The sequence below is a fragment of the Tenebrio molitor genome, chromosome 6, assembly GCF_963966145.1.
Source record: "Tenebrio molitor chromosome 6, icTenMoli1.1, whole genome shotgun sequence".
NCBI lineage: Eukaryota > Metazoa > Arthropoda > Insecta > Coleoptera > Tenebrionidae > Tenebrio > Tenebrio molitor.
Window position 1 is genome coordinate 6,064,857 of NC_091051.1, and position 116,335 is coordinate 6,181,191.

General features: G+C 33.4%; 12 protein-coding genes and 5 long non-coding RNA genes across 25 annotated transcripts; 12 read left to right on the forward strand and 5 right to left on the reverse strand.

The window, feature by feature from the left end:
- Positions 1 to 4,090: 4,090 nt before the first annotated feature.
- Positions 4,091 to 10,870, forward strand: LOC138132688 (uncharacterized). Its single transcript, XR_011160153.1, has 10 exons — positions 4,091 to 4,207; positions 4,522 to 4,798; positions 5,017 to 5,233; positions 6,858 to 7,108; positions 9,403 to 9,528; positions 9,579 to 9,783; positions 9,838 to 10,167; positions 10,217 to 10,415; positions 10,477 to 10,661; positions 10,715 to 10,870. It is a non-coding gene; the product is annotated as an uncharacterized lncRNA (long non-coding RNA).
- Positions 10,871 to 14,797: 3,927 nt separating this feature from the next.
- LOC138132687 (uncharacterized) lies at positions 14,798 to 19,937 on the reverse strand. Its single transcript, XR_011160152.1, has 3 exons — positions 19,923 to 19,937; positions 14,986 to 15,147; positions 14,798 to 14,938 (listed from the first exon to the last, which is right to left on the reverse strand). It is a non-coding gene; the product is annotated as an uncharacterized lncRNA (long non-coding RNA).
- Positions 19,938 to 22,292: 2,355 nt separating this feature from the next.
- Positions 22,293 to 23,391, reverse strand: LOC138133676 (uncharacterized). Its single transcript, XR_011160477.1, has 3 exons — positions 22,872 to 23,391; positions 22,617 to 22,823; positions 22,293 to 22,563 (listed from the first exon to the last, which is right to left on the reverse strand). It is a non-coding gene; the product is annotated as an uncharacterized lncRNA (long non-coding RNA).
- A 1,105-nt stretch (positions 23,392 to 24,496) lies between these two features.
- On the reverse strand, positions 24,497 to 55,699 carry LOC138132939 (synaptotagmin-12-like). 2 transcript variants are annotated; one of them, XM_069050675.1, is made up of 8 exons: positions 55,543 to 55,699; positions 31,621 to 31,803; positions 30,638 to 30,870; positions 30,277 to 30,579; positions 26,523 to 26,865; positions 26,340 to 26,471; positions 26,165 to 26,284; positions 24,497 to 25,237 (listed from the first exon to the last, which is right to left on the reverse strand). In XM_069050675.1, exons 2-8 carry the CDS (start codon positions 31,801 to 31,803, stop codon positions 25,061 to 25,063), a joined length of 1,491 nt encoding a protein of 496 aa, XP_068906776.1. In that variant the 5' UTR covers positions 55,543 to 55,699; the 3' UTR covers positions 24,497 to 25,060. The 2 variants fall into 2 exon arrangements, with proteins under 2 accessions (XP_068906776.1, XP_068906775.1); XM_069050674.1 differs by lacking the exon at positions 55,543 to 55,699 and adding an exon at positions 36,051 to 36,419.
- On the forward strand, positions 38,096 to 42,148 carry LOC138133114 (sterol O-acyltransferase 1-like). Its single transcript, XM_069050918.1, has 4 exons — positions 38,096 to 38,822; positions 38,874 to 39,023; positions 39,076 to 39,218; positions 39,268 to 42,148. Exons 1-4 carry the CDS (start codon positions 38,791 to 38,793, stop codon positions 40,263 to 40,265), a joined length of 1,323 nt encoding a protein of 440 aa, XP_068907019.1. The 5' UTR covers positions 38,096 to 38,790; the 3' UTR covers positions 40,266 to 42,148.
- Positions 43,732 to 45,371, forward strand: LOC138132940 (sterol O-acyltransferase 1-like). Of its 2 annotated transcripts, XM_069050677.1 has the most exons (5): positions 43,732 to 43,902; positions 43,955 to 44,104; positions 44,156 to 44,298; positions 44,348 to 44,391; positions 44,449 to 45,371. In XM_069050677.1, the coding sequence occupies exons 1-5, from the start codon at positions 43,823 to 43,825 to the stop codon at positions 45,352 to 45,354; spliced, it is 1,323 nt and encodes a 440-aa protein (XP_068906778.1). In that variant the 5' UTR covers positions 43,732 to 43,822; the 3' UTR covers positions 45,355 to 45,371. The 2 variants fall into 2 exon arrangements, with proteins under 2 accessions (XP_068906778.1, XP_068906777.1); XM_069050676.1 differs by having other exon boundaries at positions 43,738 to 43,902; positions 44,348 to 45,371.
- Positions 45,520 to 51,518, forward strand: LOC138132943 (sterol O-acyltransferase 1-like). Its single transcript, XM_069050680.1, is given in 6 exon segments — positions 45,520 to 49,416; positions 49,472 to 49,621; positions 49,674 to 49,816; positions 49,866 to 50,287; positions 50,290 to 51,259; positions 51,309 to 51,518. Coding segments are annotated over 5 exon segments (1,314 nt in total). The 5' UTR covers positions 45,520 to 49,384; the 3' UTR covers positions 50,857 to 51,259; positions 51,309 to 51,518.
- On the forward strand, positions 54,113 to 57,190 carry LOC138132942 (sterol O-acyltransferase 1-like). 2 transcript variants are annotated; one of them, XM_069050679.1, is made up of 5 exons: positions 54,113 to 54,389; positions 54,443 to 54,592; positions 55,976 to 56,118; positions 56,168 to 56,932; positions 56,984 to 57,190. In XM_069050679.1, exons 1-5 carry the CDS (start codon positions 54,358 to 54,360, stop codon positions 57,172 to 57,174), a joined length of 1,281 nt encoding a protein of 426 aa, XP_068906780.1. In that variant the 5' UTR covers positions 54,113 to 54,357; the 3' UTR covers positions 57,175 to 57,190. The 2 variants fall into 2 exon arrangements, with proteins under 2 accessions (XP_068906780.1, XP_068906779.1); XM_069050678.1 differs by having other exon boundaries at positions 54,165 to 54,389; positions 56,168 to 57,190.
- A 3,039-nt stretch (positions 57,191 to 60,229) lies between these two features.
- LOC138133582 (sterol O-acyltransferase 1-like) lies at positions 60,230 to 62,309 on the forward strand. Of its 4 annotated transcripts, none has more exons than XM_069051521.1 (5): positions 60,230 to 60,730; positions 60,785 to 60,824; positions 60,884 to 61,033; positions 61,085 to 61,227; positions 61,277 to 62,309. In XM_069051521.1, exons 1-5 carry the CDS (start codon positions 60,688 to 60,690, stop codon positions 62,281 to 62,283), a joined length of 1,383 nt encoding a protein of 460 aa, XP_068907622.1. In that variant the 5' UTR covers positions 60,230 to 60,687; the 3' UTR covers positions 62,284 to 62,309. The 4 variants fall into 4 exon arrangements, with proteins under 4 accessions (XP_068907622.1, XP_068907624.1, XP_068907621.1 ...); XM_069051523.1 differs by having other exon boundaries at positions 60,231 to 60,601; XM_069051520.1 differs by having other exon boundaries at positions 60,232 to 60,730; positions 60,881 to 61,033.
- Positions 62,310 to 67,316: 5,007 nt separating this feature from the next.
- LOC138133530 (protein 60A-like) lies at positions 67,317 to 69,195 on the forward strand. The gene is made up of 5 exons (XM_069051472.1): positions 67,317 to 67,943; positions 68,036 to 68,222; positions 68,276 to 68,430; positions 68,498 to 68,769; positions 68,832 to 69,195. The coding sequence occupies exons 1-5, from the start codon at positions 67,475 to 67,477 to the stop codon at positions 69,087 to 69,089; spliced, it is 1,341 nt and encodes a 446-aa protein (XP_068907573.1). The 5' UTR covers positions 67,317 to 67,474; the 3' UTR covers positions 69,090 to 69,195.
- Positions 69,196 to 70,545: 1,350 nt separating this feature from the next.
- LOC138132679 (protein THEM6) lies at positions 70,546 to 72,633 on the forward strand. Its single transcript, XM_069050283.1, has 3 exons — positions 70,546 to 70,853; positions 71,934 to 72,148; positions 72,315 to 72,633. Exons 1-3 carry the CDS (start codon positions 70,670 to 70,672, stop codon positions 72,561 to 72,563), a joined length of 648 nt encoding a protein of 215 aa, XP_068906384.1. The 5' UTR covers positions 70,546 to 70,669; the 3' UTR covers positions 72,564 to 72,633.
- A 124-nt stretch (positions 72,634 to 72,757) lies between these two features.
- Positions 72,758 to 80,973, forward strand: LOC138132677 (uncharacterized). Its single transcript, XM_069050278.1, has 6 exons — positions 72,758 to 75,953; positions 76,094 to 76,281; positions 76,329 to 76,843; positions 76,967 to 77,066; positions 77,113 to 77,780; positions 77,839 to 80,973. The coding sequence occupies exons 1-5, from the start codon at positions 75,923 to 75,925 to the stop codon at positions 77,266 to 77,268; spliced, it is 990 nt and encodes a 329-aa protein (XP_068906379.1). The 5' UTR covers positions 72,758 to 75,922; the 3' UTR covers positions 77,269 to 77,780; positions 77,839 to 80,973.
- Positions 80,974 to 82,718: 1,745 nt separating this feature from the next.
- On the forward strand, positions 82,719 to 92,098 carry Tsp5D (Tetraspanin 5D). 3 transcript variants are annotated; one of them, XM_069050279.1, is made up of 6 exons: positions 82,719 to 82,945; positions 90,031 to 90,117; positions 90,446 to 90,637; positions 90,683 to 90,868; positions 90,927 to 91,160; positions 91,213 to 92,098. In XM_069050279.1, exons 2-6 carry the CDS (start codon positions 90,055 to 90,057, stop codon positions 91,303 to 91,305), a joined length of 768 nt encoding a protein of 255 aa, XP_068906380.1. In that variant the 5' UTR covers positions 82,719 to 82,945; positions 90,031 to 90,054; the 3' UTR covers positions 91,306 to 92,098. The 3 variants fall into 3 exon arrangements, with proteins under 3 accessions (XP_068906380.1, XP_068906381.1, XP_068906383.1); XM_069050280.1 differs by lacking the exon at positions 82,719 to 82,945 and adding an exon at positions 87,426 to 87,925; XM_069050282.1 differs by lacking the exon at positions 82,719 to 82,945 and adding an exon at positions 87,426 to 87,909.
- A 1,303-nt stretch (positions 92,099 to 93,401) lies between these two features.
- On the reverse strand, positions 93,402 to 98,505 carry LOC138132690 (uncharacterized). The gene is made up of 3 exons (XR_011160155.1): positions 98,139 to 98,505; positions 93,886 to 94,068; positions 93,402 to 93,787 (listed from the first exon to the last, which is right to left on the reverse strand). It is a non-coding gene; the product is annotated as an uncharacterized lncRNA (long non-coding RNA).
- Positions 93,898 to 95,505, forward strand: LOC138132680 (protein THEM6-like). Its single transcript, XM_069050284.1, has 3 exons — positions 93,898 to 94,054; positions 94,931 to 95,145; positions 95,202 to 95,505. Exons 1-3 carry the CDS (start codon positions 93,898 to 93,900, stop codon positions 95,460 to 95,462), a joined length of 633 nt encoding a protein of 210 aa, XP_068906385.1. The 3' UTR covers positions 95,463 to 95,505.
- A 3,595-nt stretch (positions 98,506 to 102,100) lies between the features above and the next one.
- Positions 102,101 to 115,127, reverse strand: LOC138132685 (uncharacterized). Its single transcript, XR_011160148.1, has 5 exons — positions 114,972 to 115,127; positions 114,080 to 114,915; positions 108,308 to 108,573; positions 103,294 to 108,255; positions 102,101 to 102,445 (listed from the first exon to the last, which is right to left on the reverse strand). It is a non-coding gene; the product is annotated as an uncharacterized lncRNA (long non-coding RNA).
- On the forward strand, positions 104,651 to 105,399 carry LOC138132683 (chondroitin proteoglycan-2-like). Its single transcript, XM_069050287.1, has 2 exons — positions 104,651 to 104,717; positions 104,968 to 105,399. The coding sequence occupies exons 1-2, from the start codon at positions 104,660 to 104,662 to the stop codon at positions 105,306 to 105,308; spliced, it is 399 nt and encodes a 132-aa protein (XP_068906388.1). The 5' UTR covers positions 104,651 to 104,659; the 3' UTR covers positions 105,309 to 105,399.
- Positions 115,128 to 116,335: the final 1,208 nt, after the last annotated feature.

Consider the following 116,335-nt stretch of genomic DNA (forward strand, 5'->3'; position numbering starts at 1 on the left):
AATTTTGAGGTGTTTCTTTTCCTCAATTGCAACAAACAGAGATTTATGGCTTCCTCACCTTCAAAATTTTGCTCTTTATTTTGACATCGAAATTTGCATGTAACGTTTTCGGTACATTGCAGCCCGTAGTTGCAGCCCGAATTTTGGATTAACATTCTGGCTTTTTATAATTTTGATTATGCTCAGCTTTTCTTATTTTCTTTTTGAAACTTTCACAAGAATTTATATCTTCATTACTACATAAAACAGAATTTACTTATAGCGTCTTCAGTAGAAATATCGTAGATCAATAGATCGGATGAAAATTCTATAAAAAATAGTTTTCAGTTAAAATATAATTATCAATATTTTTTTACTATTACTGGAAGTAAGTCTGGACTGGAAAAGATGGGAAGTTGTATTGAGTCGAGGGTACGGCCACATTCAGCAATCTATTGTTCGTGCCGAAGTATTTGCTGGTAAAATGAAGTCCACACACAGTGTAGCTGTTATACCTACACTTTAATACACAGACAATTAAACATAGTAAGACTGTCTAGATCTATTCAAATTTCAGCGACGCGCGATACTAGCGACGCGCTAACGTAGGGCCGAACTAGATGTATAATAAGTTGCATACGGACATATTTTTTTGTTTTTATTTACCTATTTTTCATATTATGGTTTTATTTATTAAAACACAAAGACAAAAAATTATCCAAACATTTTATTTCATTATTTTTAGTTTTCTTATAAAGTTTTTAATTTTGAAATTGTTTTTCGCTTATAACGATCCATGTAATAGATTATCTTTTCTCTGAGATTGAGTTCACAAATTTTGGTACGTTGAAAAACCTATAACACTTTGCCTGAGAATTTTGATGAATATGCACGTTCTGGGACAACTACAGGATCAGGAATCACAACTTCTGTAATTCACATAGTCATTAAAATCTTGGAATTGTCTGGAAAAACTGTTATTTTGTGACACTGTGAATTTGGAACGAAAAACTGATGGGAATGGCACGGCACACATACATATAAAATCTAGTTTTTTGAGAACTTGGAAAATAATTTTCTGAAAAGTGGTCTGGCCAAATGAGTGAATTTTGTAGTTTTGAAGGAAGTATTCCAGAAGTATCTAAAACCTTTATCCACCTTTTTTCAATTCTGAAAATAACATTTTTTGTAATAACTTTTTTTTTAGAAAGTATTACTTACCGAATACGAACTTTTTGGTCAAAAACTATTCAAACAAGTTATTATGGGCGCACTCGAATTCCCGTCTGACTTATTTCTTGTCATAAAGTAATGCAAGAATTCCCGTCAGGTAATTATCAACTGATATAATCCATAACTCGAGTTCCCGTCAAGGGTAAAAGAGCGCTTCAATCCCTTACTGACCTACCCCTCTAGCCGTGGCCAGGTACCAATGGTACCATTGTTGTTTACCATTACGTGGACAAAAAAAAATGTTTAAAATATTAAAAAGTTACACATACCGTGTGATCAACAATTATATACTTAGATAAGGGGCGGCTGTGACTTTGACAGTGTCAGATTTTTCGTATCTTTGCTAATAAACGTCAAACAATTGTCACTATTAACCAAATTTTAACGCAAAAATGGTTTTTACTTCAGAACATGGAAGATTCATCATTGAATCTTACTTTCGTAACAGTGCTTTCAATAACAGAGATTTTTTTCTGACGGGAATTCGTGTGCAGGATTAAAGGGCCATGTCCAAGCCCAGGTATAAAATATTATGCTGACGGGAACTCGTGTGCACCGGTTATTATAGTCAGGCTTCGACATCGCAGGTAGAAGAGGCTCGGGACAAGTACGAAAGTGGTTTTGGATTATTTTATAATTTTTATCATAACGAAATTGATTAGCAAATTTTTGACAATGATTAATAAAGATTTTTGAAACGAACAAATTTGATTTTTTGAATAAATCAAATTTCTCGCTGTCAACGTAAATAGCCGACTCATCATCGACTAAATACGGTTATCTAGTTCGGCCCTACGCTAGGGTTGCGCTAGCATCGTCCACGTCTCCTAGGTTTTATATGGACTTTAACAGTCTCAATTCGTTATTGATCTGTGACTTTAATAGGCTACAAAGTTGATAACTGCTTGTTACCCGTGTTTTTAATCCATTCCATAAAATGAACCAGGATATTTTATTGGATTTGAAAATCTATGGCGAGTTCCACATGGTTTAAATACCTTTGCACTCTGCAAATTCTCGTAACAGTAGATTTATTATTTATGACTTAATATGTCAAAGTATACAGGGTGTTTGAAAATTGCTAGTACAAAAAAAAACTGTGGCATCTGGAAGCCCTAAGAAATCCAAGAAACCAATTTTTAATTTTTTAAAACAAAAGGGATAAAGTAACCCTATTCCTGCATATTCTACGCCTCAGGCGGGGCAATATTTTTTAAACCTTGGTAACCAAGCGTGATGATCGTAGTGATAATGAAGGACTATACAACAATATGAAAAATTTATATTTTTTTGCAAGATCTTGGCAACCACAGATTGACAGTTTAAGAACATCAAATTTTTTATTTCGTTATTGCTTAACAACGTGAAGTGTCTTTTTAAAATACCTTAACTCAGTGGTGCACTAACAATTTTAACCCAATTTTTAGTAATTTTTATCTCGAAAACTAGAGGATTTTTATTAGAATTTTCTTTTGCCGATGACTTCAACTCACCATCACCAATTACCAGGTTTTTTTTGTACTAGCAATTTTCAAACAGACTGTATATATTTTTTTAATTTCAGCGATTTTTATTTTTATAAAACAGCAGCGTCCCCTGACGGATTGTGGTGGGTGCGTTTCCAAAAAACTGATAAAATGCATAGGAGTTTGCGTTCTATAGGTTTACTGTGTTATCTATGTGTAGGTCTGGCAGTTATCACCATCTAGCGGATAGTAGCGTCATTGGAAACTTATATCTTCTGTTATTCTACTCTCACTTTTCACACATCGGGGGCATAGTTAAGAAAATGTGGCAGCCTAGCATGTGGCAGTTTCCAATTATTGTAGCCGTCTAGCGGCTCAGTTAGAACAACTAGTAAAACGACAATTATTTGAAAGTTAAATTTCATTTCGAGGTCTTGCATAATGGAAAAAAATCGTTGTTTTGATGGAAATAATATTCTATCTCCTCAACCCATCAAGGTTTGGGGTTTTCTTAGATGAGAATTCGACGCACGTGTCAAAGAACCAATGAACATAAGAACTGGACTGAACAACCGGCAATTACTAGCGAGCTTTTTTGATTATTCTGTATTATAGCGTGCGATCAACGATTATTTAGATCAAACAAGGTGTTGAAATCTCGGCTGTATGTCGACGGGGATAGAAATATTTCTGGTTGCATATGTATATCCGGTATAATTTATATTTCGAAATTCTTGCCGAAACTCGTCCAAACAGGCAGCAGCGCTGTATGTCCATTCTTCGTTATTGAAAACACCATTACGAAAGTACGATTAATCTTTTATGTCCTGAAGTAAAAACCATTTTTGCATTAAAATTTGGTTCATAGTGACAGTTGTTTGACGTTTATTAGTTGAGTTAGCAAAGATACGAAAAATTTAACACTCTCCAAGTCATAGCCGCCCCTTATCTAAGTGGTTGTTGATCGCTCCGTACAAAATAAATAGGCGATTATTCTGCATCTAAAGGCGGCCTTACACCAAGGCAACAATTGGCAATATGTTGCCGGCAACATTTTTTAGTGATGTTGCCGGTCATCACTAAAAAATGTTGCCGGCAACATATTGCCAATTGTTGCCTTGGTGTAAGGCCGCCTTTAGATGCAGAATAATCGCCTATTTATTTTGTGTTCAATTTATTATCTAGTGTTCAATTTTGTGTAGTTTAATATTAGATATAATTTTAAAACATTTTTTAAGTTCAGTTTATATCGAGAGTATGAGTGATTACTTCGGATTCCCTGAACAAAATTAGATGGGATACAGGTACTTTAGTCAATGTTAGAAAAAAAAAGCGAATCGTTAAATAAATAATAATATTTAAGTGTAAACATCGACATATCATTGATCAAATATACTTGAAAAAGTAGATAGGTGTTGATTTGACTTATTTTGGACTTATCAAATTGACATTGACTCAATTTGACTGCAGTTTTCATTGTATATTATTTTTTCAAGTTATAATTTAGGCGTACTGAATTAAGTAAAGAGGTAAGCGATTTGTTTTTAAGATTGTCTCGTGCAGAACGTTAGTTACACAGTATTAAGTAGTAAACATTTAATATATAGGCCGTGCCAAACCCAAATAACCACCACCTGTTGAATTCGGTTGGTGAAAACAAAATTACACTAAATGTATAATGGCAATTTTGATATTACTAGGATGCTAGACCAATAAAATCTAAGTACACAACGTTGCCGGTTGATTTTCTGGATAGAATGGAGTGTTGGTTGTTATTTGGTTTTGGCAAAGACTATACACACTTTCTGACTTTAGCAACAATGAAAATGGTATACTCTTGCAGGAGATATGATGCGGGTGCGAGAGAGATAACTCTCGCAGAGAGAGACAGAACACAAAAATAATAATAATGCTGATACTAATCAAATTATCAATCAATATAACACATCAGACTTGATGCAGTGTCAGGATGTCGTAATTTGGTAATTGTCAGTAAATAAAATAATTGGGTGAACATTACGTTAACAATGGTGTCATGACGGCTTTTGTTGTGGATCGAGGTGATCGTGGTCTGCACATCTATCACAGGCTTACCTCCTGTAAAATAATAAAATGGGGTGGTGAGTAACCAGTTCGCTGAAAGTGTTGTGCGAGCACAACCAATACATATTTACAATAATAAATCACACACATCTCAAATATGGTACCATCACAACGTCAACGTCAACTCTTAATAGCTTTGGTGATTGTCAATTATTATTACATATTCATTGAACTCTAGTGCTTTAGGTCATTATCAATTATTATTAACTTATTGAGCTCTGTCCGGGGTTATTAGGAGAAATGGGAAGGGTTCCTACAGAACCCTCTAGGACTCAGTCCTCATCTCAATAAACAACTGTAATCAAACGAGGCGCCCTGATAACACTCAGCGACTCACTCGATCCGTCTACTGGCAGCTCCCCGGTCTCTGCAGTCCATGTGATCACAATCAATTTCACCCCGCTAGCAGCTCCACGGTCTCTGCTAGCGTACAGTTGCCGGAACAAAGGAAGGTTGGACAGTCTAATTAATTAGCTCGACATGTCGGGGCTCTCAATACTCTCAATTAGTTATTATAAATCATTCAAAGACTCACCACGCTAATTGTCTTTAATTATGGCCATGATCATCATCAATATTAATTATTAGAATAGGTAAACTCACCACATCACCAACAGAAACAGGTTACTCAGTAGTGATACACTCACCTTGTGTAAATTAACTACACCTTTCACAAACTCACTTTTACATAAACTTTACTAACAAATTCCAATTGGATTCTTCACCCTGCACTCTGTCACAGTTCGTCTTCGACTGACCTGGTCCGCCCTTTAAATACCCTAATAATAAGTATCCAACAATCACGAAATGGGTCTCATGGTCTGACGCTGACAGATTTGTGACGGTCTGGCATCTCGCACTATTGGGGTGTGCGAGAGGGTTGTAAATAAAGTCTGGGTACTGTTTTGTTTGTCTTGAACTATTTATCGAAATTCCTGAAGGTCCAAAACAAGTCTATAAATCCATCTAACTTTTGGACATATGCAAAAGACGAAAACAGGAAAAAAAATGTGTTTAATATTTCGTTGTCCTACACTCTCTGAAACAGGATACATTATTTATTGCAATGTCTTATTGTTAAAATATTCGGCAATGACGAGTGGACTGACATAATCTGAGCAATCTATTTAGGTTACGTTACATCATCACTCATCAGCAACTGTGAACAATATACAGATAATCTCATAATCACTTGTCACAGTCGTGGCAAGTGTGAGAATCGTATAGGTATGTGGTAATAAAAAACTATTTTTTACAAATCCGATGATAAGGAAATATTTTGAAAAGTTCAATTTAAATTAACTTGAACTTTTCGTTTTAGTTAATAATGCGATTAACGTACATAACATAAATCTTAGATGGCAACACAATTTGTAGAACGCTATAGCAATTTGATTATCTGTTAAGATTCGCCAACATTGTAATCTACACGTGGCAACACAGGCGAATCACTTTTTTTACCGACTGAGTTTTGAATGTGACAATTAAATTATAATTTGACATTTCAATTGCGCCAACCTGTACCGCCCGCACGATTAATCCTATTAAAAAATTAGGAAAAATTGCGAAACTTTATGGTTACATTCCCTTGATTTGAGGCTTCGAATGTGTGCAATCAATTTTCCCTTGTCACTTTATGTTTCCATACACTCTCATAATTCACAATTAATAATTCAAAGAACATATTTATGAATTCGGATCAAAAGAAAATTATTTGTTTTTGAATTATTCCAATTTTACCATTAACAGCGAAAAATGACCAAGATTTACAACTACAGTGTTATAAATAATAAATACCTCATTGTTGGTAAACATCTGCTGACAACTTTTCTAGTAATTCTAAAGAACAATCCACGTCTACTTCTTTTGTGGAACTGACTGCCCAATTTAATAATAATAAATCAAAGCTGAATTTTGCAATTTAAAATCAAATTTCATTTATTTCAAAAACCTGTTTTTATGTTTCATGTTTTTAATGACACCAAATTTAGTGAAAAATTATGTAAATTAATGTAGCGGTTATTGAATTAAAACGAAATATTTACCTGTTTCATTAAAACATTTAAATTTTTACAGGCTCATCGACACAATTATTCCTGAATTTTGTGAGAAGTTTAAATCGGTTAGAAGTGGGTGTTTTCGCGGCAAAACTTGACTCACCCAGTTTCCCGGTGCAGTATGAGTCAATTGGCCGAGGTGCAGTTGGATTTGCAGAAGTATTCAGAATTCCCAAAAGGACCATACTTCAAACCATTCGTCACTGAATCTTACTTTCCTAATCATACGGATTATTTAGCGTAATTCGACTATACCTCCAAGTAAGAAAGGTAGGATTACAATAGCGCCCGTTTTCATTACTTGTACAGCTTGACCAGAATAGCTTGGCGAGTGAGATGCGTACAAGAAGAAACCAGCGAGTCTCTGTAAGACAAGGATATGGCTATGGCTGTAGGTACGGTACACTCAACGAAGCAAATCTGCTCAAAACAGCCCGGACATGCTGTTCACTTGAAGCTTGAAGCGCTGATTTTAGCCCGTTTGTACACGATCTAAACACTTCCAGCCAAACAGACAAGTGCTCTCCGCTAGTGGGAGGGTTTTCAGTCTACTGCGTCACTCGCCAAGCTGTTCTGGTCGACCTGTATCTACGAATAATTTCCATTAAAACCTGTCAGAATCCACCCACTTACACATTTATTGGAAAAAATTATGGTTTCTGTATAAATTAGTAGGGGTGGTAATATTCAATATTCACTCTTTACTGAGAACAACTAATTACCTACAGCTTGGCCGTTTATTCGACATTACTGGACGCTGGTAGTTTGGCCCAAATGACCGATACCGGGTTCGATATTGAAAAGGATGGAAACAGAAAAGTTTATGAATGCATAATTAGGATAAATATTTTTTGAACTTGCTAAATCCAAAATAACATTTTGCAAATGCAACAGTTAACCGCGAACGTAGATTTCGCGCACTAGTGCTTCAAAATCATCCATTGGCCTTTTTCAGTATTCTGAAAATAATTTGACTTGATAATAATAAAATTTGGTCATTTCTCCAATTTGGATGTTGAACATTTCGAAAAAATGAAAATAAATTGCTATTAATTCGATTGACACTTGGACAAGCGCCTTCTATTCATTAAATTGGGAACTATTGGGTAATAATTTAAAAATGCTAATGTTCGTTTCAAAAAATATTGTACAAATCTCGATCTCCTTTGTCGCTTGTGCCTCAAATAATGCTCTCATGTGTGAAAAATGTCTTCTCGCACTCGGTTCGTAAATAACTATAACTAAATTGTCAAGACAAAGTTGACAATATTCAGAACAATGCAATCCTAGATTAATTTTTTGATTTAAAAAAATTACAGATCTGTAGTAAATTCATTTTTGTAATGACGAACTAGCTGGAACTTTTTTTTTGTTAGATTTTTTACAAAATAAATAAAAATTGGACAGTTGGCAAAGATTTAAATTGTCATATTATTGTCACTGCCATAATGAATAAATTTCCAAAACGGAGTAGAGCATTAATAAAGCAAGTAGACGAAGCAGCACATTTTAAAGGCTTTCAACAAAAAAAAAGTAATTACTCACGGAGATAATGGAAACGTAATGAAAAAGTACAAAATTGTGGAAGCAAATGATGTGACCCATAACCTAACCTTTTAAAAGCCCAAATTCGCGGTAAAAAGGTGTGTTTACAAGACAAAAGTTACTAAATTTAGTAACTCTAGTCCGTCATTACAAAAGTGATTTTACTATATGTATAGTATATTTTTTCCTGGTAGGCGGTTGCGCGCACCACTTACAGAATCCTGCAACGAAATGCGACCTCCCTATTGGTTACTTTATTCCACTAACCAACAGGGATGTCGCATTTCGTTGCCAGATTTCGTAAATGGCTCGCGCAACCTCCTACCAGGAAAAAATATACAATACAGGGTGATTCTTAAATAAGTTTGGAAAAAAAACCCGGTAATTGGTGATGATGAGAAGAAGTCATTGACAAAAAAATTATAAAAGTTTTTTCGTTTTCCAGATACAAATGATTGAAAATTTGGTCAAAATTGCTAGTACGCTGCTGAGTTAAAGGTGATTATCTGATTGTCTTGGTAGTTTAGCAACAATAATAATCAAAGGTGCCCGTCACTCACAACGTAACCTTACTCCTCTCGATCATTTCCATAGAAACATTTACAAAGCAGTGTGCTTGCACCTAATGAAGTGAACAAATTCGGACAAATTTTCCCTATTCATAGGGGTTGGAAATACAAGGATATAGGGTAATTTCCATCCTTTTGATTTCACCTCCAAAAGTCATTTACGCAGAATTATTTTGTGTCAAGGATACTCCACATTTTTTTTTCCAAACTTATTTCAGAATCACCTGTAGTGAATGTTGGAATTAGTACCGTACGATCAAATAAAGTGTAGGCGAAAATGGTGATTTCAACCAATCAAAGCATCAGAATAGCACAATCCAGGTAACTTGATTTATTATTTAATTGATCGCACGTTATTTTTGGTTGCATAGTGGTTAAATTTTGTTAAAGGGGGGAATACTTGTAGTAGTCTGAGTTGTTGATAAGTAAATCAATGATAATTATTTTCAGATCCAGACAACGGGAAGAAAAATTGACATCTTTTTTCGTTTTGAAGGGTAGTGGTGGATTAATATTTTATCATTCCCAGGAAATCGTCATAAACATCTTTCTACTCTTTTGTGATTGTTCTTTGCAGTTTGTATGTAAATATACATTTCAGCAAACGATTTATTTGTCGTTTCCAGGTGTTTGATGTTTGTGTAAAATGTGATGTACCCCATCAACTAAAAATGTCAAAACGTATGAAGGAGGAATCCATGCTCCTTTTTTGAAAATAATTAATGGCGACACGCTGTTAGTGCACTGTCCTAGATGTACAATTCATTTTTATTCTTGGTTTTAATTTTGAGAATACCAATTTTAGGTTATAGTCCTGAAAGTAATTTTAAAGTAAAATGAGTAATGTTACATTAGAATTCTTTCAATAATAATCCTTTGTTTTAGGAACAATCTATATTTTTGTTATCTAATAAGCTTTGGAATGAAAAACGGTTTTTGAAATATGGATGTCCAGTTATTACCACCGATGATAAAGTTTATTTGCACAGAGATTCTGATTACACGTTTATTCCACAGTATTCTGTTCTCGATAGTAGTACCGCAACCGAAAAAAATATTTACATTTTTTTAGAAAAAGTGACAAATGTTTTTTTTCATCTATATGGCCAAATACATCCTCGCGGTCCAAATTATAGGATCAACTTTATTGAATTGGTAATCGAAAAATGTAACAATATTGAAAGTTGTCAAGAATTAAACGACTGTCGTAAAGCGGTATGTATTGAACAATCAGTCGCGATTTATTAAAAATGAATTGGTTTAGGTTGTAATGGACTCGGATAAGTTGGAATTATCAAATACGACCATATACATATCTTACTGGGTAGAAATGTATAATAAATTGATAATTTTAGTACAGTATAAAAATAAACATATCATATGCGTAGACGCCAGTGACCCTCTACTCGTCAGGAAAATTGTTATGAACGCTTCTGAACCACAAACAATTTCTACAAGTGAAAGTAATTTAAAATCATAATCGTAATTTTAAAACTTAATTGTTGTATGTACTCGTATTTTTAGATATTTTTAGACAAACTGACCAAGTTAGTACATCTGTCTTTGATCCACAATTTACTTTGTATAGTGGTAATACTGGCTACATATATATTTTACAATGCAGATTTTGTACAACGGAACTGACAATAAAATGCCAAAGCGGTGACCCTATTATCAACACTGTGGATACTTCAAACACCTCGAAAATTGTGAGCTAAATGAATCCTCCTGTCTGTTGTAAACATTTTGAATTTTTCGGCAGGTTTTCAGCGACGGTTCTGTTGTGGAAGGTTGGCAGAAAATTAATTTCCCTCAAACGCTCCACAAAAAAACATACACCAACTGCAGTTTAGTATTTACCACTAACACAACTAATGATTTTCCAATAACACATTTTTGGATTATTGATCGTTGTAAGTATAGTTTTTGTGTTTATTTTGTGAAGCCTGCTTTAGTTTTAGTACATGGATAGGAAAAGAGACATGTCTAGTGATATTTTGATGATGTCTTGCTTTTTAACTCAAAAATTAGACAAATAATATAAACATTAATTATAAATAATAATACGTTTCGAACGAATCCCTCCTCTAGCCGCGATGACAAATTCAGGCTAATTCACATAACCTTCCGATCCTAACTTGATGATTTTATTTACTATGAAATCTGGACACTCCGGTATTGTTGACAATCACTTGTCAATTGTTTTTTGTATAATTCTAAAATATTTTGTTCGTGTTCGTTTCCTGAGATACATAACCGGGAAAATGGTATATAGCTAAATATATAAACTTTCCCGGTTATATAGCTAACTTGACATCTGTCAAAGATAATGTCAAAATGTACAATAAATTGATGTTTTTTAAGATTTTGCCTAAACGAATACGAAAAATGTTATTCAATATTCGTGCGCTGTCAGTTTCAGGTATTCGGCCTGTTTTGCAGCACTTGGCTGACGCCTCGTGCTTAAAATTTCGCCCTCATACCTGAAAAGTTATCTGACAGCGCTACTCATATAATAATTATTATTATTTCAGTTGTGCTCCAATGACCCAAGGATCAATATGATATTGATATGTAATGAGTCAGTTTCTTAAATTAAAAAAAAATATTGTCGATTACTGCCATTTTAATTTTTTTATAATTGAGACTATTTTGAGGGATGTCCGAACCATACAAAAGTTTAAAATTATTCATGTTTTTGGATCAAGTTATGAATGAAAAACGTAATACTGGCTGCATTTAAATTTTGCCAGGGTCGGAAAGTTATGTGAATCAGTTTGTATATTGTTAATCAGGAAAAAAAATAATTTGCCTTTCGTGTTTTAATGAATCGAATAATTTCTAATTAGTAGTTGTCAGTAAGACGATTTTGATTTACTTTATTTTTTCACAGGTGTTGTTAACATTACAAAACCAGCTGAAAACAAAAGTACAACAGAAAAAATGAATGAGGATAAAAACTGTGTGTGCGTTTGTGACAATTTCTACAAGATAGCGTTTTGTTCCTTATTAATTTTAGATTTTATTATTGTGTTTATTATTTTTATTTGTTATATTATCTTAAGATCCCGCCGCAGTGTTCATCAGTCAACTCGTTTAGAAGAAACTGAACTTGAATTGGTTGAAAATCCAAGTGAAACGGAAAACACAGAAGAGGGGCAAACTTCCGTGTGCAGGAAACGTTCTATCTCCACTGTGAATTAATGTTGTTATATACAGGTTGAAATTGAAATGCATCATAATATCGTCGATTTTCTTTACAAACCGTGTATGTCTAATTAGCAAAATTTTTCTGGAAAACTGTTTCAAATTCTTATTTTTTATGTTAACTATTTGGAGTAAAGTGCAAAAAATGTGTATTAAAGTTTTGCATAGTATTTTATCAAAACAGTAATAATTATTTAAATAATTGTATTGATAACTTAATTACATAACATTTTTGATTTACAATGCAAAAATTTCCGATAATAATGCGGAATCTGGAAAAATGCCCCGAATGCTTGCAGCGTTTCCACGTTGAATGGCAAGGGAAATCCTCTCAAAAAGGAATTTCTTTGATTTTGAATTCATAATTATTTAAATAATTAATAATCAAAATGGGACCTAAAGAAAGCCGACGATATGTAAAAAAATTCCGCCTTTACATTATGCGGGTATGCACTTTGATGGCTAATTAATTCCAAATTTTAAATCAATTTGCAACGCTTTTTCGTAAAAATTCAAATAGAAAAAATGTTTCATTTAATAAGCTTTGGTAAAATTAACATAGGTATTTTAGTTACAGCCTGTATACTGGGTGCCCCAAAATGCGCGGAACAACTCAATGGGACAACGTCAACTCATGAGAAAAAAAAAGATGATATGTTTTTGCAAAAATAGCTAAAGGAAGCGAAGAGCAAAGTTTGATTCTTGACTGCCGCATTATGATGGAACGTTTCTATAGTGTAAAAGTTTGCATCGACAAAGCCTTCATAGACATTCGTGGAAGAAAATATCGGCTGCTTATGAGCCGCCTTTGTGCAAACGTTAATATACACTCACCGGCACAAAAAACGACTCACTTTGAATTTTATTAATATAATTAAGTAATTCATTGTCTTAGAATTCTTTTTTGATATCATGTTGTATTGATAAGTGTTATTTAAGTTATTCTTTGCCAAAAAATATCCGACAAACAAAACATTAAACACAGCAAATAAAATTTTATTGAAACAAAAGTAAAAGTAATTTTTTATAAAAAATGTTATGTTATGAAAAATTGCCAAAATTTGAACAGCATTTTGAATTAGTATCTCGTATTGTCAAATTAAATCTTTTAACACGTAAATCAACCGACAAAAACACAACATGGAAGTAGCGCAATTTTTCTAATAATTTATTTAAACAAAGCAATACAGTTGCCATGGTGACCATAGCACTCCCGATTATTGAAAATATCCCAATTTAACTATAATAAAGAAAAATAAGCACAAATATAATTTCAAGATCATTTAATAAAGAAATCATAATGAGTCGTTTTTTATGCCGGTTATATTTTATATTTATCTTTTATATTTTTTATATTTTTTTAATTTATCTTTTGGGTTACTTATTTGTTCATCATTCACCTCATAATCAAACGTTATTTTATTTTTTCTTCTTTCGAATTTTTGGGAAACCTGGATCTACATCTGCCTGCAATTTCCTTACTTTCCTACACTTTCAAAATTTTCAGCTCTGTATCTCAAAAAATTTGATATTTGTTACTTCAGTAAAATTTGTTATTTCATCAAAATCTGCAAAGTACAAAATAAAACATGTGGTCAGCCGAAAAAGTCTAATAGAAATGTTGTACGTTAGGTATTTTACAACACTCAAACTAACCAGGCACCAGGGGAAGCCGAGTGCTTAAACCTAGTTTTCGCGCTGTGAAATACCTCTACATTAATTATTATCTCAATCTCAAGTGTTAAACCAAACCATAACCTAAATGTGTAAGAACTTTTACTGATTTCTGATTTGCAATGACCAGTCTAAATAATTAAAGTTTCTTGAGTATTTAAAAAAAATAGTTTCAATTCCTGAACAAATCAATTCATTGCTGGATCCACGCTGGATCCAGCTGGAATGACGTTGGTCCAGCAAAAATCCAGCTGGATTGAAAACGCTGCTGGATTGCAGTCCCTATTAGCCTATACTCGTACTCTCTAGTCAAATTTCATTTCGTTTAGAGCGAGTCAAATTTAAGTGAAGTTAAATCGGTTCATATAAATAACTTTTTCAACGGTATGTATGTTCGCTCGTAGAGCTTTAATTAAACAAAAATAAGTAACAACGTAAGCTCAATCATTTCAATATTACTAAAAAAATAAAATTTAATCTGGTAATCAAATATTAGGTAAAACTTTGGTTGAGATATTTTTTAATACTTGCCAAATCCTCACACTTATAAACATTTGAATGCAAGCAATAACACTGTTTATAGAATTTTATTTATCGCATTTGTTGACAACATATGTTCCCAATTAACTCTAGCAAATCTTAATGACATTTTTGGTATGTTAAGATATCGTCTTTTAGATATTGGGGCACGATTTGACGCACAATTCCAACATGTCGTCGAAAATGTATCCTTCCTTGCAGAAACATCCCGCTACACAGGCAGCCTCACATGTAGGATTTGGATCCTCACAAGTAGGAGGACAAGCTGAACCGCATTCATCATATTTTTGAAACGGTAAACAATAATCTGCAACAAACACAACTTAATGAAACCGATTAAATTGGTGTACACCTAAACCTTGACAAGCAGATTCCGCTACACATGTTCCTTGAAATTTGTCCTTCTTAAATCCGTCCTTACAATAGCATCCCTCGTTGCATATCAGCCATTCACAGTGGCGGTAGTAAGGAATCGAACAAGTGGGCTCACAAGGATTAGCGCAGTCAGTATGGATCTCGTTATCAGTACAAATAACAGAACTGTTATTGTCATTAACGATTTGTCCTGAAGAAAATTGTTTACCAAACGGAATCAACAAATGTGACACCTACCTCCAGAAGAGAACTCGAACAACATAACCAACAATAAAAATGTATGCATTGTTTACACTGTTATTAATTACTTGTCCCAATCTTAATACGTTGACAGTAAATTAAACTGACTTGTTTTGACGATTTTATATGTGTAGGTACATGAGATTATCGTTGAAGATACTAAAATATTAAGAGGTCAAAGATAGAGACATTCATGACGAAATTTAAAAAATTACAAACAAAACAACCGATGACTAAAGAAATGAATCACCAATCAATAATAAATACGGAGTGCCATTTGAAAAAAAATAGTTTTTGACATCTTTAGTTTGTTATGATTAAAAAATCGCAGTAGGCATATGCGACTGAGCAGGTTGTTGAGAAAACACTCAGCAGATGCGGCAAACATTCAGGACTCAAACAGCGTCAATTATTTTAATTTATGTGGAAGGATTTGGAAGGTACGAATTTTCGAACGGACCCCTGCAATTCGAAATTCTGGTAAAAAAAGCGCCACAGATCAAAAACTATGGCAGATAAGTAAAAACGACTTGTATAGATTTGATTTAAAATGTAGCATAGAATTCAAAAATTAAATCAAATTGGGTAGGTTTAATTAAAAAAAAAAAAACCATAACTTTAATGTTTTTATAATATTGGGACATCCTGTATATATACCGCAATATTTTCCGAATGTACAGTTAATTTCAAAATTATGGAGTACACCTAATTTTCCACAGTGTGAAATGCACTTACATTTTTTGTCAATGATCAATGTCAATTAATCTAACCGAAAACGCGAAAGTGCTCATTCTTTCCAAATTAGAAGAAGGGTGGTCGATCCGGAGGGTAGTCCAGTATTATAACATCGCGAAGAGCACCGTGCAGAGGATAAAAACAGACAATATTATGGTGTTCTAAAGTATCAGCGACATTTTATGTTGTCAAACTTGACTATATAACTTATATAAAAAATATGACGTTCAAATTTCAGTAAGACATCTTTACATGTGGAAAAAATTGTAATAAATCGACTTCTTGGTTTTTGAGGTGTACTCGATAATTTTGAAATTAACTATACACTAGAAGCGTAGCTATCATCTAGACTCTAGAGAAAAGGAAAAGTTGATATCTTTAACGACAAACAAGTTATTATAAGGGTTACTGACGTTCTCGTCATACATGTTTGCTGAAAGTGACAGCTCCTGAGTGTGTGGTCGAGTTTTTAATATTAAAAAATCAACTTGTCTTTGCATACAAAATAAAGTATACAAGAACATACATTGTGTTTTTTATTTCGCTGAACATATAATGTAAAATGGGTATGTTCAGTTCTAAAATGGACGAGTCCACGGCCTCCTAGATTAATAAGAGACTTTTGTCTCTTAACGGCCGCCTGAGTTTTTAGTACGAGGCCTTATTTCTGTTTTTGTGAGGGCGACACAATACATTGCATATTTGGTTGCCTACTATTCAATTTAACAATAATCAATTATGTTACAGTCAGTTACAGTGCAATGTGAAACCAAATAAAAAACGCCGTTTTTGCATATTGAAACAATGTATTATAAAAAAAAAAAACTAATTAATAGGATGATTATTTTAATTTTAATAATTTTCTCTTTGTGGTATTAATATTGATTTTCTTATTTTTTTGTGATTCTAAATTACAATAATTTTTTAATACTGCAGGCACTAATTTGGCTACTATAATGTTACATACCAATTTAAAATGACACTCGCATTGAAAAATTGGGTTATTACAAAGGTAGGATACAAATACATTCTTTAAAATGAAGTCGACCTTGTTGGTTGGAAGATTAGGCAGAATTTTTACCATAATTTGAATGGCATATATTATTAAAGCTACAAATTTTTCATTGGGGTAATTTAGTCTTCCACGATCTTGATTGTAAATAAGTTCCAACAAGGCATTTGTTTTTTCAAGAGAGGAGCTTCGTAAGAGGGATAAACATAAATCACAATTCACAGATTCTTGAACTTTCATAATTAGATATCCACATAGAAATGCTGTAGCTGCTGATTCTATATCATGTGAACTGACATCACATCTAAATGTAGTTAAATTTTCTAAATCTTCTACTATTTCGTCATTTAGAATTATTATGGCGATTTCATGACTATCATTATAGTCAGAATTAACGTCAAGCATTACATTGCTGGTGTATTCAACTCCATTCATTGCATTACTATTATTTATAGTTTTTATCAGACCACTTCTTAAAATTTGTCTGAGAGCATAGTCAGCTGTTCTGCAATCTGTTAAATCATTACAACCACCACGAAGTCTGACGTTTGCAAATAATGATTCCACCGGATCCGAACTAAAACTTCTTGTCAAAACGTAGAAAAAATCAAGATCGCCAATTAAATATTTAATACATAAACTTGTGCTTCTTGCAGTAAAAATTAATGCTTCAGCTGTTTCTTTGCTTAATCCTTTAATTCCGAGATTTTCTGAACTGGACTGTATATCATTGATATATTGGATAAATTCTCCATTTAACCATGATAGTCGAGCATCGTTAATGTTGTTATAGGGAGCAGTATTAGCATCTCTCTGATGAATATGTTGGGTTTTATTGCTAACGTCGTGCAGCTGGAAAAATTTATAGATAGTTTCCATATATTTCACAGTTGCAGTGCAATCCTTAAAATGAGCCAACTCTTCGCCACCATGGTCAGCAAGGTATACTAATGATGCAGTAACCCGTGGTGAAAATATTTGCACTGCTAAATATACTTTCATCTTTTCAAAATTGGATGGATAGAGATGTTTTTTGGTTAAATATCTGACAGGCTTTGTTATTAGACCTTCTTGAATATCTGAGAGTTCTTTTAAATAATTTGCCGAAATTTGTCCATCAGACGAAGCCATGTCATGATCTAAAAACAAATTCCGTGCGTTTTTGACTAGGTGGCAATAGTCAAAACTCAAAAAAAACTTAAGTCCGGGATTGTATGGATGCGGGACTACATTTTCCAGTGTGCCATTTCCAAAATGCTTAAACAGTGCAACGTGGGATTTGTGATTATCCCCTACAATTCTAATAACAAAAAACCCGCACTCACTAAGCATCTTCATCACTTCCAACGTTAGTTTATATAAATCCTTTCCAGTCAATTGCCTATGAAAAAAGTAGCTTGCGGGTATTATGTATTTTGTTGACAATCCATATATTACATAACAAAGAAGCTGATTAGCGATAACTGGCTTAGCTCCAATTTTATCCTGGGACTGATTTATTGTTTCTAAACCGAATATACGGTCCTCTGCTTTCGAATAAGATATGCTTTCTCTGACAGCCATATCGTCAACCACCAAAGAACAAACTTTTTCAGAAGCTCTCAAGGTTTTAATTTCACACATTAGTCTGTGTTTGATTAAGTTATCATTTCCTGTACCAAAGTATTTACTTAATGTTGATTTGCAGGGTAGTTTGAAAAGCAGATTTCTTGGAAACTCGTATCCTTTTGGGGAAGAATATCTCCACGCAATGTACTGGCGAATGGTTAATTCTGACCATCTTGGAACCTTCTTGCTATAATTCTTAATTTGGTCCAAAATAAATATGGCTCGGGGATTCATATTAGCGGCATCAGTTTTAATTGTTTGCATACATTTCCACTCTGAATTATTTTTGTCTTTTTCCACTCTTACTCTTACTTGTTCTTTGAGTCTGTTGTAGCGAATCTGCAACCGCTTCAATTTCTGTGCCAAACACAATTTTGTATAGAACAAGTCTTTTATAGTGATTGTTGATTGTCGTTTGAGTACCGATTTCACAAGAACATCCAAAGTTTTCCAAATTATTAGTTGCTATGTTCATATCATCATTTGAAGACTAAAATTGTATTAACATAAAATTTGGTTTTATTATGATGATAAATATACCTTAAATATAGAAGGTATCACTCCTGTAACTAACATTCGCCGCTTTGTGGTCGAACGAAAATCATTAGGCTTAAAGTGTTCGCTACATACGAGTGAATATTCCTTTAAATTGGGAATATCTAAACATATATCAGTGCAACAATGTTAATACCTATACTTGTATATGAGGATAATTACACCTTACCAGTATAATTAATCAATGTTTGTTTCCATTTTAAATTCAAACTCAAATTTGCGGGAAAGCCATGATACGAAATGTTGTTCAAATTATGTGAATTGCAATTATTTACACAACATTTCCTTATTTCAGACATATTTTGGCAGTTTACGAGAAAAATATTTGTCAATGAAACACGCAGAATGAAACAGTGACAATTAAAGTGTTGGTGACATTATTTTGTCATTCGTGTCATCAATTCTTTTTAACACCCGTCTCCTGTGATGTTTAAATTACTACCGCGAATTTGCAAAAATTTACAAAACGGATCAATAGAGGGAGTTAGTATAGAAAAAGCTAGAAAAAACAGACATTTCATGAACTCACGCAGCCGTATAAGAGACAAAAGTCTCTTTCTAATCTAGGAAGCCGTGGACGAGTCAATTTATTTGAAATAGGCAACCAAACTTACAGATCCATGAATCCTATGTTCAGCTATTATACATATAACAAGTGGTATGATTATTATCGATGATATTATTAGTGAAATTGTGCTGGAGATTTCACGAGTCCGAAGGACGAGTGAAATGTCCTGCTTCAATTTCACGAATTTAATATCATCGATGATTAATCATACCACATGTTATAGGTATTCGATGAGACAATATAATGAATGAAATACAAAATTATTCATTTATTTGTCACATTGACAAATTTATTTCAATCAAAAATCGTAACGACGAAAGTAAATAAGAAAATATTTTTTTTGTTTTTTATAATCGCTGTGATAGCCATGCAACTAAGGACTTTTAAGCGTTTTCATTGGATCATTCATGATCACGTGATACATGAATTATATTGTCAGTAAAATAAAAAACTCACGGTATATTAGCCACACACTTGACAGCATGCATGAATACAGTGTTAGTACTATAGGTACTTCTTTTTATCAAATCCTGTAGTATGTGATCAGGGATGGGCGGTGTCGACAATTTGTGTCGACTATGTCATTGTCGACGCGTCGACAATTACGTAGATGTCGACAAATTGGGAGCTGTCAACAATGTCGACAATGTCAAAAAAGTCGAGTTTCCGACAACTAAAGTTTTAATTGCATTCAGAAAACGTCCTTACTCTCGAAATAAAAATTTAAGAAAAGTGATGGTTTTAAATGCACTCTCCATGTAAATTTTGTTCTAACGGTGTATGTACGCATTTCAAAATAAATTCAATTCTGAAAAATTAAGTTAGGTTATGTCATGTTGTTAACGAACATCAACTACTTTCTAGAAGCCTTTTTTGCGATAAATAGGAATGTCTGATTATTATCAACGCATACAGTTTGGATAAAATTTAAAATAAAGTGGAACAAGTCTTGCTGCAGATTTTCGCTAATATTTAGTTGATTGCAACCGGTTGTAAATCTAAAGTTCTAAATTTGACACTTGTCCAAAAAAAAAATCCAAAAGCCAAAACAATCAATTCGAACATCGTCCGCATTAATAATTTGGTTAGGTTGGGAATAATGCTAGAGCTGAGCACGGTTGATCTGGTTGGTCAATAAGGAGGATTGCTCTCACCTATAATATCGCTAAAACTCCCTATGATTTACTCCTGTTATTTTATTTTTTTATTTATTTTAATTTAATAAAATTTTAATTGTCTTAAATAAATGTTACGACAGATTTACACCAGCGAAAAAAGTTTGTCACACTTTATGTTGTCCACAGCTCTAGGTATCGGTATCGTACAGGATATCTACTCGTATATGTATATGAATCAAAATCTGCTTGCTATGAAAACTTGTCTAATTTTGAGTCTGCCGCTTTATATGTAAAATAAACAAGAGAACAACGAGAAGCCACACTACCTTGATTTGCAAAAATCACCTTTATTGACTATGACATCAGATGACTCCCTCAACGATCATTTATATGCGCCAAATTTATACAATTACCTATCATTTATGAAACCAAATACGAAATTCATTTTTACCGTTATGTTTCAAAATTATATTATTAGAAAAGTTTTCGCTACGGGACTGCGGCCGGTCGGGACCGAGTTAGGTAGAAAATTTCAAGGCAAAACCGAACATCTGGCAGCTTCAAAACATTGCACCCTTCAACGCTCTGAAGGCCGATCTAATAAAACTATAATATTCACCACATACAAGCAGCGGCATTGTGTAGGTGTATCTCCCAAAGTATTACAAATAAATCTGAATTTACTAAGAAAGATCCCTGTAATTGAGGAAATGACTGTTCGTTCGGAGTTTCTACCTGATTTGACAAGAATTATGAATGAGACAAAAATGACCCTTATGGTAAAACATTTTTAAGGTAAAATTACAATGAAACGGTCGGTACAAACATCTTCATCTGGTGTCCCATCGGTTTATTAGTCTGGCCTTCAGAGTCACATAAATATCCGAAAAGATGTTTGCAAATTTACGTTTTTAATTTTGTGCAACGCCAAGAAAACAATTTGCAGACCCTTTGACGGCTTTCAATTAGTTGTTCTCCGATGCCACCCGCACAAAGCTTCCGTATTTACATAGTTGCCTGTTTACCTATGACACTTATTGCTAACATTTAAAATTACAACTCAATTAACACAGCTAATATGAAGTACGAGTAGGGAGTAGGAGCAATTGTATTAGCTGTTCACGATTGATTCAAACACGCAGCAGGCCAAGATATTTTTTTGTTGGTTTGGCGTCAGATCTCGTTATATGACGTTTCGTTATTAAATATTCGTCTTGTTGTCAATTCCGTAATTGATTTATTTAGTACAATTCAATTATAACCTAAAATAGATTTATTATGCCACATCACAATATTGCCAACAAAATGTCAGATTTTTATAGACATTCCGAATTTGAAACAATCGTGAATGTTGTATAATAAACTGTTGGCATATGTACCACAGTGCATGTGAGATTTAAGTCATACATAACCTCACATTATTACAATCTCCGACATTGTCGATATTGTTGACGCAGTGTCGACGTTTTATCGACATTGTCGACATTGATGACATTGATGACGTATTGTCGACGTGTCGACGTCGACAAATAAAGTCGACGCGTCGCCGCCCATCCCTGTATGTGATCATCATATTGGAAACATGAATGCGCATACAGTGCTGCAAACAAAACAAACGCTAGGTGTGTAGGGCCCTTAGTAACATTTTGAAATAATAACATCACCGCGAATAAACACTCCAGATACAAGGTTACAAGGAATAACACTATTTATAGAATTTTATTTATTACAATTTTGTTGACAACAGATGTTCTCAATTAACTCGAGCCTCTTAATCACATTTTGGGAAGATTAAGATATCATCTTTTAGATATTAGGACACGATTTGACGCACAATTCCAACATGTCGCCGAAAATGTATCCGTCCTTGCAGAAACATCCCGCTACATAGATATCTTCACATGTAGGATATAAATTTCCACAAGTGGGAGGACAAGCTGAACCGCATTCACGATATTCTTGAAACGGCAAACAATAATCTGAAACAAACACAACATAATTAAAACGATAAAATTGGTGTACACTTAAAAACCTTGACAAGCAGACTCTGCTACACAAGTTCCCTGAGCTTTGTCTTTTTTAAATCCTCCTTTAGAGTTGCATCCTTCATTGCAAACAAACCAGTTACAATGACGGTGGTAAGGAATTGAACAAGTGGCTTCACAAGGATCAGCGCAGTCCGTATGGATCTCGTTGTCAGTGCAAACAACAGTACTGTTATTGTCACTGACAATTTTTCCTAAAAAAATTACTTACAAAAGAGGAGTTAAGAAGTGGTAACAAATACCCCCAGAAGAGAAATTAAACACCACGACCAATAGTAAATTTTTTTGCCGAACTATTAGTTCTGTCAATAAATGTCATCAATCGAATTGACAATTGTTACAATTTACTAAATTGAATTAACAAACGTTGGTGGCGACCTTCAACACTAGCTGTGACTTGCTTTTGTTAGCTCCTTTTTAATTTCAATCTCTACTTTGCATTCATATCATCCCTTTCCAATAAATCACATTTGGAATTTTGGAATATTTTGAGGTTAGGCTTTCTTTTTTTTTGTAGAGCGGCATTTCGTATTTTTACAAGGGTAATGCAAAGGTAACTAGATGTAAATCATTTTATTCCACACTGTATTACTCCTAACCTCACTCAATTTCTGAAGTACCAGATAAACGGCGTAAAGCCTTAATCTATTTATTTGTTGTTTCACTATCTTGCGTTCTATGTTTTTCTCTATAAAACTCAGTTTGATATATGTATAGTCGTTTTCAACGACATCCGTGCTGTCAATGTCATTTTTAAAATGTTGGTGCAGATTGTACATGCAAATTCATAACCAAGATTCAGAGTATAAGCAAATCCTACTTAAAAAAATGTCAAACAAGAAATTGAGGTTATGGTAAAAGAAAATTGCTAATTCATCAAACAACAAATAATAAAATTCAGTCTTCAACATGGTGTAAAAAAAACATGGTTAAACTAGGTCATTCTCGGAAGCCAAATCAGTCTACATGTTTTCTTTGATTTGTTTGAAATTATAGAAAATAATTTGAATTTGTCAATTTGCCGCGTCAACCTAATTTGCCAAATTAGGAAATTCAAAATTACTAAACTGAAACAGCAAGTAATGCCAGATGTTTTTTAGTTTCACGATCAGTTTTAGTTTCCGGCGGCATATTTAGTTGGACTTACGCAAAGAATCTCTCAATTAGTAGTAACCAACCTTAGGCATTCAAAATCAAAATTAATTTTGAAAATTTTAGTTAATTCTTAGCGATGGTGTTCGTTAGACCATTACATAGCTGACACATCTCTAGTTTTTTTGTGCTTTAGCAGTGTGCCAAGTTAGGTATATTTATACTATCGCGGCCAAAATACTTTGGTCGTCACTTTTTGACACTTCAAATGTAAATCAAGTACGTACTAATGTCAATATACATGACAACTTCTAATTATTCTTGTCAAAAATATGGCACCTTCAGTTTTTGATAAATATAGAATCGTCTTCTGAAGGGTTGTCTAAACCGCGACCATGTTGATGTTTTGCTTTTGAACCCTGCCTCCGCAGTTGGGATTTAACCCACCCGTATGACGCTGGGATTTACCTCACCCGTATGACACTGACAGATCATTTATGTCACATTGACGACCAATGTATGCTGTTTTAATTGATTTAATTTGATTATATCGAGCGATCAAATAAATTTATCCATAAATCCGAAATCGTATGTCGTTACTTGCACTCCACGCTCCAATAAACACAGCCTGGAAACACAGGTTAGATGTGGACATATCAATCGCAAAAGCCATACGGATTCAAATCCATAGATGACTCGATTACAAATTAATTTGATGGCTCGATACTTGGTATTTATATGTATTATGTTGACATAGGATAATAAATGAAGACACCATGATCAAATTGATTTATTTTTATTAGGATACAACAAAACAATCAGTTATTGGGATATAAACGTCATGAGAAATAATGGATGTGCCCGAAGTATCACAGCTTAAAGCCAAAAATACCAATCTAAAAGTCTACCACTACAAAACCAACAAAAAGAATTTGTTTATTGTCACAACAGGTTTAAGATTTAACTGTGTCAGTATTAATTGTTTAATTACTTTAAGATTTTTTTCGGTATGAAGTGACTACATCCAACATATAAATAGAATTTAAATAGATAAATATCAACGGTATCATTTTTAAACCAGCGAAAAGGCTATTTATCACATTTATGGAAGTAAACACTTTGAGAGTGTGTATTTTTTCTGTACTATGCAAAGGTACTCTGAATCTCGTCGGAATACCTTCGCAAAATTCGGAAACAGTTGAAACAACAGAGTGTAGCCCATCAAAAAAAGTTCAGTTCCAGCCATCATTCCATTTGTTATTTGGTTTTGTCGTCTCTTTCTGACAGGCTTGTAACAATTATTATGAATGAGTTAAAGTACAACAAATAAAGGGGCTAATTATTTGCGAAGACTGTGCCACATGGCGACTGGTTTTCTAAGGGCAGTTAACATTTGGTTCCAATGATTCAGGGATCTGCCGGTAGCTTGGGCCCCAACTATTACGTGGCCGATTGGAAAAGCCTTTGATGAGGGGTTGGTACATGCTTCGGCTACGGTCAGACGCAACTGGATTGTCTAAAAACAAACAATCTTGTACGAGTTTGTCAAAACAACAAAAGAAAAGCAAAACAAACAAAACAGGGTCATTACTATCCACCCAGTAGATAAAAAAAGGAACTACATTATTTGTTTTATATGGTTGGCAGTTTTAGTTCAGATTTGACCGCCTCGCATATTTTTTAAACATTTGAGTTTTCCTACAATAATTACATTTGCATCTTTTAATTAGATATAGCTGCGCTTTATATAAAAAATATTTCTAATTCTATGTGCTTTTTGACGTTTTTGATCTTTCACATTTTTTGACAGCATTCTAACCAATCGTTCAATCAAATTTTGAGAGACACTGGCTGACGAGTTTTAATTTTATAAATTTATCAGATGAAAGTGAAAAAAACGCTTTTCTTTTGAGATCTTTGAAAAGTCAACAATGCTTTAAAGAATTTATTTAATTTTAATTTCACGTTTTGAAATAATTAAGACAATTTGAGTTAATTTATCGACTGATGCATACTGCTTTATCTGTCATAAAACTGTCAAAAGTAGGTCAAAGCTGTCATCCTAAAATTAATAATTTGCTTAAATAATTGCTTCCGAAGAAGTTAATCTTCCATAGTTTTGTAAATTATTTTGGTGTGTGTTCATAACAGTGAGTTAAATGGAGTATAGCTTCTGGTTTTTGCTTTGTTTTGTTTTCTGATTTTACGGTGGTCTGTGAATATGACAGATAAAAACGTCAATCTGGTTTGGACAGCCGCCCACTTGATTAGGCCGAAATAATTTAATGAAAACGTGAATGACGTTCGGTTGAAAGCTTCACAAAACATCATTTCGAGTAGAAAATGCGAAATAATTGATATCAACGAGCAATTACGCTCCACGATTAAAAATCAATACTACCAACATCAGCGTCCCATTAAATCTGAAAAATCTTTGAATTACCGATAGAGTATGAGCAGGTACACTGAACATCATGGCCTCGTTAAAAATCGGACTCCTCTCCGCCTTCTTCGTCGACGTCTTCTTCTTGTTTATCTTCTTGCTTTGTTGCATCAAGTAAACCTGCGGAACGAAGCGGCCACTTTTCTCTCCCCGAACTGATCAAACAACCACTCACCTTAACAAAAGCGTCACCCGGAGAGTCGCTTTGGAACTTGAGGTTTCTTGCCTTGACGACGACCACCGTCAGTCTCTCGGCGGTGGGTAAATAGCTGAGCGAAAACATTAATTCACCGAACTCGGTCCCCTTCTGCAATAATTAATCGAATCAGGGCATACTTAAGAGGGGTGCGCTTGATACCTGTCCCGTGTCCGTGAGGGTGACCCAGGTGGTGACAGGTTGCCTTAAACTGATGTCCCCCAAGCGTATCTCCCCCTCGCCGATCAATGTGTGCGATAACAGATCGGTGGAGTACACGTGGAAACAAAGAGATCGCTGCGACTGTTCTCGAGGATTCAGGGAGAAAAGGAAGCGTTCTTTGTAGCTGGGACTGTTTGATCCTCGGTATACTTTCGTTTGTATCGTGGCCTCTTTGTCAGGAAGGAGGAACACGCGAACGTACGAGTCCGACACGTTTTCTGTGCGGTTCGACTCGATCAAGTCTTTCGCTTCCAGGACGTTTACCACCAGGTCGCAGCATTCGCTGAAAATCAACCTATCAACTCTATTCTCTATTGAATATTTGCCTCCGATGCTGCCACGGAGATAAAAGCCGCCGCAGAAAGTAGAGCGACAGTATCTGTTATGTTTTATTGGAACAAAACTGGAAGTTTTGTAATTGCAATTTTCCAATATCTGTTTAACGATATATCTAGCGTTCAAAGAGAAAAATGGAAGTTATCCGATAATAATCAGAGCAGAGTGGAAGGAAGTAATTAGAACAATTAAAAATTGTTGAACTTCCTACATAGCTAAATACGTAGGTAGTGTCAATAGTGTTACATAATTGCAAATGATAATCTATTTGTAAATTTGACATTTGACAGTTCACACTTGTCACTTTGCAGTTTCCGAGTTAGTTAGGGTAGCTGAAGAGGTTTTTTACAGAAATAGGATGTAGTTATCGCACTGTGTTATTATTGAAATGGAATATTCATTAATGATAAGTAGGTTTACCTACTCACTATTCGCCGGCAAGAATGAATACCCTAAGACATATCTCAATTTTCTAAGAAACATCTTTGGTAGCTCATACAAAGCTCATATAAAGGTGTAATCAACAGATTTGTTCAGTCTGGAAGTCCAAATAAAGCAAACACCACTGAAAGGCTTCCGGATCTGAGAAAGCTATTGAGGATTAAAGCAACGACTATAGAGCACAACCTTTAAACATTTTATTTTATTTTGCATTGAAGGCCAGCAGTTTAAATTACAGTTTAAAACTGCAGAAAGAAGTTCCACGTTACTGCCACGCAATATCGGACAATGTTGCAAAATGTTTTGAAAATACGTGAATATGACAAATCAGGTGTCTGGAACATGGCGGTGAACACATTTTGTTTGAAAAGAATACATTTGTTTTTGTTATTGTTTATTGTATTTTTTAACAAATTGAAAAAACGAAGTTTGTTGCGGTGTGTTTTGATTTTAGTTGTTTGTTGTTTTTTTTTTACTTTAAATAATATTGTTTAAAAGTTCCTTGTTCTTAGGCAACCAAGTAATCCGATTGGTTGATCTTTAGGATACTATAGTTACGTTATGTAGGTGCCAAATTTCACAGTCAACTGCGATGTAAAAAACGTTTAAATAATTCTGTATGTATGTGGAAAATGTTCAGTGTGAAAGAGAGGAAAATAAAAACAAAATTAATGTCCATACAGGATAATAGTAAAAATTGGACAGGAGAAAAGCAGAGGGAAAGAGCTCGGGAAAGAGGGAGAGCGAGATAGAAAGGAACAAGTGATGTGGTAATACGGGAATGTAAACTTTAAAAACAATTTGAGGCGGTAACTTAGATAACATTTGATGTGGAAAAGGGAATGTAAGAGTTGCTGCGTTCCAAAAAAAGGGATAAAATGAGAGTAGGTAAATACGAGAGAAAAAAGCCGTGAGATTAAAAGGTGATTGTGGAAAAGGAAACAAAAAGTTTTAAATGAATGTTTTAAGAGGAAAATAAATAGGAAATAAATGTATCTTTACACTTAATTAAAAAGAATTACTTAATTAATGAATCAAAATTAATCCACAAGACATCTTAGTTACAGTTCTACACGCCGCCGCCGGGTTATTTTTAGAAGCTGCAGAAATGATTTTTTGTAGTTTTTAGTTTTTTCTTTTCCTTACTTAGCGTTTCACCAAAACAATGTTTACTGCTCGTCGTTATGCAAACATTGTTGAAGCAGCGCTTTCAAGTTTGAATGTCTAAGGCAGACGATAAAGCTGCTATAAAATGTTGAGGGGAAAGGGAAAAATCAGTGGGAGTTTAAGAGTTAAAGAAAAATTGGATGCTGTTTATGTTACTTTTCCACCAGGAGAGTCCTGTCAAGGCATTATTAGAAAAAAATCAGTATTGTGGGAGAATAAGGATAAATTAGAAACTTGTAGCAAGATGTAGTCTCCATAAATTGCATAAACGTCTTTTCATGAATAATATTAATGGAAGGTAAGGAGCGTTCAAAAATGCATGGTTAAGTGACCTTGTGCGTTAACGTATGGCGTTGCTTCTACAGCTATCAAACCATATGTTACTCATTTAGCAAACGGATGGTTGTGAATAAGATTTTTTCATTTTCTTACCGCTACATGATGATTTAATTTTAATTTATAATAAAATGGTGATCAAAATGATGTTATGTATCTGAATTGAATGTCAAGCATCATTAAAAAGTTGCCTTGCGTTGATAAATGAGAGAAAAAGCCACATCCCGATTTGACCACAACATTTCGCAATAAATGTCATTATTTAATGACATTTATTGCCAACCACGACAAAACTCCCCAAATTTGAAAAATTGTTAATTTTCGCTTAAAAATGGTTTAAATGGTGCAAAGTAGAAAAAATAGTGTACGATATCTCGTTTATAAGGCATTTTGCAGCACGTACTCCTCGCAAGCTTGTCGTGCCCTAAACCCGTGCGTGCTACAAAATGCTTCTTATACTATTGTCATTCGGAAAAAAATTGTTTGTTGTACCCTCCTGTCGACTCTTGCAAAGACTAATATTCAAGAACGTGATTTCGATGAAGGGAATTTGTGTTTGAAATTCAAATCAATTCATTTGTTCGGATGGTGAATGAAATTATCGTTTCAAACCCATCAAAAGCAATTTAAATAGATTGTCGCAAATCTTTCTCGAGAGAATAGCACAAAGACATTCTTTTTTAGTTTCAATTTTCTCCTTCACATTAATTTTTTAGTCTTTTTCGCAAAGTTTAACGAGCCCAGCAAGGAAACTTTTCCACCGAATTGCGACAACTTTCTGGTACATTAAATCTGTTGTCCTGCAGTTTGCGCCATTCATCAAATGCACTACAACACAACCTAAACTTGCTACTTAAATTCCAAAGGGGTCGATTAACAGTTCTCCCGAAAGTTTGTTCTCGTCATAAAAGTAAGAATCTGAGGGCTCCATGGCAAAGTTTAACTTCGCGATCAAATAAATTTTTTTCTTCAACTCATAAATTCAATAATATTCCCCGTTCGGAAAAGTTTTCCAGAGTGCTTGTGACAATTTCCTCGTGCCTCCTATAAATTCCACCATTGCAGTAGCACCCCCTGACTTCAATTTAAACTAACGATTTTCCACGAAATTGGCCTCCCGACACCGACAGAAATAGTTATGTTGTTTCGGGCATAATGCGAAAGGTAATGGTGGATAAAAGTTATTTCAGCTCGAAGGTCGTATAAGCTAATGCATATCGATTAAGCGTACATAAGCCCCACAGTTCGGATCGAGAATGTTTGATATGACAGATATTCCGCGATCAAATTCCCAAATGGAAACTATTCGAGACAGCTAAACCGATTTAATAACCATCATCTGGAGTGTGGTCGATTCGGCTAGTCTGACCGAGTGCCACGCAAGAATTTAATAAAACGCGGGATCGGTAATTACCTTTCGTATTCCAGTCCGATGCACAAGTACCCTGTTATATTGACTTCCTCCAGATCTCCTAGGGCGACGGAAGTGTCAGAACACACACTGTCGCAAGACAAAGCCCGTTTCAGCGCCACCGACACACTTTCCACTTCTTCGCCTTGACTCTCCACCTGTTGGACTGTCTGAGATGGGGTGACTGGAGTCGGCGGGGGCGTTATACAAACGGGAAAGGACGACTGCGAAGCCAGAGTGGCCATATTGACCGAAGAAACCGGTCGGGGTATAGGAGAAATCGATGTCCTTTCTATGGCATCCTCGCTGCCGAGAAGACGACACCTTTTACAAACGACTCACTCTTGCTGATTAATTCGTTCACCTGTTTTGTTTCTTGGGTGGCGGGGTCTCCTTCGCTGTTGTCGGTGGCGGCGACGGTGATGGAACAGGAGCTGGTCGGAGGGGCTGAGGAGGTATCGAATTGTCTTCCTCGTAGCTGTTCCATTCACCCGTAAGGCTTGTAGTGGCGAGTGTTATTTTGAAGTCTCTGTCGACTGAGTCGAAACGTCGGAAACTACCGGTTGAGTCTAAATGAATGTCCGAGTCGGAGTGGACCTGCAGGTTTGCCAAAACGTGTTAAACAAAAGTCCAAGAGCAATGTCAGAAATTAAACTAAAAGTTAAACTACAACTTCCAAGATTTAAGTAAGAATCGTGACGGCAAGAACAGAAGGTCGACGCTATTGTGATTATGATTCATCAATTATTTAAAAATAATTTAATGTTATAAATGTATGTATTAATTTAACAATACAAGGTCATTCAAATGTTTCTAACCTAGTTGGCTGTAATTATATGTATAGATTTGCCGCCTCTCAGTTTTTGTGTGCTATTATGCAAACTTGACATTTGACACCTCGCTTTGTTTATCATGTTTCAAAATGGAGGTTTTGATTTATCTAACGCAGCAAAAGTGTTATATTCAAGACTACCCCTTGCAGGAGTGTCCTAATGTCCTGGAAATGTCTTTGGTGTCCTACATTAGAGATTACAGATTTGTCCGGAGTGGAATTATAAATAAAGGAAATCAACTGGAAGGCTTGCAGGATCTGAGGAACTAGTAAAGGATTTGAAGTGTCTGGAGTGTGGAGCATTTTTAGTTATTTTATTTCTTTTCATTTGGTTTTAATTATTTGTCACATTTTTAAAATTTTAAAACCCCTTAATTTAGGCAACCAAGTAATCATATACCTTACAGCAGATCTATAGACGGCAAATTTATAAACATTTATAATAACCTGTATCGTTTTTAGTATACAGAGTAACAAATACATTCTTCAATACTATTAACAAAAAAAAATCTCACTAAGTATCCATTGGCATTGTAGTGTCCTTTTGAACGAGTTAGGCCGACTTTTTCTTCCCGGTTTGAACACACCCAGGCGGTAATCCACGTGACAACGTTCAGCGAGTAACAGAAAACGAGGACGATCAACAGTAAAACGGCCATCACTAACAGAATCAAAATGGAGATTTGCAAATTTCCCATCTGTAATAAAAGTAATTCAAAGTAAAAATATTTGGCAAATATTGCGTTATATTTCATTAACAGAATGGCGTGGAAGAACAACTTGTTTTACAAAGTACCCGAGCAAGATTCTGTTTGGTGTAGTAATGGCGTGTTAGATTAGGGTGCTTTAGTAGATTTTTCAAGACAGGAGCTTTACGGACTATTCAAGCTTTCCACTTAATGAATACCTAGGGTCTAAGTTAGCACTAAGCAACAAGTTAATAAAAACAACTTGTATTGTCACAATAAAATCAACACTGTGCATTATTCTTTTGGGCTTTTTATTTGTCGAGAGAAACAGCATTTCGTAGAGCTTTGTTCTGGCCTGGACACACCTTTATAATATTGTATCGATTCGGTCACAAAAATAAATTACATTTATAGCATTCCCTTGGTTGAAATTGTGTTTGACGTTTTTATATTAAATGTAGAGCTTAGCCCTTAAGCGCTTTTTATGTGTATCGCAAAAAAAGAATCTCAAAAGAGAAGTTATAAAGTGGATGGAGAATGCGTGGAATTGCATACCACACTCCATATCGAACGGAGAATAAAAGACTCAAAACTTACGCAATAATCTGATGGAACAAGAAAGGAAATTATTCCTGCGAATGGGGATAATGGGAAATAACGTTGAGAAGTAAATCATTCGTTTTAATATTTTACCATTTGAGCAGATGGAATTATGGCTTTTAGAAGGAGCAAAGACTAGCTGGGATTTAGTTCAAAGTGTACCGGAGCAATTCTTTCTCATTAAAAACAAGATGACTGTTTTGTTGCAAATTATAATAACGACGCAAATAGTTTTAAATGGCGATATTAACACGCTCATAAATTAAGCAAAATATAGAAACGTCTTTTGTGTTTCAGTTAACGTATGGCGTACCTAGCTTCCTCAGCTGTCAAACCGTAGGAAATGTCATTTATTCGAAGAAACAGTGGTGTGATTATTTCTTTTGCAAAAACAGTTCTTTTTAGAACCAAGCAATGAGAATTTTTTGGTGTTTCATGATGGTTTTTACTTTAAATTAATGACGATCAAAGTGAGGTTATGATCTGAAGGAAATGTCAAAGTGTTAATTTTTCGGTAAAAGAGGACGACATTACCAAAGGTTTCCCTCTGTAATCCGAGAGATTGAAGTTACTCATATAACAATTTATAATTGTTCTCGTCGTCCAGACAAGAAAATCCCTCAAGGACAAATTGCAGTCTCTAATTGTGTTCGTTGGAGTTGAAACTATAGAGAAATGTCTGAACATAATCTGGATTCTAGAACACCAACCATGAATCTAAAGTCGATCCTGGATCATATGAGAATTAGAGTAAATTTTACTAGAGATTACGTAGATAGCACGGATACAACAATGTAGAAACGTGTGTAATTTACCTTTTATTTTCATTGTATTCGTAAAAATAAAATAACACTTTCGTGTTGCTCAATAAAACTACTCAAGCTTTCTCTCTTTATATTTTATTGCCAACGATTTATTAGAAATCATGTGATAGTATCTCCTAAATTGTTCTTCTTAACCGGAAAAAATTCCTCCTGATATTCCTCCTGATATTCATTGAACAACAATAATAATGGTAATAAACGTTTAAAACAACTACTAAAACAAAAAATTATTATTTTTAATTAAAATTTAATGTCACTAATCAATTGTGATTACGGTAGGTTGCTACAGGTTTTAACTACATATAATATTAGTGAAACACACATTTTGATTGTCATCAGATTTGAAACATAAATGTAATTAATACCTGATGCTTTTAGTTTAATAATCTGGGATTTAATGCAACATTTTTATAATTTTGAATTCAATTTAATTTAAATGAACAATGCATAGATACAGCTTAAATCATTGTAAACATTAATCAGTTGTGGAGGAGTGCTTACCTATAATTATGTGGATGCAGGACATGTACTCGTACATTGTGTCCAAAAATTTGTCTTGTCGAAGTAACCTTGTCTTAGTGTTAGGAGAAGAATTCCATTTGTTTCATTTGTTAAAATGTTTATTTAAACCATTAAAGTACTTAAAAAACGGTTATTCTTTATACTTGCACTTATTCACAATGTAGCACTAATTAGAGAAATCGACAGCAACTCGTATATTCGCAAAGTTGGTTGCAGCATATCGCATTCTAAATTAATTCCCGTCTCGTGAATTTTGAAAAGAAAGTCAACGTTGATTACAAAATAATGCACGATTCTAAAGTAAATGTTGACTCAATAGTTAAAAAAATAGTTGTTGTCGATAATATTTTCTAAAATTTGTGGTAATCTGTGAGTAAATAACGAAAAGTCTAACGGAGTAGGATTTCTTTGCATTTTGCTCTAATGTTTTGGTTGCATTTACGGTTATCGCTACTCTCTTTCTTTCTCTGAATAATGCCTGTTTCACTAAGCAGAGGTACCTACCCAGTGAGTAAATGCCTTCTAGGTTTTAGAATTTCCTTTTGTCAAGTCTCTACCACGACTGCTTTATATTCATTGGTCAATATTATCTTCGTCATTTTGTGTAGATTAATAAGTTAATCTGTGGTGGCTTAACAATTCAAGAAAAAGTGACATCTGTCAGATAAAGTTGAAAAAAATCTCTGCTGTCACTGACCTATCCGTTATAAATCCAAAGGCGACTTTGATAAGACATGTTCCTAGACCCATTGGTATTGGATATGTAAAGCTCATCATTACAGACCACAATTACCAAAGTCTCGTTAGGTTGGCATTAGTGACCTACAGTTACGGTTGGCTCCAAAAAAAACGGGAACTGTCAGAAAAAGTTCTATTAAATTTTTATAGTTTGAAACGGCCTTTTAAAATGTAGGTTAATGTGTCAGAAATACTACTGTCAAACAGACACAAATTGACATAAACTGACAAATTAAATTTCCAGTTCACATTATTTTTTTTAAGCCAACTGTACTAATCACTCCGATGGGTATTTTAATTTTATATTTGTGGAGCAGTTTAAAACAATTAAAAATTTAAAATTTTGGCTGTTCCGTCATTTGCGACGAACTATCTCATTCTTGATGAATTTCTTTCTTCGCTTTTTCAATAATTTTTGTAAATAAAAATTACACACTCTTCTACATCTAATTATTAATAACTTCTTGAGTTGATACTGCAAAACTCTTCTACGACCAAACAAATCACTCAAGGTCTCATAACCTCTATTTCACATTTTGACACAAACGACATTTTTGTTACTACAGGATAATCAAGAAGGACTGTTACAATGAAGAATATTTTTTGTTCGGCTATTTGCAACACTGGAACCGGATATGTTTTGTTAGTTAGTTTATTTGACAGATATCTGACGTAACATAAACAGCGACAAAATTGTAAGTGTAAAATTAACTTTAAAAAGACTTGAACTACACAACAATTATCTAAAAATTAACTAAAGGAAATGCTCGAAATGCCCCCCTTCTTGCTCTAAACATAAATTAACTTTGATTGAAGAAAGAAATTAAATTTGAAATACAGAACTATTATTTTCATTGTCAAGCCGTCACCAACCGGAAGTTACTCCAGGTGTAGCATTTAAAAATAAAATTCAGTAGGTACCAACTCAACTCAAAGAGTCCTTCTTGAACACCCATATTATTTATAAAACTGATCTAGCTAATTATTATTTGTTTGCTTTACTTTCTAATTGTGCAAAACGATTTCAAAGTTTCTTAGTTCTACACTTACGTTCGTGTTATTATAAACTTACACCTATAAGACAATGTGAATCTGGCAGGTAATTACATTTGGTGCTCTTGGTTCAGGTTCAGGCACTTAGTACTGTTAAACGTAATAGCCAAAGTGGAAGAATTATACGACAAGGTTCAACTACGAGTACTACATAATTATTTAAATTAATGTTATTGAGCGGTGTCAGCATGTAGAGGAGCCATGAGAGCTATGTTTCCACAAGTAGAGGTGTAACCCAAGGCTCAAATATTGGACCGCTATTGTTAAAACATCCAAGTATACACCAATAAAAAATAAATAATAAATACTAATTTAAGCTGACGCACAATACGAATGTACCAATGTTAGGTCTGAGTCTGTTTTAATTTAGCATTGATCGTTTCAGTTCCGTTTAAAATGTATTCAATAAAGCCCCGGTCTATTCTGTATCCAGAAAGAGGTGTGGTGTGTTAACTTCAATTACAGCGACCAGTCGATGATGAATTGAGATAATTCAACGTTCATCTAATAAAAACTTACCTGTACTACCTAGGCCTTAGTTATTCCATATCAGTCTAATCTAAGCCACAGTTTACAATCAGGTACAAACCCTGGCTGTATACGGTTTGAGGTTAAGTGCCGCCCCCATCTCAGCCCGACCGTCGGATCATCGTCAATAATAAATGACGTGAGCACCGCAAGAACCCCGAAACAACGATACCTTATGAAACACCCTTATTTGAGCCGTACGTGAGTGCGTGCGAAATGTTGGAATGAAACCGTCACATTGTGGAGGCCTCGTGAGATCGGAGATTGGAGGCGGCGCAGACTCAGGGGCGGCTTCGGCTCGTTTTCTCTGGAGCTCCCACATGGCTGGCCTTTACCGAGAAAAAGTCGACATTTCGCCGTTCCTCCATCGATTTGCTGCGAGCTTTGAAATTTGACCGTTTGGTAAATGTCGAGGTCTCTCGGTCTAATATTAGGGCGAATGCGGAATTGTCGACGAAGACGTCTCTGCCAAGCCGCCCCCGGATCCGACATGCGCGTTGTAGCTCGACGAGGGACTAATGCAGTGTCGGAAATGTGCCCTAGGTGCTTTCATAATGCAACAAGCACATCCAGAGCAGTTCCAAGTGGAATACAAACGGCTTCGTCCAGAGTGGCGTATTTAGGTTTTGTCAGGCAGAGATTTTGTCTTTCGCTGGAGCGATGGTAGAGCACAGGTGATGAGAGGAAATTGGGCAAATAAGAGGAGATAATGATCGATCGAGAAGCTACATCCTTTGTTCTCTCGGACGTTCGCGATTCGTACCTACTTACCATTCAATCGATAACGGAAGCATACCTCGACTCTACCTCTTTATTCTTGATGTTGTTGACATTCTGACGATCAAAAAGAATTTATTAAAGTCGATGATCAAAGCACTTTGCCACTGAAAGACGAGCTCTAATTTATTTTCTTCCCAATCAGTACCAGGAGAGAAAAATTACAAAACAACATAAAGCCAAAAGAGTTCGATTTCCTAAAAAGATTGCCTTCCCAGCCACAAATTAACTTGGACTTATTCCACGAAGCTACAAACAAAACAGAATACAATTTTAATTTGCATTTAATAAATCTCGCCATTTAATACACAATTGTTGTTGTTGTTAGTTGAATAGGCAAGAAATCTTTAGTTTGTGAAAGTTTGCGGTGGAAACGAAAGACAATGAAAAATTGCGATCCCAAAAATTTCTGCTCTCGGGTTTCAACTCTTTAATATTCGCTTCACGAAGGGGCAGCGTAGAGTGCATCAATCTAAATCTTTCGGCAACCGAAATCCTGCCCACTCGGAATTCTCTACCTCTGCAGTGTAGCAGTTCATCTTCGAGGTGATGTCAAAATGGGGTAAAATAAATTATAATGTCTAGAACTAAGATTTACCTAAGTAAAGTTTCATATTAAAGGGCAAAACTTGTAAAATGTCTATTCAAATAGTGAAAATGTAAAATGAAAATAAACACATTACTAAATTAATTTACAAATGAATCTCGTAGGAGGAGGGTGGGAGCGGTAAAGAAATAATTTTGGAGATGTGCGTTAAAAAGTACTGGATTTTATTTGAGCATAGTTAATTACAATTACAATATTCCTTTACTGATGTGGAATAACATTAATTACATGTGCTCTAATTGTTAAGTAATTATGTTCAATACCTACGGCCATGAGTAATGACTCATTACTCCACGCAAAATTGCATTGCAAATTATTCCACAGATATTGAAGGTGCTATGATACAGTATAATATTTACATGTATCCATCGATCTTTTAATAAAAAGAAATGATAAATGAATTTTTATAGTAAAAATCAATTGGCGGATTCTTATTACCTATAATTAATTTTATTATTGTGTTTACCTAACAAGATTACAGACGACAAAATAAGACGACTTGCACTTGACATGACATGTTTGAAGGACATTAAGGTGATTTTAGTAAACAATCCTTTGTTTATTGAACCTGTTTACCAGAAAACACCCATAAATTGATGAGTTTAGGCAAATTAGGTATACTACCCAGCAAGATCTATACATATTTCGTATTTTTATATTTTACAGATGTGAGTCCTTAAAGTTAGGTTAGTAATTTTGAGAACGTTGAAATCTTGATTTTCATTGAGGTGTGCATTATGTGTGACCTGTCGGTTGTAAAAGAATCATGATGAGCTCCAATCGTATTTACGAACTAAAATGTCTGCCTTCAGCTTCCAAACATAATGCTACTCTCTTCGCTTCATGTTTTCAAATGACCTTCGCAAAGTCGGGACATCAATGCAATACTTGCATTAATTCAGGAATTGTGACAGGCTTGCTTTTGAACACGTCGTTTTTCAGGTATGAAAAAACAAAATAATCAAGACAAGTTGTTGGTAAGTGCCTTGAAACTCTTGAAAGTCGGGAATGACAGTTACTATTGTAATTAATGACATCTGATAACATTTGAATTACATTTTATTTCATCAAAAAGTCACAACCAACTTGATGAACTATTCATTTGAACACCCGTTATATAGCAGTAAGTTATTGAATATTTCCATCTCCACGAGCGATTGTTATTTTTGTTCATTAAGCGATTTCAAAAATCTACCCTATGAACAAAACAAGATGAAACACTTCTATTTGTACATTGCTCACGGGACTTGATCTTGATAAACCAGAATCCCCTGTCAGTAATTGTTTTGTAAATTGTTTAAAATTTAATCAACATTCAGTAATGTGTCTGTTCTTGTACAGCAAACAATGTCTTCCAAAAGCCTGGAAAACGTTCAGAAGTAAGTAACAACAGTATAACATGTAAAAATAATTTGTGTAAATTCTTCCAGACCGATCGAAAAATTATTCGTAGTGAGAAATTCACTGTTGACCGATGCATTCAAAGACAATAATAACCGCACCGTTTACAATTCGTTCCTAATGTTGTTCATATGCGTTTACATAAATCAAACGGTTCGTGATTATTTGGAACAAGGAGAGTGAGTGATTTAATAAAAGGGTTTCGTTCTATTATTGGGTGTTACTTTTTAGGGTGGTTCCTGAATTGAAATTGCTTATAAAAAGTTTTGGTAAAATACATGTCATGCTAGTACTAGTGATTGCAGATATTGCTGCTACTTGCATGGTATACTTATTATTCAAAAATTGGGCTGTAATCAGACATTGTTTGAGTCGTGAGTAAGAGTGATTTGCACGAGTGGAATAATACATGTCAAATTTCAGGCAACCTCGCAATACTGTGGGATTTGTTTTGGGTGTCCATACTAGGGATTTATTACATTTGCAGCTTCGTACTAGTCAGTTATATCGCAATTGTATTTGAATTACCATTTGCTTCTAGTCTTTATGCTTTGGGTCTGCATGTTTTTTTCTTCATGAAAATCCATTCGTTCATCAGAAGCAACAGTCCAAAAGTTATCACTATCAGTGACGACAAATTAAATATTCCTAAATTTTTCAATTACTGTTATTTTCTTTGTTTACCTACCTTTCTCTACAGGGACACATACCCCCGTACGGAAAAAACCAACTGGAGATATGTTTGTTTCCACCTTATTCAAATTTTTACAGAACATTTTATTTTCGCTTTCATTTCGCGTAAATTTGTTATTCCCTCCGTTCAGGATTTTGGGAGAGCAGAATACACTGTGGGAAAAATACTCTTGCGCATTTTTCAAAATACTGTTGCTGGTTTCTTATGTCACTTTTTGCTTTTCATTTTCGTTTTGCATAGTGCGCCAAATCTACTGGCTGAACTCACAACGTTTGGAGACAGATTCTTTTATGGGGATTGGTGGACTGGCACAGATTATTCGAAATTGTTTTACAAGTGGAACATTCCGGTGAAAGATTGGTTATTCTTCTACATTGTTAAAGATTGCAGGGAGTACCTTTTTAAAGGAAATTTTATGGCAGCGAAACTTACCGCTTTTTTATTTTCCGCAATCATACACGAGTGGCTTTTCAGCATCATGTTTGGAGTGTTTGCTCCCATTTGCTTCCTGCTAATGATCTTTGTCGCGATTCCACTGACTTTCATTACCCTTCCTAAAACTGCATTTTTCAACGTTCTATTTTGGTTGTCGTTATCGTTTGGAGCAAGCATTATTTTGACAACATATAGCATTGAATATTTTGCTAACATTAATTCTCCAGTAGAGAATTCCACAATTGGAGATAAATTTATTCCAAGATTTCTTTCATGTATCACTATTAGATAAAAATTAATAACATACATTTATTTTCTGTGTTTTCACATTTAGTCCAAAGCATAAAAGTGATGTTCAACTAATGTAAGAGAGATCGCTATTCTGCTTTCTTGAATTCGATTCGTAATGAAAATTTCTGCAAAAGACAATTTTCGAATTTGATTTAGGTCAAACAGTAACCCCCAATTTCATAATCAGCCTAAAGTTACTTTAACATTAAAGTTACCATTTACCATAGAAAGATATTGTTGCAACAATCCATTAAAGTCACCTTAAGATAAAGTCGACTTTAATTTTATTATGAAACTGGCCCTAAGAGAAATATCTCCATATAAATGCCTGGCGCCTCCACCATTTTTGAGGCTAGTGTAAAACTTGAAGACATTTTAGTCTTATATCCAATTTTGACTGACAAATATAAAATCAGCTTAGAGTTTACGAAGAATTATTATTATTTAACGGCAAAGTTTTATATTTTTAACTGTCAAAGTATAAAATTGTGTTCTGAATGTTCGTTTAAGAATATGTAGTTGAAATATATTATGTTAAATATACCTAAGTGTTTGAATCTGAATAGTATTTTTTTATAGTTTTAAGTTTATGTTTACACCTATGAAAATAAATATTATAAATAAATAATTGCCTAACGTTAAAGTTTATATTGTGGAATTAATCTTGCCAAAAATAACACGACCTAATTTTTAGTATCTGATAAATTTCCCATTTTCACTTAAAGATTTTTGCTTTAGACAATTTTGCTCGTTGATAATTGGGCATTTTTATTCAAATGTTAACCCTCGAGCTAAAGCTCTCGGATCTAACCAGAATAAAATGCCCAAATTAGATTCGTAAAATTGTCAAAGCAAAAAGTTTTCGTAAAATTGAAACATTCATCCGATAAAAAAATTACGTCTTGTTATTTTACCTTCGATTACCTTCGTTGATATGCCATTATGTGTGTCACCTCAGTATTTGTGGACGAGAGAGGATATTCCACTTCCATTTGAATAATGCTTATTGTGCGACACTTGACCTTGACGAACAAGATAACGAGACATAATAAAAATTGCTTTCCAAAAAGCAGAAAAACAATCAGTCTTCCAGACCGACAGAAAATGTGTTTACAATAAGAAATTCACTATTAAGAGATACATTGAAAAACAACAACAACCGCACTGCTTTTAGTTTATTGTTTATTGTTATTTATACAAATCAATCAGTTTCCGATTATTTAGACCAAGGAGTGTAAGTAAAAATTTTACTGAATTAAATTTTAGAGTGCTCTTCGATTTGACTCGTTTTGGTAAAATACATTTTGCATTGCTTACATGTACACTTCTGTTCACTGAAAAACCATACACTTACATTTTGCTTGTGTAAATCAGATTTACGAGTACCTGATTGTCATTGTCAGTGACAGATAATTGAAATAATTCGATTTCAGTCGAAGTAAAAGTGTACTTAAGGGTCCCTCAATGAAGGATTGATTATTCTTTATGTTCAAGGTTTATTGTGGGTTCTTTAAGTCTGGTATGCTCTGTCCAATCATAGATTGCTTGACATAAATGTTACTAAAAATGTTCACTCAACCCTACAACAAATAGATCCGGCGCGAAATTTAAAAAATGGAAAGAGCAGGTTGACCTACACATGATGTTTTATTATTATTCTGCATATTTGCACTTAGGAAAGATGAAAGAAAACTTCAGTATAGTAGGAGTAATATATTAGGTTTTATTAATACGGGGTATTTCACGAGTGATAATAATGTGCCCCACGGAATTAAAAATGCAACCCACAATACATTTTCGAATTTCCGAAAAAAGCTGGCCAATGAAATTAAAATATCCAGCTTTTTTCGGAAATGGCTAAACACAAACAAGAGATTAATATTTAATGCACGAACAAAAATTACCTCTGTATCATTTTCGATGTTGGTAACGTCACTTAAAGTGTTCATTATGCTAGATTCTTGAGGCAAGCACTCACTTCACAAATTCAAAAAAATCAACAAAAAATCGCAACGGAACAGATCAAAAGAACAACACGATCAAAATTAATAATTTTTAAAACCAGAGAAACGCAAACCAAAGCTCTAAAGATGAAAAATCGCAAATCTAAATGTTTAAACCACTTGACAGCACTGACAGTTTCAAATTTGAAATGTCATATGTAATTTATTTTTCGCGGGGGTTTCATAACAACCAATGAGAATGAGTGGCGCGAATGTTTCAAGATATTACCAATACAATCTATGATACTTTGTTAATACCGGGTGATCAAGAAGGACTGTTTAAGTTGGCAGTACAATTAAGAAAATTTTTTAATTCGGTTATTTATAACAGTGCAACTGGATATGTTTTGTTGGTTTTTTTGACAAATATCTGATATAGGTACAGCATTAACAACGACAAGCCACCAACAACCGGAAGTTACTCTTGTTATACGATTTAAAATACGATCCAGTGTTACCAACTTAAACAGTCCTTCTTGATCACCCCGTATTTCAATGTTTGGGGATTTTGTAATCTAAGGATATTTAAAAAACTGCATTCTATCAGTGGACGTAGTCTATAATGAAAATTCGTTTGTAAATTCTTACCTGATAACTTAATATGGGTAAACATGGAAACAAATATCAAGTAAATTTATACCGTCAAAAAATAGCAAAAATCTCTCCCAAGAGAGATGCTTTTGCCGTGAACAGAAGTGTACCGCTTAGGTTTCCATGACGTGCCTGGTTTATTTATTTTTTTAATTTGAGTTATAACTCGAAATTATAAGTGGGTATCACATAATACTACATAACAAATATGAGACCAATGGAAAATTAAATAAAACCACTGCCACATCTGAAGAATATCCAGTGTTATTTTACACACACAAATAAGAATTTCGGAAATACATACACATATTGCCTATCCATATTCTAAATTACAAATAATTGCAAGGATTTTCCATTTCCCTTTGAACGTTGCTTAATGGAAACGGGCTATATCATTGCCATCTAGAACACAAAGCCTTAAGGCAGCAATTGTTTTTGATCGTGACGTCACAGTAAAGGTTTCATCGGAAAACGCATTAAACCTCCAGAATTTAATAAAAACAGTAAGATTAGTTACCACTCCTTTTTTTAGTAGAACGATGTATTTAGGCTTTACAATTACTGCCTCGTGGAGTAATAACAAATGCTTCTTACATCTTAATTATATGTGTAGCAAATATTTTTTCAACTAAATTGTCCTTACAACGACGTGTAATCACGAAAATGTTGATAGGGTATAAAAATACTTCCCAGGTTTCAACGTCTTTTGCGACGTTCGATGAACAGTATCAACTGAAATTATTATATACACTTGCCACCAAGATTTTGCTTGTCTCACAATATTCAATCTTCCATAAGAATGATTAAAACACCGTATTTGATACTTTCTGAAAATGTAAACAAATTTCGACATTTGGCCTTCCTCGTGGCGTCACACGCTGTCTGGCGAGTTCTAGATGGCAATGGCTATATCAAATCTGGACAAACCAGAATCACCAGACCAGTTATAAAATAATATTAAAAAATGAAAAAGTTATTTAGTAGTTATGCGTCGGTTTCTGTTCAGTTCACAATGACGTTGAAAAATCAGAAAAACAACACAAAGTAAGTCATAACTGTATAAAATGTAGACCTTATTTTATTTTTCATCTTGCAGACCTACCGAAAAACTATTCAAAATAAGAAATTCACTATTGACCGATGCATTTAAGAACGACAATAACCGCACTGCCTATAACTTCTTTGTTTTATTGTTTATTTGCATTTACGTAAATCAAGCAGTTCGCGATTATTTAAACCACGGAGAGTAAGTAAGCAACTTAACAAACAATTTCATCGAGTTTTGGACATGTTTTAGAGTGCTCGCCGATTTGAAATTGTTTAAAAAAAGTTTGAATAACGTACAAGCGGCGTTGCTAATATGGGCCGGCTACTTTTCCATGACGTGCCTGGTTTATTTATTTTTCAAAATTTGGGCTGAAACTCGAAGTTACCTAAGGCGTAAGTAGGTGAGATTTGCACAAATGAAATATTATTTGTACAATTTCAGCACAACACACGTCACTCTGGGATTTGTTTTGGCTGTCCACGACAGTAATCTATTACATTTTCAGTTTCCTGCTGATCACATATCTGATAACAGCATTTCAGTTAGCGTTTCTGTCCACTATTCTTGTTATATGTCAACAAATTGTATCGTTCATGAAGGTTCACTCGTTTATCAGAAACAACAGTCTAAAAGTGATCGGACACAAGATTCACAGTGACGATAAACTAACTCTGCCTAAATTTTCCAGTTACTTTTATTTCCTTTGCGTACCCACCTTTCTCTACAGAGACGCTTATCCCCGTACAGAAAAAATCAACTGGAAGCAAGTTTGTTATCACCTTCTTGAGGGCAGTGCAGTTATGTTCGTTATGATTTTCGTGACGAGAACTTTAATTATTCCGACGGTTCAGGATTTTGGAAGAGTGGAATATACTGTGGGAAAAATATTTTTGGATTTTATTCAAAATACTATTGGTGGTTGTGTATATCTGTTTGGGGGTTTCATTTTCTTTCATCATAATATTCCAAATTTAGTGGCGGAATTGACAACATTTGGAGACAGATTCTTTTATGATGATTGGTGGACTTGCACAGATTATTATGGATGGTTTCAAAAGTGGAATACATCGGTGAAAGATTGGTTAAACTGCTACATTTTTAAAGACTGTAGGGATTATATTTTTATAGGAAATCTGGTAATGGCAAAATTTACCGTTTTTGTATTTTCCGGAGTCTTACATGAATGGATAATGAGTTCCCTCTTCCGTACATTTGTTCCTATTTGTTTTCTGAAATTGATCTTTGTTGCTTTTCCAGTGTGTCTTCTAAGTCTTCCGAAAACTGCAGTTTTGAACGTAATGTTTTTGTTCTCAGTTTCATTTGGGGTGAGCGTTTTTTGCACAACATATAGTAGTGAATATTTTGCTAACATTAATGCCCCACTTGAGAATTACACATTTACTAATTACTTAATTCCAAGATTTTTTTCATTTATCGCTTCTAAATAAAAATAACTTATATTTAAGTTCTTTTGTTCTTTTTGTAACACTAACAAAAACCAACGTGGAGCCTTGAGGTATAAATACAATTAAAAGGGAGTTGTTAAAAAGTATGTGTATAAAAATTTATGAAGCGAATATAAACGATCTGTAAATAGAAAACGAAAAACTAATACAGTGCGATTAAATATCACTGTAATATTTAGGAAAAATTTGATGTCATTGAAATCATGAAAACATCACCAGTTTTTCAAACAATTAAAGTCAAGGTAAAGTGCAAAATTTAGCTATGATTATTAAATTGGGCTGTCACTTCCACAAAAGAGGTTGACATGGGTTATTTATGGTACCCTTTTAGAACTTAAGAATTACTAGGAAACTTCTCAACAGATGTTTGTTGGTTGTTTACCAACAATGAGGTATTTATTTATGACACAGTAGTTGTCATTTTTCGCTGTTAATGTTAAAATTGGAATAATTCAAATAGCTATTAAGACAACAAGTGTTTTACAGACGATTTAAAAATCGAGGTCGTAATTTAAATCAGAGCGACCGCACGGAGCGAGGATTTAATAGAGCGAGATTTTGAAACCATAAAACACGTGTTGTTTTAAAGTTGTTTTTTTTGTTCGACACTGTCAGAATTTGAGAATTTTCTCCTATGTGAACGGATTTTGGTAATGTGACAACTTGTCAAAACGAAACGTCAAGTTAATTTTCAAGATTTTAAGCGATTTGGAGCCTTTAAGGCGGTCGTCGAACATAAAAACGTTGTATTCAACTCGTTCTTGTGTAAATTGGACTTTTTTTTGCACTCGTGGCCCTTTAAAACGCTCGTTTCACTCGCGTTTTAATCTGGCCTACTCATACCAAAAAAAGCCCAATTTACACACGAACTCGTTAAATAAATCACTATTATAACACTAAACATCTTATCAGAAATTTTAATAAATCCAGAAATGATTCCAAAATGTCATAAATTATTCGAGGCGCGTCACAATACACGAAATGCGAGGGTTACCGTGGGGACCATAGAAATAATATCAACAAATTTTGAAAAAAAAATTCTTTTTGCTCAAAATTGATTGCACACATTAGAAGCCTTATATCAAAGGAATGTAATTTTTACTCATTTTTTAACAAGGTTTATCGTGGAGACGGTAAAACTTGAATCACGCTCTATTGTATGAAATACGAATTATTATTATTAATTATAAAGAGCGATCGAATTAATTTGTAATTGAATTATCCATGAATCCGAAATCGTATGTCGTTACTTGAACTCCACGCTCCAATTAACACCGCTTGAAACACAGGTTATATCTCGACATATCGATGCTAAAAGACATACGGATTCAAATGCATGGATGCCTCGATTACAAATTAATTTGATCGATTGATACATACCTCAGGGTGATTCTGAAATAAGTTTGGAAAAAAAAGTGGAGTATTCTTGACACAAAATAATTCTGCGTAAATGACTTTTGGAGGTGAAATTAAAAGGATAGAAATTATCCTATATCCTTGTATTTTCGACGCCTATGAATAGGGAAAATTTGTTCACTTCATTAGAAACCATTGTTACAAGTCCTAGGTGCAAGCGCATACTGCTTTGTAAATGTTTCTATGGAAATGATCGAGAGGGGTAATGTCATTGGGAAATATTAAATTGTGACTGACGGACACCTTTTACCTTTGATTATTGTTGCTAAACTATTCAGATAATCACCTTTAACTCAGCAGCGTACCGCAATTTTTACCAAATTTTCAATCACATTTTTTTGTCTATGACTTCATCATCACCAATTACCGTTTTTTTTTTAACTTATTTCAGAATCACCCTGTATATAGATTTTTTTAAATGTCTCTACGAGCGACTAGTGCGACTACACATTTCAGTAAAACTCTACTGTCTGGATGAAACTAGACCATCCGCTTTTACTTGAAGGTTATTTAATATACGCCATCAGAAAAACCAGAATTACCAGTCATCACAAAAAAAACCGTAAAAATTAAATTAATTATTATTAGTTATGTAAAGTCTGTTTTTTTCTTATAATCAATTGTCGAAGTGTTGTCAGGTTGGCAGAAAATTCGAAACAGTGAATTTTATAAATCATGTTTGGAACATTGATTTTTGAAATTGTCACCGATTGTCACATTTGACAATTTAAATTTAAAACACGTGTCTCAAACTCATAAACATATGCAACATAACCTCAATAATGATCTAGGGGAAATCTAGGGTGAAACTTAGAAAGAACTGGACCGAATGTTAGTGATTTTTTAATATACAGTTTGGTCTTTTACTGTATTTTGGCATTGACAATTGATTATAAAAAAAACGGACTTTAGGTACAGTTGCGGCTGTTGAAAACTCAGACACTTTGACAACGCCAAACTTTTGGCTTTGTAAATGGTATTGAAAGTGACGTTTCTCGCAATGGCTCTTATACTCACACCGTCCCTCAGTCAAACAAATTTTTGCAAATCAGATAATTGCGGCATTTCAAAAGTTACGCTGTATTCTGATCTAATATGTCAAAAACTGACACTGACTTTATAATCCTTGATGAAAATCCTGTTTACAAATTTCGGAATTTATACAGAGTATTTAAATCTTTCCTGTCTGAGATTTCAACGGCCGCGACTGTACTATACGTGCTGAGGTTGCGACTACGGAAAAAAAAATAGGAAGAAAGTTATTGTAAAATTTATGGAAACAAAAATTAAATTAATTCATTTCCAAACTGCAAATGTGCTGTTTGAAATTAAAAGATAGGTAAAATAAATTATAATGTCTAGAACTAAGATTTACCTAAGTAAAGTTTCATATTAAAGGGCAAAACTTGTAAAATGTCTATTCAAATAGTGAAAATGTAAAATGAAAATAAACACATTACTAAATTAATTTACAAATGAATCTCGTAGGAGGAGGGTGGGAGTGGTAAAGAAATAATTTTGGAAATGTGCGTTAAAAAGTACTGGATTTTATTTGGGGCTAGTTAATTACAATTACAATATTACTTTACTGATGTGGAATAACATTAATTACATGTGCTCTAATTGTTAAGTAATTATGTTCATTACCTACGGCCATGAGTAATGACTCATTACTCCACGCAAAATGCATTGCAAATTATTCCACAGATATTGAAGGTGCTATGATACAGTATAATATTTACATGTATCCATCGATGTTTTAATAAAAAGAAATAATAAATGAATTTTTATAGTAAAAATCAATTGGCGGATTCTTATTACCTATAATTAATTTTATTATTGTGTTTACCTAACAAGATTACAGACGACAAAATAAAACAACTTGCACTTGACATGACATGTTTGAAGGACATTAAGGTGATTTTAGTAAACAATCCTTTGTTTGTTGAACCTGTTTACAAGAAACACCCATAAATTGAAGAGTTTAGGCAAATTAGGTATACTACCCAGCAAGATCTATGCATATTTCGTATTTTTATATTTTACTTGAATGTTCATAAAATACCTTGAGAGTGTTTGTTAGGTAAATATTACTGAGATCAAAAAAAAAAATTTAGTTGGCTGTGACCAAAAATTTCAGTTGGCAATTGGTGAGATTTCAATTAACAGATGACAGTCTTCAAAGTTAGGTTAGTAATTTTGAGAACGTTGAAATCTTGATTTTCATTGAGGGGTGCATTATGTGTGACCTGTCGGTTGTAAAAGAATCATGATGAGCTCCAATCGAATTTACGAACTAGAGTAAATGTTCGAAATGTCTGCCTTCAGCTTCCAAACATAATGCTACTCTCTTCGCTTCATGTTTGATGAACTTTTCATTTGCACACCCGTTATCTAGCAGTAAGTTCCATCTCCACGAGCCTTCGTTATTTTTGTTCATCTACCCTATGAACAAAACAAGATGAAACACTTCTATTCGTACATTGCTCACGGGACTTGATCTTGATAAACCAGAATCCCCTGTCAGTAATTGTTTTGTAAATTGTTTAAAATTTAATCAACATTCAGTTATGTGTCTGTTCTTGTACAGCAAACAATGTCTTCCAAAAGCCTGGAAAACAATCAGGAGTAAGTTAAGTATAACAGTATAACACGTAAAAATAATTTGTGTAAATTCTTCCAGACCGATCGAAAAATTATTCGTAGTGAGACATTCACTGTTGACCGATGCATTCAAAGACAATAATAACCGCACCGTTTACAATTCGTTCCTAATGTTGTTCATATGCGTTTACACAAATCAAACGGTTCGTGATTATTTGGAACAAGGAGAGTGAGTGATTTAATAAAAGGGTTTCGTTCTATTATTGGGTGTTACTTTTTAGGGTGGTTCCTGAATTGAAATTGCTTATAAAAAGTTTTGGTAAAATACATGTCATGCTAGTACTAGTGATTGCAGATATTGCTGCTACTTGCATGGTATATTTATTCTTCAAAAATTGGGCTGTAATCAGACATTGTTTGAGTCGTGAGTAAGAGTGATTTGCACGAGTGGAATAATACTTGTCAAATTTCAGGGAACCTTTCAACACTGTGGGATTTGTTTTGGGTGTCCATACTAGGGATTTATTACATTTGCAGCTTCGTACTAGTCAGTTATATCGCAATTGTATTTGAATTACCATTTGCTTCTAGTCTTTATGCTTTGGGTCTGCATGTTTTTTTCTTCATGAAAATCCATTCGTTCATCAGAAACAACAGTCCAAAAGTTCTCAGTGACGACAAATTAAATATTCCTAAATTTTTCAATTACTGTTATTTTCTTTGTTTACCTACCTTTCTCTACAGGGACACATACCCCCGTACGGAAAAAATCAACTGGAGATATGTTTGTTTCCACCTTATTCAAATTTTTACAGAACATTTTTTTTCGCTTTCATTTCGCGTAAATTTGTTATTCCCTCCGTTCATGATTTTGGGAGAGCAGAATACACTGTGGGATAAATACTCTTGCGCATTTTTCAAAATACTGTTGCTGGTTTCTTATGTTACTTTTTATTTTTCATTTTAGTTTTGCATAGTGGGCCAAATCTACTGGCCGAACTCACAACGTTTGGAGACAGATTCTTTTATGGGGATTGGTGGACTGGCACAGATTATTCGAAATTGTTTTACAAGTGGAACATCCCGGTGAAAGATTGGTTATTCTTCTACATTGTTAAAGATTGCAGGGAGTACCTTTTTAAAGGAAATTTTATGGCAGCGAAACTTACCGCATTTTTATTTTCCGCAATCATACACGAGTGGCTTTTCAGTTTCATGTTCGGAGTGTTTGCTCCCATTTGCTTCCTGACAATGATCTTTGTTGCGATTCCACTGATTTTCATTACCCTTCCTAAAACTGCATTTTTCAACGTTCTATTTTGGTTGTCGTTATCGTTTGGAGCAAGCATTATTTTGGCAACATATAGCATTGAATATTTTGCTAACATTAATTCTCCAGTAGAAAATTCCACAATTGGAGATAAATTTATTCCAAGATTTCTTTCATGTATCACTATTAGATAAAAATTAATAACGTACATTTATTTTCTGTGTTTTCACATTTAGTCCAAAGCATAAAAGTGATGTTCAACTAATGTAAGAGAGATCGCTATTCTGCTTTCTTGAATTCGATTCGTAATGAAAATTTCTGCAAAAGACAATTTTCGAATTTGATTTAGATCAAACAGTAACCCCCAATTTCATAATCAGCCTAAAGTTACTTTAACATTAAAGTTACCGTTTACCATAGAAAGATATTGTTGCAACAATCCATTAAAGTTACGTTAAGATAAAGTCGACTTTAAGTTTATTATGAAACTGGCCCTAAGAGAAATATCTCCATATAAATGCCTGGCGCCTCCACCATTTTTGAGACTGGTTTATTTATTTTTCAAAATTTGGGCTGAAACTCGAAGTTACCTAAGGCGTAAGTAGGTGAGATTTACACAAATGAAATATTATTTGTACAATTTCAGCACAACACAAGTCACTCTGGGATTTGTTTTGGCTGTCCATAACAGCAATGTATTACATTTTCAGTTTCCTGCTGATCACATATCTAATAACAGCATTTCAGTTAGTGTTTCTGTCCGCTGTTCTTGTTGTATGTCAACAAATTGTATTGTTCATGAACAACAACAGTCCAAAAGTGATCGGACACAAGATTCACAGTGACGATAAACTAACTCTGCCTAAATTTTCCAGTTACTTTTATTTCCTTTGCGCACCCACTTTTCTCTTCAGAGACGCTTATCCCCGTACAGAAAAAATCAACTGGAAGCAAGTTTGTTATCATCTTCTTGAGGGCAGTGCAGTTATGTTCGTTATGATTTTCGTGACGAGAACGTTAATTATTCCATCGGTTCAGGATTTTGGAAGAGTGGAATATACTGTGGGACAAATATTTTTGGGTTTTATTCAAAATACTATTGGTGGGTGTGTATATCTGTTTGGGAGTTTCATTTTCTTTCATCATAATATTCCAAATTTAGTGGCGGAATTGACAACATTTGGAGACAGATTATTTTATGAAGATTGGTGGACTTGCACAGATTATTATGGATGGTTTCAAAAGTGGAATACATGGGTGAAAGATTGGTTACACTGCTACATTTTTAAAGATTGTAGGGATTATATTTTTATAGGAAATTCGGTAATGGCAAAATTTGCCGTTTTTGTATTTTCCGGAGTCTTACATGAATGGATAATGAGTTCCCTCTTATGTATATTTGTTCCTATTTGTTTTCTGAAATTGATCTTTGTTGCTTTTCCAGTGTGTTTTCTAAGTCTGCAGTTTTGAACGTAATTTTTTTGTTCTCATTTTCATTTGGGGTGAGCATTTTTTGCACAACATATAGTATTGAATATTTTGTTAACATTAACGCCCCACTTAAGAATTACACATTTATCGATTACTTAATTCCAAGATTTTTTTCATTTGTCGCTTCTAAATAAAAATAATAAAAATTCTTTTGTTCTTTTTGTAACATTAACAAAAAACAACGTGGAGCCTACAATAAAAATGGAGTTGTTAAAAAGTATGTTTTTTGTTCGACACTGTCAGAATTTGAGAATTTTCTCCTGTGTGAACGGATTTTGATGAATTTGACAACTTGTCAAAACGAAACGTCAAGCTAATTTTAAAGATTTTCAGCCATTTGGAGCCTTTGGGGGGGCTCGTCGAACAAAAAAACGTTGTATTCAACTCGTTCTTGTGTAATTTGAGCTTTTTTGGCACTAGTGGACCTTTAAAACTCTCGTTTCACTCGAGTTTTAAACTGGCCCACTCATGCCAAAAAAGCCCAAATTACACACGAACTCGTTAAATAAATAACTATTATTAAAGTTTATGAAGAGAACATAAATGATCGGTAAAAAGAAAACGAAAAAAGAATGCAGTACGATTTTTAACATTTACCGAGTTAAATTTTACTGTATCTATTTTACCTGTTTGGTGTGTGACTACCTTAAATATCACTGTAATTATTCATGATAGTCATTGTCACTTGCTTTTTTATTATTGTTACAAAACACGCCACGCATATCTGATATGTCAAGTAACAATCATTTTTAATTTCAGCTTCAGTCTTATTGTAATTTAATGTAACGTGCGATCAATTAAAAAAAAAATCGAGTTACCTGGATTGTGCTATTCTGATGCTTTGATTGGTTCAAACCACCATTTTCGCCTACTCTAATTTTTTTTTATTTGATCGCACGGTAGTTGTAGTTACTTTTCCAATATCTTAGTTACATTTGACTCGCTGTATGTGTATCGAAATTTTCAATATTTCACATAGGTCCCAGCAGAGTGAAGTTTACGATGCGCATTTTTGATTAATCGAAATTCATTAATTTTTTTTTTAAACTATCAATATTTGCGAAATTTTCAATTCACTGTTGGAAGCGCTGTACTTTTTAGTATAAATATACAGAAAATCAAAATTATAGCTTCCATAGTTGAATTAACACAACGTTAAATGTTACGAGAAACGTTGTTTTTCGGAGTACACCTCAACTACGTAGTTATAAAAGCCGTTTTTTCAAAGTTGGTTCCTATTAAAAAAAGTTGTAGTCATACTTTTTTTCACTAATTTGCAGATTGATTAAAGAGGGCCTAGCCCGAGTTAATCAAGCAAATAAGTGAAAAAAAGAGACTTTCATAACGTGTTGTACACGCTATTTTTTTGCATATCGATGTAAATTGAGAAATTTGGGCTAAAAGGATTTACGAAAAATAAAAAAAAAATAAAATAGTATGCTTTGACAATCATCTCCAAGGAGATGGAAAAAAATGATGCAAAAAAGTACTATGTTCTTTCACTACGATTTTTCGTGTAAAAAAGTGCTACATACTTTCACTACGATTTTGCGTGTAAAAAAGTGTCACTTTCATTACGATATGCAAAAAAAGTCTTTAAATTGCGATATTTTGGTTAAAACTCGAAATTACCTAATGTGTAAGTGTAACAGAAATAAGTACATTAAATTTAACTGGTAATAAAACTCATCAAGTCTAACAACTTTTCTAAATATTTTGCTTTCGTAAGCTTTCTCGTTGTTTAAAATTTTCCAAAAATTTCGCTACCCGCCACTGGAGACCAGAGGTGACTATAAATGTGACCACCATTTCTAAGCATTTTTACGAAATCAAAATTATTAGAACCTGTGCTTAGAAGGTTTACTTACACAAACGATTCGTTAATTTATGGGGGGGAAAATGCTAAACAAAATTGCCGATTTGGAAAAAATGGTACATAGAAAAATCATTGTTCATCATGACGAGTTCTGTTACTGGTTAAAATTAATGTACTTATTTCAGTTACACCCTGTATAATACATATGTATTACATAACAGACCAGCAGACAGGTATTTCATTAAATAAAACCACTGCAGCCATCTTCCGTTTGTTTAATGAACTGGATTAAATCTTGACAAACCAGAATTCCCAGTTATAATAAAAGAAAAATTAAAAGTTGAATAACATATTTAGTAGTTATGCGTAGGTTACTGTTCAGCTCACAATGATGTCGAAAAATAATAAAAACAACACAAAGTAAGTCATAAAATCAGAACTAGATCAAATGCAGACTCCTTTTATTCTTGCAGACCGACCGAAAAACTATTCAAAATAAGAAATTCACTATTGACCGATGCATTCAAAATCGACAATAATCGCACTGCCTATAACTTGTTTGTGTTATTGTTTCTTTGTATTTATCTAAATCAAGCAGTTCGCGATTATTTAAACCACGGAGAGTAAGTAATTTAATAAACAATTTTTCAGGCTACCTGTAACGTAAGTGCACCCAATGTACATGTATACAATGACTGTAAATGGCCTATAACATTCGTGTGCGAGTAACCCTTGACGACGGAACGTAATAGTGTCACTTACATTCCTAGTGGAGAAATAAGTAAAAATCAGTGACATTTGTCACACGATTTGTCAAAAACCGAAATGTTGAATCGAATTTTAAAAAAAGCCTGGAATTAACGATACTGTGAAGTATTTGGTAATTGCTAGGGCGGAAGAAGGAATCAGACACACAGAAAGAATAAAATTTCAAACAGACTTACTGTCGCGAGCAAAAAAAACTGGCGTTAAAATCATACTTTGACACAATGGAAAATGCTCTATTGTAAAATGGTCGTAAATATCATAACCTACCATCATGTTGTATGACGTTAATTGTTATTTTTTTCTAATTTTTTGACACCTTGTTGACATGGGCATAATCAAATTTTGAAATGACATTGACGACCAGAATTTTTTGCTCGCGACAGTAGAACTGTCATTAGCGGAAAAACATTGTCCTACTTTTTTCTGTCCACGGCTGTACAGTTGCGGAATTAAAATTTCGGGCAGTATTGTCAATGTCATGATAAAAACTCTAAAACAACCTTTACGTTAATAACCTCATTTTTTACTCTTGTCATGTTTTTGTCTTTTTCGCATTTAAAAATTGTCATTTGTGGCATAATAACGGGTAGGCAACATATCGAAGCTATGATTTAATTACATTGAGTGCAATTAACTGAAAACTCAAAATTCAAAATTGATTGGGTGCCTGACACAGAAAAGTTTACTTTTTGAATGTCAGTCATGATGACAGTGGAAGGTGCTTTACAGAGCTTTTGTTCAAGTGATAGAAAAATACTGCCCGAAATTTTAATTCCGCAACTGTACGTCAAAAGTATACTCATACCTTTCTTGGGATTTCGATGGCAATAAATCCAAACACACAATATTTACAGCTTCATCTGTTTCCATTTTTAAAGATTTGAAACGAGAAAAACTTCTTGGAGGTCAGTCGCACAAGTTTTGTTTTTTTCACGTAATGTTTAGGTACTATATTTGCATAGAAACTCTCGTAAGTACTTAAAAATTAAACGTCGATACGTCCCTAACTTGTGTGTTCATTTAAAATCGGACAATCATGTGAAATGAAGCTAAATCGGTGTCGGTAGCGGGAAAAATGTAATAAGCGACGCGGAATGTAAGGACTAAACTATTCTCAGGAGAATACAAGCCTCGGTTTTCACCTCGGCCAGTACAATTCTCCTTCGAATGTTCTGGCGTCCTTACATTCCTTATAGCTTAAATAACTATTATTGAGTGATGGAAATGTTACGTTTTAGAGTGCTCGCCGATTTGAAATTGTTTAAAAAAAGTTTGGATAACGTACAAGCGGCGTTGCTAACATGGGTCGCCTACTTTTGCATGACGTGCCTGGTTTATTTATTTTTCAAAATTTGGGCTGAAACTCGAAGTTACCTAAGGCGTAAGTAGGTGAGATTTACATAAATGAAATATTATTTGTACAATTTCAGCACAACACACGTCACTCTGGGATTTGTTTTGGCTGTCCACAACAGTCATCTATTACATTTTCAGTTTCGTCCTGGTTACATATCTAATAACAGCATTTCAGTTAGCATTTTTGTCAACTGTTCTTGTTACATATCAACAAACTGTATCGTTCTTGAAAGTACACTCGTTCATTAGAAACAACAGCCCAAAAGTGATCGGACACAAGATTCACAGTGAAGATAAACTAACTCTACCTAAATTTTCCAGTTACTTTTATTTCCTTTGCGCACCCACCTTTCTCTACAGAGACGCTTATCCCCGTACAGAAAAAATCAACTGGAAGCAAGCTTATTATCACCTTCTTGAGGCCATTGCAGCCATGTTCGTTATGACTTTCGTGGCGAGAACGTTAATTATTCCGTCGGTTCAGGATTTTGGTAAAGTGGAATACACCGTGGGAAAAATATTTTTGCATATTATCCAAAATACTATTGGTGGTTGTGTATATCTGTTTGGGGGTTTCATTTTCTTTCTTCATAGTACTCCAAATTTAGTGGCGGAACTGACAACATTTGGAGACAGATTCTTTTATGATGATTGGTGGACTTGCACAGATTATTATGGATACTTTCAAAAGTGGAACACATGGGTGAAAGATTGGTTATATTGCTACATTTTTAAAGACTGTAGGGATTATATTTTCATAGGAAATTCGGTAGTGGCAAAATTTGCCGTTTTTGTATTTTCCGGAGCCTTACATGAATGGATAGCAAGTTGTCTCTTTGGTATATTTGTTCCTATTTGTTTTCTGAAAATGATCTTTGTTGCTTTTCCAGTGTGTCTTCTAAGTCTTCCTAAAACTGCAGTTTTGAACGTAATGTTTTTGTTCTCAATTTCACTTGGGATGAGCATTTTGTGCACAATATATAGTATTGAATATTTTGCTAAAATTAACGCCCCACTTGAAAATTACACATTTACCGATTACTTAATCCCAAGGTTTCTTTCATGTATAGCTTCGAAATAAAAATGAAAAAAACTCATGTTTTGTTTTTTTTTTGTTCTTATTTTAATTTAGGATCAGACAAAATATACAGGGTATTTCCCAAGTGATAATGAGCCCGACGGAATTGAAAATGCAACCCATAATACATTTTCGAAAAAAGCCGGATATTTTAATTTTATTAGCCAGCTTTTTCGAAAATGTAGTGTGGGTTGCATTTTCAATTCCATCGGACTCATTATTACTCGTCAAATACTCTGTAGTATATAAGTATTGTACCTATGTGTACGTAAATTGCATCCTAGAACCTCTTTTTGTAACACTGACAAAAACCAAGGTGGAGCCTTTAAGCATTATCTTGTCAGTAAATGGAGAAAATACAATAAAAAAAGGAGTTGTCAAAAAGTATGTTTATAAATTAATGTTTGTGAAGACCAATGATCGTTAAATAGAAAACAAAAAATATTATCATATTAATTCATTCGTTGTATTTTCTTCTTGTGTTTCTCATTTTAACATTTTTGTTATTAGCTTTTTTATAATTGTTACAAAACATTAATATCGCGCGTTCAAATGAAATCCTGGGCTGAGTAGGCGTTGGAAAAATTAAACCGTCTAGAACAGTGTAAAGTTTGAATTTCCCGCCGTTTGACATGAATGACATTTGTTTATGTTTGATCGCAACATAATTAAACATGTTTGTTTTCAGCTAAGGGTGCCCTTAGATATTTGCTTCGAGAATAGAAATCGTTAAGTTATTCTATTTTTGATGTAAAACATTGCATAGAAAGAAAAAAAATAAAAACATTTTGGCTCTAAATTTTAGGTTAGCTGTCAACATGCTCCAATTAATCTACGCTTTAAAAAAGCACAACAATTGACGGTTTCCAACGCCTTCCCAGCCCAGGATTTCATTTGAACACTCGATATAACGCCACACATATCTGTTATGTCAAGTAAAAAATGTTTTAACGTCATCTGCAATCTTATTCAATAACAAAAACCTTGAGTCGGAGGATAATGTTATTGAACAAAGTACCTGGGAAACACAAAAACCTCGATGACGTATGCGGTGCACACGAGTTCCCCATCAGCATAATATTTTATACCTGGGCTTCCACATAGGCCCTTTAATCCTGCACACGAATTCCCGTCAAGGTAAAAATGCACCCGAAATTCTAGACTCGAATTCCCGTCAGAAAAAAACCTTGGTTATTGAAAGCACTGTTACGAAAGTAAGATTCAATGATGAATCTTCTGTTCTGAAATAAAAACCATTTTTGCGTTAAAATTCGGTTAATAGTGACAGTTGTTTGACGTTCATTAGCTGACTTAGCAAAGATACGAAAAATCTGACACTGTCAGCAAAAGCTTCTTGTAGGATCGAAACAGTCGATAACAATAAAGTCTGTAGAAAGAAAACAATATCCCTACCTTGGCCGTATTAATCCGCGGACGGAGGTTGAGCAAGAGAAAGCGAGAGCCATCATGGATTCATAACTTCATTTTACGGGTGTTTTTTTAAATTTCACCTCATGGTAGACGTTGAAGAGTCGATTGTGAACGCACTATACAAGTTACGGATCACGGATCAGCTGTTTAAATCTTCGTTTTACACGAGTGGTTCGTTCACAATCGATTCTTCAATGCCTACTACGAGGTGAAATTAAAAAAAAAAAAAACACCCGATACATACATATTTACATATATACAGGGTTTATTGCCCGCTAACAAAGATTGTCGTAAAAGTGGTGAGTAACCGATCCTCAATAATCCGCAGGTACCATCGAGAGTTTTTGTTACAGGGTAGGTAAATAATCCCCTAGTAATGAGACCATCATAAACGACCCAAAATGTTAACTAGTGTTTATAAAGTCGTTTCAAAATATCCATAGACACACTTTATTATAAATGATTGTCCCATCGCAGTTGGCGTTGGTAAGGTAGTTGAATGTGTCGCAAGCCTCATTACATGAGTGAGACTAGTATCGCCGCTAGGTGGCATTACTGACGGTAGTGGAAATCTGTCTACTAAAGTATAGTCCTACAGAAACTCTAGTGGAATTCGACTTTGGTTGTAAATTTACCAACAACAACCGAAGAATAAGATTTTATTATCAAGTAATAACCTTTGTCATAAATACAACTACCACTACCTGTACCATCCCTGCTTGAAGCGAACATTGCGAACCCCAAACTGACAACCCTCATTAGCATTTATTAGTAGGATTATTGCTGCAGCATAAAATTCTATTTTTCAAGTGACAAACATAAATTTACGACCAAAGTCGGGTTCCACTAGAGTTTCTGTAGGACTATACAGCTGGTTGCAAAAAAAACGGGAACTGTCAGAATAAAATTGACACATTTTTGCAATTTTTCCATAGTGTGAAACCTTCTTACGAGAGATAGGTTAGATTTAACGTCAAAATTCAATGACATTTTTAAAAATCACTTGATAGGTATTGTCAAGTAGACAATTAATTGACAAATCGACAAAACCAAATTTACATTAGGAAAATTTTCATTTCCCGATTTTTTTGAAACCAGCTGTATGTCTCAATTCTAAATTTCCACCAACACTGCATTCTACGTTAGAAATACAACCGGCAACACTGTTTGGTGAAAACTGCGTCAGATTTTATTTGTTAGGTTATCTGTCAATTTCCGTCTTTACAACTAAAAATTTTTTAGGCCACCAGTAAAACAGTACAATTCGCGTCCATTAAAAATACGTTTCTAATCACTTTTCGCGCCAAGTGCAAACAACACGCGTGCTTGACAAAACAAGCGTTTCTAACAACTCTATGCATGGCATATCAGCACACACACTTGCAAGCTGCAAACTTTCGTGCCAGCCTACGTCAACTCAAAACATTTTGCCAACTATTCTTCTTCTGTAATATTGATTTATATCCTTGTGTTTATCTTTATAAAGGTTTATAATTAGCCACATACTGTAGTAAAAATTCATTATTAATATTCTTTCAATGAAGATTTTAAAGGGATTTCAATTTTTTTCTACCATTTTAATGACGTGTGCTTTCGTGTCCACTGTTTTATTAAAAATGGGTGAAACACGGTAGCTGACACGTGCTGAGTGTGTGTTAGGAACCTACCTACTTCCAATCAAATTTCAATTACTGTTAGTTCAATCAGAGAATAATTAGATTTAGATTTTAGAATTGCTGTCTACTTCATCTTGGTGAATTATAGGCCACTTTATCTTTTTGAATTATTGTCAACTTTATCTGTTAATGTCTTGGATGTCTTCACTCGTTTGTAAAATAATCATAATATTTAAGCTATGCGTTCGAACTCTGAACTATTTAAAATTTAATCTCATGAGAACCAGTCAAAGGTCCTTTTTTAGTTTGTAAATTACTGTTTGAGATTGTCGCTCATCGGCCCAATTTTTGTAATCCTTATTTTAATAAACTAATGTTAGTAGGTAAGTGAAGTCAGTGTCTTCATTTTTGAAATCCTACGTTGTTCGTCGAGGCGCACATGTGCACTTGGCACGAAAAGTGATTAGAAATGTACTTTTACAATCATGACAAACCAGAATTACCAGTTGCAAGCAAGCATTAAAAATGTGAAAAAATATTTAATAATAATGAATCGATTGTTGCAGAACTCACAATGACGTCGAAAAATCAGAAAAACAACATAAAGTAAGTTATAAGTTATAAAACTGTATACTCAAAATGCAGATATTATTTTATTTTAGCAGACCGATCGAAAAACAATTCAAAATAAGAAATTCACTATTGACCGATGCATTCAAAAACGACAATAACCGCACTGTCTATAACTTGTTCGTGTTATCGTTTCTTTGCATTTATGTAAATCAAGCAGTTCGCGATTATTTAAACCACGGAGAGTAAGTAAGCAACTTAACAAACAATTTCATCCAGTTATGAACATGTTTTAGAGTGCTCGCCGATCTGAAATTGTTTAAAAAAAGTTTGGATAATGTACAAGCTGCGTTGCTAACATGGGCCGCCCACTTTTGTATGACGTGTCTGGTTTATTTATTTTTCAAAATTTGGGCTGAAACTCGAAATTACCTAAGGCGTAAGTAGTTGAGATTTGTGCAAATGAAATATTATTTGTACAATTTCAGCACAATACACGTCACTCTGGGATTGGTCTTGGCTGTCCACAACAGTAATCTATTACATTTTCAGTTTCGTGCTGATCGCATATATAACAACAGCATTTCAGTTAGCGTTTATGTCAACTGTTCTTGTTACATATCAACAAACTGTATCGTTTTTGAAAGTCCACTCGTTCATCAGAAACAACAGTCCAAAAGTGATCGGACACAAGATTCACAGCGACGATAAACTAACTCTGCCTAAATTTTCCAGTTACTTTTATTTCCTTTGCGCACCCACCTTTCTCTACAGAGACGCTTATCCCCGTACAGAAAAAATCAACTGGAAGCAAGCTTGTTATCACCTTCTTGAGGCCATTGCAGCCATGTTCGTTATGACTTTCGTGGCGAGAACGTTAATTATTCCGTCGGTTCAGGATTTTGGTAAAGTGGAATACACCGTGGAAAAAATATTTTTGCGTATTATCCAAAATACTATTGGTGGTTGTGTATATCTGTTTGCGGGTTTCGTTTTCTTTCTTCATAGTACTCCAAATTTAGTGGCGGAACTGACAACATTTGGAGACAGATTCTTTTATGATGATTGGTGGACTTGCACAGATTATTATGGATGGTTTCAAAAGTGGAATACATGGGTGAAAGATTGGTTGTACTGCTACATTTTTAAAGATTGTAGGGATTATATTTTTATAGGAAATTTGGTAATGGCAAAATTTGCCGTTTTTGTATTTTCCGGAGTCTTACATGAATGGATAGCAAGTTGCCTCTTTGGTATATTTGTTCCTGTTTGTTTTCTGAAAATGATCTTTGTTGCTTTTCCAGTGTGTCTTCTAAGTCTTCCTAAAACTGCAGTTTTGAACTTAATTTTTTTGTTCTCACTTTCATTTGGGATGAGCATTTTTTGCACGACATATAGCATTGAATATTTTGCTAAAATAAACGCCCCACTTGAGAATTATACATTTACCGATTACTTAATTCCAAGGTTTCTTTCATGTATAATTTCGAAATAAAAATAATAAAACCTTATATGTATTTAGGTTTTTTTGTTCTTATTTTAACTAATTAGAGTCAGACAAATTATACAGCGTATGTATACGTAAATGGCATTATAAAACCTCTTTTTGTAACACTGACAAAAAACAACGTGGAGCCTTGAAGCAATATCGGAATATCTTGCCACTAATTGCAGAAAATATAAGGATGTTCATAAAAGTTTGTGAAGAGAGCACAAATGATCGTTAAAAAGAAAACAAAGATTTTTATCGAAGGTAAAGTAACAAGACCTATTTTTTTATCATAATAATTTATGGTCGTCATATTTTCGTCTTGTTTCTCATCCTTTAATTTTTGTTATTTGATTTTTTCTTATTGTTACAAAACATTAATATAATGCCACACATATCTGTTATGTCAAGTAACAAAACATTTTAATGTGACCCTCAATCTTATTCTAAATTATGTTAATTTTGTTTTTTTAATTTTGTAACTACTAATTCTGATTCGTTTTAAAGTTTTACATTGTATGAAATACGAATTATTATATACAGTCTGTGCATTCTCAAACTCGAACATAGGCAATTAACATTGTATTGAACGTTTTTGCTGATTCCTGCTCGCCAATTGAACTTACAGGTAAGGTAATGGTATCAATAGAAAGACAAAATTATTGCGCTTGAAATGGTACTAATAATAAGATTAAAGGTGCTATTTTTATTTTAAAATACTAATTTAAAACTTGGCGATTTTTAAATATGACATGCCATGATTTTCAAATTGGACAGCATTTGTCAAAAAATTTAGTAATTTGTTGGGTTAAGTCAGCGAATTTTGGTAAATTACTGTCAAAATTATTACGGAAAAATGAATAGTTACTCCATACAGATTAAGACAAATTTCTCTTGAAGTAAGTTTATGTCAATCGCGGATACTGAATATCCTCAGGAAGTACAAATATCATCCCTACAAGATACAGTGTCATCAATAGATTTTTGCTGTTGATGAAGAAATTAAGAGTGAAACCTGTTATGAAATACAGGAGCGTGCTAATGATCGTCGCTTTCTGTCGAGAATTTGCTTCACAGACGAATCTCCTTTTACACTAAATAACGGACCAAATGTTAAAAAACACGCGATATTGGGCTCAAGAAAACCCTCGAGTAAATATTCCTACTAGAACTCGGTATCCTCAAAAAATTCATATCATAAAGGGAAATTTAAATTCAGCAAATTATTTGGATTTATTATTAGCTAATGTAGGAACTGCATTGTAATTTTTTCAAAGAATTTATAATAAAAACTGCTTAAACTGTTAATTACTTTAATATTATAATTTAATTCTTTAATGTAATGTATCGAAATAATGGCATAATATCTATAAACTGAATGCACAGTGTTAATTGCCTATGTTCGACTTTGAGAGTGGACACCCGGTATATGTATATATTTTTTAAATTGTCTGGTAAGTCACCTCTACATGAAAGTAGATCATCCACTTCTACTTGAAGGTTGCTTAATATAAGGCACCGTAATCACCAGTCATAAAAAAAAAGTAAAAATTAATTGGTGTTAGTTATTTATTCGTTATCCAAAAAAAAAAACAAAATGTAAGTTGTTGTTTATGTGGAAATAATTTGGAACATTCTTCCAGAACGACTGAAAAAGTGCGATTTGAAATAAATTAAAATTTGATACTTTGTAGAGTAATTTCCTTGAAATTTTCTTTTCTGAAGTATTTTCCGAGTTATAACTAACCAACGATGAATGTGTCAAAGCATTGTTGTTAAAATTAATAACGTAGTTAATGAAATGTATCTCACATTATAAAATGTGATAATGACGGAGTTATTTTCAACAATAAAAAAACCTTGACATTATGTATTCTTAACATTTTGTTGACATTATGCCACAAAATTTTATTGCTCAACACTGTAGGTACACGGAATCTTGGCCACAACTGACATTTAACTGACAAATATGTATGAACTGGCCTTTATTGAATATAACCCAACTTTTGACTCGATAATGCTATTTCCCTGCTTTTTTGATGTCACAATAAAAACTTCAAAGTGATTTTTAATAATTGTCACTTATTAATAACACTAACGATTGGTTTACATCATTCATTTTAGAAATGTCAAAAAAATGTTGGCCAAGATTCCGTGTCCGAAATAGTACATGTTATACGTCACAAATACATACAGTGTGTCTAAAAAGTCTAGAAACACCCCAATAAAATAGACACGAATGATTTTCGAGAAAAACGCAAAAACAGATGAACTATCGTTTTCAAAAAGCTTTCTGTTGATGCTACCTGACCTGACCTTGAAAGAGTTATGATGTCATCAGAGGTTTTTAAAATGGCAACGTCGCATTTTTACTACCGTTTTTAATAGATCTTTTAATTGTCTACCTGACGGTTAAAAAATTTTTTAATTGACATAAGAAATTTCCTGGAAAAACCTATTTTTTGAATAACATAAATAACTTTTTCAAGGTCATCGAAAAGACCGAACAGACACTATCAGCATAAAGCTTTTTTAAAACACTAATTAACCTGTCTTTCATTTGGGTGTTTCCAGACTTTTTGGACACACTGTATATGAGATATGTATGTATACCTACGTAGTGCCATATGTGGTTAAATTGAATTCTTTAGAATTATATTTGCGGCAAAATAATCCATCATCGCAATGTTTTATTTATTTTTGTAACAATAAAAATAATACAATAAACAGTGACAGGTTATTTGTCAAGTAAAACTTATTTCTGAAGAACTCAACTCAACTCAAGAAGTAAGGTGCAAATTATTCGAATTGATTATCCTGTCTCAACCTAAAAAGTCAACTAACTGATAAGGGTGATCAAGAAGGACTGTTTAAGTTGTTGACACTAATAGCCGCATCATTGACAAAGAACATTTTACATTTCAAATTAAATTAAACACGCTGATTAATCTGTTCGAGAGCCTAAAAAGAAGAGTTAATTTATGTTTAGAGCAAAATGGGGGGCAATGTGATAGGATTTGATATCACAGTGAATATAAACATTTTGTGATATAGTTCAATTTTTACCCTTTTGAGGTGACGTCATGATCTCCTTCCTCGGTTCCTTTCTACTGAAAGGACAGAAACAGAAAAAAAAACAAAAAGAAAACGGCAGGTTTATTTATTGTTGGTTACTTTGTGGTTATTTTATGCTCCTGTCAATTTGACAATTCTTTCACTTATTACATTGATTAAAAACATAACCTTTCGAAGGAATTGTCAACAAATTTAAAACAATAGTTAAAGTCCATTCAAAAATCAAAAAACTACCACCTGTTGCTTTAGGTTTGAAAAATTTAAAAAACCCTAGATAGTTATTTTTTCATACTATGTTGGTAACTATGAATTATGACATTTATTTGATTCAAAATAAAATTCAATTGCTTTGAATTTCGTTCATATTGTTTTATTAGCAGCACGTTTCATTTATTTATTGATTATTATTATTTTTACTTAAAAATGCCCAGAAAAACAAGACATTTAATAAACACTTAACCTTAAAATTACAGTTCTCACCAAAATTTACACTAGACAGCATTGCCGATAGTATCGAGGAAAATGCGACGTTGGTGGTTTTTTGATTTTTGAATGGACTTTATTTATGATCAATTCAAATTTGTTTCTGATTCTACCTCAAACATACGTGAAGTTAATCAACTCTATACCTCCTATCTCCAGAAAAGGAAACGACAGTGACACTCCAAATATTTCCCTTGAAGTGAATCGAATGAATTAAACAACAACTGATCTATAACATAAAAATACTTTAATTCACATTTAAAATTACATTTTAAAGACCTACGATACTTTCAGACTAGGAAAAACTCAAGCTTATAGCTTGGTCTCCATTTTGCTGACAAATCTGTCGCATATCTTATACAAAAAAAGACAATTGCGTGGCCATAAAGCAAAAACGTTGTCTGACGCTTGCGGTTGTATACGCCTTCTTTGCCGTAAAAAAAGTATTAATTGTAAGTGAAGGAGTTGGTTTAGACACGAAAAACACCAGGATAGACACAATTGGCCAGGTGAATGTAATCATAATTGAAAAAATGGTACGCAATCAAGGCGACAAATGTAATCGCAGCCAATCAAAAATATCGACATGGAAGCCAATTTTATTTCCACGAGAAACTCAAATTAGAACAGTAAAATGACTAAAGAGTCTAAATGGTAATTCTAAAAAAAATGTTAAAAGAGAAAAAGTATCCTGAAAGCAAATATGAAAAGAAAACCTTGAGGCTAATCAAATTTAAAAAAAAATCTAAAAAAACTTCATATTTGACATCTAACAAAAATCTATATTTGACGACATTGGTGGTCGAAATTCTTTTCACGTTGTCACATGTAATGGACATTAAAGGATTTAGCATTTAAAATATCGTACTTTAGAATTTGCAGTTAAATCCAACGACTCCCCGTTCGAAACCAGAAGGATTTTTTTCAAAATTGATATTCTGTTGAAGTACATAATTTTCAAAAAGAAGAAATTTAGTTTTTCCATCGATTTTCTTGCTTACTCAAACAAGTATTTGATGTGCCGAAGATATAAAGATCAACAATTGAATACAAAAAAAAGAAAGATTTTTTTATTTAAATACTTGCTCTCAAAAAAGACAATTTAAATGGAATGACCTTGCAAAAAAAGTATCACGATGATAAATAAATCTCTCTTCCTAGCATTGCCAGCAAGAGTGGGAGGTTTATCTAGAAATATTTTATTGTATTATTATCAAGGAAAACAAAATAGGTATGTAGATAAAAATATATCGATATAAAGATAAAACTTACGAGTAAAACAGAATAAAAAAGCCTTTCTTAAATTAAAATAAACTTGAATGTTTAAATAGTTGTTCTATTTTATTAAAAATCAACTAGATTTTTTTAATTTGAAGTAAAAGTACTTGTGATAAAATAAAAAGTTTTTATTGGTTGTAAAAATGGGAAAAAAGAATAGTCTATTCAATTATTTTTAACATTATGGTATAAATAATGCAACCCCAAAACATTCGCAGCGACGTTGCCAACTCCAAGTATCTAAGGGCATAAAGTTTACCCCTTCTACACCAAGCTCTCCCTAAAGTCACGAATCCACGCACTCAAGATTTGAATTTGTGAAGGTGCACAACTCAGTATTCCATCGCGCTTTTTCACCAAAATGTTTTTGTTGAACAGTGTATTAGTTTCAATTTTTACCTTCTTGTTGATGTTTGGTGATTCACACAATCGGCGGAAAGGAGCATTATATGTTGACAACGGTTACGATCAAACCGAAATCGAAGATATGTCCCTAGAAGAAAACAATCGAATGGAGTTGGAGATGTTGTCCATTCTAGGTCTCGACAGCACGCCTCTAAGAAGCAGGTCTCACAGCAACAACGACCCCATCGGTTCCCCTACCGTTCCCAAATTCAGGACGTTCAACGACGTCGACAATTTTGAAAAACTGAAGAACACCGATTCGCGGACTAAACTGGCTTCGAAGTTTCTTTTAGATCTGTACGATTCTCTGATGGAAGAAGACGACGAGCTCTCGCGAAGACAAAGGGCTCTAGAGCACAATCTGAATGAGGACGAGCAATTTGCCATCGACGTTAGCGACGTAATAATGACTTTTGATAATATTGGTAAGCGTACTACATTTTTTATTTTATTTCACTCGTCTTACACAAATATTTATTTTGTTATTTTTATTAAATCGTAAATGGCTGGTTTGCAGACGACGAGTCGACCAACGCCCGTCCTGAAAAAGGCAAACGTCTGTGGTTCGATTTTTCAAAATTGTCGACTACTGGAACTGTTATAGGAGGAGAGTTGAGAGTTTATCAAAACAAACTAAACGCGCAAAGAAGGAACAAAACCGTTTACACTGTCATTGTTTATGAATTGGTCTACAAATATTCAGGGTACCTACATTCAAGTTCCTTTTGGTATTCATCTATTAATACCGCGACTTTAGGGAAAGCTCTCTGGAACGTATTTCTTCAGTCAGCACGACTCAATCTTTTAGTGGATGGTTGGGCATAAATTTGACCGATTCCTTAATCTCTTGGGTGCGTTTATTCGATTATAGCAAGGGTCTTTATCTGGCTGTACACCTGGGCGATAAGCCAGGTAAGTGTCAACAAGAAATCTTCAAATCCTGTGGTAAGGAATAATGATTTATTGTCTTTTTGAACAGGCCACGAAATCATGCCTGAAGAGATCGGCATTTCTGTGGTAAACAATGGCGAAGGTACTCAGCCTTTTATGGTAGCCTTCCTGGAGGCCCGTAATGAAATACCTGAAAGTCGTTACCTCCGAGAGATTAGCACCACGGCCAGTACCACAAATAACCGTGTCAAAAAGAATTTCCAGTCGATGATGATGTTCGACGAAGATGACTCCTTCTTTACATCGACACCTTGTCGAGTTCATACTTTGTACGTGAGCTTCAAGGACTTGGGGTGGGAGGTGTGTTTACCATCGTTGCAGCTTTCTGTTTGCTAGACTTCATTTGAATTGTTTGATTCCAGGATTGGATTATTGCTCCTCAAGGATACTCTCTTAATTACTGCGCCGGTGAATGTATTTTTCCGCTTAGTGGACGCATGAACGCCACAAACCACGCTCTCATGCAGACTGTGGTCCATTTGATGTTTCCGTACAAAGTACCGAGACCATGTTGTGCACCTTTCAAATTGGCTCCGATTTCGGTGCTCTACTGGGACAACGGCACTGTCGTCTTGAAGAAGTACCGGAAAATGGCGATTAGGACTTGCGGTTGTCACTGAGGCTAGTGTGGCGATGTTCAAGTTGTGTACATATGTATATGGTTTTGTTTACTTTATGTTAAAAAGAAAACAATAGAACGTGTATCTAATTAAAATATAAAAAATCAGACAGATATTTTATTCTTTAATAATTCTTTAAACAATAAAGAAACAAACTTCGTTGAAATTCAGCTGAGGTTAGAACTGCAAAGGTATAATCTGTGTTTTTTTTTGTCAAAGAACCACCAACACCGCAATTTACACCCAAAATAGAGCTGGCAACATTGTACACTTTTGACCTAAGGTGAAAAATATCATAATATAAAAAATGAGGTTATGTAGAGATATTAGCAGCAGCACAGCATGATAATAATAGTTATTTGCGTAGCGAGCGTTTTAAGGCCTCGAGGGCAATTAGAAAAGCCCAATTTACCCAGAAACTCTTTGCATACAAAATTTTATTGTTTGAAACGACGTCCATGAAGCTTCCAAATCTTTTAAAAATGGTTTCGCATTTTTGACAAATTATTCAAGACCTGTCAGAAATGTAACGTTGAATGTGTTGTCTAGGGCAACGGTTCGTTATCTGCTCATTTTGCTTTAGGGCAGTTAAGAGGCCGTTTACAAAGGAGAAATATGAGAATTTATGACAGTTGAAAACAATAAAGTTAATAACAACTAATTTGAGAGTTTAATAATTGTCTCACTTTGCGAGGCATTTATAATAACACGTTCAAATTTTAACCGTGAGTTTACAGGTTAAAAAGTGTAGTTGGCAAATGTAGCCAATAGATATCATTAAATTCCCTGAGTTTGGTAAAATTTTCATATTGCAAACCTAAATCAACTAATCGTGTTTCTTTGATAAAAAAAAGTAGATAATACTGATAGTCTTGAAAATTTTAGTATCATCGACTTGCTTTAATATTTTATAAAAGAATCAGTTTTAAGTTCTTGCTCATCATTTTTATGGTAGGAAGCATATATTTAGGCAACCATCAAATCACTGCAGTTAAGAGAGTCACCCATTCACGTTTTATAGGTGCTACATTTACCAGAGTTTTTCAAAACTCCAGAAACAGATAGACCACTTGAACCAAAAACTGGAGTACCTACTCAATTTCAAAAAGAATATAATGCAAAAAAATTGTCGTATTTTATTTTATAAAATGATCCAAATCTGTTAGTAGAGTTCGAGTTGGTACCTTGAAGCAGGAATGATTTTGTTTAATAAAAAGTGAACCTAATGCAGTTCCGCGTTAGTCATTTACATTTATATTTTATTATTGTAAGAAAATAGTTGTATTTGCCCTTGTCACTTTGATTCGTTATTTGCCTATTAGTTTGTTTTTGTAAATAAAGAACCATTTTAATGAGTTGACACAACAATAATATGTTAATCAATTTTTTATGTCAGAATAAATACGACAATCATAAAATCGGCAAATACCCACGTACAGCGATAATACAACCTGGTATTTCTTGACCGTGAGCTCCAGTCCCCACTTTTTAAAAGTTGGTTATATCGTAACATGCGCGCTTACAATAAAAATTATTGGCGATGTAGGTGCTCTGTGTGGTAAATCGTAAAGAAATCCAAAATGATAATCAGCATCAGTATCGATGTGGATGCTACTTTATTTTATGGTTTGATTTTGGCCATTATTGCCCTCATATTTTACGTATGTTTTGATGTTCACTATTTCTTAACGAATATTTTTCTTGTGACGTGGTGTAAAATACGTCGGAAGCGTGTTAAAATTGATGAAACCACAGAATATTACGGTGAGTTTTCTACTTTTTTTTTCCATAATCCATCCAAAAATAGTCGGTGGAAAAAAAATATTTTACACATATGGTGTATTTTTATGGTCGGTTAAGATTTGAATTTAACCGTATAACATGATATCAGGTCTCATCTGACAATACAAATAAATGACAATACTATTTTAGAAAGGATTCATTGTAAATATGGCTATATAATTATAGTAGTATAGTAGTAAGTATATACAGTGTGATCGAAAAATAAAATAAATTGATTGTTCAGTTCGCTGTGTTTGACAGCTGTCAACTTTTTCTAGTAGAGGTTAAACATATGTTTGTGCAGCAGCAAAATTTAAATCAGTGTTGCCAACTGAACTATGAGTACATTTACACGGACCGCTAACGCCGGTGTTATTTAAACCGGTATTATTACAACTGGTTTAAAACGGGCATTTACACAAGAGGTGTCGTACAGGCGTTAAAATCCACATCGGTGTTGGCGTGGTGTTAAAAGCTAAAACCTCTTCGCAGTGTGACCAACTGAAATGCTTCGAGAGCGGTTGGAGCGGTTGTCAACGATAACTGTGCTTGTGTTGGCAGGCCTGCTTCACGTACATTTTACACCCGCTTATTAACGTCACGCCTGTTGGTAAAGTGGTGTAGCGTTAGTAAACCGGTTCTAGTAAAATCGGCGTTGAATCCTATTTACACGTCAATTAACACCGGTGTTAATTGTCCCTGTAAATGTACTCAATGTTTTAATTCGTCTAGTGTGAAGATAAAAGGTTCACTTTGGTAGCAAATTGACATAAGATGGACAGATGACAACTGTCAATCAGCCTACAGGGGTCTGAAACAAACTACCGCAAAAAAAAAAAAACAAAAAACGCTAAACGTAGTCCGTGATTATTTTGAAATTTGTTCCTAATGCTTTAAAGCATTTTTGGTTTATTAGTCTGTTGACTGCTTATCGATACTTGTACCTACCAGACTGTTAAAAAAGCAATTCAGTTGTGTTAAAATCAAACAGCATCCTATCTTTCTCCTTCACGACAAAAACCAACAAAGTCATTAAATTGAATGTAAATTTACACATTTCAGGTGTCTGTACCACAAATGACTTGGACATTTACTTTGAACATATGAACAATGCTCGCTACGTAAGGGAACTAGACTTCGCAAGGTTACATTTTTACCAAAGGACTGGTGTTTACGAGTATGTCCTTAAAGCAGAAGCTGTAGTCTTGCAAACTGCTTGCCACATTCGCTACAGAAAGACAATTCCTCTTCTCACACCTTACAAAATTACCACAAGAGTGAGTAGTTCTCCTTAACTTCTTATCACTACACCCGTGTATTATTATAACTTATAAGTTTCAAGTATGGTGTCTATCCATTAGAAACCCTATGTTTTATTTATGATTTTGTTAAATTATGCATTAAGTAGTAGTGTCCAGAATGAAACATAAATTACTTTTGTAGGTCATGTATTGGGATGAGAAGCACCTCTACATAGAGCACCAGTTTGTAACATTAAGTGACGGTTTTATAACGACCGTAATTTTTTGCAAACAAACAATTGTGGGAGTAAATGTTATCGAAATGATGAATAAACTGTTAGAGAAGAAAGATGAAACGTACCGACCGGAACCACCACCGGAACTTGAAGACTGGATACACTTGAATGAAAAATCTAGTGCAAGATTACGGAACGGGAATGCATGCTTATAGCGTTTATTGTGTTGTTTTTTGTTGTGTTGGGTATGAATATTAAAAAAATAAATGTTAATTTTAATACCTACATTAATTATTAATGATTAGTGATTAGTGATTAGTGATTCGGAAGTCACGTTAAGCCATTGGTCCCGGTCTATTGAGTTGGTCATCATGCCCCTCATAGATTTGTAAACCAGTCCTAGACTGTGTAACAAATTTTATTTATTTTTTTTTTTAATTATTAATTCATACGTACTCTAAAAATTACTGATTTAATTCATTTGTTGATTTTTATTCGAATTGCCTCTAGACTAGACACATTTTAAAAACATTTTAGCAGTCGTGTGCCCTCTGAAATTTTTTTTTACCTAATTTATTTCGCCAAGTTGTCAAGCTTTTATCAAGGAAATTCAAAATTAACTCTATTGATTCAAGTTTTACCGTCCGCACGATTAACCCTATTAAAAAATTAGTAAAAATTACGAAACTTTAGGGTTACATTCCCTTCATGTAAGGCTTCAAACGTGTACTTACAATCAATTTTCTCGTATCACTTCATTCAGAGCCATAAAATTTAAAAAATTGATTTTGACCACAATAAAAAAAAAATCCGTGCACGCTCATAATTTACAATTAATTCAAAGAACATATTTATGAAATTCGCATCAAAAGTTTTTGAATTATTCCAGTTTTAATATTAACACCGAAAAATGATCAAGATTTACAACTGCAGTGTCACAAATAAATACTTCATTGTTGGAAAACATCTGTTGAGAACTTTTCCAGTAATTCTTTAGTCCTTTTAAGGTACCATAAATAACCCATGTCAACCTCAATTGTGGAAGTGACCGCCCAATTTAATAATAAATCATAACTAAATTTTGCACTTTAATATCAAATTGCATTTATTTCAAAAACCGGCGATGCTTTCATGATTTCAATGACATCAAATTTTTACTAAATGTTTGAAAGGACTCTCAGTGAAAAATTATGTAAATTAATGTAACGGTTATTGAATTAAAACGAAATATTTACTCGTTTTATTAAAAAATTTGATATTTTTACAAAATGTTCTACAGCGTTACACAATCATTCCTGAATTTTTTGAGAATTTTAAATCGATTAAGAGTGTGTGTTTTCGTTCGGGCGGTAAAACTTGAATCACCCTGTACTTTTCGGCTTCCCTAATTGGTAAACACACCTTTACCTTTCACTTTAGCTCCAATTTCCCGATGAATGTTGTAAATTTCTGGGGGATATCTACAACATCGGTGGCCCGTACGGTAAATTTTCTCTTTTTACAGATACTTTACGTTACTTTAATTTAGTGTAAAAAATAGTTATTTATGCAACTCGTTTCTGTGCAAATTGGGCTTTTCTAATTGCCCGAGAGGCCAGATTGAAATACGAGCGTAGCGAGGATTTTAAGGCCTCGAGGGCAATTAGAAAAGCCCAATTTGCACAGAAACGAGTTGCATACAAAACTTTATTGTTTGAAACGACGTCGCCAAAGCTTCCAAATCTATTAAAAATGATTTCGCATTTGCTTTTGACAGTTTTGACAAATTTTTCAAGAAATGTCACTTTGAATGTGTTGTCTAGGGCAACGGTTGGTTATCTGCTATTTTTTGCTTTAGAGCAGTAAGGAGGCAGTTTACAAAGGAGAAAAATGAGAATTTATGACAGTTGAAAGCAATAAACACATTTACATCGTGTATTATTTTTCAGATAAATGTGTTTTTTGACATTTTTTTGAATCTTACAAAGTCATTTATTTTGAAGATACAAGGCTAACTTGATTTTTTTTAAATGGCACGGGGGTCAAATTTAATATCCTTAAAAAGAGTATTTTTTTGTGAATTCAGTGATGTAACACATGCATATCTTATTTTAACCGAAACCTTATTAAATAATTATTGAACTAATAAAATTTGAAAAAATCTAACCTTGGAAATGTTATCTTCATCTATCGTTAGTTCTTTGGCATCTGTATTTTGACCAAAAAATAAATAAAATTATGTATAATCTGTTTCAAAATCAAAAATCCACCACCTGTTGAATTATGTTGGCAGAAAAAAGAAATCCCTTGAATAAGTTTGAACCCAACATTCCGCCAAAATTTGACTTTCGGTTTGTCACAAATATCAAATTACAAAAACGGCTCGAAAAACAAGGAATCTTTTAACCGCTAAATTAAAACGAGCGCTCATTACCTGCTTCGAAGAATTTAAAAAACACAATGAACTACGACTAAAACAACTGTCAACAGTTTCCTTTCATAACCTCGCTTTTTTCTGACACTTGCAAATACACTAAAAACAAAAGTTGGCGACGTTGTCCGATGTATTTTCGAGGTAGAATGCAGCGTTGGTGGATTTTTGATTTTGAAACAGATTTATAGTTCATAAGTTTATTTTGCTTTTAGAATTTGATTTTTTACCTACTTACTTGCTGCATTTAAAAAAAAATTTCCTTTATTCTAAAATTTTGAGTTGTAAAAACGGAAATTGACAGATAACCTAACAAATACAATCTGACGCATTTTTCACCAAACAGTGTTGCAGGTTATATTTCCAACGTAGAATGCAGTGTTGGTGGAAATTTGGAATTGAGACAGACTTTATTTCACTATTCATAAACTGATTTATTACAAATTTGGAGAAATTTAAATAACAGTAACCAGTAAAACACGACGTAATTAATGAGAGAAGTCAGCAAGACAGAAAGAGCACCGGTTTAAAGAATGATTCAAAACCAGAAAAAATAAGAAACGAATGGATCTGTTTTTAGGACGAGGGAATGGAAACTAATGGGCTCTCCAAGATAAATAAAATCAAGAAAATATTCTGGAATAAAAGACGTAATTCAATTAAAACCTTGTCAATGAGATTCTTAACTTTTTAACAATTTGCAAAAATCAATTTATTTTTGTCTTGTTTTGTACGTTTTAAGGAACATTTTCCTGGATCTAGAATAAACATTTCATTTCAAGTATTTAAAAAAAATAGACGATACACAGTTAAAATAGTAACTTTTTGGGGTTTATCAAGGATAAATGTGTACATGTTTTCGTAAGTAAAAATCAATGGTAATATCATTGTTGTATTCGGAGTATGCCAAATACTCTAATAATTTGTTTAATAATTAAATAATTTGTTTTAGTAAGTATACACCATTAAGACACCACGTATCTCCCTCGAAAACAATTACTTATTATTAGCCCCTAAGAATTATTTGAAGAATATTTTGTTAATGGGTGCTTCCCCTTCCTGTCATTATTTATAACTTTTGCGTAGTTGTAACAAATATCATTACATTTAATACATTAACATCAATTGTACTATTTTGAGTTAGTTTTATTCTGACGTGGCAGAATGGAGTACGAAGAAACGGACTATCCAAGAGGTATCTAATAAAAAGATTAACCAGCACCGTTTATAACGATTTAAAACATTAAAAAACGATGACTAAAGCATTAATGTTAAATGGTCTTAGCGACTGTGCTCGCTTATTGTATGATATTGCATTTTGATTTTTTTATTTAGAAGATCCTTTGAAAAACGCTCGCTATCTGATTGTGGACATTTTCCAAATGAAATTGGTGAAGTTGCTACTCCTAATCGCACTTGCCATCAATGTGATCCTTTTCGTTGTACAAACATACCTCTTTCTAGAGAAATTCGACAAATACTACTTTGTTTTGTATGCTCCTTTGTACTTTGGAACTTTTTTTGTAAGTAACTCCAGAAAAATTTTACAACACTTAATTTAATTCTTTAGATTATAATCGCAACTACTGCAGTATTGTCTGTATCACACCTTACCCCTGACGGTTTAAAATCCTTAAAGTTATGGAAAACCGACAAGATAAACAGAAATATTGCCCAGCGAATTCAAATGGAGTCAAAGTTAATAACAAACTATCTTATAGCAAGTTCTATACTGGCGTTGATATCTGGTTTGTTGCACATGTTTCCTACCAAAACGTATAAAGAAATCTTCTTCGCATATCCAATCTTTGAAAGATTTGTACCAACATGGCAAAATGAATTGTCTTGGATTTACAGAACAAGCTTTGTTTTAACAAGCTTAACGATGCCTGCAAGCTGTAATCAGCTTGTGTACGCTACAAGTCATGTTCGACATCAGATTTATGTCCTGTTACATTTAGCAGAAGAATTAAACGTGGAAAGCGAAAATGAGAGAATTGATGTGTTGGTGGATGATCGTCAATTTCAGAAGAACGTTAAAGAAAATTTGATATTTATTTTCCGTCGTCACAATAATATATACACGTAAGCTTAAAACGTTACATTAAGAGTACCTAGTAATTAATCGGTTTAAATATGGTGTTCTAATTTGAACTGGAATAAAACAAACTCTTATGCAAAGAGAGGTCCTACTTTAATATCTTTCAGGGTTTCTTCAGATGTGAAGGACGGAATAAGAATTTTTATTGTCCTATTTGCTGTTGCTGGAGGACTTTTAGGTATTAGCGTACTTCTGTTTGTTTTTATGGTATGTTCAACTGTCCTGTAATTATTTGAGTAAAAAGTCTTATTAGTTTCAGCAAAGTCTTCATTCTGACTTCTTACATATAGGTTCACTGGGAATGGCTGGTGTTGCGACATTTGTAGCCGTTATAGCAGCAGGCCAAGAATTTGAAAATGTGGTAAACCGTAATTCATTACTACCATTACACTTGTTACAAGTATATTAAATCCATGTCTCACCATTGCACCGTTGAATGACATAAAGGTAGCCATACACGGAGAGAATTTTCCTTAAAGAAATCCTCAAGGCCCACTATCGCCAATACAATACATGCAGCAAGAGACAAAAAATTCGGTCTCAAGGCGGAAAAAGAATTGATTTTTGTTCGGGATTTTTATGTCTCTCTGACCCGTCGCGGCCTCAAGGACGCCACCACACACGTTGAGGAATTCCTCAAGGCTGGGACTGTTCAGACTACCTTAAAAGTTTGGAATGCTACAATTCGGAAAATATTTAAAAAAATAACAGTTCGATAAATTTTATATATTTTTGTACATAAAAAATTGTTCTTTTTGATTAAAGGGTGAGCAAATATTCACGGTAATGACCAGTCTCAAGTGGTACAGATGGAACAGAGAGAACGTCAAACTTTATTTCATCTTGGTTTCAAGCACATTGAGACCCTTTCAAATTGACTGTACTGCAGAGGTGGCAGTAAATTTTGTACTAGGAGTTAAAGTAAGTGAGAAAATATAGAAATGTGTAACAAATAATAGAAATTCATTTGAATTTGTAGATTGCGAAAATGTTGTACTCTATGGTGTCAGTTTTGGCACGATTCAAGGGAATTCGGCATTAACTCTGAATCTATTTTTTCTTCACACGAAAAAATTATTCAGTTGCAAAATATTTTTTCTTCAAACGTCCGTAAAATATGACATTGCACTGCTGCATTGATAATGCTAAAGTGTCACTTCATTGTCATGGCATCTAACGAGCTGACCAGCGTCCGTGAAGTTATTATTTCCGCTGAGGAGCGTCCGTGAAGTTATTGTCTCCGCTGAGGGCGTCCGTGAAGTTATTATCTTCGCTGATGAGCGGCTGTAAAGTAAACTAAACTAGCTAAAATCATTTGAAATTCTTACCTGGTTTCTTAACATGTCTTAAATAATTTGTTATGAAGGTTTGAAGAAAAAATATTATATGTTATTTGGAGCAAGAATGGTTTTATGTGCTTTGGCTAGTTTGTTTGCCTCACTTTGTTCGGCAGAGAATCTACCAGCTGCAGCACATAAAACTTCATTTTTGCTCCTCATAACGTAATATACTATTATTTCTAGCTGCAATAATGCTCTTTAGTCAGTCTTCAGTCATATTTATCCACAACCATTTTGATCACCCATTATTTTTCATAGATAATAGTTACATTTTTTTATTTTTGACAGTCTTGTATGTTCTAAAGAATATTTTTTTCTAATTTAGTCTACTAAGCTATTTATTTTATAGATGATAATTTTTACAATAATTGTTATTTTGTAAACAAATTTGCGGTTTACAGAAGTAGACTCCAGTCCCTCCAGAAGCTTTATTAATTACTTCAGAGGTCAATGAGGAAATCTTTTGGTATTGCGGTTTCTTAAGAAGAGGTCGCCGCAGTAGTATCAGTCAATAGTAGTCTTGTAATACGCCAAATGATACAATAATTTGGTATTGCGGTTTCTTAAGAAGAGGTCGCGACAGGAGTATCAATAGTCTAGTAATACGTCAAATGATACGAGTATAATAATTTAGAAATAAGTTCTATACCTATTAACTTTAATTCCCACTTCAAGGTAGAAATAGTCGATTCCATTAAAGGGTATTTAAAACAATGATAGCAATGATAATTATAACAATTATCATCTATCATTACATTATTAGTTTTATTCTGACGTGGCAAAATGAGGTTCGATGAAACTGACTATCCAAGAGGTTAATAATAATAATTAGCATGAGTTTTGGTATTGATAAGTGTAAAACGCAATCAATATGTCGCGGTCATTACGAAAATTTAGAATATATAACTAAAGAAGGAGAAATCATTAAAAATTTAAATAAAGGAGAATTTTATAAATATTTAGGTATTAATCAATCAAATCATATTCAACATTCAATTATAAAAGAAAATTTAGAAAAACAATTTTATTTAAGAATTAAATCTATTTTAAAATCAAAATTAAACGGTAATAATTTAATTAAAGCAGTTAATACATATGCCGTTCCATTGTTGACCTATTCTTTTGGTATTATAAAATGGTCCAAAACTAATTTACAGAATATAAATATTCAAACTAGAGTTCTCTTTACAAAATTTTGTAAACATCACCCCAAATCTGCTATTGAAAGATTTAATTTACCACGCGAAAATGGTGGCAGGGGTTTTTCAAATCTAGAAATTCTACAACATAATCAAATTGCTTCACTAAAAAATTATTTTCTTAATAGAGCTCGTGATAACACTTTTTTTAATGCTTTGGTTTCAGCGGATAAAGGCTACACACCTTTAAATTTAAGTGATAATATAATTTCAGATATTGTTGAGCCAAATATACCTGACACTATAGCAAATATAAAACAAAAGTCTTTACATGGGAGATATTTTAAAGAGCTAGAACAGCCAGAAATTAATATTCAAGCTTCTCATGCATGGCTTAAAAAATCAAATATTCATCCTGAGACTGAGGGTTTTATATTTGCAATACAAGATCGTGTTATAAATACAAGAAATTATAAAAAACACATATGCGGTTTACAATCGATCATTGATAAATGTAGGATTTGCGGAACTGAAGGGGAAACCATTGAACATATCATTTCTTCTTGCACCGTTTTGGCTCAAAGCGAATATAAAAAACGTCATGATATATTCGCAAAAATTATACACATGAATTTAGCAGTTAAATTCAATTTATTAAAGGATACACAACCACATTACATTTATAAACCAGAAAGTTGTTTAGAAAATGACAATTACAAATTATATTTTGATCGGACAGTTTTAACTGACATTCACATTCAGCATAACAGACCAGACATTATTATTTTAAATAAACAACAAAAGCAAGCATATCTTTTAGATATAGCTGTTCCAAATTCACACAATATAACACAGACATATAATACAAAAATTAATAAATATTTAGAACTCTCCGTTGCTATGAGAAATCTTTGGTGTTTAGAAAAAATTTCGATTTTACCATTTATAATTTCAGCAACAGGAATAGTACTGCAATTTCTTTTTAAAAATTTAAAAATTTTGGACTTAGAGAACACATTGGTGGTTGAAATTCAAAAAGGTATATTATTATACTCATGTCACATCGTGAGGAAATTCCTTAACATTGACACAGAACATAAAACACAAAAAAGTCAAAATGCGGAGGCGAGACGCCGGTAATTATGTTGATAAGCACTGCACTATTACTTGATAGTATTATCCGTAATAGTGTATGTACTCCGGCAAAATTGCCGTGCCGCCGGGTGGAGGTGGGATAGGAAAATTAACTCTAATGATTAAAGTTATTCTGTTACATTTATAGAAGGTTTAAATCTGGAACGTGAAAATGACAGAATGGATGTCTTGGTGCGTATGTATGATGATGAATTTCTGTAGATCGTTAAAGAATAGTATATTATTCAATGAGCAGATAATGATGGCTATTACTCGTGAGGATGATTTTGTTTCGCGAGTCGCAGGCGAGTGGCGTAATTCATCCGAACGAGTAATGGCGATTATCTGCGAATAGAATATCTACTATATTTTTTCTACGACTATGAAGAGAAATTATAAATAAGTTTTATTATTAGACAAACTGAAATTGACGTTTTAAAATTATTGTTTTGTATACTTGATACCATTGTATTAAAATTTGCGATTGGACTTCATAAACTAGTTGCTATGTTATTTGCAGTGAATTTTTAAATTATTATTCAACGGGCCGTGGGTAATGAATCCTGTTATGCAATGAAAAACACTTTAATAATTACAGTATTATCCAATAGGCGTAGAAACATTTATATTTATTATCTTATATTTTATCCTTATAAAACTATTAATAACGAGTGTTATTAATGTTAAATAAATTTGTGAACAAGCAGGTCGCAGTTTTCTCTCTCTTTTCCACACGCAAGTCGTCTTTTTAGTTGACAAATAGTTGATACATGACCTCATTTTGATCATACCTTTATTTGTTGTGATAAAAATGACAAATGAAGGTTCGGGTTCATTTAATTTTTTTTGTCTAACTCTTTCAATGGTTTCTGAAATATTAAATAGTCTCTCGTCCTATATTTTTTATCTCACGAAATATCTGACAGCTGATGAAGTTACGCCATACGGAAACAAAAGCAAGTACTGGACCATTTGGCCCAACCATTAGATAGGACAAGATGAACAAATATTTTTCTGGATACAGTGTGCAGATTTAAAGAGCGGCAACCAGTAAAACACGATGAAATCGGGGAGTACATTGAATCACCGAGCAAGCGACCGAGGACGAAGTAGAGAGCATTTGACTTAGAGAATATCTCGAAACTGGTAAAAAAGATGAGAAAAGCTAGCTGAGAAAAAATGGAAATGGAAAGTACTCTCGCATGGTAGCAGGTCAGAGGGAAACAACTGAAACTAGTACAAATTTTTTAAAATAAAATTTCATATTATAAACAATTATCTGGAGCTGATGAAATGGTGAGTATCTGAGGATTATTTACCGACGATATTATCGTGAAACAAAACAAAACCCAACTAGAAAACAACTATTGTTGCTTCAGTAAAATATTCTGTACTCGTATAATTGTAAAATGATACATTGAAAAAGTTATTGTGTACCTGGAGAGAATTATTGGCCAAAGTATCTTTTCTGAAAGTAAATCTTGTTTACTCAACTGTTTGTATTGGGTGTTCAACTGTTCATTTAAATTTCCGGTCAAAGTTAGCATTGAAGAATCGATTGTGAACGCACCACTCGTGTAAAGACGTAAGATTCGTGATCCGTAATCGGTAGTGCGTTCACAATCGACTTTTCAACCCCAACTTTGACCAGAAATTTAAATGAACAACCCATATACTTTTATTTAATATCCTAACCATAAAAACAGAGGAACGACAGAAAAATAATTTATGAGAAATCTGTCAAAAAATCCCAAAATGGCGGTCCTATGTTGGTATGGTAAACTAACTCCAATGTCCTTGTGAGGTATTGAAATTGTATAAAATTTATAACAATAAAACTTTACCTTACCTTAATGTCATTTTACATAATGTTATTAATATAAAACCTTTCCATCATTGTTAAACAACGATTACAACTTATTTTTATTTCATTTTCACAATATGATCAATTTTTAACATACTAATCCTTCTTGCCGCAACCATGGAACAACCTCAGCCTTCTACAATAAAGTGATTTTGTTTTGAAATCAAAACTAGCACCATCAAGTGCGCCGGCACCCAAACAAACGTTACCCATCAACCCGTCAAAAAAAATCAATCAGACCCTGTTGCACCCATTGTTGACTCCCCAAATATTCTTTTGTGTATTCCTGCGGCACGACACGATTTACATGACAGGTATTTGAATGGAACGAAATTGAACGAAGCGGACCGATGGGTTTGAGTGGGACGTTCAAAACGTGTCGACCACCAATGCTATCTTCTGTACAGTACGAACCTGACCTTCTTGCAGTGTTTGTTTATGACCGACTTACTATGTAATGTGTCTGACAACGCAAAATGTTTATTTGTGCGGCATTACTTCATTAACAAGATTTTATTTATTCATCGTATCGATGATTTCACCCGTGACAAGCATAAATGGGAACATGTGGTGATCTCTGTGCACAACGTATAGATAATTTTTTTAAAGGTGAGTAGAGAATGTCAACAATACGCGAACGAAAGAAATTTATGTCAACGACCCGGAAAAATACCTATTTATCTATTTATTACTTAATAGTACGTTGTAATTCACGTTTTTTATTTACCCACATATGTGGGTAACCCACATTGTGTACCATTAACAAAATATTGTTGTTACGAGCGGTAAAACAATTTTACAACTCTTGTGATATATTAATCATAGACTAATTTGTATTAGTGTCGCTAATGTTATTATGCGGGTCATTAAATTTGACATTTGAATGTGCAAAAGTCAATACTAAAATAACCAATAGACTATGGACAAGTTGACAGCCTTGTCATTAATCACCTGCACATTTTTTTAAGACGTTTTGAACAAAAATGTAAATTCTATTGATACTACATCGCTCCAGATTCTTAACAGGTCGTTGCGGTGTCTTCATACAAGAGTTTACGTTTCTATTCATGTCACGCCAATAATGGGATTTCACAAACGGGAAATTTTGCTTCCTGACATCTGAACAAACGGTTTTTTTTTGTTCAATCGAATAGTGGAACAATGACAAACATTTCGGCAATATTTTTTTAAAAGAAAATTTTAAATTAAACTGACCCATATTATTATCCTACCACTTAATTTCATGATTTTTTTTTAATGTTTGCCTTGTTTTACGTCATTTAAACCGTAAGATTAATAACGTAGATACTGTTGACAGTTGTTATCTAACAATGATTAGGGTATTTAGATATGACAGGATGCAGGTGGTCCATAAAAAACAGTAGTCTTTAAATGATCTGAAAAACAAAACTGATCTGGCTGTTTAATGTAGATTTCTCTTAAAAATATGAAACATTTCTTATGTTAGAACATGTTAATTCTGTTGGGTAGAGCTGCTAACCACAAAATCCGTTAATCCAAAGAAATGGAATTTCAGATATATATATTTTTTAATGTATGGAATAAGTTGTTTTATAGGTCACGTTCTACCAGTCAATGCAGAAACTGTAGCATTAGTACAATTACTAATGGGCATAAGTGAACGTACTAGAATGACAACAGAAACTGACCTTTTGACTATTATTAATAAACTGTGATATTTAAATAGTATATTCTTCAACGAGCGTATAATGATTCGCTCGCCTACGGCTCGTGTTGGAATTTTCATCCTTGTGAATAATAGCCATTATACGCGAGTTGAAGACTGTACTTTCTTCACGACTACACCAAGAAAAAACAATCTTCGAAAATGTAATTTAATTCCATTTTTAATATTTGACAATTAAAATTGTGCCTCGTTTAGCGGTTGCTACGCGATGTGCGACTTATTGTTTACAAATGCATCCGATTGGCGATCTGCCGTTGCAGAATGAAAATACGAGGGATGTGATTGGTCAACAGCCGTGGATTTCAGTATATTCTAACACGGGTCGTGGAATTAACATCATTCTGTCAATGAATATCCAACAAATGCATTCTTTCTTTAATAGGTGGAGAAAATAAATTTGCGGATGTAGTATTGCATTAAAAAACTGAGTAATTAGAACAAAGCGGTTTGATAAAAATCTTCGCGTAGCGGTTCTTCTATTTCCGCATAAGCAGCAGACAGAACTCTATTGTTTTTCCTATGAATATTCATAGATTAGCGTTTGCAAATACAGGTGAGGTAAGAATTTTCGCCATTTCCGTTTCTAAAAATACTACTGAATCATCAAAATTCTACCTCGAGTTGGACTATTAAACCAGGTTTACGATTCTGGGAATATATCGTTCCCAAGATTTGTTGATGCACGTCAGGTGAAAGTACAATCGCGACGACTCTTTGATGGATGTTTAAGAAGAACTTGGTGGTTTCAGTAAATTGTGAATTCAGAGATGATTGTTTCAGGAGAAATCTTCAGGAACTGTAATTACCGTTGCCGCACAACACGTTTCTAATTAGTATTCCAACTACGGCTCCATAACGGTAAAATCGTTTTTGTTTTTTCTGGGTAAACAATAACTGTCGTGTAATTAAGAGCGAGTGGATGTGTGCATTTGAATAGGATTGGGTCAATAGTGATTGAAATTTCAATTAGAAGCTTGGCTGTTAATGCATGGTGATAAGCCGGTTTTTTGAGTACTTAAGAACATGACATGCATTATAAGTTACTTTTGTTTAACGAGAAAGTAACAGTTGAAATGCGTTTATTGTACTTCACTGGTGCACCAGAACTATTTTAAAAGTGTCGCATAAAAAATATGCGAAATTGGGTAATGCAGCAACAAAGTGTTATAAGCCTTTGGACCAAATGTTTTTTCTTTGTATATAATTTGTAGTGCTATTATTGGAATTGGGCAAATGTGATAAATATTTTAAAACATGTGCATTAAAAAAGAGAATTATTTTACGAATGTAATTTTAGTAACTAAACCTAGTAAAGTAAAATGTGATAGTTGTTGTAAGCTTAACATCACATCTGTCATATTTGGATCAATTAGATCTGAACCTTTTTGACTTAATCAAAGCTTGATTGACCACCGTCCGTAACTTTTGGAAATCGTTTCTGAACTGAGTAATACATATTAAAAATTAAAAAGAGTCAACAAATTTAATTTTTAACGACGTTACAATAAAATATACTTACAAACTTACAAACTTACAAACTGTTTTTGTACATAAACTTGAAACGTATTTTGAGATGTTTACCTTCGATTGCTTTGTTAATTTCATCATTCAACTTCTTAGAAAACCGTGATTACTATTTGATGACACTGTTTACCGGTTTTTAATACTATTTTTAATTACATTTTATAGACTCTAATACAATAATGGTGTTGTTTATTTGTTGAGTTTCGCCTGTTTCTGTTTTGTTTCCATAGTTACGAGCAAAGTCCATTCTTGATTTTTGAAAAGAAATTGTCAATCTTTTAAATGTCAAACGTAAAATATCATTTTCTACCCGAATTTTATTCGTGATTTCAAAGTCAAAACTGGCACTAATTATGATTAAGTATGAGAACAGTTTCCACATACCTAAATTATGACAGAAATGTAGTACATACTTATTTTTAGTAGGTATGTTCAGGTAATAAAGTAAAATAATACTGTAATTTTTATGTGGTGGCAGAATAAAGCTTTAAGAGAAACAATGAAATGTTCTTTTATTTAAAATTTTTTTATCTTCCAGAAAATCAATGGCAGCTATTTTTATTTTGGCATGGAACGATGTCATCCTAAAATTATGCTTCTAAAAATACGTATTTTAGAACATATTTTTAAGCACGGGTCAAGCTTCTTTGTATCTTAGATAATGGCGTCGTTTGAAGGATATTAAACACATAAACTGCTTTCTAAAAACAAATAGAACATAATAAATTGATTAAAAAAATATCAGCAGTTGAACGTGATTCTACGGTTGAGAATGATAAAACTCGATAATCAATCATGATCGCATGATTTTTGTAAAATAACATTTAGATCAAAATTACGTGGTCTACACTCTACAGCCTCGTTGTACACACTTCATATACATGAGGTAATAATGTCTATGGACCACTTGTTGCATAAATATCCATTACATATCAATCAACGTGTCATATATTCCTAAACGAACACGAAAAAAGATGCAATTTTTGGGCCTTGATGCACATACGCAGAATCTGCAGTCTTTTTTATGCAAATTAAAAATTTTCGGCAGATTCTTGATGGACATTTCGTAAGTTGAATCACGCCTACACCAAAGCCTTCTAAAGAAGAAAAAGAGATTCTATAGAAGGCTTTGGCTGCCCACGTTCTTCTGAATCATCAGCGAACGATGCCCTAACCTTACTTCTCGCATTCGTGCTTTATACGAGTACAATACTCATTGCTACAACTTAATAAAACTTAATAAAACAAATGTACTCATAATATTTTTACTAAATTTACATATTTTTAATACTAACACATTATTTACAGTTTTACTCATTTTATGTGACAGATATTGGTTCACTTAAATCGCCATCATTTCCAAGGCGAACTTGATTACAATATTTTTTTATCACATTAGAAGTACTGTTGACAATAAACAAATAAAAAGGTAATGTACAAAATGGTTACCTTTGGAATATTTTATATGGATTTCAATTTATCCTTGAAACAGAAAATAGAAGTTATTTTTAAACTTCTCTCATCAAGCACGTACAAACTATTTATAATTGAATTCCTTGATGGTGGTCACTTTATTGAAGAAACATTGTATACTGTTATATTATTCAAAATATCGTTTGAAGGAGCGACTAAGATACGACGCGAAAACAAACTAAGAAGAATGTACATCTATTAAACAACACTTTTTTATTTATCCTTGTGGTAATGTAAAAATTCTGAAATTATCGCTTCCAAGAAGTATAATGTAATGTGTCAATAATTCGAATCAGTTTAAAACAACCCGAAGAAATATATTTAAAAATATTCGTACCTTGCGGTTCACGTTTTGTGTGTTTTACAGTACTGTGCAGTCAATAGGTACGGAAGGATAATTATCCGAGGATACGCTTGATATTTTTTTTAACCGTTTTCTGTCAAAATTCTTTCGTTTTTTTTTCTCTGTCAAATGAATTCACTTTCATTTGCTTCGTGCTCACGTTGCACTTTACACGACTTCCTTAATCAAATTTCAAAACTGAACGTCATCCAGGAAGTGCAGTGCCGGAACTGTACCGTACCGTGCTGTCTCCGCCGAATTTTTAGATTGGTGTTAGTCACTCTGTGGTGTGGGTTTGGCTATTTTTATTTGTTGACAATCAGTGCAGTAGTTCAAGGATCCAACACCCACCGGCGTAATCCTCTTTGACATTATCGGTTTATCTAGACAATTTGAGAGAGAAGAGAGCAAGGATAGAATACCTCTTGGCAAACATTTAATTCAGTAGCTGACCGTTCTTCTGTTGCGAAACCGATCGGGTTATGTATCGAAATGTATAATTACAGTGCATTATGGTGTTTCCTGGTAAGAACGAGTTGAGGTAACGTTGGCAGTGACATTGACAGTATTAGCATTCGCGTATTGCGTGTTACACAGGGTCGATTTTAGATATTTGACGTTATCTCAACGAGCAAGGCCATGTTTCGTAATATAAATAAATAAGGGGATCTTTAGGTGACACCTTTATGTGTCGTTTTTTTAATCTGACACAACAGGGATTGCTGAGGCAACATTTTTTGCATCACTCTTTAATCAATAAAAAAATAGATAATTATTTTTAAGTGCAAAACTAGTTAGAATTAATGGATGAGGTAGTATTTGAGAAGTTTTGAAAATTTGAGAGCTAAGGAACCACTGAGGTACAAATAAATTTTGGTACAAATGACTAAATGACTTTTGCGTTATTTCTTGGATCAGTTGCACTCTTCAAGTAGTCCTAGTTCACCTCTAAATAGTCTAAAAAATCTAGACTTCCATAATAGGAAAAAAATGGATTTAGACTGAGATATGAGATGAAGAAGATTTTTCTTGTGGCAGAAATCCTTCAGACAAATAATTTTAGACGTTATTGAGAACAAATTATAGCAATTTATGAAGTTAACATCGATGTCACAAAGTATTTAACATTCTACATGGAATGGAAGTGGAAATTTTATCTCAATTTTAGCATTTGCAAATTTAAAAAAGCAATAATATACCGACTTTTGCAATTTTAGAGAAATTTCCTCGTTCGTGTCGGCAACTTTCTCCCAACAGATCAAAGATCTTTTGCGGCCGCCGATACTGGGTCAAGATTTCTGACAGTGCTATTATTTATACTAAAAAATAAACACGTAGCTTAGTGAAAATTAATGCTTTTGTCTAGTTTTGTTTTTTCAATAAATAATAATAATAGTGTACTCGATTTCTATGTTGTGTAAAATGTGAGCGTAGAAAAAAAGAAAACGAAAAAAATATAAAAGTAATGGAAATAGTGCTTTCAAAAGAATTATGACAGAAATATTCGTAATAATAAATAAATCTGGCCTTGATGCCGTGCCCCTTTATAATGTTATTTCTTATAGTACTGTCAGAAACGAATTACATAATTACATTAAATACAAAATAAATAATTAAGCAAAGAAAAGACAATATTATTATGTATTTTTATCAAATTATTTTAGGTAAAGGTAGATTAAAAAGTTTTTGAAATTAATTTTAAAATGTTGTTTACTTTAGCATTTGACCACGTCCTTGGAATTAATACCTTATCTTTCCGTTTAGCAACTAAGAATGAAAATAAGTGCATTGATAATGGTTGCTACCGACCAGGTTCATTAAAAAGAACATGAATTTATATAATTATACAAATATTCTATCAAGTATTTAACGTTTTTGATGCGTTTAAAAAAAAGAACGTAAATGTTATGTTTAACTTTAACTCTGCATCCTGGACGTCAAGATGACAACAAATAAATTTCAAAAATGTTTCTTTCGAATGACACAAAATCAAAGAATTAAATTGTGACATTATATTATTTTTATTCAGGTAAAGAACGTACCACGTGGCTAAAATGCCAAAATGTATTAAAACATACAGGGTGTTTCTGAAATAGGTGCATTAATTTTAACTGGTAATAGAACTCGTCAAAAGGAACAACTTTTCTATCTACCATTTTGCCGAAAAACGATGTTTAATTCAAAAAAAAAATTGGAGAGATTTTTCACTAAAATAGCCCTACGCCACTAAATACTGCAATGGCTAATTGAGACCAGCGCTAATATGAAAAAAACATGCAGTTTCATCCAGAAAACGTGTTTTAACGCCGAAATCGAAATTCAAACAAATCTACCCGTATAGCAAAAAATCCACTTCGTAAGAATCTGGTTGTTTCACGTTTTTAGGTAGCTTAGTTTTGGAGATATGAACGGTTTTAGGAAAATCTTTCCTAGTTTTTTAAGCCATTACGCAACGTTTTTCGCCAAAATGGCAAAGAGAAAAATTGTTCCTTTTGATGAGTTCTATTACCAGTTAAAATTAATGCACTTATTTCAGAAACAGCCTGTATTTATTCCGTATTTTCAAATATCGTAATAATATTTTTTATCTTTAATGTTTATACTTTATACCCCATAAATGATAAATTATTTGTATTTATTTTTTAGGCAGCTGAGAGGCAGTGAATAAAAATGTCGCGCAGTGGTTACACGTGCGTGAGGCATCTATTTTGCTGGCTAAATGTACTTCTTTGGGTGAGTTCACGTGATTTCCCTCCATTTAGCAATCTATTGCGCTTGTTTTTTGAAACCTCACAATTTGTACCAAAGTAGACGTTTTGAAACTTGCTTGATACATTTCTAAATACCGTTTTCCACTTACTCTCACTCAAATACTGTGAATGAGTTCTGGTTTCTAATCTCACGTGTACAAATAGTCATTACACGCGACCGATATTGTAAACAATATTTCTCCCACATTAAGAAACTAATAAATCATTGTTGAAGCAGACAATGGATTGCGTCTTCCAGAATTTTAACACTTTCTGTTTGCGACACAATTGTTGTAAACCGTGTTTTCTAGATTACAGGTTGTGGAGTTCTGGGAGTTGGAATCTGGCTGAGGATAGCTTATGAGGGCTACGCTTCATTATTACCCCAATATGCCCTTTTAAGTGCCGACTCGTTGGCCATAGCGGTCGGCACTATTACCTTCATACTGTCATTTCTCGCGTGTTGTGGCTCCTGGTTCCAGAGCAGGTGCATGTTAGTCACAGTAAGTCCCCACTCGTCTATTCCACAGGATCTAATTCGCTCTCAGTATTTCAGTCTAGTTGTGTTCATGTTTATCGCCGAATTTCTCGTCGGCTCCTTGGCTTTTGTGTTTCGAGTCTCGTTGGGGCACACTTTTCGGCAGGAGTTGCAAAACGGACTTTGGCACCATTACAATGTGACAGCGAGGGGGCCCAACAGTTTAGTAACCATCTGGGACAACCTGCAATCAGAAGTATTTCATCCAGACGCTTTACTCGCACCGCTACGAACAAAATAATTTTTCATTTTAGTTCAAATGTTGCGGCGTCGTCAGTTACCAAGACTGGTTTATGATTGATGCTTGGCCTAACAAGACATGGGTTCCTGACACTTGTTGCCTTCCCTCGAATTTAACAGAAGACTGTGGAAAGTCAGGGGATGCGAATAATTTTTATTCCTCCGGGTGTTACCATCAAATTCACATGTGGTTTGTACAGAGGCTTCACATTGTGGGCGTGGTTGGACTAGTAGTTGCGTTCATTCAGGTACTTTGCAAAAAGACTTAATAAAATGTCCGGTTTCATTTTTTTGTTGCAGCTTTTTGGTTTAATATCGTCCATGCTGTTGTTCTGTACGGTAAGGCATAAAAGGACTTCACGGACGTACAAATCGTACCAAACTCATGCCTAAATTTTTTTCTTAAACCGTAAAATTTTCAATTACGTAAAGCATATCACGAAAACGACTGTGGCACGTGTATCCATTAGTAAATTAATTTTTAGAGTGTAGGTAAGTCAACGAAGAAACTGTCTAGTTTGTACGTGTAGAGCAAGCCAAATTACAGTATTATATTTAGATGGTAGTAGTTGTTAATTATTATACAAGACATTTCTATAATTATTTTCTTTTTGTTTTACTAACAATAAGATTTTGATGGTAATAACCAATTTAAAATAATAATTAGATAAACCTAACGAAGCTATTAGAATCTAATTAAGTTAAGCAATGTTGTTGAAATCAATAATAGATCTGTTATCTTGAGATTGACCACCTAATAAGCTGATGTTCTCACTTCTTGTTGACTATATAACGTAGTGATTTTTTCAGGAAATATATCCATAATTTTTATGATGTTAACTTTTTCCTATACTTAAGTTATTAATGTTACTGTAAATGTTTTATTAAAGATATATTTTTGTAACTTATTTTTTACTACATAAATGCTAGTACTATAGTCTACTAAAAACTGCAGACATTAACAAAAATTCATCAATGAAGTCTTCAAGGCCAGTAACAACAAATTTATTGTAAAATTCTCGCGCTGTTTATAACTGAAATGAAGTTAACAACATCTTACATGTCTCTGTTAAAAACTTTAAGAATAACGTTTTTATAGTATGTAAATGTTATTTTTATTTTGTTTAAGTTATAAAATGGAAATTACTTTCAACTGAGTTTATGAATAAAGGAGATTTTTTTTATATATTTGGTACGTAATAATTAGTTTCCACAAAACCATCTGATCGAAATGCAAGATTTAAGATATTTTTGCTTTAACTTTTAACATGTTAATTCACTCCGTTATAAATTGCAAAATAATTCTTACAACGCAGAATAATGTTTTGGTTTCTTTAATAACAAAGGTGCCAAATAATACAAGGTCTAGATTTGACCGTCGAGTAATTTCTTAGTTAAGAAACAGTTTTCAACAGTGGTAAACCAAAAAAACCAAAGCAACTTAATCAGAGCAAAGAGGTCTTATCTTTTAATACAAATTATGCAGACAATCAACGCGGATGCCTGAAATGTTGTCAGGAGGTAAGGACCACAACGAGGATAAAGAAAAGAACGAATGACAAAAACTTTTACTCTATATGGAATAGAAACGTCAAGTTGACATTTCTCAAAATGACATTTGACATTTGTCAAAAAATAACATTCCGATATTTTACTAATTTGTAATAAAATTTATCAAAAGATACCGTTTTATTTATTAAAATTAACCCGCACGATTATTACAACTGGTTTCAGATATTATCCTAAAATATTAACATGAAATTTAACTTTTTTGCCTTGTTTGAAGAATAAGCCAAAATTAAATCTTTCTTACTTTTTTTTTAGAATTTCATCTATTTCTTTTTAACATATCATTCTCCATTTCATACTTGCACTTCGATGTTTCTTTGTAATGAATCCAACTGTGCCGTTTTAATTTTTTTTACGAAAACTTGGGGACAACTTCCGCAGAATGATTCATTATCGGAATTCATGTTTCAAAAGGTTGAATTCTACAATACATATTTTTAAGTGTTTAATTGACTCATACTAATGGTTGTAGTCGACAATATTTATTAATGACACCGTTAAAAATATTGTTTATAAAATAAAAAGTTCCTAAAAGTTAGGCAAAATGCCGTACAGCAGTGTAGGTTAAACTGCATACCCACAAAATGTTACCAAATTTCTTGATCATAAAAAATTCGGTGAAAGTTTGCCTATACGTTATAAACTAAAATCTCTATCAGGTCCTGTTATCCTGATATCAAATTGCGTTAAATGTTTGTTGTATTTTATTTTATCACAGTAACAAACAGATTAGCAACAAAATATATTTGCAACAAGATTGAAGCTAGATAACACAACAATCCGATATGTAGTCTACTTTTGGATTTTGGGCTTAGTTAGTGATGCATTTGTTTGAGGAAAAAAGAATACAAAGAAAATGGATCAAGCGATTATAGAAAATATGTAATACAGAAATTACTTTGAAAAAAATTGCAAAAATATTTCAGACAAGTAATTTTAAATTGTTTTAATTTTTATGTAGGTACTGAATTTTAATTATTTGGAATAAATGTATCTAAGAAAAAAGTAACAACCGATGCCTGGTGCCTGTTAGTGTCGTAAGTCCAATGTGGGATTACACACCTAAGAATAATAAATTGATTTAAGACGAAGCCAATAATTCCCATCTTCAGCCAATAAATATATGTCTGGATGTAAACAGGTGTGAATGCGCCTGCGTGTCACATTATCGACATTTGAAATGGGCGCCTGTGTACTGTCCATGGTTAAAATCCAGCACGATGTCGTCGCGATTTTTTCTTACAATTCACTTCTGTTTACACTCGGAGATCCTCACTTACTTTGTTTAAATTAATGCAGCGGTCAGCTAGAAAGAAAATTTCGCAACAGTTATGTTTTCCAAGTCGAACGTTATGGAAGTCGTCCCGTGGTACGGTAATGTAATTATCCAATTAAAAATCTCACCCATCTAAAATAATGGTGTTGTGCTACATAATATTCGGCTTTTTGATTTTTATTTTGTTTGCGTACTCGTTTCTCGAAATTCACTATTTTCTACGTGCCTCACTGTGCGTCATTCTGGCCAGGATATCGAAGAAGAAGACTCATCTCTTGAGCGAAACTCTAATCAAGGGTAAGTGGTGGCTGCTGAAAATATGGATTTTTCTGTACAAGGACATTAAAAAAAATCACGTAAAAATAAATCTATTTATATTTAGTTCAACACAAGCTATTTTGTCTTTTCTATTTTTTTTTTAATTTAAGGGATAAAACGTGCAAGATTTGTCTGTGTTAATTTATTAGTGAAGGTTTAAAAACGAAACGTCAAGATAAATTTACCAATAATACGATTGCATAAACACATTCAGTTAATAAGTAGCACACCAATGCTATTACTGAAACTTAATTTCTAAGCCTAAATGAGAAAATTTTTAGATTTTTTTTCTTAAACTCACAATCAACAATTAACGTTTTCATAATTTATTCAACAATTACTTTTCCGCATAAGAAAAAATATGACCGGCTGGAAGGCTTTCCAGAGGGATAAACTAAAGTTGTGAACCTTCAAATATGTTATAGTAAAGATTTGACTTTGACCGCGATTACTATTTAGGTAAAAGTGTTTTTCCTACATTATTAAATATGTATAATCCGAAGGTAAAAATCCTTTAGGCGTAGGTGCGTATTTAAGTTAATCAGCATTCCAGAGTGAATTTAACATTGAAGTTATCTTCATGATTTTTTTCTAATCAATATGCAAATGTGGAGATTTAATAGTAATCGTTCAACGAGCGTATAATGCTGGCTGTCACCCACGAGTATGAAGTTGGCTGCATGAGTGGGCGAGCGAGTTACTACACGCAAGTAGAATATGATTACTTCTTTTTAATGAGAAACGTGCACGCTCGTGAATTACGACATATCAAAATAAACTTGGCATTTTAAAATTGCCACTTAATGAGTTTCTTATTGGTCTTTTTAAGTCATTGTTAATCTTTTTCAATTGCAGGAATTTGTTTAACAAGTGATATTGACTCGATGCTGACGCACATGAACAATGCGAGATTCTTGCGCGAACTCGATTTTGCTAAAATCGATTTTTACGAAAGAACAGGCCTCTACAAGTGCATCAAAAAACACGGGGGAAGTCTAGTTTTGGGTGCATCGACCATTAGATATCGACGCTTCATCAAATTGTTCAATAGATATCTAATAACCACGAAGGTACAGCAGGTTTTTAATTTCACCTGATTTAAGTTTTATTTATTTTTTAATTCCAGATCGTGTACTGGGATGAGCAGAGTATATACATGGAGCATCGCTTTCTAACCCCTTCAGATATGTTTATAAACGCTATCGTGTTGTGTCGAACGCGATTAACCAACTGCAATGCTGAAAACGTAATCAATGATCTTCTAGTCAATTATTCAGGGGACGACGTGGAGAATAACAAGAAAGAGAAACCGGAGTTGACGCCGGATTTAGCAAAATGGATAGAAAGCAACGAGATTTCGAGCGCAACTTTGAGAAGTATTAAGTAAAAAGTTGTGTGCAGCAGCGTAATGAAAATCAATTTGACTCGATGATATAAACAGGATTAAGTTAGTGTTAGATAATTTAGTGACACTCAATACTGTGGGCATTGCTGTTTTATATGTTTGTTGGTCAGTAAGAAATGAAACGACATCATTAAAACCAACAGTTTCTATTTTTTTTTGTGTGAATGAATTGCACATTCCTTACGTAAACGCTTGACCAAAGAGGCTCAGAAGAAGGTTTGTGAATTTTTATATAAATCTATATTTGATCTGCAGACATAAAATATAGATACATGATATAGATAAATAGAATTGACCTAAATTTTGTAAAATAGATACAAACTAAATTTTTGTTAATTATAGACAACTCCTTTTCCGCGGTAATGATTGGTATTCGATATCTAAAATGTGATTTACATTCTCATCTATGTGATTAAGACATAAGTTATTAAAATTTATAAGATAATGTTGCTAAGATTTTATAATAAACATGTTAAAATTAAATTATCTGATGTTTTACTCATCCACTATTGGACATGAAGATAGCAACAAACATATTTCATTTGGTTTACTGGATCAAGAAACTAAAACGATTACTTCGTGGACGTTACAGTTTTAATATTAGTGATTAATAGTAATTGAACTGTCGGTATTATTCCACATAGTTTCAGTTGACGAAAAAATAAGTTACCTAGTTTTTCATAAAATTCAATTCATCCGTTTAGTTTTACATATTTTTTGTTGTTTTTTTCTAATGTTGCTTGGATACGCCTGCACCAGTCAAACTTCTTCTTTTTGTACTTATGGAAATATTGGAACTCTCATAGCATTGATAAAATGGGAATTACAAAAAAAATCAACACACAAACAAATAATTTGATGACAAAATGGATTCCATCTATTTTGCACCATTTAAAAGAAATGTTTCATTGCAAACCTGTTTCTTAAAACTTAAAAACTATGTGATCACAGTTGATTCTTTGTTTTGTTTTTATTTAAGTTCTTATTTCCGTTTCCGCCTATTGATCCGTGGAAATGTTATCAACACGTGTTATTTTCAAATGACAGATGTCATTTCATCTGGATTATCACATCACTGCCAAGTTATTAATCATGTTTATGTTATTATCTTATTAACTTTAATAATTCACTAGATTTTATAGGCGTGTCACGTCAATTGCAACATTTATGACATGCTCCATATAGTTTCATAAATCTTTAGTGGAAGACATTAACGTGAAATATCTTCACTCTTGTTGCGTTCGTAACAATCTAGTGCTTTAACGATGCGAATTTTATTGCCCAATCAAAATGTAACTTCTAGATTGAGGGATTAGGTTTGTTTCTGAGAAGTACATACTGTCTGCATCAACAATATAGATCTCTGAATCAGAGTTAAAAGTTTCATTGCTTCTAATCCGTTATATCTTTTTAATCTCCACAATCTCGTCAACAGTAGTCTTGCTTAATTGAAAATATATTCATTAAATTAGGAGATTCCTATAGAATCCCAACAAACTTTGATCCCCTTTTGAGACTGGCTGTGGTAAAATAAAATCATACTTTTTCATCAATTCTTTTTTATTAACAAATAACCGTAGGTTCATCTTCTATATCTATAAATTTAATGACATGTTCTTTTTGATCTTATAAACGATAAAGGACAAAACGTTGCTATAATACTTTAAATCCCAAGTGTGGTGACGTTTTCTCATATGTTGGCAATGCAAATGTTGGTCATTCTGATGACAGTTCTACTGTCGCGAGCAAAAAATTCTGGTCGTCAATGTCATTGCAAAATTTGGTTATATTGTCATAAATTAAAAAAATGTCCCTGTCTGATTATGCCCATGTCAACAAAGTGTCAAGAAAAGTTGAATTATTACTAAAAAATGACAATTAATGTCATATAACATGATGATAGGTGATGAATTAGGTGTGATATTTACGACCCTTTTACAATGGAGCATTTTCCATTGAGTCAAAGCATGATTTTGACGACCAGTTTTTTTTGCTCGCGACAGTACATTTGACAAAAGACATAGGCGTACGTGCTTAGAGGGACGGGAGAAAAACGTGAATTTGTTGAAGTAATTGGAAAAAGAAAAACTTATGGTGCGTTCATTTAAATTTATCTTCAAAGTAGATAAAGATAAAGATCACAGCTGTTTAAATCTACGCTTTTGCACGAGTGGTGCGTTCTCAATCGACTCTCCAACGCCAACTTTGAGGATACATTTAAATGAACGCACGATATATTTTAACAAGCATGTATCAGTAAGTGATTAGAGAAAATGTTCGAAATGATGTGCACCTTGCTACAGAAAATACTGAACTCTTATATTTATATTGAGTATGGGTGCACGCCGATGTTTTGACTTAAGCATCAGTTTTGCCGAACTAATATTTTAAAAGTATTACCAGTCTATCAAAAATAATCACAATCTTTTGCTGTAGAATAAATTTTTGGTAAACGTAAACGTCAAAATCGCCTGTCAACTCTGTCAAAGCTGACAACCGGAAATGCGTTTAGATTACAGTGGTACCAAAATCATTCAAATTTTCATTGTTACCAACAGACTCAGTCATTCTTGATCACGTTGTACTAGTCAATAGATCATTAGCCAGAGCTCACATAAGTTAAAGTTCACTCACTTCACAATTTAAAAAAATACTCACTTATCTGGCACCAAGAGAATGTTCCTACTACAATATCTAGACCATCAGGAATTTTACAACAAGGCTACGTCTTTGTTTTTGATCAAGATTGCCTTGTGTTTGATTTTAAAATTTCCAGTTTCACGTGATCACGTTTTTAATTAAATTTATTAACGAATCAATAAACTAAATGACTGAAAGAAAAGTAATGTAATGTTTTCACCGCGTGACAAATGCTTCCTTCTTTCCTGTCATCATCAATCATGATAATTTGTAAAGAGTTAAAGGGATTTAAATCTCTTAGCGATTAAGTTGTGATTTTTCTATATATTGTTCGATAGTGCACACATACAAAGATCATTGTAAGTGTTGACTTGGTTCGATCAAAATGAAAGTGGTATTTCTCGCAAGTGTCGTCCTGTTCCTGGCATGGGCTCAGCCAGGTAAACCGTTCAAGTTTCTTGTAGTTTAATTATTGATTAATTTATTCTTAACAGGAGAATTGGCAGAGTGTCCTCAAACAGACGGTGCTTATCCTGTTTTTATTCCGACCGCCGATTGTACCCAATACTACATGTGCTCAAACGGACATCCGTACCTCTTTACGTGTCCGCCTTTGACATTATTTAATATAAACATAAATGTATGCGACTGGGCATATAACGTAGAATGTCGAAATCCCGAAGAATGTCTAGCAGATTAACACATGCGACTCAATTTGTTATTGCCATCCAAAATATGTATTTTCAGGTTATGAGTAAATATAAATTTTAAAACTTCGGTTAACACTTTTTACTGTGCATAGATTAACAAATGATTGTTCTGATCCTGATCTATACCACGTAGAAATAACTCCTGCTTCCCCCTAAAATATAAATGTCTTGTAACAATTAGGTAATCTCTTACTCTCTGATTGGTTAAGAGTAATTAAAAGATTTTAAGAACAAATACGGAACGACAAGAACAGATAATATTATATTACCGCATAAAAGATATTTACACTCAATTTTGTTATACAGTTTTAAATTTCGTTTTGTTTAGCTGTTATTGGTGTATGTTTACTTTGGTAAATATGTTTTGGTACAGCTGCGTAAAATATAAATACTTTTTTTCTCATGTTCCAGTGCAATGTAACAAGTGTTCAATTGAAATGTTCATCAAGTTGGCTTTGACTTTATTTTTTAAAAGACAACAACATTGTAAATTGAGTTGGTTAGACAAAGATAGCGACAAAGATCAAAGCCAATTTGATGAACTTTTCAATTGAACACGTGTTATTTTAAATGTTAGGTCTTAAAAAATAACTACGTATAGGTGCACGAGAGAATTTAGTGAGTATACTCTCGTGTCAAAAATGAATTACTCTCTAGGATTTAGGGATATTCGTTACTAGATTGCCATAAATTTGGTTAGGTTGGAGGCTATGTGGTTTCTGGTGACAAACAAAAGATATCCTAAAAATGTAAGACAGCAAATTAATTGTAACAGTTGCAAATGACTAATTTCTCGGTAAGTGATAGATGATTTTTCATTTCACAATCAATTTTGGTTACTGGCGGCATATTTATTTGGATTTAATCTCTCAATTCAAAGTAACCAACCTTAGGCATTCAAAATAACTTTTGAAAATTCTAGTTACACACAACATGAAAAACGTTATTTCCCTAAAAGTTCGAATTCTAGGGAGTAATGCATTTTTGACACGAGAGTACATAAATGATAGAGAATTTTAGTTTCTAGAGTAGGTATGTATTGGGGGAAAAAGAAAAAAGATGCAGGTGTTTAAATAGTACGAGTGCTATATTTTCATATAGATTTGTCTGGGTCAATTTATTTTCCATGAACGCTGTTGTTTAGTATTTTTTACAAGAAACTTGTCATCCAAATTCCAAAATGTAGTTATGCTACACATTTTCTGCTGTGTAATTTTGGTTGCGGATGTAAAATTACACAGTCGTGGAATCTTCACAAACTCAAAAAGAAAATACTTACGGGTCGGTATTTCCTACATTTAAATTTATAGGAGTTGAAGACTACTTAAAATAAATTCCTACGATAAATTTAAAAAACAGACGTACATATTTTATTATTTTGAATCGGGAGGGGAATTGATTGCTCCGGAGGAGGTATAAGTCATCGGGATAGATTTGGGAGTTGAGATGATTTGGTTTAACTTTCTCGGTGTTTGTCCAGATGGTGATGATGACTGATGATCCTGCTGGCCACCAACGGGTTCTTCTGGTTAGTCGGCGAACAGTCTATGCTTTAGCATATGTATAGTAGGTATACTTTACCAAACAGTGCCGACCAATGAAGAAAAAAAAATATGTTGGGTGTTTCATGCTATATCTAAAACATGAGCACCGCTATCACTGACAGTTAATATAAAATAAATTTCTTAAGACGGGTGTTTAAAATAAATGGAGGACAGAAAAACCACAAATGTCATCAGTCATCACAAACTGCAGTAAAACTTTATACATAATTGTGTAAAACTAAAAAATATTAAATACATATGCTAAAAATACTACCGGCCATCTGAAGCGGTCCAACTGTCGAATCCATCTTGTGACTGGAAAGAGCCGGTTGGGTCCCGCCTCTCCTTGCACGTTGTCTCGAAGAGCAGTTTTTTTTTGTAGAGGGAGAGGAGAGGAGTGAACGAAACGAACACGTTTAGAGAGTGAACGAAAGAGAACGAATTTTGGCTGGCGCGGCGTCGCCTACGCTCATTCGCCGACCAATGAGCGAGCAGAGTACCCCGAACAAAACCGAGACAAGTCCAGTATCACATGGTAAATTTCATGAATCACTGAGTAGGTACTCAACACAATCCATGACCCTAAAAAGAAGACGAGTCCATAACTCCTTTATTTAGAGGAAGATTTTAACTATTTATACACCAAATTAAATGGTTGTGAATAGAATACAAAAAGTACTAATAAATTCATGCATAGCCCCAAGGGGTTCATTAGTAAATAGTCAAAATATTTTTTTTTCAAATACCTACGAATACCTACATACTTTTTTTTAGTGATTCTGATAGAGATTTTTGTTCTGAAAACAACAATGTATCACAAGTATACACTTACATAATAAAAGTTAAAAAACCGCTACTATCGTTTTTCCCCTCCATTTTGCGCCAAATATTGGCGGCATTTTTGCGCAATCCCTATGTAATATTAGTCATTTGTTTTTCCAGCTAACTTAATTTGGTTATTACACTGTAACGCAATGCATTTTGGTAGCTTCTCGCTTGGTGGTCGTCATTTGTTTCAAAAGTTAGTGTTATTTTTTATGCAGTAAAAATCACTTGTCAGAATTTCTAAAAAAAGTATGTGTTCCCATTTGAATTTTTTTTTTGACTGTTTAACTTTGAAGCCCTTAGGGCTATACGTGAATTTAGTAGGCCATCTTGTAGTCCGATAAATAAGGGAGCTATAGACTCGTCTTCTTTTTTAGAGACACTCTGTATGATACGGTTTTCGGTTTTCGTGATTTGGGTCCTCCACCACGTGGATGGCGGGCTCTGAATCTTTGATTGGAGGTTTGAGATTTGGTGGTTGGGGCCTCAACAGGGGAGGGGCCACACGATGAACTTTGCGCGCCGCACCGAATTTCGAGCATCCATGTTCACTCTTTCCGGTTGAAAAACAAAGCTTACAGCAAAGGTTGCACAACACGATAAATAATTGCGACTGCACAAGGCGGAATGCCTGTCGTTATGCGTCGAGCAAAGGTATTCTTTATGGAGCTTGGAGCATCCAAAACCAGGGTGCAAGGTTAGGGATGCCATCTTTGGGCGGGCACCGATGCTGATGTTTTGCTTGTGGATGTATTGGTGGTTGCTTCTATTCAGCGGCTACAAGATCACTAAAAACTTTTAATAAATTATTATTTCATGCATAAACATATAAAAATGCTCAAATATATTCAATCTCAGAGAAATGTAAGGATATGAAATACAGTAAAATGAGAAACAACAATTTTCTTATATTTTTATTATTGATCCAACAAATACTTATTTCTTTTTATCATTTTGGTTAGATTTTTTTTTAACTTATTCTTCACTGGATTCTGAAGAACTGGAACTGGAACTTGAACTGGAACTGGAACCACTGCTTTCCGAAGATCCACTTCCACCGCTGCCATTGCAGCCTGCTTGATCCGGCCAATCACAAACGTTCAATTTGGGATTGAAGTGCAAATCCGCAGGACAGTTAAACAAATATGGAGATATGGAGTACCGTTGGAACATTCCCAGAATTTGGTGCAGTCTTTGTGGGGTACGTAAACAGGATTCTTACCATCCCTCGATGGACACTTTGGGCCTGCAAGTTTTCATCAACACAAACAAATACAGTGTGGAATAATATGATTTACATCTAGTTACCTTTGGAATTTTTGCACATGTAAATTTTCCTGTACCGCTCTACTTTTTTTTTTGAAGTGCCGAACTATTAGTTCTGTCAATAAATGTCATCAATCGAATTGACAATTGTTACAATTTACTAAATTGAATTAACAAACGTTGGTCGCCACTTTCAACACTAACTGTGACTTGCTTTTGTTAGCTCCTTTTTAATTTCAATCTCTACTTTGCATTCATATCATCCCTTCGCAATAAATCACATTTGGAATATTGGAATATTTTGAGGTTGGGCTTTCTTTTTTTTTGTAGAGTGGCATTTCGTATTTTTACAAGGGTAATGCAAAGGTAACTAAATGTAAATCATTTTATTCCACACTGTATATTATTTAGACGTTAGTCTTAAAAATGAAAGCGTTCAGAAAACAACTTTTGACACAAAAATAACTATTTGGTCAATACACACATAGTAGATAACAGTAACAATTTAAAAACACCACTAGAATTTTTTATAAGTTGTTTAAGTTTAAGTTTAATTTATATGTAAGTATAGTCGGCCCAACGATATTTTGCGTTTACGACTTTAATCCCTTGTTAACTTTTACCAATCATTATGAGGGTTCACCGCAGGGTGGCATAAATCTCTTTCTTTCAAAAATTTACTAAATGTAACCCTGACCGTTCCTGCCACTGTGCAGTTGTGTCGGTCATTAGGTGTTACCTACTTTTATGACTGGATCACTGTAAAGTACTACTTTAAAAGGCAAAATATCGTTGGGCAAACTATAGTATAAGTGTTTCTTGACTCACCTGCTTGAACCCCTAAGATGGTCAAAACCAAAACGGCCAAAAAAGCGGAATATATAATTTTTGTTGTTGTTCACACAAAAGTCAAACTATCCATTTGATGGATAATCACTCATTCAAGATTTTTATTGGTTAGATGAAGATAGATGGTGTGATTATCATATCCGCATTTCACAATTTCAAAGCTCTGGGAAAATTTTAAATTTAATAAATAAATTGTATTGACGTTTTGATCCCTTGGATTTAGTGTGTCTAGACCAGATTATTATTAACTTTATAATTTTATTATAGTTGAAAAATTCTTTGTTTTACTAGCTGTCATTCAACCAAAAATTGTATAGACCATTTTTGACAAATTTGATGCCTAACATTAGATATATGTATTTAAAAAAATAAACTTGATTTTAATGTTCAAATTATGGTTAAAATAAGGTACTGCAATTTTAGCCGTCTAAACGAAGCTTAAAAAAGCCAAGCAAGCCAATTTTAACTAAGAACAAGTAAAACGTAGTAGGATTTTATTTAAATTTTTAAAATATCGAAGCTATTTTTATTATAAAATACTTATTTCACATTTGATGTTGTCAAAACTAGTTGCCTAATAGATATTATTTTTTTGTTCGACACTGTCAGAATTTGAAAATTTTCTCCTGTGTGAACGGATTTTGATAAATGTCACAACTTGTCAAAACGAAACGTCAAGCTAATTTTAAAGATCGTTGTATTCAACTCGTTCGTGTGTAAATTGGGCCGTCTTTAGCACTCGTGGGCCTTTAAAACGCGAGTGAAACGAGCGTTTTAAAATGGTCTACTCGTACCAAAAAAGGCCCAATTTACGCACGAACTCATTAAATAAACTACTATTTTATGAACTTCATCGAGCTCATTTTTAAAAAAATAGCAACTATTGACTTCATAAAAAATGAACATTAATGATGAACCGGACATTATTTTCCTTAACAATAAAATTGTTGATAAATTCGAATATTTTCTTTTAATTAGTTTATCGTCTTTGTGGTGAATTTTTCAATATTTATTGTTTGGTTTTAGATTGTTATTAATGTGAAACCCCTTTGACTTATGTTGATGGCCTATTAAAAAAATCTCCTAAATAAAAGAAAAATCGAAAAATGAAATCAAAAACTTAACATGATACATATCAGCTTTATCAGAATTCCTTAAAAAATTGTGAAAATTGTGAAATTGTATGCAATAATAACAATTACCCCATCAATCTTCATTTAATTAATAAATCTGTTGTTGACTACTTATCCATCAAACGGGCTCAAAGTGATCAGGTATAAAATATATAAAAACGACTATTTTATTTCGAATTTAGTGTGACTTCAAGTGTACAACTACCACAAAAATGATGTACTCAGCGTTTTTGGCTGTTTTGGTTTTGACCGTACTCGGAGTTCAAGCAGGTAAGTCGATATAATATTACCAAGCTGAAATTTGTATTTATAACATATTTATGACGAACGCTTACAGTTTTTTTACACTTTCTACAGTCTACTTTTTACAGTCTTGGCTTCTTTATTAAACGACTGCAATTTTTCAAATCAAAAAAATGTAATCATTTAAATTTGTTAAAAGTTAAAATAAAATTGTAATGTAAATTACGTTTAAAAAATGCTAAATGTATATTATAACTAGTATCATTAAAACTTTTAGGTCCAAAGTGTCCAGCTAGGGATGGTAAATCTCCAGTTTACGTACCCCACAAAGACTGCACCAAATTCTGGGAATGTTCCAACGGTACTCCTTACCTGTTTGACTGTCCTGCAAATTTGCACTTCAACCCCAAATTGAACGTTTGTGATTGGCCGGATCAAGCAGGTTGCAATGGCAGTTCTGGAAGTGGATCTTCGGAAAGCAGTGATTGGAGTTCCAATTCCAGTAGTGAATCTTCGGAAAGCAGTGATTCCAGTTCCAGTTCCAGTAGTGAATCTTCGGAAAGCAGTGATTCCAGTTCCAGTTCCAGTTCCAGTTCTTCAGAATCCGCTGAAGATTAAAACAGAACATCTTGTACATACTTTAAATACTAACATGGATCACGGATAGAAAATTGTATAATATCTAATAATAAAATATTCATTAGCATGATCTTTGACATTTTAATGAAATCCAAAATATTTCTTGTACGAGTATTTCAGTTGTCCCCGGATTCAGTTTACAAGAGGGATTTTTTTTTATTTTACGAAAAACTTCAGAGGAATAACATTTTTTGCTTCATTTGAAACCCCCATTTCTGTTAATTAAAATGTCTTTTTCAACACAGAGCAAGACTTAACATTGAAATAAAAGAAAATGCAGAAAAAATATTTTCCTTTTTTTTTGAAAAAATCAAACAATAATTGAATATAAAACTCGTGGGCCTTTAAAACGCTCGTTTCACTCGCGTTTTAAATTGGCCCACTCATGCCAAAAAAAGCCCAATTTACACACGAACTCGTTAAATAAACTATTTGGGTTACTTTCTGGGGAAAGTTGGTTATTCATGAACTGATTATGCTATAGGTATCGCGTGTTCATTTAAATTTCTCCTTAAAGTTGGCGATGAAGAGTCGATTGTGAATGCACTATTCCTCAGTCTGCATAGTGAAAACATAAACAACGCAAAAAGTGAGGTTAGATTTAAACAGCTGATCCGTGATCTATAATCCGTGGTGCGTTCACAATCGACTCTTCAACGTCAATTTTAATTTTAATGAACAACCGATACATTTAGGTACTCTTGCGTAATGTTGGTTGCGGGTGTGGAAATCAAAAACGAAAAATTTTCCTGCGATGAAAAATCGTTCTGGTGCAAAAGCAAAAATCTCGGCATCTTGAATTTCATTCTTATGTTTAATTCTTATTTCCCATTATATGAGGGAATTCATAATGAAGAAAAATAGTGTGAAACCTTCTTACCAGAAATAAGTTAGAAGTATGGTCAAAATTCCATGACATTTTTAAAAATTATTTGATAGACATTTAATTGACAAATCGATAAAACCAAATTTACATTAGGAAAATTCTCTTTTCCCGTTTGTTTGCAACCAACTGTACAGTGATTATTAAGGTATAAATGATATTAGATACAGCTTAATATTTATTATTTTATGCTGCGGTAATAAAAATAATTGAATTGATGACAACTTTGATTAACTTGATTGTTTTAGGTTCAAATCACTATTTTCATATTTTTGTTACAACCGTATTACTCATCAATCATTACTCATTATTACTCATTCATTGGCGATACAACTAATCCACAAAGGAAAAGAAAGGATTGGATCAAAGAGATCAAGTTTAGATAATTGGATAGACATCAAACTTGTCAGATTTCATAATAATAATACCTAATCACTTCTAACAGATAGGTAAGTTTCGCAAATATTTGTAACAGAGCTAGTTTTGTTCTTTGAGGACCAAGAGGAGTGAGACAAAGATGAGTTTGCGATTTTTAATGAAGGAGGAAAGTGTTGAATTTTAAAAGAACGACTTTATAGAGAAGAACAAGTTGTCGTATGTTAAAATGATGTGAATACGAATTGAAAATGGAATTTAATGACCACTAAGTTCTTGGGAAGGTGCTAAAAATATTCTATTTAAATGCTGCAACAAAATTAGAAAAATTTGTTTCACGGTAGCACTCAAACTATTTGAAGGGAGAAACATGTACAACAGATATTTGATTTTTTACATTTTAATCACATTTCATAGGTACTACGGGGTGATCAAGAAGGGCTGTTTAAGTTGGTAACACTGGATCGTATTTTAAATCGTATAACAGGAGTAACTTCCGGTTGTTGGTGGCTTGTCGTTGTTAATGTTATACCTATATCAGATATTTGTCAAATAAACCAACAATACATATCCAGTTGCAGTGTTATAAATAACCCAATTAAAAAATTTTCTTAATTGTATTGCCAACTTAAACAGTCCTTCTTGATCACCCGGTATTTCCGATCTTGAATTACAAAACTAGGTAGTTTAGATAATCAAGATGCGGAATGATTTTTTATCGTTGTATCAATATCACAGCATTTATTAAAGACTATTTTACAGTAAACGAATATTATAATAACAGTGGGCCGTATGATTTCCCATTCGTTAAGCCTTTCATTAGCTAAATAATTGATTAGAAAAAGTGAGAGTAGGTATATGCCAAGCACTATGTTAGACAGAGACAAAACAATTTAACGACGTTCTTTAACTTTAATGAAAGGGAAATCATACGGCCCATTGATATTTATACAGTGTGGAATAAAATGATTTACATCTAGTTACCTTTGGAATGTAATGTAAATTTTCCTGTACCGCACTACTTTTTTTTTGAAGTGCCGAACTATTAGTTCTGTCAATAAATGTCATCAATCGAATTGACAATTGTTACAATTTACTAAATTGAATTAACAAACGTTGGTGGCCCCTTTCAACACTAGCTGTGACTTGCTTTTGTTAGCTCCTTTTTAATTTCAATCTCTACTTTGCATTCATATCATCCCTTCGCAATAAATCGCATTTGGAATTTTGGAATATTTTGAGGTTAGGCTTTCTTTTTTTTGTAGAGCGGCATTTCGTATTTTTACAAGGGTAATGCAAAGGTAACTAGATGTAAATCATTTTATTCCACACTGTATAATATACTAATGTTCTTAACCGAGACTTTCGCCATTCAAAGCACTAAGTAGATTTGCTCTTAACGTAGGAATATCTCCTCGAACATGCAATGTTGGCCCCTTTACTTTCTTGCGTTTTGTTATAATTTTGGACAGGTCGATAAAAAATAATCTGTATCCATTTTCATCATTTATGTAACCAATTGTCCGAATGTAGTACCCTCCACTCTTTCTCTGAAATGTTTCACTAAACTGACCTCTGACCACGAACATTTCTTTACCGTCAATCGTTCTCGTTTCACCTGTTTCGTAACGATCATTGTAACTGAAATATTTCTTTATTCTGCGTAATCTGCTAGAATAAAATTAAAATCTAATTCAGACACAATAAAGGTCGTTTGTACTTAAATGTGTAGTTTCCAAATTGGTCATCAACGTCATCTTCTATAACGAAATCGTCTAACTCATCCTCAATGTCCTCCGATTGTACGGGGTTAGTTGTGATCTCTGGACCTGGCAAAGTATAGTTGTCATAATTTAGTGGACGCGGTGGTCCGAAGTGTGCGACCGACTGACGGAGTACGACAGAATCTTCAGTTTCTGCTGGTCTTATCTTCTGTCCCTTACAATGAGCCAAATATATTGAGCAAATGGCGACACTCACAAAACACTGTAAAGATTTTCTTTCATTACAATTAAATATTCTTTCCAAAAATTTACGTTTATTTTTTGTGTAATTAACTTTATTAATTTTTGACTTAAAGTAAATTCACCTTTTTAATTTCTAATTCATAATATGGACTATATTATAACACATCATTTTATGCCATTGGTAATCCTAAAGTTAATATATACATATTTATGCACGATTATATTATAATTTGACAATTGTGTACAAATTTTCTTGACATAAACGTCTTTTTATGCCCATGGGCCATAAAGATACATATGTCAAATAAAAGTAAAAAATATTATTAACTATTTATTGAAGATTATTTTGGATACTGTATATTTACAATACACTTACAACACTTATTATTTAACTTTATTTCGTGCACTTGCTTGGATTTTCCCAGACAGCAAGCCGCAGTGGCGTAGATAGTTTTTTGCTTTGGGGGGGGGTCTACATACTTTTGTATTACGTACAGTTGCGGACACGGAATTTTAGACGTCAAATTTATGTCAATTCAAAAAGTGTAAATGTAAACCACGCTTTATTGTCATTATGACTGACGTTTGAAACTATTTGACATTAGAAAGTTTTAGTTGAAATTTGTTTTTCACATCATCATTACAAAAATCGAAAGTGAGGTTAGTTGTACCTAAAGCCAGTTTTACATTTTTATGTCAATCGAATGATAAATCGTCCAAGATTCCGTGTCCGCCATTGTACCTATAAAAATTTGGTTTTTCATGTAGTTTGCTAGTTGCTACCTTATAACACTAGAATATGAAATTATCACAATACGACACAATCATGTTTATTGCTCATACGCATCATGTTGAAAAAAGACCAAAAAAAAAACTCAAAAAACAATTTTTGATAAGTAATCCAGCACGGAAAAAAATCGGCAAAAATTAAGCTGTTTGATTTCCGTCATTAAAGTGCCCCTGATATATGGACCTATCAAAATGAACATAACATGTTGCTGAATTTCCTGCGATGTCTGAGTATTCTTCTATTGCAAACTGACAACAGTGCACTGGACATTGACGCTATTTATAATCTCAAACTTTGAAAAATATAACCAAATTCAACAGACAGCTTTAATACTACCAAATTAAATGCAAAATTTCCATGGCCATTATGCCAAAACAACGTGAACGCATTTTATGTAGTCGGTTTTTTAATTTTTAATTTAAATCATTTTTTTTTTCTCAGCACTGATGACTTTATGTACACTGACCGGCACAAAAAGCGACTCATTATGATTTTTTTAAATAAATAATCTTGAAATTATATTTGTGCTTATTTTTTTAATAATATGTAGTTAAATTGGGACAGTTTCAATGATCGGGAGTGGTATGGTTACTATGGCAACCGAATTGTTTTGTTTAAATAAAAAGAAAGAAAAGTTTGCGCTACTTCCATGTTGTGTTTTTGTCGGTTGATTTACGTGTTAAAATATTTAATTTGACAACATGAGATACTAATTCAAAATACTATTCAAATTTTGGCAATTTTTCATAACATACATTTTTTTCTAAAAAAATTGATTTTATCATTTTTCATTAAAATCTTATTTGCTGTGTTTAATGTTTTGTTTGTCGTATATTCTTTGGCAAAGAATAACTTAAATAACACTTATCAATACAGTATGATATACCAAATATACCAAAAAATTTTTCTAAGACAATGAATTACTTAAAATTCAAAGTGAGTCGGTTTTTGTGCCTGTCAGTGTATATACTAAAAAAGTATTATTCAGTTGTAAAAGTATATGGATGAGCTCTGGGGGGGGGGGTCCGGACCCCCTGGACCCCCCCCTTATCTACGCCACTGGCAAGCCGCAATTTCTTGCGTTTTCTGCTGCATTGAAACTGGCAAAATGGCAACCGTTGTGTTCACTGTTCCCAAGGTTACTCGCAACACTAAACATTTGACGGGAGCAACCACGCGATGCGAACATCCGTGATGTGGGCAGACATTTATTTACATATTAATTTTTGTTGAATTTTAAGCTTTTAGGTCTTAATCGTGCATAAAATAGTGTATGTACTGCGGGCGTAAACTGGCTTTTACGCCCTTAATTCATAAATCATAAATAACTAATATACATATAAATATTAATTACCAATTTTATGTTGTTTAATTCCATCTAAATATTTATTTCAGGTTATCGCCACTCAACGTTTACTGTCTTGAAACCCACTCTCTTTGTACTCTACTACACTGTTATACCGTGAGATAATTTAAATTTATAATAATTAACGTAGGCTATGACTTTAAAATTATATTGGCAACATCGTTGTGGTTTGTCAAAGTGACGCTTCAAAATTCAATACAAAATATGAAACTGCGAGTTGACAGTTGTATCGAACACCCGGCTTGGCTACAACTGTTAACTCGCCGTTTTATGTATATTTTGTATTGAATTTTGAAGCGTCACTTTGACAATTCAAATCAAGGTGTCAACAGTGTTGCCAATATAATTTTAAAGTCAATCATGACACCCTTATTAAATTTAATCATGACTCTAATTACCTTGGTGACGAATTCATCTCTTTCTCACAGGTTATAATTGCATAAATCTATATCGTTTTATGTTTACTTTAATCACGATTTTAGTTAACGGCAACTTTAATATGGCCTATAGGTAGTCTGCTTTAATTATAAATTTAAATGATCTCACGGTATCTGGAAACGTTATAAATAACTATGATTACCAAAATACTGTATTTCCTGTATTTTGAATCTATAAAAGTTGGATTAAATAAATTTGGCGGATTCACAGCGCGTGCGCTTGACTACTTAAAACAATTTTATCCACGACTATTGTATAATGTACCCCTTATACGTCTGTTAATCACTGCCGTGATTAATGAGTCATTTCATTAATCACTGCTGTCAGAAGCTTCCTTGATTTAGCTATATTATATTGTTTTGCTACAAACAATTATTGGTTTTTAAAATTTTATCGTCTAAACCACTAAATATTTTCAATTCAGTTCTGTACATACATACAAATTAAATGGTTGTTAATAGGCTACAAAACGGCTTAATAAATTCACGTATAGCTCCAAGGGCTTCAAGACTAAACTGTCAAAATATTTTTTTTCAAATGGGATTACGTACTTTTTTTTAGTAATTCTGATAGAGATTTTAATTCTGAAAACAACAATGTATCACAAGTATAACTTCACATAAAAAAAATAACACTAACTTTTGAAACAAATGACGAGCACAAAGCGAAAAGCTATCAAAATACATTGCGTTGCAATGTAATAACCAAATTAAGGTAGCTGGAAAAACAAATGACAAATAATAACATGTGGGATTGCGCAGTTATGCCGCCAATGTTTAGCGCAAAATGGAACATAGACGATAGTAGGGATATTTTACATTTTTTTTTGGTGAATTTTTGGTATTTAAGTGTATACTTGTGATACATTGTTGTTTTCAGAATAAAAATCTCTATCAGAATTACTAAAAAAAGATATGTAATCCCATTAGAAAAAAATTTTTTTGACAGTTTACCCTTGAAGCTCATGGGGCTATACTTGAATTTATTAGGCCATTTTATAGCCTATTAACAACCATTTAATTTGGTGTCCAGATAATTAAAATCTTCCGATAAATAACGGAGTTATGAACTCGTCTTCTTTTTTGGGGACACTCTGTATAAAAAAAATAAAAAAAAAAATTTTGCTTGACAAGATTCGAACTGGGGACTCGCGGTTGGAAGGCAACCAGTATCTACACATAGCCATCACCAACTTCGACTGTGTGTGTCGTATATCTATTTCTTAACATACCATGTTTTTCCAAACATTTTATAAATCGAAGTAGCTTTTGAAACAAAACAAATTTGACTCAAACCTGTCAACATTATTGTTTGTGTGCGTAGATTTCTCAATGTTTTTATATTTTGTGTTAAAAAAACGAACTAAAAATGGATATAGAAAATGAAAATGACAGTAGTCGTGGATAAAGTATAGTATACTATTTTTTTCACTACTAGTCTCAGAAGCCGTCATTATTGACTCTCGAACCGACCCCAGAAGTAGAATTTCTCTCCCTTGGTTAATAATAATTTTCATTATTAACCAAGGTCAATAATGAACAGCCGTCACCTAGCAACGAAAGATTTTCTTTGATTTTATTGGTTAACGTAGACAGACGATTTTCAATTTTCATAGCAACCGTTGAAAAATGAGAACTCGGATCGTCGCATCGGACAAACAAATTTAATTAATAATTATTATTAGAAAGGGTTTTAACGGATCTAGTAGTGAAAAAAATAGTATATAAACCACGCTAGAGAAGACAATTTTAAGCCTCGCTTCTTTATTACCTACCTCGGCTTAAAAAAATGTCTTCTCTACCTTGGCGTATAATATACTATTATTATACCTGAATCATAATCCCTGTTTTTGACATTGAAATGCGTGCGAAAAAGGGCCTTTAAAACACTAAAGCTTTAAGGGTTGCTTGGGTAACAACAAAAATCGTGCTCTTACCTATACTATTTTCGGATATATTAAAAATTGATACATTTTATACGGTAGCAAAATTTCATAAAGTAAATGACCTAAAATTAACTCTTGAAAATATGTTAACAATATAATAATAATAATGTTTATTAAATTCCTTAGAATATTTCCAGATACCAAAGAGTTAGTGACAATTCTTAATTTAACCTCTGGTCTATGAAATGTATTTCTGATACGAATAAACTGATAACAAAATGGATAACACCATAAAAAACATCTTTTTTTTCACAAATTATGTGTGTTAAAGTGAAATGTTTAATTGTTTAAGAATGTAAAGAGAAGTACATATGTTTATTCATCTGTCATAAGCAGTGCATTTTTAAGTTGTTCAGTTTCTTTCATTCATTTGGTTTGTGACTGCTCAAAGAGAAATGAAAGAGAAATTCAAAAAAGAAATTTTTTCTATAATTGATTCAAAAAATTGAAATTCACGCATAGTTATCTGTGCCTGAAGTGGGTCATTTTCTGACGTGTATTTTTTTTTGCATTGTTAGTAAGATCGAAACCATAGAAACCATACAAAACAGTGTGTGAAATGCAATTTCACGCATACGACTATTTCTGTTTTTCATTTCACGCACTGTTTTTTATTAGTTACCTAGCAACATGGTCACTGCATTGAAACTTCAGAGTTCCTTCAAAAATTTGAATTTTTAATTTCAATTTTTTGAATCAATTATAGAAAAAATATTGTTTATATTTCCTGCGCGAAGATGTTTTTGTGCATTCAAAGGCTTATACTGCCTCGACCTTCGTCTCGGCGTAAAAGACCTTTTCATGCACAAAAAACACTCTCTTCGCGCACTTAATATAAAAATAACTATTTTTGTAGATTATCTAAAAAGCCTTTAACAAATTATTATTTTAAACACTGAATGTAAGGCAAAATGCGAAATCAGTTTTTTTTATCTTTAATTAAAATTGCCACGAATATTTACTATGTACTTGATATAAATACATACTTCAATTTTTATATACATTAGTATCTGTATTAATAATTCAGATACAACCATTTTCAGTTGATTCTGCACTGGATTCTGAAGAACTAAAACTCAAGTCTGACAATTCGCAGTCTAAATGATCTGCAGCAACTTTTGTCAAGACGTTACGAAAGCTTTGAACACTACTTGCCAAAGAAATTGTTTGTGTACTAAAATTTGAACGGATTTGGAGTTGTTTCGTACTTAAAATAGATTGTTGGAAGACTAAAATAATTTTCTAGTAGTTCACAATCTTCACACTTACAACTAACTCCTTATCTGCGTTGCGACATAAACCAATACTTATCGTTTATGCAAGATTATTGCTTTTATTACTTATTTTTATAAAATGTGTTATTGTCGTTACTTTATACCTGTGTCTATTAAAGATAAGAAACTATTTCGCTTGAAAATGGTTCAACTCAATTAAAATGTCACAAATCAGCTGATATACGAATAATACTTTATTGCAATAGTATAAATATTTAAGATACAAGCGTGCGGATTTTAATCTTCAGTGGATTCTGAAGAAATGGAACTTTCCGAAGATTCACTACTGGAACTGGAACTGGAATCACTGCTTTCCGAAGATTCACTACTGGGACTGGAATCACTGCTTTCCGAAGATCCACTTCCAGAACTGCCATTGCAACCTGCTTGATCCGGCCAATCACAAACGTTCAATTTGGGGTTGAAGTGCAAATTTGCAGGACAGTCAAACAAGTAAGGAGTACCGTTGGAACATTGCCAGAATTTGGTGCAGTCTTTGTGGGGTACGTAAACTGGATTCTTACCATCCTTGGCTGGACACTTTGGCTCTACAAAATTTCAATGAAGATCAAGTCTCATGGTAATAACTAATAATGGTACTTACTAGAGTGCACTCCAACAACCGTCAAAACCAAAACACCCAAGATAATTGAAAACTTCATTTTTGCTTTGCTGATATTGTCACTTTGTCTTACAAAGCAAAACCAGAACTGACCCTGAACTGCATTTACTCCCTTTTTATACTGTTCGGAACAATTGATTTCAATTAATCCGTTTGATGGATTTGGAATCAAAGAGGGATTTATTGGTTAATATTTCTGAAAGAAGATGGATGGAGATCTTATGATTGTAGTATTGCGTATCATAATGAGAATAAAAATAATATACGCAACAGAGAACAAAGAAAGGTTTGTACATTTATGTACATTTATGTATGTAATAAAGTTCGAAAATTTTCATTCTGGCCATGTTTAAACAGTTTGAAAAGTTGTCTTGGTAATGTAATCAAACTTAAAGATTTCCAAGGGGAACTTTTTCTTGTATATTTTAGTTGAAAGAAATTTTGTTCATTGAAGAAAATTTCTGTTGGTAAAAGTATACAGAAATCGGTACTGATTACTATACCAAGCAATAACAGCAAAATGTGTTCTCTCAAAAACCATACAACGTCTTGTCGACAACCAACATAAGACAGATATTGAAAAGTGAATGAACTGAAGGACAAAGAAAAAAATGATAATGTAAAAATAATTTTTGCTTTCATTGAGTTTGAGTTCCAAAAAAATTCAAAGATGGGACAATCACAAAAGGTTGTGGCCGTGGCAAGGTTTCTTAAAAGGAAGAATGATAGTAATTCTTATAAGGAAAAATATAGTTATACTCTGTACGCTGATAGATTGCACGTTTTTTGACAGAAGACAGACACAGAGACAAGTGTGGCGGGCATTAATCTGCAAGGCTACAACGGTTTTCTAAATAACGTGAAACAATTGAGATGGAGAGTTTAGTATTTTTCACTGCGTTATGTTTTGGAACTAGAATTTAAAAACGTTCAATCTGTTAGCGTACGGGTCATTCACGAAACTCGGTAAGGCTCGATAAGGCGTTGCAAATTCAAAACCGTGACAACCGACATTGTTGAAGCATTGTAGCATTCCAAATGATTGTAGTCGAAGCAACCTATGCCCATGTTATGAAATTTTTGCCGCTTTCACATTGAACTGTCAATTTTTTCGCTGTCACTGGCATTTTTTAGGTGAAAAGTGCGGTGATGAGAATTTTATTTATTTCTTTTTAAATTAACGATTGAATATAACAATACTGAGTTCCTTAATTCCTCTGTGTAAACGGTGTATTCACTTCACTTATTCATATTATTTTGGAAATTTTTATATGAAGCGGCAACCATAAATTTTACATTCAGTTTTTACGCCTACTTGGACTACAATCATTTAGAATGACCCTGTG

What these genes read in the sequence shown, in the direction of transcription:
- LOC138132939 (XM_069050675.1), bottom strand. Translation starts at nt 31,803, where the DNA reads ATGGGAAATTTGCAAATCTCCATTTTGATTCTGTTAGTGATGGCCGTT. An exon ending in CCACCCAAGAAACAAAACAG is followed by an intron (nt 30,580 to 30,637) that starts GTGAACGAATTA and finishes TCTTCTCGGCAG; the next exon opens with CGAGGATGCCATAGAAAGGA. An exon ending in CCCTCACGGACACGGGACAG is followed by an intron (nt 26,472 to 26,522) that starts GTATCAAGCGCA and finishes TAATTATTGCAG; the next exon opens with AAGGGGACCGAGTTCGGTGA.
- LOC138133114 (XM_069050918.1), top strand. Translation starts at nt 38,791, where the DNA reads ATGTCTTCCAAAAGCCTGGAAAACGTTCAGAA. An exon ending in GATTATTTGGAACAAGGAGA is followed by an intron (nt 39,024 to 39,075) that starts GTGAGTGATTTA and finishes GTTACTTTTTAG; the next exon opens with GGTGGTTCCTGAATTGAAAT. An exon ending in AATCAGACATTGTTTGAGTC is followed by an intron (nt 39,219 to 39,267) that starts GTGAGTAAGAGT and finishes GTCAAATTTCAG; the next exon opens with GCAACCTCGCAATACTGTGG.
- LOC138132940 (XM_069050676.1), top strand. Translation starts at nt 43,823, where the DNA reads ATGAAAAAGTTATTTAGTAGTTATGCGTCGGTTTCTGTTCAGTTCACA. An exon ending in AATCAGAAAAACAACACAAA is followed by an intron (nt 43,903 to 43,954) that starts GTAAGTCATAAC and finishes TTCATCTTGCAG; the next exon opens with ACCTACCGAAAAACTATTCA. An exon ending in GATTATTTAAACCACGGAGA is followed by an intron (nt 44,105 to 44,155) that starts GTAAGTAAGCAA and finishes GACATGTTTTAG; the next exon opens with AGTGCTCGCCGATTTGAAAT.
- LOC138132942 (XM_069050678.1), top strand. Translation starts at nt 54,358, where the DNA reads ATGATGTCGAAAAATAATAAAAACAACACAAA. An exon ending in AATAATAAAAACAACACAAA is followed by an intron (nt 54,390 to 54,442) that starts GTAAGTCATAAA and finishes TTATTCTTGCAG; the next exon opens with ACCGACCGAAAAACTATTCA. An exon ending in AACTCGAAGTTACCTAAGGC is followed by an intron (nt 56,119 to 56,167) that starts GTAAGTAGGTGA and finishes GTACAATTTCAG; the next exon opens with CACAACACACGTCACTCTGG.
- LOC138133582 (XM_069051520.1), top strand. Translation starts at nt 60,688, where the DNA reads ATGTACTTTTACAATCATGACAAACCAGAATTACCAGTTGCAA. An exon ending in GATTATTTAAACCACGGAGA is followed by an intron (nt 61,034 to 61,084) that starts GTAAGTAAGCAA and finishes AACATGTTTTAG; the next exon opens with AGTGCTCGCCGATCTGAAAT. An exon ending in AACTCGAAATTACCTAAGGC is followed by an intron (nt 61,228 to 61,276) that starts GTAAGTAGTTGA and finishes GTACAATTTCAG; the next exon opens with CACAATACACGTCACTCTGG.
- LOC138133530 (XM_069051472.1), top strand. Translation starts at nt 67,475, where the DNA reads ATGTTTTTGTTGAACAGTGTATTAGTTTCAATTTTTACCTTCTTGTTG. An exon ending in ACACCTGGGCGATAAGCCAG is followed by an intron (nt 68,431 to 68,497) that starts GTAAGTGTCAAC and finishes CTTTTTGAACAG; the next exon opens with GCCACGAAATCATGCCTGAA. An exon ending in TCAAGGACTTGGGGTGGGAG is followed by an intron (nt 68,770 to 68,831) that starts GTGTGTTTACCA and finishes GTTTGATTCCAG; the next exon opens with GATTGGATTATTGCTCCTCA.
- LOC138132679 (XM_069050283.1), top strand. Translation starts at nt 70,670, where the DNA reads ATGATAATCAGCATCAGTATCGATGTGGATGCTACTTTATTTTATGGT. An exon ending in TGAAACCACAGAATATTACG is followed by an intron (nt 70,854 to 71,933) that starts GTGAGTTTTCTA and finishes TACACATTTCAG; the next exon opens with GTGTCTGTACCACAAATGAC. An exon ending in CTTACAAAATTACCACAAGA is followed by an intron (nt 72,149 to 72,314) that starts GTGAGTAGTTCT and finishes TTACTTTTGTAG; the next exon opens with GTCATGTATTGGGATGAGAA.
- LOC138132677 (XM_069050278.1), top strand. Translation starts at nt 75,923, where the DNA reads ATGGAGTACGAAGAAACGGACTATCCAAGAG. An exon ending in AGAAACGGACTATCCAAGAG is followed by an intron (nt 75,954 to 76,093) that starts GTATCTAATAAA and finishes TTTTTTATTTAG; the next exon opens with AAGATCCTTTGAAAAACGCT. An exon ending in TACTTCTGTTTGTTTTTATG is followed by an intron (nt 77,067 to 77,112) that starts GTATGTTCAACT and finishes AAGTCTTATTAG; the next exon opens with TTTCAGCAAAGTCTTCATTC.
- Tsp5D (XM_069050279.1), top strand. Translation starts at nt 90,055, where the DNA reads ATGTCGCGCAGTGGTTACACGTGCGTGAGGCATCTATTTTGCTGGCTA. An exon ending in GCAGGTGCATGTTAGTCACA is followed by an intron (nt 90,638 to 90,682) that starts GTAAGTCCCCAC and finishes ATTCGCTCTCAG; the next exon opens with TATTTCAGTCTAGTTGTGTT. An exon ending in TAGTAGTTGCGTTCATTCAG is followed by an intron (nt 91,161 to 91,212) that starts GTACTTTGCAAA and finishes TTTTTGTTGCAG; the next exon opens with CTTTTTGGTTTAATATCGTC.
- LOC138132680 (XM_069050284.1), top strand. Translation starts at nt 93,898, where the DNA reads ATGGTGTTGTGCTACATAATATTCGGCTTTTTGATTTTTATTTTGTTT. An exon ending in GAGCGAAACTCTAATCAAGG is followed by an intron (nt 94,055 to 94,930) that starts GTAAGTGGTGGC and finishes TTTCAATTGCAG; the next exon opens with GAATTTGTTTAACAAGTGAT. An exon ending in GATATCTAATAACCACGAAG is followed by an intron (nt 95,146 to 95,201) that starts GTACAGCAGGTT and finishes TTTTAATTCCAG; the next exon opens with ATCGTGTACTGGGATGAGCA.
- LOC138132683 (XM_069050287.1), top strand. Translation starts at nt 104,660, where the DNA reads ATGATGTACTCAGCGTTTTTGGCTGTTTTGGTTTTGACCGTACTCGGA. An exon ending in CGTACTCGGAGTTCAAGCAG is followed by an intron (nt 104,718 to 104,967) that starts GTAAGTCGATAT and finishes TAAAACTTTTAG; the next exon opens with GTCCAAAGTGTCCAGCTAGG.